The following is a 144,179-nucleotide window of genomic DNA, read 5'->3' as shown; positions in this document are numbered from 1 at the left end:
ACCTGCCTTCCCACTGACACAGGAACTGCAACAGGCAGGTAACCCATCTCCCAAGCATCACAGAGGAATTCCTTGCTAGAGCACGTCATCCTCGAAAAACGCCCCAAAGAAGAACGTCTCTTTCATAATGAATAATCTGAGCCTGCTGAGCCCCTTCCTTCCTGAACTTCTGCTTTTATAAGAAAGAATCCCCTCTGAAGTTCAAAGAGTCAGAATAAATTATATTGTTTAAGAGAATCAACACTTACTGAGTCATGCAAAATTCTTTAATGTAGACTAGATTCAAGAGACTAAGGAGAAGCATGTATACTTTAATCCAGAGGAAACTGTATGAAGTGGCTAAGGCTTTACTGAACTTTTTTGTGAAGCTGTAGAGAGGGTCTCACTCCTTTTGCTCCTAAAAAGCCTCCAAAGAGGCTTTGTCAGTCTCTTCTTTCTCGCTCCTTACCTCTGCAGAAAGGCCAGCATACCGCTGCCCCTTCAAATTACTTGGTGCAACTACGAGTGCAAAGGCTTCAGATCACTTACACAAACTTTTCTAGTGATTAGCAGTACAGGTTGCCATAAAAAGCAGACAGCTTCTGGTACAGTCAGCTAATTATGTGGTTACTACAAAATAATGGAAACAGAAAGTAATTACGCTGTTGTAGGCATTACTGCTAACATATTATCTCTTATCTTGGTAACATTGCAGATAATTAGCTCATGTCACTACACTGGTATTTTTCACTGTGCAGTTTTGCACCTCAAAAAAGGTAGAAAAGTTCCATGATTAATAACTACTCCAGAAAGTTTATAAAAGATCCAACTGCTCAAGAGACAAAGGACCACAGAAGCTTCAACTGGCCAAGAGATCAAGTACCAGCAACAAATGCACTCTGTGATGGAAAACCTGATTAAAATTTCTCAAAGAAATCATTATGGGTGAGAAACTAATTGAAAGACCTCCCTCCTGCCAGAGCTTTGCTAGAAAGAGAAGACTTCAAAGGCATAGAGGGAGAGCTAATGTTTTCACACTTAAAACTGAAAAAAGGCAATCCTCATGTTTGTGTTTGTTCAGTACACACTTCTCAAATGTTGCCCCCTCACGCTCTAAATCTGCTGGGTGGAAGATCTAAACCTTGAATATACAATGCTCTTTAGCTAGGGTGTATGGTGCTATTCTTCCATGCTGTGTGCCTGTCTATTCATGTGCTTTTATTCTTTATTCTTCAGACTGATATATAGTAAACAATATGGTTAGCCACTTAAAATTCTCTAGGTTATTAAAATGTGAGTAGCATTTTTTTTTCCTCTCTCCTGGATTTCATCTGGAACCACTACCTAATTAATATCCAGAACCCAGCAGGAATCTGAATAATAATAAAAAAAACCCACTTTTGTTGTTCCTTGAATAAATCTGTGTAATTTAAACCATAATCATGGGGATTTCATCAAAAGTAACTCAGTTCTTCCAAATCCCACACCATCGTTACAAACAACTTTGTAGTGCAATTTCCAAGGCAAGATATCTCTTTACTTTCATATTTTAAAGGAAACATTTCTAATGATAGCAAGGATGCATTTTATATGTAAAAAGCTGAGATCTGGATGGTTAGAACACAATGTACTTCCCCATATCTTCTACCAGTGCGTACACCATACTGTAAAGGATCAGTTCATACAAATCCTTCCTTCTCTCAAAGACACATTGTCTTATCAGTCGAGAGCTAAGGTGCAGTTGGAGTATAATGTAAGTCCATTTCTCACAAGCTTAGAGCTTAAGCACTTTGTTATTGGTTATTAGGGCTGGACTCCTAGAGATAAACCTACAACTACTGTACACCAGCGAAGGGCAAATAAGCAAAATCCCTGACAGAAGTCTGTTGTAAAATGATGAATAAGCCTCCTAAATTGCCATAAGGCGCTAGTCACAATGGAATTGTATTTGTCAGACATGCATTGTAACCCTAAGGTTATCATAGTGGGCCAGCAGATACAGGAGGAGTGCTTAACACTATCACCCCCTAATCATATCTCCTACAGGCTAAAAACTCTGCAGGGAGCATTACCACTTAAAGAGGTGGTAGTGTTTCTATGGAATGAATGCAGACAGCATTTGGTAGAAAGAAAAAACCTATAGAAAAGACTGACAGATATATTCACCCATGTACACCCTGAATTGAGATATAAAAAAAATCCTTGCAAATCATATCCCTAAGGCTAGGGCTCTAAATAATAAAATACTGTAGATTACTACTTTATTAGTTTTTTAAAAGCTTATGAAAAATTATCTTTTGCCTGTGGAAAGACATTTTATCTGAAATTATAGCAACTCCAACAGTTTTAAGAGATCAAATTTAGAAACTAAGCAGCTGTAGGAAATAGATGATATTATACCATATTATTGCAAATTAAATTCTCAAGTTCTAGTCCCCCTATAAGTTATTTAATTGTATTTATCTTAAGCTTGACTAACACTGATGTACATTGGAAACCATGACTAGCTAATATTCTAAATCCTATTTATTACCAGATATGGCCAAAAACATGACAAAACTCTTTTCCCCTGCTGGAAAATAATAACTCTTGCAGAAACATTTGCCCTCATAACCCTCTGACTGGAGATGATGCCCAGTTACCAGATACATACAAGTGAGTGAAAGCAGCTCCAAAATAGTCCTCAGCCTAGTGATTAGGACATTCCTGCAAGAAATACAAACACTGTCTCATGATTCAGAGGAAGGAACTGAGCCTGGGTTTCCCTGCAGCCCAGATGACTGTTCTGGCCACTGGGCTATGCTGTCATTCTACTCAATTGCTCTATCCCCCCATGCCCATGGCCAGTAGGACATTCAATTATTTATACCAAGTAGAACAACTCCAACAGGAGAGATTGAGGCACATTGCAGGCACCTGCTCTTCCATTCGTATTTTGCACATTAATAAAAATTTCAAAAGCTGGACTCTTTTAGGACAAAGGATCATTTTCTGGCCAGTCCTATGTATTATATGACAAAAGAGAAAAGAAAATGGTCACAGTATTTGTAATGGTGTATTTCAGCTTTTCCACTGTTGTTTATAAATGTGTGCACTTACATGTAAAATATGATAAACCTTCTTTCTGAGAAAAATCAAAATTAAGCACCTCTGATCATTCTAATGCATGTAAAATAAATAGAATCCTCATTCCCATAACTGAGCACTAGGTAGTTCTCATTCTCATTTCAAGGATTATCAGCCCAATAGTAGCATTTTCATTTTTAAATATTAGGCATAATTAGGCATTAACTATAGCAGAAAGAGCAAAATACATTCAATGAAGTGCACTTTAAAAAATCCATAAATAGAAGGTGGGGACTGCTGCATTAGAGCAGATTTAAAGTACAACCACACATGATAACAAATAGAAAAAAGGTAGAGTTGTGTACCACAATGCTTCTGCAGTCTTTGTGACGATTTAGAAAGCCCTTTGAATTCATTCATGCTTAGGCAAACAAGAAATTTAAATATCAACAGCTTTGCAGTGATACAGCAACACAGAATAAATGTTGGTTTTGCTGAATGCATGAAGACATAATTAAAAGCCCAGTTTGGGGTGTTCTTTATATGATGTCTTCACCTTATGATCATTCATATGGACCTCTAGTGCTTGATGTCACTATATATCCCCTTTGGATTTCCTTCCTGTCAAGTAAAAACAAAATCAACCTCCTTCACCCAAAATATCAAACAAGTAACAGAATACCTCAATATTTTTCCAAAGAGAAAAAACTGAGTTTCAATATTTGTGAGATTAAAATCACACAGAAAAATGGATATGGTCTTACTAACACAATATTGCACAGCAGATCTGGCTGCAGGTATAAGAAAGTTTCTTGTACTCAGCAAGGCAAATGTGCTCCTACTGGGCCATGGAGGGCAAGAAAGGAGAGCTCTCTTTTTCCTGATAGCTATCTCTCTTCTCTTATGCCAGGCCCCACTGACTCCACTGCAATTTAATATGGTGAAGATTTACACCTCTGGAGGCTGTAGTGATGCTTTTCAGGAAAACGAGCCCACCTTTTGGCTCTTCAAGCCCAGAACTCAATTTCACTGATTTCTTGATTTATAGTGCAAAACCACTTATTGCAATTTACACAGGCACTGCTCTCACTCTTTCTTGGTCTAGGAAAACCATTGTTTAAGTAAGGGCAACAATGGGGTTTTGCCACAGATGTTGCCATTCCCCATTTACAAGAAAAGACTAAGGCTATCAAGAGAAGTAAAAGAATAAGACAAATAATTAAAAACTGTATATCAAAGAAAAATTCCTTACTGAGTGTCCAACCAAAGTTGTTCTACATTTAATTTCTAGGTTTACACAAACTGAGACAAAGCTTCCTTCTAACATGTTGCAATTCCATATGTAGGTAGACAAGTATTTAATGTGATGTGCAGTGTGAACCCACCCACAGCAGTACTTGTGTTAGTATGAAATATTCTTTTTCCTTTTAGTGAAAGAACCAATAAAACCTCTCACATGAGCTAAACATCCCCCACTCCCCCTTTTCTTTTTTTTCTTTTTTAAGCTACATTTGACAAGCAGCCAGTTTAAGCAGTTAAAGTCATTGCTCAAGTGGCAGGCAACTAGATAAAAACTCCCTGTTTGGAAAAGCCGAGAAAGATTTTACAAGGTGCTGGGAACTTCTGGCATTGCAATTCCATTCTAGAGGGACTAAGAATGAGATTGCAAAAGGTGAGCTATAGAACTACGAAGAAAGGATTAGGAAAGAATCAAACTTTCCTGTGTGATTAAAAAATACTGGAATCTCTTTACAGCTGAGGAATATGCAGTCTGAGATGTACAACCTATACCAGAGTAGCTTGTTCTGCACTACAGATACACGAATAGCAGCCATTAAAGTAATTTTTGAGGCTTTAACCTCTGGGATCAGCAATGATAGATCATATTTTCTTTTCTGTCCAATCCAGAATTTACAAAAATCTTCCTCCAAATTCTCCTGGTCATTCCACTAGCATGTAGCTCCAGCACACACACAAGTTACCCAGCCCTTCTGAATACTCCCAGCGAATCAACTTGTACAGGAAAACAGGTTGAAGAACTACAACCGACATCAGTGGCAGCTGCCTGTAACATGTTCTAATGGACGATGGTGCTGTTTTATGCAGGGCATCAGCTGTACCAGAGCTGCTGAGGAGTTCTTTGCTGGAGCCTTCCTTGCCACGGGACACGCACCCTTCACCCTCAGTAGTGATGCAAAACCTTCACAGCCAGCGCAGAGAGGCACGACTGGCAAGCACACAGTCCCACCAGTGCCCCCGGCACGGGGAGAGCGACCCCGAAGCGTCCCCACCACGATGGAGGCTGGTTTGTTTTCCAGGCGCGGAGCAGCAGATGGCACTGTCCGCTGCGCCTTGGCTCCGAGCGGGCTCCCCGCGGGGGCACCGCCACGCACGGAACCTCTGCGTAAGCTCAGCCCCACGCCAGCCAGGCACAGCCAGAAACTGGCCTGGCATGTTCACCCACAAAGAAAAATACTTGTCTCAACACTGTATTCATGTACAGTATGACAGCCACAATTTTCAGTGCCTGCTCATGGGCTGGGTTCAAATCATTCTGCACAAGTACTCCCCAGAGGAGGCTGTACCAGGGATGGGTGACCAGCTCTGCTGGTCTATCTAGGGCAAGCTGTGGGTGGCCACCTATGGAGAGGGATCATTTTTCCATATCAGAACTGGGTGTTAACTGGAAGATCAAAAGCAGAAGAAAGTGCAAGAAAAAAAACAATAGGAAATTAGTTGGCTAGGAAGGCTGGAACAAGCATTACCTCAACAAAACTAAACAGAGAGACAGACTGAGCAATTTGTGGTATCTCTGTTTATTTTGTCTTGTGACATGAAAGCAGACTATGCAAAAGGGATGCACGCTTACTCATCAGATCTGCTTCCTAGGGCTGATCCTTCATGTCCAGTCCCTACTGAAACCGAAGGAAGTTCTTAGCAATTTTATTCAGGAGTTGCATTCAATCATTTTTGATAAAGGAAAATATTTTTCACTATACCATACTAAAAGGATTTTAAGCGCCTTTGTGAATTCTGTGCCCATGTACACACAAAGCCTTCTCATCAAACAGCTGCCTTGATTCACACCAAAAAAAAGCCACCTGACTTGCAGAGTAGTAGTTCAAAACTACAACTCCTTGGCCTGCTCTCCCACATTTTCCTTACTCTCAACTCAGAAAACCACTGTGGTTCCAGTCCCACACTCTCAGACCATGCTAGCTTCTACCAGTGTTCATTCAAATGCACAGCATGCCCAGAGCCTGACAGATGTCAGCAGCCCAGGACACTGGAACAGCATTACAGGGGTGAGATGGAGTAACCAGGGCTGAGCAGGTCAGGTGTTTCCATTTGTCTCTGCTGTGGCACAAACTCACAGGTAGTCTCCTGAGTAGCCTGGTTTGAAGGCTTTATAAATCATAATGATGGTTGCTCAGAAATTTTCCTGTGAAACATGTTTCTGTGAGAAAACATCAATTTATCACTACTAACGCATCCTAAGGGTATGTACACTAAGTTTGAAAATAAAGGGGAAGGATCCTCACCTGACCAACAGATTTCTAATGGAAATCTTACTTGCCCAGTAGCTTGCCTGCCTTGCATGTTTGCAGCCCACGTTTATGTGTGATTGTTTGATCCATGGAAACTCTGTTCCTGAGCCATCAAGGCTTGGACTTTGGGACGGCCAACACCCATCAGGTGCACTGTCCGGGGCCCATACAGCTCACAGAGTCTTACAAAGGCCCAGAGGACAAGGGCCTCAAACACAATCACTCACACACACACACACACTCAAATAGAAATAAAAAATAGAAATAATAGACTAACAGTTTAAATGTCTGGGTGAGGAATCTTTTTTGCAAATTTTAGTATACTGAGAAATTTCACTTCAAAAACAGTGCCCAAAAAATACCACAATCAAATCTTTTGCTGCACTATTAGAAAAGGAGACCAAACCAAATCCAACGCTAACTCTTTCAACTGCCAAATACAGTGCAGAAGTCAAGATCAGAAGTGACTATCTCTGACAAGCCCACTCAGAGACAAAAGGTTTCAGATGTGACTTGTTGCCACATGCTGCCAAGTAACTGTTCTGAGAATGAAATCTGATAATGCAATGATGGTGAAAGGAACTGCTGAACTCTTCACTGTACCTTCACAGCATTGGAGGAACCCTTAGATGAAAAGAAAAAGCAGCAAGCACAAAATTGTAGATTAAAACATTCTAAGGAGACCAAAAAAAAAAGGTATGAGAACATGACTTAAAATAAAGTGAGATGTCTTTATATAAATGTTTGATTACTAAATGAGTGCATTGGAGAAACCCAGTCTTCCCCCTCCCTTATTGGTTTTCCTTTGCAAAAGTCAGAACTGTTGTTACACTGTCAAGCTAGGTCTATTTATATACTGGGCAAAAGCTCTTCTCTGTACTGGTGTCCTTTCACCCGCTCAAAATAAATTGCCCTCCTCACGAGGAGGTAGATTAGTTACTATTATGATAGCTCTAAAACTGAGAGCTGGATATTACGAGCTAAACTCTGTTCCCGCATAGACACCAAAACAAATCCAGTGATTTACTGAAGTCACTTTGGAATTGCAAGACAGTAAATCTAGCTCCATGTCACTCAGAGTAATGTTTTCAATGTGGACAAAATAAAGAAATTTGGAAGTCTAAACTGGCATGAAATGAGACTCAGAAATGTGAATAATAAGTAAGAAGTGTAAGAGTAGAGAAATATGCACTAGATTTCCCATTAGCACATATGATCTAGGCCTTTGTTTTTCCAGCTTGCAAAGGAAATAATCATGAAAATGTAATAATGCAATATTTTGCTCAAGTTTCTTCATAATGACATTTTCTAAAGTCTCAAGTCAGTCACAATACAAAAAATTACTGCTGCTTATATCCATTTCTAAGATTTTTCTTCAAAAAACGCAAATCCTAAACAATTACACCAAATCCAATGATATTGGAAGTACAAAAAGTTAAGGTGTTTGTATTGATATTCAGCTAGTGTGCTTGGGGGTTTTTTTGTTGTTTGAGGTGCATTTTTTTGGAAGGTTACTCCTATTCTGCACTTATTTGAGGTGTCACACAGATTGGAGCCATTGGGCATCTTTAGATCAGTTTCACCAAATTTTGTATTAAGCTCTCAATAAAGTCTATAACTGGACATCTTTGTGATGGGAAGAAAAAAAAAAAGCAATGAGCTTAACTACTAAATACCCCAAAATCAATGTCTACCACCCATTTCCATTTTATTTGCATTTTTGGAGATGCATTGAAGAAAGAAGAGCTGGGGAAGAAGAAAGGTGCTTTACCACTATGGCACCATCCCTTTCTTCCTGGAGGGGAGGCAATTTGCAAATAGACCTTTGACATGTGAAGGGGGAGAACGACATTTCCCTCCTAGCTCTGTATAAAATAATTGTAAAATGTGGAGAGAGAGTTTTAAAGGAGACTCTCAAAAAATAATAAAACCAAAGAGCAGATGAAAATTTGCGAGGGGCCCCTAGAGGTAATGGAGAGATCTGAAAGTCAAACATGCTTAATGTATTCCTGTGTTCCCTTTTGTATATTTAAATATAGGGCTAGAAGGAACCATTGTAATAAACTAGCCTGCCCTCCCTGTGCAACAGAGACCACAAGTCCTGCCTGAAATAATTCCTGTTTGAGTTAGAGCTTTTTTTTCCCCTAAGGGAAGAAGCAGGAGGGGGATTCCACAGTAAAATCCTTGCACTACTTCAGCTCCCCTGTGAGGCACTGAATCCCACAGTGTGCTCTTCACCAGCTCTTGTTATGTCTTTCCAGTAAGTTTTAATATAAACAGGTGACAATCTAGTCCTTTAAACAGTGTAAGAGGGGTCAGCCTTTGCCTTTACCACTATGCAGAGTGGTATGCCATTAACTAACTCTAATATGTTAGTTTATTTTTTTTTAACAAGCTGAGCAGGCTCAGCCCACAGTTTCCACTCTCATTGCAAGCAGACCGTTGCTTTAGGACCACTGTGGTCTGATGTACTTTCAAAGCCTTTAGCCCAGTTCTAGTTTTGCTGTGAGTGTATCTTTAAAAAGAAAAATTGTTATGGTGACAGCTAAAGAAAGCTGGAGTCTCTGGGGCCAGTGTCATGTGTTCACATCAGGAAACTGACCACTGTTGTTAAAAATTAAATGCTTGACATGAACTAAAGTCACAGAAAAATATGATTCAATCTTTCAGCAAGCACTGTTTATGAAAGCTTGAAAGAGCTGAAAGCCCAATATGATTTACATCCTGGGAGCTGGTATGCAACTTTAAACTTGTTCTTTTTCAAGTTCATCTTGTCATCCATAGATAAATATAGATTAGGACAAACCAAAATAAATGGGTGGGTACCAAAAGCCACAAAACAACTAACCATAATGGAAGTGCTTGTCCTCCTGTTCAATAGCAAAACCAGCATATACTTGGTTTAAATAGCTGCTTGGGGTAAAATGAGTATTACTGGACAGGAACACTTAGCCAGGATGATCCAAACAAGTCAAAAAATAGCCAGAGTACAACCACATAAAATAAAACACTGACCAGATTTAAGTATAATTGGTCACCCTCCCATGTTTTCGGATTCCTATTATTATAGCTTAGGAGGCTCTGTAATGTACCTTTGGAAAAAGTCTAACAATTGCACTGGGTTTCCAACCTTTGCACTTCAGTAAGATGATCCACTGAGAATGTTACTGTATGAGACTAAAAAAAAAAAAAAATTAGAGCCCACTTTACACAAAGAGGTGTAGCAGACACTTCTGTGACTGTTCATCACCACCAGTGTCTCCAAACCTGTTTGCTCAATGTATCCGCATTATGAAGGCAATAGCTGAGCAATACTAAGTTTGCGTGTTCCACCATTACAAGGTACCCTATTTTCAGCCTAAAAGTGGCATTTAAGTAAATATTTGTGCTATGTCATTGGGAAATAAAGGTCAGACAGCATCCCACTGTTTCCACAAGTCCCCAGGAACACTTGCTTGGGGCAGCGAGAAGGATTATTTAGCCATGTTACATAACACAGCAGACTAAATGGGTGCTTTATGTATGGGAACAAATTCAGTAGTATTTTCTTCACTTGATTTTTTTTTTTAGTTACCCTTTTCTAACCTCTTCAGCCTGTGCTGTTCTGAGCCTCTCTGATGATACACCTGAATTCCACCCACAGTATATCCATTCTTACCAAAGTACCAAACCCAGGCAGTTCTCCTCATGCCAGGAAGGCCTGGCTGTCCTGCAGCCCCAGGAAAACGAGATCAATGCAGACCTGCCATATGACACCAGTATCTTCAGCCACACAGTGCCCACCAGGTTACCTCTCACAAGCCTCTTCATGATTTAACAAGCAGGGCATGTAGGACACTACTGACATTTCCTATCACAATATTTACAGAACGGTTACATGTACACATAGAGAGAAAAGCCTTGCAAAACTTTGCAAAGATCAGCATCTTTCAGAACTAGAATGAGACATGGCAGGAAGCATTTGAAGTTATCATATGCACACGCTAATGTGTACACATTCAGTAATTTGTTCATGAGCCCACTGCTGTTTTGAAGAGGAAAGGAAAATCATGTATCACTGTCTCCATTGTTTTTCCCTAGTCCTTAACCTCTGCTTCCCTTCTTTTTCTTCCCACATACTGTAAGATCCTCTAGGAAGGATTCTCCCTTCTTCAGTGTTTATAAAGGGCCTAAACAAATCACTGCCACTAAATAAGCATGTATTAAATGGCATCCCAATTTCAAATCACAAGGGGCTGGAAAGTGCAATTCAAACAGCTGCTTTTTTCATTTATGGATCTGTAAAGGTCAACCATGAGCTTGAATGTATAATACATAATCTGCCTGTGCTCATCAAAGGAGAGTTCCAATCTTCAGTTACTTTAGGGAGGGAAGAAACCAGTCTGCCTAACACCTGGTAAGATGCCCTGTGGGAAGTAAAACTGATGTCAGAGGCAATGTGGGTGATGGTCAGTTCTTTAGCTAATCTTTAGAACAGTTGAATCACTCAATGCTTAGGTTTTAAATTCTCAATCAACAAGCAATATATAATCTTTGACTTCAGGAAAGCAGACTTCAAAGGAACACAGTTTCCTTAGACAAGTGACTGAAATTTTGTAACATACAGAATTTCACCATTAAACATAAAAGCCATGATAATCCTAAGTCAATTTATAATGCCTCTTTCTTTTGCATTTTCTCTTAAATAATGAGCTTGTAAATCATTAATAATAAGATGAAGACATTTAAAACATTTGTATGAAATATTTATAGTTGTAACAAAATTTAAAATACATTAGCACCTGAGGTGGCAGGAACTGTTTACTAGTAGAGCATAAAAATATTGCCACTGAGTTTATTAAACCAAATTTAACACAGTATATTTGATTCTGGTTGCAAAGTTCTAATTCCCATTGAACCAGATGGGAACTGAAAATTAAAAGAATTCATGCTGCGTGTGAAGGAGGAATGTAGTATATTCTCTATAAAGAACGAAGTGTATGTAATTCACAGCCATTTTAATGTGGCATGAACAGTTTACATAAAAATGTAGTCCTGGAAAATTTATAATTAAAAATACAAATGGGCAGATCAGTAGTGTGGCAAAATGTATTTTGTGCAATGCAGTACTGACACATAGGGATATTTAAATTAAAACTATGTAACCCTTTAAAAATTACCCTGACTAATATAAAGTGTTCATTCAGAATTTGTCTGCAAACAGATTTGAGTGGGTGAAGCCAGGCTGATAATGTGAAAGATGATACATCCTCTTACAAACCAACAAATCTCTGAAATCCAGTCCCAGGCAGACTTTCTGGTCACCCCAGTCCTGCTATTTTTCTTTCATCAAATGATGGCTTGGGTACCACAGACACTGCCTCCCTTCCTAAACAACATTTTTATTCTATCCACATTGTCAATCACAGGAAGGACAAGAAGAGTATCTAATCCACCGATTCCAGCCTCTCTAATAAGCAGAGGAAGGCGGAACAGTCAAAAGTAGTTCAAGAAGATGGTCAAAGACTATTTCCTACCACTGTAACTGTATCTGGTGAGGGATAGAGGATGACATCTGACTTATTGGCACAGGCTGACAAATTTCCAAGCCAGTAACATCTAACAGGGCCATTTTTCTCATAGTTTTGATACCTTGCTTGCAGTTTCTGCTGCTTGCCAACTAGTTTAATATCCAAAAAGACTTTTTTATATCACTTTAGCAGCTTAGTGAACAAATTGTGGCAATTAAAAAAACCAGTTTTCATCATTGTTTTAGATATTGCACTAGTCCTAGTGATAATAAATGGAATTTACTTGAAGGTCACAGCCTGTTGCTTATATACTTGCAGAGCTGCCAGATCTACTGGTCAGACCCATACCCAAAGTCTAAGAATAGAGGCTGGCTTTGCTTTATTTTTATTAAGTGGCAAGTTTTATTGGTAAAATGATGATTATGGTTTATTGTAGCTTTAATAAAGGAGAAAATTGTAGCAAGCATTCTGGGACAGCAATGCTACACAAGCCGTGATTTTCAAGGGTTAAAGAGATGCAATATGAGGGAAAAAAAGAATTGAGAAAGGCTATACACTATCAGATAACTCAAGAAGTGGCAAAGAAAGATTTAGAGGAAAAAACAAATTGGGGCAATTTACCCATTGAAGACATCTCAAACATACTGGGGACTAATTCCATTTTCAGTAAAAGATTCCCTAATATCAAAGTGCCCACAAAGATACCAACAAATCACATTTTAGCTCTCTTCATGTTATGCATATTTTCTTTTCTGCAATAAAGAGCACATTTTATCTGCTAGGGGAAGACCCTTCTATTTTGCATAGGCAAGGGACCTCGGACCTATACAGACTGATAGCATAATCTCCTGTTTATCCAGAAGACCCCATCACAGACAGCTGGCCATAAGCAGTTTGCTCTGCATGTAAAAGCAGTCATATTACAAACCAGAAACCTGCAAGTACAGAAGAATATGGAGAATTCTTGACTGCTGGAAGATGCCAGAGGAAATTTTGGATGTATGAACTCAGCTCTTGAAGAACACCAGACGGGGCCCCTGAAGAAGAAATTGCTTCTCCTGAGTGCATCAGGCTTAAAAAGGAAACTCCATTTATAAATCTGATCAATTTCGGGAAAGAAATGGTATGAATCTATGAATGCAGGGTTGCACCTTAAGTGCTAATTTGAGAGACCAACCAGGGGGTTTGTTGAGCACTGCACTACACACAGAAGAATCTGACTTCCAGCCCACAAACTGACATGCTAATAAAACCATAGAAAAAAACAATATGAAAGCTGACACATAAATAATTCAAACATATTGCCTGTTTTTAAACAAGGTCCTACTATTCCATAAACATGAGAATTAAACTTTTAAAAGAAAATTATTTTCCTAATCTTTTTCATTAAAACAAATATGATGACATTCACTCTATTTAAAAACTATTCCTAATAAAAGCTTTTCAATCAGCCTCATACAGAGTTTCTTGGCTAATTGTGACATACTTCAGCATGGACTTTCACCACTGACCCAGAAGGCAGCGTCTTTGTTCCTTGATACTGTTTGGGGTTACTAAGCTCAAGAAAAAACTATGATCAACAACAAAAAATGGTGCTAGGTCCAGCTTGCTTGTTTGGTCTTTAATCATCATGTCTTCATATTGATATGTTCTTGACTGCTGATCACAGGACACTGATTTCTTAACTCAATTAACTGCTATCTTCAACTTCCTTGTAAGTTTTAAAGACCATATTTAAAACTCACTTTTATAAAAGCAACCGAAAATCCAAGAGCTTGAGAATCTTCTATTAATGCAAACTTGCTTTTTATAAACAACATACATCTGAGAGGGCTTATTTTGATTCTCTCCATCCATCATGCATATGACTAACTCCTCCATCAGCAAACTGGTATGTACAGAGCTAACAATGAAGCCCTGGAAAGACTTACTGGCTAGTTCCACTACAAGGTGAAACTCACAAAGTGGGGTCAGGACTATCTCGGGGCAATTGGGTGCTCTAAGGTTACTGGCAGGAAATGGGTATTCATAACTGCCACCTAAATTATTTTTTAATTTAATGTGTTGGACAGAGTGGGCAATTGGTCAAATTCTTCTCTCAGCAACATAAATGTAATTCTGAAGTGACTCCATTGACCTGAGCACTGAAGTAGAAATGTGAATCTATTTCTATCTGAAATGTATTGCAGCCTGTCGCATTAGTTCCGTGATCCTGGCAGATCCTACAAGTAAACAGGGTCAAGACATGTCAATACACAGATGGGAGATTGTCAAACAACCTCTAAACGGGTGAAGGAAGAGCTGTTGGTACCTGGATAGCCCTCACTTTCCAAGCATATCTCCTGAGGGCCTTTCTGTGTGATGTCCACTTGGACCCAAAACCTTCTCCTTACTTTAGCTACAGTGCAAGGAACCCCAAGGGTTGTGGAAGGCTAAAGCACATGAATTTTTCCACTCATCCCTTTTCATGTCCCTGAAGGCTTCCTCAGGTTATACCTCTGACACCAGCTCTCCTCCTTCCCCATACTCAGCTGGTTACGCTGCTGCCACAAATAGGCCCTATTACTTTTCCATCAGGATGAGGTTTCTCACCAAAGATCTGTTTTCTGAATTACTTAAACCAGCAAACGTCGTTCAGACTGAGATGTTGTAAGAAATTAATGCACCAGTAAGTCTCCTGTGTATAACAACAGGGAAGCAGGAACTGCTGCCTCCCAGACAGAATACCTGTCTTTGCCAGGCACTTGGGTCTTTGTGGCAAGGGAGGGAAGCCGGTCTTTGCAGTGATCTAAGACTCATTTTTGGACAATTTAATCAACTTCAGAGCTTGTTTGCTCCCAGAAGGATTGCATCTATCCAAAGGGTTTGCTTGGTTCTAGTCCCTGTAAAAGCAGCTCCGACCAGTGATCTCCACAATATGTATTTAAATAGTTTGGGTGGACAGTCTAAAATACTGGGAAAAATTCCTGACTGGATGTGTGGTGAAAATGAACGGAATTTATGCTTTGTGTGATGTTAGGTGGCAGTATGCTGCTATGTTAAAGATCTGATATGCTTTCCAGCACTCTAGGAACATTTGGGATATTAACCCTGGAGCTTCAGGCAGATTGCAAATTTTCATTCTACTGACCTATACTATTGCTGCAGTCTTAATGCCTGAAGTAGTTGTTTTTTGTCCTAAACTTCCATTTTTCTCAACAAACAACCTGAGAGACTTCATTACTGGGTAGTGATCTGAAACAACATCACTAAGTATATAAAGCACTTCACAGCTATTTTAATTAAATGAAAATATGTATGTCCAATTCTATTATTCAATAAAAATGCTTAGACAATACAAAACTAGAAAAAGTCAGAATATTCTCTTAAATAATTAATATATTTTGCTCAAGTTAACAGCACAAAACCACCACCCTATTTTAGTCCTTATCTGTTATGTAAACCACTGCAAAATGCCAAAACACACTAATAAAGCATGCAATCCATCAATAGTGAGATCTAGTCTTTTAACAAATTATGAAAGCTTAACTTTTTCACAGAAAGTTAAAAACTCACACATGAAGCGACTTAAATTTTGCCCATTCTCTGCCTCATAACAGGGCTCCAGTATTTTAATTATCTGGGGCTCTGCACATGCATGACAATAGGATCAAGCCTTATAAGACAAGTTCTCCTTTATTTCCACTTCCCAAAACTCACTAAACTTTCAATGAACTAAGACTGCAGGATCAATTCTGCTGTGCTCTAATTTTAACATCTGAAAATAGCAATAATCAATACAGCTGAACAATCCATGATTTTAAACTAAAAATCAAATAGAATCTTCTATCATCGAAAAGGCCCTTAGATAAGACATGCAAATGGATTTTCTGAGCCTGGCAGATTATAAATAGATGTAGGTACAGATAAAAACTTTTTGATGCTATCTTTAACAAAACTTTCCAATAATTAACCAACTATAAGCAGTACACAGCAACACAGTTATATTTTTACATCTTCTGTACATCTCCTGATAACCTGGCCTTCAGGCTTGTCTATTTTATACCTGCATGAATGGTAATGAACCTTTTATTCAGGGTAACAAAGAACAAAATTATCATATTTGCATATATTATATCATGCATATCATATTTGTTTTGCTCATAGAATATCTGTAAGCAGCTGCAAGTTCCTTTCATTAAAGAGATGTATTACAATATATTTAAAACTTTACAGAATTTAGGTACTTTAGAAAGTTAATTTCACTGGAAAAACTAAATATTTTTTCCACAGAATACTTGCTGATCAATTTTTTTTTTTTTTTTAAACATCTTGGGTTCTTGTAGAGAAAAAGCACCACCCCCTATGTTTTTCAGCAACTTTGAAATTGTGCGTAAAATAGGCAGTAAATTAAGGAAAACAATGTTTCCATAAAAAAGTAACATGTAAAAAAGCAACTTATTCTTTAATAAATATTAGGTTCCCAAAAAGGATTTCTAGTTGGAACGTTTCAAAATGAAGAAATGGTTTCTAAAACTATGACTGATCAATACAAGACAGCAGCCTCTAAGTCTTCTAGCACCAGCTAAAAACTGCTACAGCCACATGATATGAATTGTTGGTCTGGTATAACCTCACTCTGCCAGTTCCAATTTGATCCAAAATTTTTGATGGGATAATTTTGTACTAGCAAAGCACATACTGGATCAAGTATCATCTGTCTGTACCACTCAGAGTTTATGCCAGACAAAGTACAGCGTGTCTTCTACCATCACCATGAAAGCACAGAGCTGGGACAAGGCCGTGTAATGTGCCTTGACTGATTCACGAGAAATGTGATCATGCCAAACCCAGAGCAAATTAGACCTCCTGGGGGATGCAACAGTGCCCAGGTCTAGTGTTAATGATTGTGAAAATGGCACAGTCACAAAGCCACCAGAAATTATTTCTCTGCCTTCACTCCCAGAGTGCAGACTTCTTGAAGTAACGTGTATATATTTGAAATTATGATTTTGGTTCTAAAAAAAGGCATTTTTTGGTATAAATGAGAGCATCTTTCCGTAAACAAATGCATAGGAGAACTTCACTATGAGCACATTCTGGATCAACCAAATGGAAAGAAGGTTTTTAAGCACAAAAACTAAAAAGGAATCTATTCAAATCATACAATTTGTGAAGTCTTGTTATTGTTTAGGGTTTTTTTCACAATAACAATGTTGTAGTAATAAATCAACCAGGAATAGTAACAATTATCTAATGATCAACATCTCAGGGCCTTGTTCAAGGATGCAGCAGGGTGACAGAGTGCCGTCCCCACTGAGGCTGATGACGGGCTGCCTGCACTCCCTGTATTCCAGAGCTCCACAGCTCGCAGCCTGCAGAGCCCTCATCAGTCCATCAGCAAACCTCAGGCCCGGCTTTGATAAATTGTGTTCTAAGTCATATGGCCAAAGAGCAAAAATTTGGTTATGTGATAAAAGATATCTTTGGCTCTTCTGAAACATGGATGCTGTGCTTACTTTTAAGCCAGTGCCTTTGCAGGCTCTGACACACCTCTCCAGCGGCACTCCACAAGCAGAGTGCAGTGGCTTTACCAGTGCACTGCTGTCTGGTGACAAGGGGCAAACAAACCCAAAACTGTGTCATCGTTGCTGTGTCTTTTCCCTACATGATGCCCTCTCTGTGGGAATGCTGAGGCTGTGAAATTGCAGCATGCACAAAATTACACGTTAGCTATCTCCATTATAACAGGCTGTCATCGTTCAGCACGGAGCAGCCATTAATCATCCAACAATCATTCATCCATCCTCTCGGTGAAGCATTAAACTGTGGCCCTTTCTGTCCGTCTCTGGTGATCATCCAGGTGGAAATTAGAAATCCCAGAGTGCTTTTCAAAAAGAACAGGGGCTAACCTGGGTGACCCTCAATAATAAAAGGGAAAACCTGTTTCCATTGTCCACAGCTGTGTGTAAGCTATTGCCAAGTACATAATAGGCACCACATTTACCTACACAGTCACTGCTTCTCCAGCATTTAACTCATTCATCTGTAGAGTGGTTTGGGACACCGTGAGTATGAAATATGCTTTGTGAAATCAAATTCCATTATCCCTTACAGCATGCTGACAAGCATTTTCAACCAAAAATTTCACACTGCCCCTATGATTCAATCTTAAAAGAGTCTCCTCCCAGTGTAGCAATCTGCAGTAGTGCTTCACCTTCATTCAGGGAGGTAAGTGCTCAATAGATCATAAAACATATGCTAATAATGGGGGGCAAAATTCACTTAACATGGACAAACATTTGTTGTTGGTTTTTCCTCTCTTTTTTCTTAAATTGATTTTCTTTGTGGTTAAAATTATGATGCTTGTCCTCTCTAGATTGAATAAAATAATGTTCTTTCTTTTGGAGCTTCTGGATGAAAGACATTTAGGGACTTAGATAATCACCTTCCTAACTAGATTTGATCTGATTTTGAAGTCATTTTCATGCATTAGCTTAAGAGAATTACAACACAATTTAATAATAAATTCTGTTAATATAACTTAGCCTTGAAAAATTGCACTTATATTGAGCAAGTAATATTTTAATGTTTTATTCACTAAAGCCCAATTCTAAAGACATTTTGATCCATAATCACAATGTCCTTAAGCACATCCAATTTTTCAGTGCAATGGTGAAATTTAAAACCAGAAAAACAATAGCAATATAAGGCAGTTAAGTGTCTAAGTCTCAATCGAAAAGGGTAGAAATTAAGCTCCTGATGCCCTTAATATTTTTAGAGTTTCTAACCAAGGACATGTAAAGTAAATGTTAAGTGTTGACTGAGCCCAGAAGGGGCTGTGACCTCTAGAGGTCCAATCCCATCCCACACTCTTTTCCACTTGTGTGTGCTCTCCTACCTGATCGTTTGAGGGAATTCAAAGTACACTGATTCATTTACAGAACTACAATGGATTTTGCACCATGGTCACTACTATGTTATCCAGGTGACAAATATGAAAACAGAAGCAATCTGCTGGATTTTGACTTAGCCTGCAAGATTAATTTTTAGCAAAGTTACATTATATAGAAAAAAAAGGAGGCACAAGCACAGCTACATGGAACAAGAACAAATAGTGGCATAGGGGACATACCATTATCCATGCTTTGGACCATAGCTCTGAAAAATTTCATAACTATACTTATAGTAAGGGAGAGAAAAATGTGTTATTCTCCCACAGCTTTGTTTCAAATTAAGAGATTACATGGACTGAATTAATTTCTAATTGTTCCCTGATGTGCACTGGAAGGCAAGATGCTCACAGCAACGGGATCCACAGTTGTGTGAATTTGTGTACATGGATGTGCTCAACTTCACAGACCACTGACATGATGTTAGAAATCAAATATCATTAAGCTCTACCTACACCGTGTGCAAAGTTGGTAAAGCTAAAAACATATATTAATTGGGGAGGTAAATGTAGTTAAACAACAACTGGAAAACGAGAGGAATATGAATGCGGATTACAGAGATTTAATTAATTTTTTAATACAGCTTCCATGAGCACTAAACTTTCAAGTATGTTCTGCAATAAGGCATTATTTACAACATGTGTTGGGCAATTCCACATTCCTTTTTGTCACACCCTCAGCTAAAAAAACTAGGACAAATGGTCCCCAAATGCAAAACCAGAGAACACATTTAAAATAGCACGTTGGAAACTAGAAGGAAATACAAAATGCATGAAACTATATAGAAGGCCAAGGTGAATTTAGTACACAGACAATGTGCATGAAACCTCACTGAACCAACATCCTCTTGGTGTCTAAACTGCAAGTGTCCTGCCTGCAAGGAGCAAAAGAAAAAGGCCCACAAGTCTCCCACTTGATACATGGCTAGTTACTTGACCAATGATTTATATCAGGTGCCTAACGCATCCAGTCTCAATTTTTCTGCAATTAAGGAGGGCAGGGCAGGCCAGTGACAAACGGTTTTCCTACAGCACTTTTGGCTTTAGCTATTATCCCTTAGATATCTTTAAACTAATTCATCCCTCTCTAGAATCCCAGGTTTGGGTTGATAAATCAAGCGAGACCTGTGTGTGCTGGGAGCTGATTGCAGGGTCATTCCTCAGCAGAAATGTTTGACCATAGTTTCCCAACTTCATATTTTATCTAGCAGCTGGTGATGTATCATCACTAATCCAAATGCAAAGTATCAGGAAATAAAAGGAGGCGGCACTGTTTATAATAAATCACTGACAGGGAAAGCTTGACCTTTTCATTTCCTACAAGGTATTTCATTGTTAGACCACAGACAAACAGAATTTTTCATCTGGTGCTTAATATGCATCAGAAGAGAACAAAGGTTTATAAGACAAGAAGAGGAGGGTACTACCTCCACTAGAGGACACTTATATTTCCACAGATCAAAAAGGCAATGCTGTTAATAACAGTTTTTTTCTTAAGAATCTTTTGTTCTTCTTATTAGACCAGAATTTAATAATAAAATGAACTCTATTACCTTTCATCCTGAAGGAACATTCAGAGACTCTGTTAACTTTACAAAGCTGCTTTAAAATGTGTTCTTTTTAAGAAAAATACTTATCTTTAAAAGCAAACATAAATGCCACCATAATGATGTAAAACCACAAAATGATATCATTATTATTAATGCTCAAGCTGGAAAGGTAACCCCCATATGTTGTTATTGGTATAGCAATTGTGGCTACAGGTGACAATGCTGTTCAGACTGGACAGAGCACAAACACTTAATTAAATGTGTCCTCTGTGAGCAGCTTCTGTTTTACCTTTCATGTGAAAAGGATGGGAAACAGAGGTACAAAAACCAGACATGATTAATACAATACCTTCCTGAAGAAAAATAAAATCTCTTAAACTGAGATATCTCCTTGGTCTATCTCCCCTAACCTTCCAACGAGGTTATGTGGTACCCAACTGCAAGACTCAGCTCCTTGCCAAATATAGCAGCCACAACATTTTGTTAAAAACACAAAGGCTGTTGAGATACACATCCCCTTTCCTCCTTTCGAACAGCGTGACCCAGCACCAGAATGAGACACCAGGCAAGGCTGCCTTTGCAGCCCAGAAGGATTCAGGCAATGGCTCTGTGCTCCTTAGCACCATCAGCATTCTAAATACATATGTTCAACTACAATCACATGGAACAAATTCAGGATGACAGCAGCAGGTCCCCATACCGTCTCTTTTCCTGTAGAAAATCACACAGTTTTATGTTTGGGCTTCCTTTATCTTGGCTTCCCTTGAAAGCTGGTGAATTTCAGAAATCCTTTCTGGAAAAGCTCAGGTAGGAGCTTGGAAAACCCAAAGCCAACCATATTTCCTGTGTTACCAGGCAGAGCACATGAATGCAGCTTCATTGGCTGTAAAACACCTTCTACCATAGTATCTAAGTATGTGCACAGCTTCTGTCAGTAGTGTGGGGATTCTCTGGGGTTTTTTTCCTCCATTCTCCCCTCTCCCAAAGAATCATACCAGAAAAATTTCATTTGGATCTTTAACAGACCTTTCTGTCTTGGATTTTCAGTAGGTACTTACATGTTCACCTGAGTTAGTACAGCAAAAAGCATTAAAAGCTGTTTTACTCTCCGTTTTTACACCAGCCTACACACTAAGTTTGCTGACAGCTGGTGTCCCTAGTGGTAGCAGCAACCTCAAAAGTGACAAGAGGAGAGCAGAGCAGTGGCCTTACTCCTACCAGGAAGTTGGAGGTTATTGTAATCCTGAGGAAACATCAGCCCAGCTTGCTCAACAATAAAAATGATATTACAGCAATCCCTGTGGGTGTTTCTGTTGTATTGGTTGTCTCCAACCTCACCGGGAGCTGTCATATCACTACCACTAAGCTGCAAGTGGCTTTTTAAATTTGCCAGCATCCTAATGTATTTTACTATCATTAACTGCTACTTCTCCTCTCACACAAAACAGGTTTAGAAAATCTATTTTACTAAGAGCTAGTATATCTAATTTGTACGAATTTACTAAAGCTTGTCAGTCACACTAAAGCATTTAATCATCTGTGACATTAAAATAAAACACTTTAAAACCTTTGGCACAGAGTGTTCCTGTTAAGAAAGTACTGTAATAGTATTCACTCTGCTGGCAACACAGAAGAGAGCAGCAGAAATTAACTTGAACAAAACACAGTCATTCTCATAACACTTCCATACAGGTCAAAGTTGGAAAATTGTCGATGCTCCTTCAAAGAACTGTTTATTCCCATTGTAATGATTTGAGATGTTTCAGCCTTCTATACACAGCAGCCACGTAGGCAGGGGGAAGCTGTTATAAAGTCAATACTAGGGGGTTTTAGTGTAATTAGAACCCCTCATTGCCCAGAGGGAAGAAAAAAGAAAGTAGGAAACTTTCTCTCTGCTTTTATATTACTACTGAGAAAAAATCTGAACGCTTAAATTAGAGGAGCTATCTTAAGGGGAATATCTTTTTGCCCTCCTATGCTGAATCTTCACTGGAGTCAGGATAGTTAGAAACTGCCATTTAATTTCACTCCTCTCCTCCTACCTTTCTTTCAAAAAGAGAAAAATAAATTGCAACTGTCGCATTCACTTCACTCCAAGATCCAGTCTCAAGGAATTCACCACATCTAATGAGACTGGGTGCTACTTGGTGCTAGGAGTGCATTTCAAACAGGCAGCTCTTGGTCCCCAACCTACAGCAGAGGGGAGAGCCCCTGCTTGGCCCCAGATCCACGAGGGTGGCAAGCTGATGTCAGGGCACCAGTCTTGGGGCTCCCTGCAAGATCAACACTTTTTTTCAGTGAGGTCATACTGTGGATTGCAAGATTGATAGTGGTGTGGCACATCTTCTTTAAAATAAAAAAAAAAAAAACCAAAACAACAAAACAAAAGAAGTAACAAACACAAAGGAGGAGTAAATGGCGCTAATTTCATAGGTATAAAAAAGCACCCTACTAAACATACTCTGAGGTTGGAACAGCTGCCTATGGAATACTATGAGTCATTGAAAACAATGTTGCTATAGCCTGGTTTACCGCTCTAATTTTCTTTCTTTATACACCCACTTTCCATTGCTGTTGATGGGAATTCTGTTCATGCATTAGCAAGGGAATAAATTCCTTAATTTCCAAATCTCAGTCCTATCTTCTGTAAACTAGAATCTCTCCCTCTTCCTGATTCAATTTGCCTCTCTGAGACTGTCCTTAGTAGAAGGTGAATCAATCACTTCATGAAAGGCACCTCTCTGCATGACTGCCAGAAGAAAGTCTCCCCACTCTTAAAGTGTTAAACCTGTGCAAGGTAAAAGAAAATACATTCAAGAAACATAGTAAGGAAAAAGGAAGTGCCTGTAAATTTGCCAAATTCTAAGTTAGTTTAATTTGTGTGTTATTATCCACAGGCCAAGATTGTGATATTTCACTGCCAAAAAAAAAAAAAAAAAAAAAAAAGCAATTGTTCACGTGTCCACTAAATTCCTGTATCATACAGTGATATAACAGTAGGTACTATGCTGAAATTTACACTCTCTTGAGAAGAGCCTACACAGTCCTTTTGAGGGACCTGGGTTTTTCCCTCTGATTTCCAAATGACTTGCAACAAATGAGCTTATAGGTAGCTGAAGAGTCAGTCTGAAACAGGAGCATCTTTTATGAGGAAAATCACCCCATTCTTAGACCTCTACATTTTCTACAGTAAAACATCTACTTTATCCCCAGCAAAGTTTTAGTTTTACTTCTGTAACAGGCAACTATCACTTTTCTTCTGGGGAGTGTGCTTGTCAGTGGGAAAAAATGAAGAGGCAGAGGCCAGACACAGTAGGGACTGAGCATCTGTGGTTCCTCCCAGCCCATGAGCCAGGGACAGCCTTCACAAAATTTGCAGGTGTGCAGCCCCTTCCGGGTGAGAGGTGCAAACACCCTTCAGGCAAAGCCTGGTTAAGTAACACCTGCCTGTGACAGAATGGAGTGGTATGGATGCTAAGGGTGCAAAGGATGAATGCTTAGGAAAAAGGTGCATCCGGGGCTATTCAACTGAGGATTGCTTAAGAAACTCATGAAACAAACTCATCTATGAAAATGAGCATCCTGAGGAGACATTGGTGTAGGATTGCTCTGTTCTTATCCTGCCCCCGTAATATTCATGACAGACCACTCTCAGACAGATACTGGGGAGACAAATCTGCTGTCTGACCAGGTATGGCAATTCTTACACAGGGCCGCGCAACCTGATTGCTTTGCTTGGACGTTAGACACATGAGGGGCTGACACTAACTTCATCCATTTCCCCCATTCTCATTTTGAGCCTGGTGAAGATGAAAATCTGCTGTCCATTTCAGGTGTAAAACTAAGAGAGGCTGAACAGCTCTGCAGAGGAACCAGCTCAGCATCTCCCTGTCAGCTGCCTTGGGAAAATCTCCTCATTTTCCTCCCCTCCAGCCCAGAAGCAAAATCAACTAATATCATGGCTGCCTATACAGCGCTCCCAAAACCTTGCTGGAAATTCTTTATAGTGCTTCTGGTGAAAAGATTTATGATTTTTCTTATTTTTTTTTCCCCTAGAGCCTGGTTTAATATCCCCTCTTTTTTATGCCTCCCTCTCCCCTCTAGGAGAAAAGGTTTCCCCTTTGCTGCCAGGGACAACCCGTAAAGTGATCCAATATGCAGCAGTTTCTCCCCAACCTGTTGAGATTCCCACCCTGCTACCACAGCACCCATGATAGCTGTGGCACTCCACTCTCACCAGGATCCTGCAGGGGGAATTCCTCCACTCTGAAATGCTTTCCTGAAATTATGAATAAAGAATACTTGGAGTTTTTCATCAGTACTGCTACCTCATCTGCAGTGGTTCAAGGCCAAACAAAGCAAAGCTTAAGGACATATGTGAAATATTACATTGGACTAATATAGTTGGAAAAATAGACAAGTTCTTCAGTACATAAATCTCTCTTTAGGTGACCTTGTGCATCCAAAGTTTGTGCTTCTTCCTGACGGTTTTTCTAGTAGGCTTCTCCTTTGGGAGTTTCTTTGTTTTAATTCAACAAACAATTCAGCAGGCTTGTCAAGAATTAATTAGGTGGCTCAGGCAAAAATACTCACAACAATCTCCTGCCTCTGTTTACAGCAGGCCTGTACCAGCCTAGCTGCACCTCTGTTTCTGCTGCAATTCATAAAACCTGTATTAATCTGCAGATTGCCTTCCCTCACAAAACCCCAACAGCTCGCTGTCTCCTCTGCTTCTCTGTTTGGCAAAACAAAACTCAGGGAAGAAAGAAAATGATATGGTAATTAAATTCTCTCTCTGTTTTAAAGGGACAAGCAGTCTTTCTGTACTAATCTGCTCCTTGCAAATTCAAGACAAATACAAGGGAATTAATATTGTACAGTTCTTGCTAACGTACTAATTATAAATTGCTGGCTACCAAATGAAAAGTAGGAACAATGATACACAAAATGTTATTAAAAACCATTTACAGTAACAGAAAGTTAACAATTTCTATCCAGAGGATTCTGCTATAGCAGATGGGATTACACTGTGAAAAATAAAATCTCCAATATAATTCACCAATTCGTTCTTCATCAATCCTTTCAAGATTAGGAGGGTTTAAGTCATGGTAATTTGGAAGGGGAGGGATCCAAACCTGTGGGTACTCTCAGTACTGAGTAAAAACCCAGAATTTCCCATAGGTAAACAGTGAAACTTAATTAACAGGTCAAGTGAGTGATTTGAGGGATTTTTGTAACACCTGTTTCCATATGCTCAGAGGGACTATTTTTTGCAATATTTGACAGAGCCTTTTTTTTTTTTTAAATTTTTTTTTTTTTTTGACTACAGGCCAAATATGGTAGATCAGGTAAACTGATTTTTTGATTTTACTTGAGACACAGTTGCACCTCTTCCATATGTTCAGATTTCTGTGGATTTTTTTTATTTGTTCCCCTGCAAAATACATCATAACTATGCAGAAAGGATGGAGGATTTTTACTGTTTTTAACTTTAATAAAATGGAAAATTTTCTATCAGGGTGTGTTGTGGCTCTAAATAAAAGGGGAACTGACAGCTGATAGAGGATGATACTGAAGTGTTATACCAAAAATATTTTTAACTTAGCATACACAGCATGAAATTGATTCCAAGGGAAGATTATTGGTTTCGTAGTGAGTAATATTATTTAGGTGGGTGCATCTCATTCTATCTCTAGGATTCAGGTCTAGTGCCTCGAGACCTGTCAATCCCTCAGGACTGCAAAGATTTAAAGTTTCTCGGGCTGGAAGCTGTGAGAGACTGGCTCTATAGAACTGACAACAAAGCAGACTAACCCAAGAAGTCTCGAATCTGCTGACCTGGATCTCTCTGATGCTGCAAGGACTAGAAAAACCCTTTAAAAGGTCTTCATCAGTTCTAGAATAAGGAGAAAAATGTTCATCTTATGAGGTCATGAGTCCCAATTCTCAGCTTCTTGGGGTCAAAGATCCTATATGAATATTAAAGTGAAGGAAATATAGAGGAGGTGAAACAGGCATGTAATGCAAGAGCCACGTGGGATCAGCGAAGCTATGCCATTGTAAAAACACATTTATAAAACAAATATGTGTGCACTGTGAATTTTACCTGACAGCCACTAATAGCAGGTAAAATAGCAGGTCTGATTTTTCACTTATCTCAGTAAGAGTATTCCTGCTTGTGTTGTACAGATCCCAAATGTAAAATCAGACTCCAAGGAAAGTGTTCCAGAAGGTACTGAGACTGTCCGTGGTGCTGTGGCACTGATATATTTAATGGAAAATGTTGTGATGGATTACCTGTACTCTGTATGTTCTTATGTTGTAAATTGAATTTTCTACCCGGACTACACCTCCCATACTGCAATAGGGTCTCATCATTCACAGATAAAAAACAATAAAACATCATGCAAGACATCTGACCAAGAGATTTAGTCACTAAAGAAATACGTGGCATGAAACCAGGAAATAACCAGTGCTGTAAGATATTACTGCAGCTTTCATAACCAGAGGCTTCTGGGTCCCACTGCTCCTCCCTTCCCCTGCTACAAAAACCCCACCAAAAAACCCAAACCAAAAAAATCCCCCACATAGACCCTTATATGTGTAAATAATGCTGCTGAAATCAAGAGAGCAGGCACATCTCTATTAATGTGACTGCCAAATCAAGTTCTCAACCAGTCAGCATGTAAAATAAAGACATATGGAATTAAATTCATTGTGTTCAATCAGTAAAAAGTGAACTCAAATTAATTATGCAAACTTTAAAAAACACATTTAGGGATATGATTTGTTCAGAGAGGTACGTTTTGCACACTACCTGAATCTAGCTGAGAGAACATATAAAACATTCATTTCATTTTCTGGTATGTGCTCGTTTAGTACAATACACTCAGCCATAATGATGTAGCTAACAATTTTATGGTCTTGTATGATTCATGCTGCAAAAGATACCATGCCACACTGAAACCTTTTTATTATCAATCACTGGGAAACACAAGCTTGAAGACTGGAATTAATTAAGAGGGTAAGGATTTACAAATGCTTCTGCTTCATTCTCTAAATATAAATATTCATGGTAGTATCTGTGGATCACTTTTTGAAGTAAAAATTGATCTTGGAAAATAAGAAGTTGTAAAGGCAATAGAAGCATAATTATGAAAGGCTGTCTTCAAACCTTAGAACTGGAATATTTTATGACAATAACTCTCTCCTTTTTGTAAAAACAAAAATATTGGAATAATTATGGAAGTATAACAAAGGTGACCATGAATTTAGATTCCTTTTTAAAATCAGTTTTTAAAATAAAAAGGATTACATTTCTATTTACTTTCTTCTTTTTCTTTACCAGTTGTTTGTCTCTGGGTCGTTTGTGTCTGTTTCTCAGGAGGCCTGTTAGACATGCACCTCTCATACACATCTTTACATTCCCATTTCCTTGTGTTCATGCCAATATTGCTGCCACTTCTGTCTGTACATCTTCCTGGACAAATCGCACAGGTTTTCCACATGTATTCCAAACTGAGCCTTAGCCATAAATAAAGTAGCTCGTTTTCATTTGTATTTATATTCCTAATTCTCTTTGTGTAAGCAATTATGGTAAATGCATGCCCATTAAGTACACATTGAAAAAAACATAAATAACTGAATGTACCTGCTTGATAACCCATTACTTGTTTATATTTTTATTATTCCAAAGAACACTAAGTAATATATACATGAAAAAAATTACATATGTAGTAACAATAAGCTCAGAAGGATTGGTTCCACCTCACCTAAGGTATGGAAAATAATTCATTTATTAGAAACAGATTGAATACTGCAAATAAAAAGACTGGCACCAACTAGTGATGCCTGTGGTGAGGAACTCATTCCTGCAAAGAGTCGATACCTCGTTAGCCTGAGGTAAGACAAACACTTGGCTAACTACAGATCTGAAGAAAGTACATAAATTCAAGGGTTTTTCTAGCTTTAAGCATAAAAAGAAAAGTAGGTTTCAACTGCAGTATTTTCTAGGTCATCAAGAAACAGACGTTTTTCATTTAACAATTCCATAAGTAAATAAACAAGCTTCTGGTGATAAACATTCAGGAAAAATGACTGAAAACAGTGTCTCCTCAGCTGTCCTGAAGGTAAGGGAACAATCTGAACTTGCCCACACTTGCTATCTCCAAGTTTAAAATCTGCCAGCTAACAACTGGCAAAGAACATTGATAAAAACCAAACCAAACTGACTTCTTAGCTACTTTGATTTTTTTCCCCCTCTTTTAATGTTGTTGACAAGATTAGTAGATGATGCAAAAAAATCTTTCTGTCTCTTCAAACCCCTTGTTGATCTATTTTGTCTTTATTATTTTGCTCTAACAAGCATGCCCCAGCTTCTGGAATTCATCAGCCTAAAACACCATTTAGTATCTTCTATTTTCAGACCAGGACTTATTAACCTAAACCATTCAGTGAATAATGCCTATGCCTGTACAGTGTGTGATTAAATACAACTATATTCAGTGCTTTCATGTATGAATTCTGCTTGGGAGAAAAATTGCTATGCTGCTGGACAGCATATTTGAATATTCTTCCCTATCACAATTATTTATTATTTCTATTAGCTAATGTTGTTTTACTCCTAATTATGGGTAATTAGATGATGAGTTGTCAGCACAATCCACTGTTAGAAGCTTCTACATTTAATTAACTCAAGATGGTTTTGAACATTTAAATGTCAAAACAACATTAAGAAAACAGAACATTAATATGTTGTTCATTGAACTATACATTATAGAATGTGACTTAAAGAACCAAAGGTTTTGGTGTGATGACAGGTCTCAAATTCTGCCTGTAGAGAGTTCAAATTTGCTGTCCATTTTGACAGCTTTACTACAATGGCTTTGGGCTTAGCAGGTCACCTGTTACAGAACTTCAGTGCTGATCTGAGAATACCAACTACTGCAGGACTTGGTGGATAATGGAAAAACACCCTTTCCAAAACCAGCATTTAGGAAAGCTGCAACGTCAACCTCCATCCATTTTAATGGGTTCAGCATGGGGACGACTCCTCTCAACACAAAATGGAAAGGAAAGGTAAAATCAGGCCCATCATCAACTGAAGAAGGGCTCTAGACAGAGGAAGGTGTAAGATGGCAAGGCCTTCACATCCATGTTTGTTCTGGACTATGTGATAAGACACAATAGATGTACCCCTTTCTGCTGTTTTTTACCCCAATCTGCAAAAGGATGATCAGAGAAAATCAGAAGACTGATGGGAAGTTTCAGAGAAAGAAAGAATCTGCCCCATCCATAGATTTGTATTTAATGTCACTATTGCTGAAAAAGAACCTCTGAAAGCCTGACAAATTGTTATAACAGCTGAAACTCTTTGATATTTATGATGAAGTTCATTGTTCTGTTTGAACATATCTTTCCAAAATAATCATTAAGCCACCAACTGACCATCCTAGCATTAAAGTTTCCTCTTTAACTTATGAAATCATAACATGATCTTACAAAGCTTAGCAGCTACTGAACATGTTAGTGGAGTTTTCTATTCCTGGAAACAGTCTCGGTCTCCCTCCTCAAGGATGTACAGTTGCAGTGGAAGAAGTGGGGAAGGATGCCAGACCAGCCAGCAAGGACACCAGGCACTGACGTTGTATTGTTCATGAAGAACAGATATAATCAGGGATCTGGCTTTGGGGGCCCTTATGAGCTCTCTTGGAGATGAACAGAGAAAGGGTGGGAGAAGAGATCATGACCCATCATGGTTTTGAAAACATATCTGGGAACAGCTTCCTTTCCTGTGACTACACCAGGCTTGCAAGGTACTGAGCCCAGGCTGGCAAATTCTAAGAGTTAATCCTTATTCCCACAGTGACCACATGTAAGGGTTTTCATATCAGAAAACCTGCCAGAGGGCAACTGAGATGTTTGACATAATATCTGATGAAGAGTCATGTTTTTCTCCTATCATCAGGACTTCTGGAAGGAGGCTTGGAAAGGCTTGAGAGCTTCATGCCTTGCTCAAAGCCAGCTAGATCACTGGAAGAAGATTCTTGCCCTGCGAGTTTCAGGGCTACTCATTAAAGAATAGAGTCTTAAAAGCTGCCTTTTTCTAGCCTAAAAACTATAACTGTAAATTTTTCTGCTAAAGATTCAGAGCTGATGGAATCCATCCTGCTCTAGCGAAATTTCAAACAGTTCTCCAGGGTCAGAACTTCTGGCTTTGGGAAAGGGCTTTGTGGCAGAATCTAATCTATGGTCATCTTTCAGTCAATACATGCATTTGCTTAAATTTCTTACAAAATCCCTATGGCCATCCAGACTCAGCTTTACAATGCTGAACAAAGCAGCAAAACAAAAAAACAAGTCACCAGGTATATTTCCAGCACTAAGTCAAGTCATACATATTTCAATTCACATGGCATTTGCTCTTTCACATCTCTGAAAGTTACCCTGCTTTTCACTCTGACAAGCTGTCATTGTTTCTAGTAACACATTTTTGTTTCAATGTTGGGAGACTTTTCATTACTTTCTGTATCAGAAGAACTGTTTTCCACAGTACATATCCCAAAGGCCCAAGTGAAAGAATGCTGCCTGCTTGCTTTAGTACCAAAGCCAGAACTTCAGAGTCAGCACAAATGACAATAAAAAGAAATTACTGAGAATTTGGGGGTGTCTCATACCAAGTAGACAGAATAACTTTAAGGCCTATGAAATAAACACAATTTCCTTCTGTTGTACAGTAGGCATTATTCATTACCAGTATGGTTTTGTTGTGGCTGTGCTGTGTTTTGGTACTGAACATCAACAACATGACAGAAATGTTTCAGCCTTTCTATTCTCTTTCTACAATGCGAATGTAACAGTAAAGCCAAATGACAGATACTGCCACACTTGCTGGTATTCCATCAGTCAGGCACAGTTTGAACAGCATGGGGCCCAGCTGAAGCTGCGTAAGCCAGCACCTATTAGCTGCTTCCTTTGATTCTCCTGCTACTGCTCAGATACAGGGCAGGATGTTGCAAAGGATAAGCAGCACTAAAAACAGACAAAAAAATTATTATCCCAAAGGTCAATAAGGTACTCTGAAGACCTCTTCTGTTTCACTTTCTGGTTTTTAGAGTAAACCGTCCTGTCAAGATCTCAATGGTTTCTGTGAGCCTGAAAGATAATTCAAGACCTATATATAGTTTGAGAAAGTTTTTAAAAATGCAGCATTTTGAAACCTCTCGTACAAGACTGAAAGGTAAAAAAAGCAAAGTAATCATGATGAATGCCTTTTCCTGCTCTTGTTCTTTTTTCTCCATTCCTAAATTCCTTTCTATTACCAACCATAAGACACAATTTTCAAAATAATTTTACAGAGTTACTGCTAGGCTGTAGCAGGACTGGGGATGCTACTTCCTCAAACTAACAATTCTTTACATATTATTTTCAGTCCTTGAGAGTGTCCAGAATGAGCTGGGGCAGTGACATCAGTTTATGGCTACTATGTTCATGACTGTGCATTTCTTTTCCTCATGATAGTTACATTGCAGATTCTTACATGCAAAATCACTATTTTTCAAATGAGTGAATTCAGAAAGTTAAAATGCATGTCCTACAGGCTAGGAGTGAATCTGTACACATATATATGAACACAAATAGAGGAAGTCTCGGGCAACTCAGTGGAGTTTCTGGCTGTATGCTCTTTGAGGTTTTATGCTGTATAGCTGGACATGCCAAAAGCTCAACCTTTGGTAAGGCTGAAATAAATTAAAAATAAATGCAGAAATTCTCAGAGGTTGATATGCGACTTGGAGAGCCTTAAATGGCCAATGAATTTCAGCCTTCAGAGTCACTATGCCGCAGTTGCATGGTTATGAGCTTTTATTAGTTGATTGCTCCCTTCCAACCTGCCCGTTTTTTAAATCATCACAGGCCCTTCTCCACTCACACTGAAGCCAAAAGCTGTGTTCCAACTGCTGCTCCTGGCACATGGGGCAGGACTGCAACCCACAATGCACAGTGCAGGCAGGGGAAAGGTCTGTGAAGAAAGGAGTCCTGCTGCTTCTACTGAAAAGCCTACATCTAAAATAGTCTTTTTTTCCGTCGGGGATGTCCTGGATGCTAATGTATTTCCTAAGTGAGTTTTCTGGAAACTGTGCTTTGACGGAGTTAGGGTAAGGCAGAAAACCCCCTTCAATTTTGAGGCATGTTTGGACAGCTTTGACTGTGTTTCTCTAACCAATTCATTTGACTGAAACAATCCTTCAGGCAGGCACCAATTTCTCTTCCATAAGAGAGACATGGAGTCCTGATCTTGACTAAAATATTTTCAATCTTTCAGAATATAACCACATGCATAATAACAACTGGGATATGTTTTAGCATTTCCCTCAGTGAAGTATATATATAAAGTAGAATCAAAGTACTGGATATTTCTGCTCTGCAATACTTATGTAAATCGTTACTATTTTGGACACAGTTTTCTGTTAGCACCAACATTTGTGGCTTGCAAAAGGCATTATTCTACGCTTATGCTTGGCATTCCTACTGGCATTATAATTCTGAGAAATCATCACAGCCATCTAAAGGAGCCTGTGTATGAAGTTTCTGCTCCCTTAAACACTGCTTAAGCCAGAATGACTAATGGTCTTTTTCAAGGATGACTAGATTTATATATCTTCCCCATGGACTCAATGCTCCCATGCAGCCAAGGAGCCTTTTATTAAAATGCTAGCAATATAATTACGTTTGACTCTCAAACCTGCAGACCAAAGATTTCTACAGAGTAGAATACTTCCCAGCAGATCAAACTGCAAAAACAGCAAACCAGGAATGACTGAGAATCACACAGATCTCACAGAAAACTGGCACTGCATTTCCAAAAATAAATTCCAGTTCCAACCCTTTCATTCCCACAATCAAATACAGGTGCAGCTGTACAACAGTAATCAATGGCAGATAGAGACAGATGTGCAACTATCCAATTTGCAAACAAAGAACGCACATGTCAGTAGCATGGACGACCACATCTTCACTTCAAAGAGTTCAGGACTGGATTTTGGCAGGCAAAAACATACATGTGTTTGGGAGGCTCAACAGTGCAAGAAACAATCGTATGCTCACTAATCAAAATCCAGCGGAGGCCTTCTTTGACAATTTGGCCCTAAATATTAAGCAGTGCCTGGGGGCTGATTAAAATTGACCTCTCCGGGGCATAGATCATGCAACACTAAGAAAACAAGCTGAAGAAACAGAAGCAAAGACTGCTGTTCTCTGCATCTTTATTGGTATGAAAACTCTTAAGACGCCAAACAAGGGGGGTGTTCAGGGGGAGACATTAATATCTGAGGAGGCAGATCAAAAGCAGTTAACGTTCCTGGCACTGCATTGTGGCATGTGTATACTTTTAAACTTACAGTAAAAAAAAAAAAAAATAGAAAGAAAAAAAAGAAAAAAGAAAAAAGAAAAACGGAAAAAGGAAAAAGGAAAAAGAAACATTTCTTTGTTAAATCAAATATTGCCACATGTTACTCATTGTAAGTTTGCTGTCCTAAGATCCAACTTAATTTAGACTGCATTGAACATTTCTGATCCGAACATTTAATGTGGCAATGTTTTGCTCTGCCAGGAATATTATCTGAATGCTAAACATGAACTCAATTTATTCATCAGAATATGGCAACCATGATGCCAAAGGTCACTTTGTTTATATTGTCCTCCAACTCCATAACTTACAGCCTGTTTCTTTCATCTTCAACCCTCAGAACACTCAACATTATTGGATGTTACAGTGTGGGTAAGAGAACTGGATTCTGGTTTGGGTTTTTTTTTAAGCATTTTTATTTGGAACTGGAGGGAAGGAAACAGCCTTGTTCAGCAGCAAGGAAAAGCACAGAAACATGCAATAACACATCTGCTCCATTATGAACCGGTAACTGATACACACGATAAGGTTGCCCTAGTGTGGAGGATGCATAAGAAGCTGTGTGCATTACATCTTAATGCTCACAATGCAATTATAGCTTTTTGATTCTGTAAGCAGTTGCTGATCTCAGCCACATCAGAATAAAACCATAACCACCACATACACATTTTTCACACAAAACATGGCCACAAAGTCTTTGCAGAACCCATGAACCAAATTCTGATATTAATTACACTGGCAGAACTTTGCAGTAGTACCACATTCATATGCAGCTCTGCTGTTCAAAACTGTACCTACAGCAGCAAGATTAGATTAGAAACTGATACTTATTCTTCAGAAAGCATCATACATTGCTCATATTACTAGTCAAAATGATTCCAACACTGAAAATGCTTGTCCCTCCTCCCCTCAACATCTAAAAGCAGCTTGAACCAAAAAGAATGAACCTTACAAATGCATAAGCAAGTAGATGAAAGAAATGCAAACAGAAACATCCATTTTAAAATAACCCAAAACACTTTCTGAAGTAGCAGAAACATATTTCCATTCTTTATTATTTGTCACTCCTTCTAAAGAAATATTAGCATTCACCTGCTAATATTTATCAGCAAGCTAGTTATTACCTGCTTGCTGATAACTCAGTATTAGCTTATCACTTAATGAATTCAGATGTGAAATTTTCTTTTACTTTATTAAAGAGTTATTTCCCTGCTATTATATTGAATTGCTAGTACTTTCACACAGTCGCATATCAGATATCAGAAAAGAAATATCCATCTGCTAATGCAATATCAATAAAATCTGAAGAAACAAAACTGATTATTGGTACCCAGGCTTTTCAAATCCAGCCCATAGAATCATTCGATATGGTATTGATAATTCCCATCAAAACACTCCTCTGTGCACTATAAATGCGAGACTGAAGAAAAAGAAATGTTTCAAACTTTATCAGAAGGGGCACCTTTACAGAAAACCGTGAGTGAAGCACCCTAATACCCAAGGGAGCGCCCAGAAATGCTGCACTGAGAGAAGGCTAAACAGGTAACCTGATGCAGACATTCACATGTTCAAGAGGACTAAATCCAGTTCCAGGTACACTTTTGGTGACCCAAAAGTCTCAGCCCCCAGTCTGAGTGTCAGGCTGATCCAGAAAGGCATTCTCATGACAGTGGAATTCCCTAAAACTTGCAGCTCTAAAACTTGGTGTTATTTGGGATGGATTGCAAGCTGGCCAAAAGGATCAGGCATTGGAATAACTCTGCTTTCATAATCTTAGCTCTGATTTTGGTGACAGCAGACACAAACCTTAATCCCCCTCAAAGAGTACTCCACTGATGACAATTTAGAACATCAAGGCTGTATTTTAAGTGCCTGTGTTAATAGATCCCATAGTTATAGTTCTCCTCAATCATATTTTATGCAAGTAGTTAGTGACCTCAGCAGTTCGTCCTATTCATTCAAAGGCCTCAATTTTTAAAATTTTACAGATACAGCACCTTAAGTCTAATAATTACAAAGATTTTTTTTCAATGACAGACAGACATAAACACAAGTGTGTTAACTGACAGAGTACCTTACCTCCATAATGCATTCTTATGTTTTATATACAGGTAAGCTTCAAGAGTGCATTTCTTAATCCAATGAAATATTTATCAGATCTGAGATCTAAAGTGTACATATTCAATTTTTTATGCACACCTTTACATGATTCATGAAATTCACCCATAATGTGAGTTCTTTTCATTAATTTTTTTTTTTATGTATCATTGTTACCTTTTTTTTTTTTACAACTAGACTTACATTGAACTGACAAATATCATTCAGGCATCTTTGAGCAAAGTAGCTCTTACCTTTTGATGGAAATCATGAAGCTCCAGCTCCTGTGGTAGGTTTCTCTGTAAATAAACAAACAAACAAACAAAGAACTAAATTCAGGATAATGCTAAATTTGCTGCGAAAGACAGTGTGTTACATTATGTGAGTTAGTTTCTTTATTAAAGTTTATGAATATGTTCAGAGATGGCCACTGCTTCATGGAATAACACTGATTAAAAAGAATACTCTGAATGCATATAGAAATGCACCATCACACTTAACCTGAAATGGATTTTGGACTGAAGACTGTTTGAAGATTGTCAGATTTGCTCTCTCATACATCTTGAAGGGCCTCTGGATTTCCAATCAAAATCGAACTCCTGTAAACCAAATTTAGTCTTGCATTACAGATACAAGGGGGTATAACTTTCTGGTGAGAAATAGCTTGACTGTCGATATATATATGTTGGAGTTTGTGAGATTGCTTTGCAACCCTTTTACCGAGCACAGCATGGAGGGTGGGCACTTGGGCACGGGCTGGAAGCTCTGCTACTGCTGGTCCAAAGTTTGAGCGGTTTGCTTTGGGTGACCTTTGCCTCCACATCCCTCTGTGCTGCTCAGGGCCTCCCCAAGCAGCACTCAGTGAGGGTGCTGTGAAGTACCCCCCATCACTCAACAAATACTCCTTTGGCTGCTTCAGGAAAGAGCTACCCATCACTTTGTAAAACTGGGCTTGATTAGAAAGTCACACAGGAACACATTTTATTCCTCTAGAAACCAGATGAATGTCACAACACATTGATACCCTGCAAGCCAGATACAAAGCCATGTGACAGTGTTTGGCCAGCATTCTCCAGAGTGCAGAATATTTATTTATAAAAACTACCTAGTAGACAGCTGGCATCCCACCTTAGCCCTTCTGTATTGCCTTTTTTCTTTTTTTGGATACACAAGTTTGGGTTCTACACACTAACACATCTTTGAGGTAGTCTCAACTCATACTGACTCCATAGGAGACATGGGCTTGACACTTTGTATAACCTCCCCTCAAAAATGGGAATAAGAAAGAAAAATTTACAATGTCATTTTTCAAACTCAGCTAAACCACACAGAACTCCTGATATTACATTACAGAGTCACACAATCATAGGGAAAATATTTTAGCTTTCTAAATAATTTGAGGTACAAAATTGCACTACTTAATGCTAACTGCACATTGTATTTATTTTTCTTAAGAGAAGGAATACTTTTAAGTACTAACCCCAGCTACTGACCCTTTACATGAACTAATTCTTCAACTAACATTGGAATCACTTTTTCTTTCCCTTAATTTCAGTGGGAGAAAAAGAAAATCCAAACACCATCCCTCTTTCCTTCATCATTAAGATCAACATTTGCTCAAACACAAGTTATAGGCAGAAGACAGAATATTTCTACTGTGAAAATGGGGGTAGTAAATATTTCTCAGGCTGGAAATTAATTGATGTTCAAAACCAGAAAAAGGATTCTGGCTTTTAATACTAACTCCTTGTCATAGGTTAGCAAGCGTAGTCCCGGAAGGGACGTCCTTGCTAAGGGGTGCTTACAGTTTCCTCTGGGAACTGACAGAACCTATCAGCTGGCCAGTTTGAATATGGACAATTCTCTAAGCCACTTAAAGTTGTGATCACCTCTGTGATCCACATTTAAGAATAGGCAAACTCCCCCTCCAAGCTCTCTCTCGTTTCCGGCGCTGGCACAGGTGGCTGCGGGCCCCGTGTGGGGGCCAGCGGGCCCGGCCAGGCCCTGCTTGGGCCAGGCCGGACCGGGCCACGGCCACCCTGGAGCCATGGACCTGTTCCAGCCGTGGAACCCCCCCCACTGCCTTGCCGTGGGCAGCCGGAGCGGCTCGGCTCTCCCCCCTCTCCACTGCGATAAGAAAAATTCAACATTCCAGCTGCAAAGCTGCAAGGCCGAGGTGAGAGTAACCCTTTTATTGCTATGAAGAGCTGAAAACCTGAGGGAAGAGAGAGAGGAGATGCTTAAAGCTGAAATTCTGTTGTGAAGCTATGATATATCAGAGTATCCTGTTGTAATTTCATGAAGATATGGGGGGTGGAGTGTTCAACTCGTGAGCAAAAGCACCTGCGCTGAGATAGGCAGATGCTGACGCAGCTGTAATTTCATGAGAAGTTTGGACAGGGAGAGATGAACCAGATGAGGACTTTTGCTCCAAACGGGAAAGGAGAAAACCTCAGTCCGTAGAGATGAACCAGATGAGGACTTTTGCTCCAAATGGGAAAGGAGAAAACCTCAGTTCCTAGAGATGCTCCCAGAGATAGTCCTAACGATGAAGATGATGAAGACCCTTTGCTCCCAGGGAAGGAGAAGGGCCTCTGTTTTTGTTTCTGAACGGCTCAACCTTAAAATTGTACCCCAGAAAACTTCAAGAGTGGACCCTCGAAAGCAGTTGCGGGAAAAGCTGCAAGTCGGGGGAAAGGACTCACACGCAGGCAGAGAGACTCCTCTTCCTAAATGGACTGAACAATATTTGGAAGTGGGCGGCTGTCTCGTTGTGATAATGTTTTCATAGCATGAGCAAGAAGAGACTTCTCTTTCTAAATGGACTGAACAAGGTTATTATGGAAGTGGTAAACAGACTGAACATCTTAAGGGTTGTCTTTTCACATTGTCAGTGGGAGAAGGGAGGAAGGTGGGGGGAGGAGGAGAGTTCTGAAGGTGGTATAATTTTTTTTCCTTCTTCTTTTAGGTCTGTTAATAAACTTCTTTATATTCTTTCAAGTTTGGTGCCTGTTTTGCATTTCTCCTAACTCTTATCTCACAGCAGATAAACAGTAATGAGTATTTTGGACCAAACCACTACACTAAATTGGTGTTTCTGCCCGGTTCAAACCGAACCCGCGACACTCCTATATAAAAAAATATTGTACACATGTATATAATATAAAATGTGTACAGGTTTATAAGTTTTATATAAATGTTCCACTATATACAGTAGTTAACTGGCTGAGATCTGGATTTTATTTTTCCTTGAAAAAGTTGTTGTCACAAATACTACAAAATATTATTGTGATAATTCAAGTGACAGGGCTATCTGTGTAGTCAGCAATTTCAGCTCTGTTTATGATTCAGAACATACAGAGTATTTTTGCAATTAAAATGAAACAAAAAAAGAGACTTGTTTAATAGCTGAAACCACTGTAAAAACTAAGGTCAACTACTTGAAAGAACAGAAAGTGACTGCAAGATTAGTTTCCCTTGAAGTTTTCCTCTACAGCCTTGTAATCTGGCATGCCAAACAGTACATCCACTTCTGAGAAACTGCTCCAAACACTGGACTTTTCAGCTTTGGAACATCACTAAACCTCCATAAAACACAGTCCCATACTACTTTTACTTATATTGTTAAGTTAATCATTGCCTCTAGAGATGTTTTAAAAAAAATTAAAATAACCTAATAGTTCAGTGGTTTAATTTCTCCACTTGGTCAGGATTTCCCAAACTTGCACAAAAGCTTCTTGTTATCTGTAGCAAATGACCATAAGCTTACTGGCTTTCAACAGTCAAAGGAATGCTCTCCCTCTCAGGAACATGAAATAATATTTGGGCAGAAAGGTTGTCCTGAACTTCTATTCAGAGACTAGAAAACTACGTTAGTCTAGAAAAAAGCATTCCTCCAGCTGAGCATGCATGCCTGTGGCTGGACTAAACTCTTTCCCCAATTAAATAATATCAGTGATGATAGCTCAATCTCCAGGAAACTCTGTCATTATGCCATCAGAGAAAACCGATGTTGATTCCCCCCTGTAGATCTCATTAGTGAGGCCAAAGGTGGGAAGAGAACCTCACTTACTCTTTCAAAAGGGGAGGATCACCACAGAGGTGTCCTTTGTGTGAAAGTACAGCCTGGTGTGTAAGTCATGTTTTAGATTCATTTGAAATAATGAACAAATCCAACAAGAGATGCTGCCACTCTCCTGCTAGTTCAAAGCAAAAAAGCACTTAAACAATTCATAGTTTATAACAAGGCAGATCACAAAGAATAAAAGAAAATAAATGTTACATAAATCATGTAATCTCTTTCCCAATGCAGTTCATTAACAGCTTCAAAAATAAATCAAAATAACATTGCCAAAAAAAGAAAGAAAAGAAGAAAGCTGAGATAATTAGATCTGTACAGTGAACTTATTGTGCTAGTGTTCCAAGACATCTTGAAAAGCACACCAACACATTTCTGGCTAAAAGAAATTACTAGAAAGAATCCTTTCCATTGAAAAATGGCTTTGTGTAAAAGTAGTCCATCCAGAGCAGCTCCAAACACTGCTCCATGCTGCATTTTGTCTTTCCCAATTCTAAGACCAAATGTTCAAGCTAAGTATCCCGAGCAACAAATCAGAAGAGCTGAGCATCTGAAGTGACCAGGGCACAGAACCTGTGGGCCGGCCACATTCCTTTCACAGCAGCCCAGGAAGGCAGAGAGCACAGATTTACTGCTTTCACTTATCCTAGAGAAGGGAACTGTGCAGCAAGTGAAACCTGCTGGACTCAACACTTACAGCCCTGGAGATTACGGATCTGCTTTGGGGCTTTTGTACTTTAAAGTCATAGCAGATTCTTACAAGTTCAGTAGAGCTGTGAGGAAGAGAAGCTTAGATATGCCCCAATGAGCAGCTACACACTTTAGCAAGTTGCTACATCCTGTGCACTATATAATATTCATACATCTTAGCATTTTTTAACTTCTCAGAAATTTCTACCAATGAAATTTTTACCAATTTTCCTGCGCCTGCCCAAACCTGCTTTGATATTTGGCTGCAAAAAGAACCTTTTTTCTTTTTCCTGAATAGGTACCAGCATAGTCTATGAAAACTATTACAATATAACTATTATATAAAACAAGACACAAAGCAGTATTAAAAATCTTCACAATATCAGCTCAACTTTGATATGCTGTTACATGTCATGGCACAGAATCTGGACTAACACATCAAGCCATGGGTTCAGGAACTTCTCTGGGACCACTTGAAAATCCCTCATACTTTTGTCTACCTTGTCGGTGAGGTGAGATGATACCACTGCAATTTCACAAGAGTGAAGAAATGGTGAAATATTACAAAAATGGGATGTCTGGGGAATATATAACATTCACAAGTGATATAAAATAGTAAGAAAATATAGTATGCAAAAAAATATGCAAAAACAAGCAACAGAACAATCAGACCCAGGCAAGCAGAAACAGATGGAAAATGCTATTCAGAGACTAGAAAAGGCATCAATAAGCTCTCCCTGGAGAGGGAGCCTATAAACATAATTACAAGACTTCCTTTGGGGAAAAACTAGCAGATAGGCAAACAATACCAAAATGAGTTAATCAACTCCAAAAAAAGCACTAAAAACACTTGAGCAAGTTAAAGATGCAAAGTCCTCCATTGAAACCTATTAATGGTTCTACAGAGTCTCCAAACCCACAACTCAAATACAGTCTCTGTAATAAGATATTTTATAGCTCAAGGTGGTTAAAAGGACCTACCTTTGTTATGTATAGTCTCAGAGCATGCAAGAAAATACTGTGCTGGAAATAAAGCACCAGTAGTGCCAAATGAAGCCAAGGCCCAGCAGGCACAGCAGAGCTGACTCTCATGTGTCCTGCTTTCCAGTACTCAGCCTCATGCTTTGTTGTAAAATTCTGAGTAACTTGAGTTGCTCTTTACTTTCACAAAATAATTAAAGTTTGTACTTTTCAGACATTGAGTGCTACAGAATAAAACTGATATGAAAGGAGGACAAAAAAGACAAGAATCAATAATTTCTAAATACCAGACTTGCAAGAGTTGCCATTGAAGGATTGGGCAATGCCTTGCTCACAAGTACTCAAGCTGGCTGCATCCCTCTCTGAAAAGATTCACTAACTGGGTATCACTGTGTAAGTAGTAATTATTACTCTCTTGGGTTTGAATCTAACCTAAGAGCAGAAAAAACACCATGTGATCTAGACAACCAACCAGTTATAGGCAAGAACTACGCATTAAATGATATTTATAGCAATTCATTAATAATCCACCGGCTGAACTTTGTTCCTTAATTATATTAGAAATACAGAATCATGAATGGGACTGTAGAAATCAGAATGATGCATGAAGATGGAAAAATGCTAGATCCATCATATAAATCACATACAATACATAAATTGACTATCATGACTTACAACCCTATCTTTAGCAGTTAAAACTATTGCTCTTAACTTGCTTTGCACTCGCTCTTACGAGAAACAATAGTCTTGCAACACTTTTGTACATTCTTTGTTTTACAGACTAAAGCTCAGACAGATGATATAATTTCCTTAAGCAAAACACAACAGTGGAGTCAGGGATGAACCCAGATGTCTTAATTTTCAAGGCAGGGATTATTCCAGACTTCATTCCTTCATTCAGTGTTGAAGATAGATGTTACAAAAATAATTTACACTGCTTTAGGTTTATTTTTTGGGTTTCAGTGGAATAATCTTTTTTTTAATTTGGTAAGTGAAATGAATACAATGTAATCCTTGAAATAAATCCTACCATTGAAATTATGCTTGGAAAAAGGAACCCTAGCCTGGTATTTGCACAGGCAAAGAACTCAAATTTCAAAACAGCAAATTTCAGCAAAATAAATTGGAGTTCAACCAGTCAAATTTTCTGTTTGAAAGATCAGTTTTGAACCTCTGACTTTTGTCAAAGCATGCAGTAGGAACATGCTTTCAAGAATATTCTTGTCCATTATGGGTGTACAAATACTTAAATGTCTTTTAACAAAAGTTTAGGCAACAAAGTTATTAAAGAAGCTGTGCATCCTCATCTCCAAAAATGCACAGTGTTGTTAAGAGAGATAGTTGGTGACTTTCTCCCAATTATTAACTTTTGGGAATAGGGGAATAAAGAGCAAGTCTCATTAGCTACTCACAAAAAACCCCAAACAAAAAACAAAACCAAAAAACCCCCCACATTTTACATTATGAATACTTTTAAATGTTTAATTTCTGCTCAGTGCATGGGTTATTGGTTACAAAAGCACAGGAACACACACAGGATCACCCCAAAACAGTGCCCACCGTGACTACACCTGAGGAGGGAGGCAGGAGCAGCTGGGAGATGCAACTTTGTCCTAGCCAGAAGCAGCTCTGCAGAAACAGCCAGGGACAGGCTCCCTGCCCTTCTGCTCCCCTGACTCTGAGCACAGCAAAGCACCCTTCCACCTCTCTGCTAATGCAAACTGAATTCCAGGTCTACAACATGAACTAATTCCCCATTTTAAAAGGCTTTTTGTGGTTAAAGGAGATGTATAACCAGGATGACAATCCACAAGACAGCATGAATTTATGAAGACAGAATTACCGAGTCAGGGCAAGAAAACATCTTTTGGAATTGCCTCAGATTCTAATATTTTTCCTCAATAACTTTGCCTAGCAATAATAGAGAAAAAAACAACCACAGTGGTTTCTGGGTGGCTAGAGTGGTTATATCCCAGGCATAAAATACCAAACAAAACTATCTTTTAATACAAAACTTTCCTTAAAATGTAAAATTGATACCTTTTTCTGGTTTATGGATAATTTAGCTTGATTACTATAATTGTCACAAAAATGCTGAAATATAACTCTTCTTTAAACAAAGATTGTCTTACAGGCTTGGGATCAGTCCATTGCCTCTTTTGCATTGGTGGAATAGTTCAGAGGGTAAACTTTTAAAGGGACACAGAAATTTGCCTGTCCTGAGCCCCCAATCAGTGCAGAAGGAACATGACATTCCCCATGACTACTTAGCACAGGCAAGGCAAAACGAGCAAGAAGCCAACAGCTCCCAAAGCGTGTCCCAGCTGAGGGAGGGAGGCACCCAGTGCTAGACCCTGGCTGCAGGTGCAAAGAAGCCTGGGAGACTTTCTGGAGGTGTAGGGAGTGCAGGACACTATGCTCCCCCAGCCAGTTGGCAGCTGGCTGCCTCCAGCCACATTCAAGTCAAGATGCCTCAAGCCAGCTCTGCTTCACTGCTCCCTTGCTCACCACCCCCAAGCATGGCTAATACACTTTAAGACACAATTTTATCTGTATGGTTGCTTCCCAGAGAAAACTAATTCTTAGTCTGGTTCCCTGAAAACATATGCAAGACCCTGAGACAGAAAATATTGACACTTTTCACTGCCATGATGCTGACTTCAACAGCTAAGTGGCTCCCACTAAAACATCGACAGCATTAAATGCTGTAACTGACAAATGCGTTCCCTGCTGAAATTAGACCATCTAGTAAACAGACAGACCACACATGCTGAGTCCTAACTTTCTAGATTTAGAGCCCCTTTATAATGAAAAGCAAACTGTCTCTTTCTCTCTGAAGCACTGGAGAAACTGGCTGAAGTTTTATCTTACTGCAACCACCTCCTTATAAGTAATGAGCCACTGTATCATTTTTAAATTGTTGCAGTAAGTCACTGTCTGAAGGTGATTGCCCATCTCTGGTTCTTATTTCATACACTGATGCCTGAGATACCATCTTTGGGGTTTTTATTGTGAGTTTTAGCTGGTGCAAAACTGACCTCCTTGAATCATGCCAGAACACTACTACAGGTTGGTGCTCCTTCACTGAGAATAAACTACTTGTTCACACATTTCACAGTCTAGCACAGGCTACCCCCAATTTCTCAGTACCAAATGAGAGATGTCATCACCTAACAGTTGACAAATGGCACCTTTAGTGCTAAATGAAGCCTGGAAAAAACTTAATTGTACTTCTTCTTTAGCTTTTACCTGTTCAGTTTACTTTATGTGGAGACAACGTCAGAGCCTCAACAGCGAAACTGCAGACTGAGTCAGGAAAAAATGGAGCTGAAATTGGGATGTACAGTGTGTTTGGGGGATGTTATTTAAATTCCAACTAAAATTAAAGATTTCAAAAATGGGCCTGACAATACTCAGTTGAAAAACAACTGAGAAATTAATAACGAAAATCCTGCATAGCCCTGGCCTCTATTTACTTACACACAAGCCATTTCCTTCTGCATCACAATGTTCTCTACAAGCTTTCCTTTAGTGTCAAACTGTGCATGATGGCCAACTCAGAGAGGGACTACAAAAACTTGCTGCAAGCATTTAAAAACTGAGAAAATTCCTTGGCATTAGTGATATAGGCCTTTATAACACATCAAAACTCCTTTGTAGGGGTTTTCTGTTGTTTTTGTGTGTGTTTGTTTTCAAAACTCAAGCTCTATTTCAATGGTCAGGTCAAACATGGAATTTCACAGCGTATGTTGGGCATGCACTCATTCATCTGTTCACTCTAACAGCTTCTCAGTTTCCATCATTCAGAGTAAAATATTTCATCTCCCTGAAAGCTTAAATAGCAATAGAAAGACCATTAAAACACCAGCAAACTCTTGCTCAGAAATACATTGTTTAAGTGATAGACCGCATTTGGCATTTCTACTGTTGTATATTATAACTGTTTTGTTCAGAATGCTGTACACATAATGGAATTTATAAGAATCTCTTCTAGTGAATATTTTTTTCTAATTTGCTTGAAATATGCAATAACTATTAGTTATAGATTACACTTTTTTCTGGCTCTTCAATGTTTAATGTTTCCGTTTTATGAAGCTGAGATTAAAAAAAAAAGTCCAGTCCTAGAAACAAGCAGAATTTACAAGCTATTAAGATTCCACACACAGTAATCTTAGCAGTTCATATTAAACACAGAAGAGATGAATTGTAACATAACTTTCATTAAAAAAACCAAAACAAACAAAAACAACTGCAAAACACATAAGTGATCAAAAACAAAAAACTGCAGTATGAATAAACTAGTGAGATTGTTTTATGTGAAATCTGATAGAGAATTTGTTACAAGGGGCTCTTTGGCTTGGAGCGTACACAACTTAATACTGGTAGGACTATTTGGCATGTAATGCTCCTAAGGATAAAACAAGCTCCCTTCATAGCTTGTCTGCATGTTGGCAGATGTCTGTTGTTAACAAGGGAGTCTTGCATATTTTCTCCTGGAGTTTTAATTTTGTTCTTTTATTTCATTGTCAGTTCCTTTTATCTACAATGAAAGTCACACATCCTGAAAGCAGAGTTCCTTGTGCACATTGAATACCTATCTTTAACATTACCATATATATATGTGCACATATGTTTTCTAATTCTAAGGAAAAAAAAAATCAAGGAATAATCTTTGGACACACATTATTTACCAGAATTTGGATTTCAATCTTCACTCCCTGCTGCAAAATGGTCCTAAACAACCTTTGATCTCCCAGTTCCACAAACCCCATTTAACATGTGAGACCTTTTCATGCAAGGCAATGCTTAATGCTTCGTCAGTTCTCAGGTCTCTGCCCCATAAGTACAGACTGTACTTGTGCGTGTACAAGGGACACCACTCATCCCTGAGATACCACCACACAGGCTGCCTTTTACATAACAATTATTTAGCAGTTAAAATGAAAGTGCATGTCAGAGAAGCTTTAAGAGTGGATTTCTGTTTTATATGTACATTAGCAAATCTTCAGAGGCTACCTGGCTAATTGAATACCATCATAATTCCCTTGCACCGAGCCTGTGGAATGAACTGCCATTCAAACATGGAATGGAAACAGAGACTGCAATACGGCAAATTTAATACAAAGACTTTTAACAGCGATTGCCAGAGGAGCTCTCAAAATTAATCACTTTCAGACAGAACAATGTTGCTAATTCCTATTTAAGTCTGAAATATTTAACATACTGATCTTCTCAGAATGTAGTTCAAAGAGCACACTCCTCCTCCTCACAGGCAACTAGGGACCAAGCTTCTTTAATGGGATTGCAACAGCCCCAGAGTGGCTCTGCAGTAGGTTATAAAGATGGTGGGTTAGCCTGCTTACTGGGATATTTACTGCATCAGTTTAGTTCAGCAATAATATTTAAAGACAAACAAGCCAAAATGAGGGATCAGCAATGGTCCCCCTTTCTGCAGATCCACAGACACCAGCAGTGGCTGACACTAGAACAAGCCAAGAGCGAGGTCGCACCACTTGAGGAGGGCCAGGTGTACCCATCCACCTGACCTGTAAGTCAGATCTGTTTGGTTTCCCAGCACGTGCTGATCAGTTTTCATGTCCAACAGATGCACCTGTAAACTGCTTATTGTCAAGTCTCTGTCATGCTTTGTTCCTCTTGCCAAATAAGCATGCTCAGGTTGTATGATTATTGCACACCAGCTGCCACAGCCTCCTGCAAAGCAAAACACACAGATGCCAAGATCCAGGTGAACCCACCAGCTGAGTGCTATCAGCACACCAAGTACTGCTCTGAGGCCTGGCCTATCATGGAAACATTCCCCACGAACTGGCAATGGCCTTATACATGCAAATTAACGGATGTATCAAGAAAGAAACTTGTGAATAACTAATCCTTTAACCTCAGAAGCTTTTGGCAATATCCATAAAGCTGAAATTTGAGAAAACAGTAGGTTTGGTTAAGAGTTTTAAAAGAGCTACTAATCCTATTGGTTTTCAGGTGTCATGGACATGCTCTACTCCTCCCTTTTACAAGAAAACTCTCAGAAAGCTTGATGTGAGGCCCAAAGATTGCCATTTACCTCACCTGCCTTTAGACTGAGCCAAGTGCAGTTCATTTTATTCTACATAAGACACATGAAAATACACTAGAAGTAATATAATTTAACCTTGGCTTAATTATATCCATTGGAGCTGAACTGTCAGATACAGTGTAAGTTTCCACAACATTTTCAAGACTTAAAATATTATTTTTGTAGGATAATGTTTGTGCATTGACAGAGCTTTTCTAATATTTATCTATAGCAAATATGGACTTGAAATAGTTTCATTTACTTTGGTTTCATTCTGAAGCTGCATAGGATTAAAATGACATCTAAACTCAAGTGGATCTCAGCTATGCCACAAATCTCATTCATCTTCCTCTTGTGGAAGAGGATTTATGGACTTTTAGTCGACTAATAAATGCCTTGAGTGTGTGATGGCAACATATATTGAGCACACTGTCACACACAGGGTGTGGTTCCCTGAGTGTGCACTGTGGCCAGAGTGCAGTGTAGCACATTGTGCACAATTTGTAGGGCCTTTGGAAGGAAGAAATCTGGGAGACAGCTGTCTGCCATTGCAGGGAACTAAATCAGGAACATATGTTTCTCAGTTCTCATATTTTCTTTTAAATAACACCCTCAAATATTTACACACAAACATACATAAGCACATGCACACAAGAAAGCCTCCAAATACACCGGCAAATGATTCACTCACTCCTCAGTACTGTATGTCTTCTGGCATACAAAATTCCAGCTGCATAAAACAGTTTAGCAGAAGAATATATTGAAAATCAGCTTCAAAGAACACAGAAGTTAGTGTGAGTTCGGGGAACTAAATTACACAGATTCATCTTGTTGCTGTACTGTAGATTAGTTTTCATAAAAGAATCCTGCAGGCTATGGAGTGTAAGGCAGTTGTAGGTGGCTCTTGTGGAATAAGACATTGTTCCCTCTTCCATCTATATTTGATGCCCATTTTTCAAGTAGCTACAGACTGAAACTGTATAGTCTATATCTACACAGCATTTTTTATTTTGCTAAGATGATGATGAAGGTATATAGTAATTTCTTCCCTTCAGTCATACCATTGGCCTATCAGAAGAAAATGTAAATGGGATTAATCTTCATTCTACACAAAGATCAATTTCTAAAACATTATCTCCTGCTCCAGACATCCACAGGCTGTAGCCACTGAGCAACGTGAGAACCACTGCAGTCTTCTGTCCTCTCTCAGCAAGTATGACAAAATTGCTGGGGACTCTGCTAGCTCTGCTTTCAGTTTATTGACCATGTGCAAGCCACCTTTTCTGCATCCCAGTGACTTCAGTTGCAAGAACTGTCTTCATTAAATCCACCTCTGAATGGTACTTGAACTGAAACCCCAAGCTGAACTCCAGTTGCACACTAGATACCACTTCCCTTCATGAAGAACACTCCCCACTGCCAGCAAAAAATTAATATCAAGGTTATTGTTGCATTCATTCTCCTGAAAAGTTTCAGTTAAGCATACATATCTTTCATTCTTCAAAATACCTGCTGGCCAGCTTCAGGGTGGACATTTTAAACAGGACTAGATTACTTCCTTTTTATTACTTTATGCTAATGCTTTTAGCATCATGTGCTAATCAACAGGAAAATATAGTTCCTGTTCTGGAGGATGTTAATATAAAAAAGTACTGATTTTATAAAACTATTCTTTTAATTATGTACTTGAAAAACTGCTTAGATACATGAAAATTAAATAGATCTAATGAAGTGGAATGGAGTGCTAAGTTTAATTAAACAAATTTAAAAATTTGCAGAAATGATATTAAGTGATCTTTGAAATGGAAATAGTGTACTGAGTTTTACATTTCATGTTAAGATTACAGCTGAGTGAGCAAAATACTCCCAAATGCACCCTGGTAAATTCTGCAGGGGCAACCAAGTACACCTCTACACATAAAATTCCTTACAAATATTTGCTCAGATGAAAAACTGCCTGCACTTCTAACAAACATGCCAGCAAAGAGGCTTTTTCAACACCCTTTTTTCTACAAATGGTGAATTTTTACTGAATCTTAGCGAGAATAACTTTTAAAGTAATCAACCTCAGCACCCATGTATCTCCTGAAAACCTGAGTACTAGTGCTCTGCTTGCCCACGTACCCTGCTGCAAGGCACCATGCAGGTGACCTGACACAGCTCTCCAACACTGCCCCAATGCCTTCACTCACACGGTATTTCCCCTGAACCATCTACAACCACGAACATTTGCAGAAATGGTCTGGTAATTCTGAACACACATACCGAGAAAATCCACCAACTACTGCAAAACTGGTGTGAAGCTAGAAATTAGAACATTTATTAAGTTACTGTTCTACAGCATTTCCACCTATTTTCCCCAATTCTACCTCAGCAGTCTGGGGGTTTCCACAGACAGTCCTGAAGGTTGTTAGGCAGTCACCTGCTCAGCACCACATGGGTAGAAATAAGCCTTCTGCAATGTAACCCTGTAAGTTTACAGCAACTTTCAGAATTCAATGGGTTTTCTTCCTAAATCCTCAGTTAAACACAAGAAATCTATACTCATAAAAAAAGTTCTCTACCCACCACGTTTGTTGCCGGTACAGATGATGAGCACTTACATGTGAAGAAACACCCTCACCACACCACCAGCACTTCGGGAAGGCTCATCCCTGACCCTCCTGGCTCTCAGAGAAGGTTATTTCCTCACTTCCCCGAGCCCTGTGGGGTGGCACTGATGAGCCCGAGACAGCAGCATGCTCTCTTAGAGCTGCACACCCCAACCTGGGCGCTCCTCGATCCCAGCCGCCCATCAGCCACCAGCACAGGCTGCGGAAAGGCCTCGGCTCTGCTGCAACAGCCACATTTGGGTTCTTTTAAAGCCGTACTTTGAAGATGTGAAACACATGCTGGACTGTCAGCCAAGCTCTACGTTGCATTGAAATCGGCAGGACTCACAATTGCCCCGTCAGCGCCGGGGGCGGCGAGGGCCGAGGACAGAGCAGCCGCTTTGGCACCTTCCTGCACTCGTGGCTGAAAGCTGCATATTCCTTTCCAAGAGCCTGCCTGGAAACACCGGCTGTTCCCAAACACACACAGGCCCTGCTGGTGCCCTCAGACCAAAACGGTGACCACTACAGTGAGGAGTGGCCTGAGGTGAGGTCAGGCCCAGTACATTGAGAGTCCTAATGCAATACCACACGTGAATGGGGGTCTTTTGCTCACAGCAATGAGGCCAGCAATGAGCACAGGATAAAATGGAAGCAGGGGGCATGGATGTCTCGTGGAACTGTGGCACATTGTGCCACCAACCACGGGTGGGAAGACCAGGTCTGATTTCTAGTGCTAAAGCAGCACTAGACAAAGCATGTGCTACCCATGCGGCTCTGAAACTCTGAAATTCCAGCATGGACAACCTCATTCTAGATGTAAAAAACGCCCACTCACCTACCTCAAAACAAACCAAAACAAGGCACAAAAAACTCTTTAAGAGGTCTGGTTGCGACTTTAAGCTTCGAGAAAAGAAGGGTCATCACTTTCTACAACTACCTGAAATGAGGTTGTAGCCAGGTGGAGAGGTCCATCTCTTCTCTCAGGTAAGAAGTGATGGGATGAGAGGGAATAGCCTCAAGTTGCACCAGGGGAGGTTTAGATTGGATATTACACAGAATTTATTCACCAAAAGGATTGTCAAGCACTGGAACAGGCTGCTCCAGGAAGTGGTGGAGTGACCAACACCGGAGGGATTTAAAAGATGAGCAGATATTGGCCCTTAGGGACAGTGCTGAGTTAATTGTCATGTTTGATGATCTTAGAGGTCTTTCCTAACCAATTCTATGATTATTTCTTCTCCCTCACACTCTCAATTGCAACGAGTTTAGAAAATGAGAAAAAAAAAAGGCACCTCACCACTAAGCATAATGCCTGAAAAGCTTTCAAGGAGACTTAAAATACACATTTGTCTGTCTTCATAATGAGTTGAGCTCAGAAGTCACAGAAAGGTCATATCACAAAGGGAGTGGCTCCTGAGGCACAGGGAAGCCTTTATTACTTTAACTAACCTCCTTGAGGGCAATTTCACATCCATAATACAAACTATTCAAACAATGTGCAATGAAAGTAGGTAAATGGTCACCTTGTATGTGCTCAGATTTTATTTTGCTCTATTTAAAATCTGGCAGAGCTAATTCTTTAATCCAATATTTTTAATGTGCTCAGTTAGATCTGAAAGAATTTTTTTTTTTGTCAGCACAGCTGAATGGCACAGTAATTAATAATAATCCTAATGATCAGAGCTTGTGAAATAAATTTTTACTGAATAAGCAGAATTAAATTTCTATACAGTCCTCTTGCATCTGAAAGAAATGCTTGCATGCCTCTTTAAAGTCTTATATTTAATAGATAAAATTTGACTGGTGTGTGGCTGTCTTTTAGATATATTGTCAGAAATGAGAAAGATTTTGTAGTATAAGGTATGTATTATAAATGTACAGAATTTCTAAAAAGGTGTACCACTTTCTTCCTGTTACTAGGAAATCTTACTAAGTTCTTGCATTTGATAAAATCACCTATCATGCACTTTTTTGCCCCTGTAGGTGTAGGAGAGGACAAAGCAAACTCTACTTTTTATCCTCTTTGCAGAGCACTATGTGCCTTCTTCCTTCTCACCTTTTGGTTCACAAGAGTAGTATCACCTGCTCTGTGTGCAACCTTCCCCCAGTCATGACATAACATAGTTAAAATTAAGAAATAGTCATATTCAGTGCCTTTGTCCCAGGTGTTGCCAGGTTTAACACAAGCAGAGACCAAGTAGGATAATATTTTCTGTGTATACAATCCATCCCATCCAGGATCTATAAACCCTTTTCAAAGACAGTTTAGCAATTTTTCCTCTACTTGGATGAGAACAAAACAGAGGAAGAAAACCAATTACCATCAGTATTTAAAAATATTTAGACTAATATAAATAGCTAATCCAGCTCCCACACAGTGTCCAACAGAAGAAAAGGCCCTCTGCATTTCAATTTTAGCACAGAGCAAGAGCCCACTTGTCCAGGTACCTCTGAGCTTGAGCACTCCAGGTGTGTTTTTGTGCTACATGGGACCATTCCAAGTGCAAGGCAGGTTCTCTTTGTAGGTTGTTACAAGAAACACCAGCAATTTTTTGCTATTTTGCACTCTGTGAACCCCTAAAACAGCCAGTGACAGAACCTTCCCATCAAACAAAACAGATTTTTTTTTCCCTACAGATTCTAGGAAAAAAACCCAAAACAACAAAACAACCACCACACCAAAACATGACACGGAGAGAAGGGGACAAAATAGTCTAAATTAGTCAGAGATTAGTATCATTAATCAAGGCAAAGATTCTTGAGCCAACAACATTGTGTTAGAAGATAATAGAAAATAATGAAGAAAAACAATTTTTAGGAATTACTAAGGAAGAAGAAAACTCTGGGATAAAATCTGATAGCACTGGCTTTTTTTCTCATCACAGAACAGTTCAGTAAAAATACAGAGCTCGTCTGACACTAGGACACAGGAAGGCTCCACTCGGTAAAACACATGTCGAGGAAAAATTCTGAGACTCCATCCAGACACTTTTATCATTAGGCTTCAAATTTTGATCATTTTAACCTAAGGTTTCTATTTCACTTTTTCTTAGAGCAACACCAAGTGCACATTTACTTCACCAACACAAAATGGATGAGATCCTCACAGGGCTCCAAGAGGCAGGGCATTAAGCACAAAACCCCTAATACAGGAATACCACTAGGCCTGCAATAAAATTAAAAGGCTTGACATCACTGCCGTGCCACCTTTACAGTTTTGAATGGCTCTGAAGAGATTTTCTTCTCAGAAAGATCAAATAGAAAATAAGGTCTAAGGAGTTGGTCAGTATTTAGTGCCTGCCAAAGCCTTATTTGCAGCTCTACTTCTGAAGTCACTAACCTGAGTGCTTACCACACTCAAGTGCAGCACAGATTTATAATATGTTTTTATTTAAAGAGAAGAAATAGCCTACAGTACCAGGCATGAGATGATATATATCCTGTCTGTTCTGAATGAACTGCTGTAGCAAACATTAAAAAGGAAGGGTGAGTTTTAAGAATACAGCTTGAGAAAAAAGATTTCACCAGCTAAACCTATTTCATCCTCACTTATATCTTATTTTTAAGAAGGGAAGACAGAATGAATTAAATTGAAAGCCATGTATTAAGTCTTTAGAATTTTCACAGAAGTTTATTGAACAAAACTCCTAAGAAGCTGCTTGCTTTTTTATCCACAGAAATGTATTTATAGGAGCTGAATTCTAATAAACACAGATTGCAGTGCAAAGAAAAAAAGGTCAGCAGTGTGTGCTCAAAGCTTTATTGATGTCTTGTCAATCAATCTTTTATTTTGTTGTTTAATTTTTTTTTAAGAAAAAATGCATGTAAGCACTTTTTCTCCTAATAGTGGATTTATTGAGCATTTCAACAAATCAGATGATAGATACAATAAGCAATGATGGCCGATTATCAACTTTGTGTTTTCAGGTCAGGTTGTAAATTGACCCTGTGTTCGCTTCTCTTCTTTCTGGGGAATAGCTAAGGCCCTTTTCAAATACAATAATTTCCAATAAACTTTTTTTTCCATGTGGTCAACATTCCAGAAAAGCAAGTTTATGGGGGAAAAAAAGCAACCTTGCGAGACAAATCCATGCAGTCCCATATATTGTCTCATTGTAAACTAGTTAAAATAATAAAGCTGACTCTTAATTCTAAGAGTGGTGAATCTAAGGGACATAAAACTTTAGAGCATGGCCTTTAAAACCATCATTGGTGTGAGCTCTTTAGAACCCAGTAACAGACTTCAGCCCTGATCCTGCACACAAAAGGAAGAGCTGCAGCCCTTCTGACTCTGGTTAAGTGGTCACCCCTTCTTTCCAAGGCAAACCAGCTATCTTTCCCATCTGGCCGCAGTCTTTCCTCAGTATTTGATTTGCCAAATTTTCTAACATCCCATCCAGTCTCATAATTTTGAGACACAGCGATCAGCAACTGCACTTAGTGATTCAGACAGGACTGCCCATGGCAGTACTATGTTATTTGGCATCTATCATCTTGAAACTTCACCACAATCTTTAATTTTTTATCTGTGGGTTCATATTGAGGAGAAGCTGACACTGAGGTGTCTATTGTGATAGAGAATTCCTTTGCCTCAGTTGACACAGACAATTTAATAGAGTGCAAAGTACAGTGACACTGTTTTCTTCCCTTCCAGTGTACATTACTTTGCATTCACTTGCCATTGTCTGTACACTTCCTTAATTAGTTCTGTTGTTCTTATAAGTCGCTCCTTCCCAATTTAAAAAATAAGAACATGCAAGCGGAAGAAAGTACAGGCATTTGCAGAGACCCTCGCAAGCTCAGAGAGGATGGAAACAACATTTTACTCTATGGGAAACATCCACCCCATGAAATCCTTCACAAATTATGTAACACTTGCAACTGCAACTCCATTGATCTCTCTACCCATCTTTTCCATAATTAAGTATACTTGCACAGTCTGAGAAGCAACCTTGATATTTTAGCTGCTCACCTTCTGCTGTATGGCAGCAGCATGAGCAAGCATGTAAAGGCAATTCACGCTCTGTATTTTGATGGTCAAAGCGCTACCATTTTTACTATTGCAAGTTTAGAATGCACTGGAGGTGCCACCAGGAGCATGTCTCAGACTGGATAACTATGGCAGTTAAATCACTGCTGAAGGCATGAATGCAAATGAGAAATGCTCTTTGATTGTTGTCACAAAGGTTACAAAGTTACCTTCTAAAGAGAGAAGCACCTTCGCACTTAGCAGTGTGTATTGGTAGAAAACTGACACAGCATTTTGGAGCTACTGACCATCTTGACACCACATACAACCAAATAGTGCATTACAAACATTTGTCTTTCTTTAGTGTCTGACTGCTCGGTGACATTGTATAAGGGCCAGCAAGTGAAAGTGAAATCCTCTTGCAGTTGGCATTACACTCTGACAAGGACAGTGCATATGACTTTTTTTTTTTCCTTTATTTTGTGAGAGATGTGACTCACTAGCATAGGCTAATGAGAGTTAGCTATATAATACTTTCTGAGAGGTCAAAACCAAACTGATTGCCATCTCTTGCAAGCATCTCACAAGGAGCTCTTAATTTCTAGAAATGTGTTCAGAACTTACAGTTATTATCTTACCAACTAAAATTAGACTAAAAGTATTCCTGGAAAGAATTGGTTTGTATTCCATTTTCACATTCTGCCTTTAATGGCATTTGATTAGCTACTGAATACTTTCAGCTGTCTGACTAGTTAGCACATTATCGTTACATTTTAAACAGAAGTAGAATAGAACAACAAATAATGTAAATGCACTTCACATTCAAACTTTTATTAAACTTTCACAACATTTTGACGTATACCAGTGGCCACATGAAAATTCACAACAAGAGATAAACAGATCCTACAATGAGCAATAAATCAAATTTGAGTCACCCTCCAAAAAAAACCCACTTCAGGAATCTGTTTTTTATTATTTGGATGGCTCTGAGTCTGTCTCTCATCATGGAACAAAAATCTCTGTCCAGGAGTCCCTTTGGGACAGATCTTGATGTTTTTCTTTTTTAGATAGTTCAGCTGATTCTTTAAAAAAAAAAAAATAGTATCTTGCCTTAACAAGATGTACAAGAAACCATCTTTGGAATCATAAACTGGGACTAGAACTATTCCAGCACATCTCAGCATGATTCATCTGTCAGATGCATAGTAGTATTTCCTTCACAAGCCAGGATAAAAGTCTTCCTAAAGGAACCACTGTACCTCTTTGCATTCTTTGTGTCTACTATTTTAGGAAGAATTACATTGCTAGAATAAAGATATATATTTACAGTATTCCTTTAGAATGGTTAGGCTTTCATTTTGGGAAGCAACTTAATCAGGAAAATATCTGGACTGGGAAAGAGTCTGCAACTTTGGAGTTCTGGGTTGTCACTTAAAACTCAGACAAACTTAACCCTCCATTGTTCACAGAGTGGGATTACACTTTATAACATTGATGAATAAGCCACAAATCGTTTTCTTCTTATCAGATCCCTGTTACAAAATGTACCTTTCTTTTTGTTTTACAAAGCATAAAACCAAATTTCATTATAAACTTCTATAGTACACAGATTTAAGCCCTTCCTTTAAACAAGTAAAGGATACTAATCCAGAATGAAAACAGCAGCTTTAAGATCAACAGTGATTCTCCACTTTGAGTCATTTACACCAAAATCCTGACTGCACAGAAGTCAATGGCAAAAGTCCAACTGACAGTAGGGTATTAATGTCACCATTCACACCTAATTCAAGCTGCCATGCACTAGGTAGCAGAGAGCTATTAAAAAGGATCAAATCTCAGGTTTCCTTCCTGATGCACTTAGTTTAACAGTATGAATGAAATGTACAAAGATTCACTCACTCCAGAAATTTTACAAAAGGAATTTTTTCTTTTTTTTCCACTCATTTTCAGAATAAGGATCACAGAGAACAGATGAGCTGGAAACTGACCTCTGGATAACATCTGGTCCCAACCCCATTCAAGCAGAGACAGCTGGAGCAGGGTTCCCAGGACCAGGTCCAGTTGAGCTTTCAATGTCTCTAAGGATGAAGACTGCACAAACCTCCCTAGGGAATCTGTTCCTCTGCACAACCAGCCTTAAGGTGTAAAAGTCTTTTGTTTTCTTTTGATTTACTTTAGTTTAAATAGAATTTCTTCTATTTAAATTTATGCCCATAGCCTCTTGTTCTGTCATCAAGCAGTACTGACAAGAGCCTCTCTCCATCTTCTTTACTATCCCTAAGATGTTTGTACTCATTGATAAGGTCCCCCGAGCCGTCTCTTCTGCAGGCTGAAAAATCTCTGCCATTCTTCCTAAAACAAGCCACTACTTAATCATCTCTGTGGCCCTTTGCTGAACTCAGACCACTAAGCCCATGTCAGTCTTAAACTGGGGAGCCCAGAACAAGCTCTGAATAATTTTACATTCTATATAAAAAAACCAAACCTGGGAAAGGCAGATATGCAGATATCTGTAAGGGAACCAAACATTTCATTATTATTCTTGTGTGTTTTATATAGGCTTTCTGATGGAAATGATACCATGTAACAGAGAAATTGTATGAAGGCAGAGATTTCCTTGCCTATGATAAAATATTTACTTGACTCTGCCAATACAATCATTACTATATTTATCCTTCCAGCATCCCTTTGAGGTAAGGAATACCAATACACAGATTGTACACATGGAAAACAGAAGGACATAGTGACCTACCTAATATCACACAGGAAGTATGTGGAAGACAAGGAATGTTTGAGCATGAGGCTAAATGTTTTAACAGCAGATGTGTGACATATAAAGTAAAAGACTTAAACTATTATTGGAGAAAAATTAGAATGCTGCAGGATTTTAGTAAAGGATGTCCTAGGGTGCATGTTCTGTTTTTCCAGAATTTCATATAGCTTCCATGAAAACATACAGAACTTTTCTTCCCCTGTGTTTTCATTAAGACCCTGGCTGGACTCAAAGCGGGGGAAAAAAAAAAAATTTTAAATCTATTCAAGAACTATTGTTTTCTTCTATGTTGTCAGTTAGTTTAGGTACTTTCCTGTCTGTCTCCAAGCATTATACCCTGGACAGAAAGCATAAGCCCTCAGCTTTTATTTTGCTATGTTAGAACACGTAAAATCCTTTTGCTTCTTCTCATAAAACAGGCTTTTCCATTGCCTTAATAATCCTTATGACCCTTCTCTACATCTGTTCCAGTTTTACTGAACATTCTTGTCCATGGGTGACCAACATTACACAATATTTCTGAGGTTGCACTGCAGCCTCTGTAACAGCACCAGCATTTCCTCTCGAAATACTACTCCTAGTGCATCTTAAGGTTGCACTGCCTTTTTCAATGCTGCATCATTGCTTAAAACAATCTCTGTATAACTCATGATATACAGCAATAGAGGTATGTAATTACTATAATAGAAATATGGTTGGGTTTTGAGGAATTTCTTTGAAGGAGAGAGCAGTGGACACATTTCATACGTTACCCAAAGAAGTCTTTTTAACTGAGAAGCATATGGAGATGTGAGAGAAAAGAAGAGATGGAAAGCGAGAATTGGTGGGTGTTACATACAAATGGAGCAGGAAGATGAGAGCATAGGAGTAATGATTTCTTATGTGCAACAGCAGCAGGATATAGGCTGTCTTTCCCGTTTGGAAGTTCTTTGAACAGCTTTACAGAGAGGCTTGCCTGACTCTCCTAATTTCTAAATGAAAGGGGATGGTTTGGAGAGTGCTTTTTTAGAGAGCCTACTCTGGGAAAACGATAGATATCGAAAAAGTTGAAACTTGAAGTATACCTCTATGAATAAGCTTTATACAGCAACAAGGGTCTGAATGACCCAGCTGCTTTACACCTTTGTCTCAGTATCCAGAAAGACCTATACGGCTGTAAAACCAGGGCTTCATGCTGCTGCCAGGACTATGTTATTGTTGCAAAGTAAATAGAAAAAAAAAAAAAAAATCACACCATCTTGCTACTTTTTCATAAAAATTAAGATAGTACCCCCTAGTGTATTTACTTAATGTAAAAGGAAGCTTTTCATACTGCTGCCACAGTCACAGAACTTACAAAAAGCTAGAATCTGAATTCTTTTGGAAATTCAGGATTTTCTTTCTTTTTCTGATATCTAAATAAGCACAAGGAATTCCCTGTGTCAAAAAAAATCAACTTACTATAATTATGCACTTTCCTCTGAATGTGAAATTAATGAAAAAACTTTCACAGTATTAAAATACAAAGTATATTTTATATTGCATATGTACAAAATAGACATCAGTAAATAGAAAATGACGTATTCAATATTCTTAAAGCAAAATCTAAAAGCTGACAATTCATTTTGACTTTTTTATGTAAATAAAGATTTCAGCAGCATCGGCATGTTTCTATGAAACACCTTTCAGCTTAACTTTTTGGTTTTCAAGTCGAAAATGTTGTATTGAATTTTTTTTAAGCCCTAATGAATGTCAACTGACTTCTTCATAGGAAAAACCTTGAAATCCTTAGTCAGTCAAAACCCTCATTGATTGTATCCTCTGATGTTAAAAATTATTCGTTGCTACTATATTCCCAGAAAGGCAGAGAATGTTGAAACATGAACAAATATCTACTGATTAATCACACATCTTTTTATGCAATGTGTCTTTTTCTTACACAGACTACTTTCTGAAGAGTCACCACTGGATGAAGGGTACAAGTCATCTGGCAAGGACTTCAATCATATTGCTCTAAGGAGCTTCCAGGTCAAGGAGAGACAAGGCCATAAGTAAGCGATTCTTAATGAGTTCTTTACCCATAGCTTTATTAAGGCACAAATAACCATAAAATTACTTATTATATTGATTTTGAATCCAGCATAAGACTTGAGTTAATTCTAAACCCTGAAGAACAATAGTGGGGAGATAGAACATCTTCAACCAGGTCAGTAATTATTACCAGAGTAATAATTTTCATTGTCAAGTAATCAGTAAACATTTAGGAACAATTGTATGTGACCTGGGAATGCTCTTGCCACTGCCTGAACCATGACAGGAGGGAGGACACTCACACTACCCTTTCTTTTGCCCAAAAACTCCAACCTCATTTCACTTGAGCAATGGGAATGCAATTCTCCCAGTGCCAGTAGATCATGCTCCAGCAAATTTGCAGTCAGCAGATCAGAAATTACTCCTGTGAGTCGAGTAAGTGGCTGTCTGTCTAGTCTCTAAGTGGGGCTACCTCTGGCTGTTTGAGAGAGGTGAAAAAGCCCATGCATTACATATCTGTGGAAAGACTTGCATACAAGGAGAATATTTTTATACACATCACCAGTTAGAAACTGCTTTTGCTAGACAGATAGAGTCTTACCTGACTTCTAAACTCCAGGTAATATTTTACAACCTTATCTCTTTTTACATACACCTGTTTCTGGCTGGACAGGTATTTCATAACTTGCTGTGAAGTCTGTCCCCTTTTAAGAATCCCTAAGCCAAAATCATGGAAACCTTTTTCATCAAATAAAAATCCACAACTGTAATGCAGCAGCTGGGTTTTGGCAGTAATACATTACAGTACTACAATACATTACAGAAATACATTGTCTTTTAAACAAATATACACATACAAGCTCTATATGGTCACTATTTCTCCGCTCTTTTTTCTGACTTAACATCTGATTCTGTTTCTATTCTAAGTCTCTTGCTTTATGAAAAATCTCGTGACAAGTTTTATAGGCTATGTGATTTCTGAACAATTCCTAAAAACATAAATCAATTTACTCTTCCTTCACTTCTTATTTCACTCTGCATCACCTAAACTTCCTGACACTGTTTTTCCCTTTGATTCTTCTTCCATTTAAAAATACCTATAGTGCAATTAAAAAAATTTACAGAAATAATGCAAAAAATATATCTACTGCTAATGGGCCTACTTACATCTGTGATCTCTTCTTTGCAATACACGTATAATATATATAGTACCAAACATTGCTATGCATGCTGCTGCATTTTTTCCCCCCTCAAAATGCATTCTAATTACTAAAGCAAAATTGAATTTGCCTGTGCATACATTAAGGTTAACCATGCAGTCAGTAAGGAATGAAGCACTAAGAATCAGTTGTGTAACCAAGAAGGAAATACATATTTAAAATCATGAACACTATTATAATTACTTTGTCTGAGAAATAACTCAGTTAATTTCTGCTCTAAGAAATAACTCTAAAAGATACTAAGCTGCTTTCCATGCTTAATAAGGAGCTCAAATTCACTGAAAAATTCCTGAAATGCCATAGTCAATGGCAGTAAAAGTATCTATTTAAATTGTTTTCTGAGATGTCTTTGAGAGAAAAGTGTTATTACTTGAAAACTTTATGGCATGCAGCAGAAAGTTATTGTATTCTAATATTACAGTTTTGCTAATAGATAAATTGTGTAAATCACCACAAAAAAAACTTGGAAGCAATTTACATGGTAGCATAAAAACTGATGAACGTGGCAGAAACACCATTTAGATTAAAAAAAAAAGGCATTAAACGTGAAAGAAAAAAAAATTAAATTAAGAAAGTCCTGAAATTGGAAAGTAACTGCATCAATTTTGACTAAATAATTCAAATATTCTCCCATCAGTGTAACTAATTTGAGTTTTAATTCTCATGAAAACCCACTACAAAAAGGAAGCAGCAGAGAACTTTCTGGTCAATGCATGAACAGTCTATGGTAAAAAGAATAACCATCAAAAAAAAAAAAAAAAGCCATTTGCAGCTGGGGAAGAGACAAAATAAATGAAAAGTCAATGTATGGGAGGAACTGCTACTAAAATTGCTACAGAAACATAAAATGGTTTGGTTTGGAGCACCTTAAAGACTATCTAGTTCCATCCCCTCTTCCATGGACAGGGATAGCTTCAACTAGACCAGGTTGCTCAGAGCCTCACCTAATCTTGAACACTTCCAGGATGGAGCATCCACATCTTCTCTGGACAACCTTTTCCAGGAACTCACCATTCACACAGTAACAAATTTCTTCCTAACATCTAACCTAGACCTACCCTCTGTTAGTGTGAAGCCATTCTCCCTTGCCCATCACTCCATGCCCCTGGGAAAAGTCCCTCTCCAGCTCTCTGGGAGCCCCTTTAGGTACTGGAAGACTGCTCCATGGTCACCCAGGAACCTTCTCTTCTTCAGGCTGAACAACCCCAGCTCTCTTAGCCTGTCTCCACAGCAGAGCTCCAGTGCTCTGACCATCTTTGTGGCCTCCTCTGGGCTGGTTCCAGAAAATCCATGTCCTTCTTATGCCGGGAGCCCCAGAGCCAGATGCAGCACTGCAGGTGCGGTCTCACAAGAGCAGAGCGGAGGGACGAATCCCCTCCCGCGACCTGCTGGTCACACTGCTGGGAATGCAACCCAGGATTACAGATGAGCTCTCTGGGTTGCCAGGGCACATTGCCAGGTCATGTTGAGTTTCTTGTCAATCAAGTAGCTAAGATTGTTATCAGTATTTCCCTTCAAACCGCCATTTTTAAAGAATTTATATTACTTGACTGTTAAAATATGTTTCTGGGCAGAAACAAGGGTGCACTGTGCACAGGCAAATTTTTAAATTAAAAACGGCCTACAAAATTGCTCCAGCAATTTTCTGCACACAATTGTTTCCATGTGAAAAGATCCACATTTAGTCATGAAAACAGCACCCTCAAAAAAAGAAAAAAGATTTTATCAACTCAGCATTCAATCTTAAGTGGTACTATGACTCTCAGTTATTACTACTGTGCATACACATGCTAATACCCAAATTTCAAATAAGAACAATGCCAGAAAGTAAGACTTGGTAGATTTATCCTTGCATTTGCATAACAAGTTTGAAACTGCAGGTTTTGGAGTAAATTTGAAATCAACCAAGAGATTATTTAACAGAATCTCAAATCAGTAATCATTTTCTTTCCTAATGTACAATTGCGTCCCTTGGCAAATACGCCAAAAGAAGCAGCAAAATGATGAGGCTTTAGCTTTTTATATATCTTTTCAAATACTCATTTTTATTCCCTAAGTGAATAATGTGATCTAAATCTTATCAGCTGACACTGTATCTCTAAATTCATAGTTTTGCCTTTACATTTCCAAGTATTCTACTTTTTTAACACCTCATTTTTTTGGTAGATAAAAATCAAGATTACAAACCATTGCCTGTGCATTAATAAAGACAATATAATTGCCAAAAACGTCAGCTCTTTTGAGCAAGATAAACATTCTCTTAATCCGAAATGTCAAAGCAATTTTGTTAAAGCAAAAAGTCTTTTTAAAGAACAGCGTGACGGTAGGAACCCATGTCAGCAAATTACAAAGCGAAGCAGAGGCAAGTCGCTAAACTGTTTCTAGCTTCAACGGAGAACACACACGCACCAAGCAGCCAGCATTTCTCATTCCCTCAAATCCTCAGTCTCTGAGCAACACAGGTAAATAGATGAGTTGGAAGTGCCAGATCAGTTACTGATCTTGCTCAGCAATATGTCTCTAACAGTGACAGAAAAAGACTCTCAGGAATAAAATGCAAGAAATCTAAATATAAGAAATTATACTTTCCTCCAGAAGGAATTCCCTACAACTACATATATGTGTGTATATAAAAATATGTGTGTTTGTGTATACACACGACTAATTTTAAAAAATTATTCATTTATTAGCTGTTTGTTCTAGTATGGGCATTCTTTTGAAATACTCATATAAAGACAGTTTCTGCAGCACCATCCCCCCCAGACTTTGGGTGAAAGAACAGGATTTTCATTTTTTGGAGTTTGGACACCAGTTAAGCTGCTCTGCATGCACGTGGCTGGAGCACAATCCACAGACTCAGAACCTTTGCACTCTTAATAAAGAATTGGGTTTAGTTTAGAGAGATGAAGGCCTCCTCTATTATTACCCACCATGTGGTACATCAAAAAGCTCTCAGCCAGGCCTGAAGGCTTGGAGCACCAAGAGCTGTAGGCACACGGATGAAAAGACAATGCTGGCCAAAGACTGATTACAAAGCAAAGCTATTTGCTATTTGGAATTGAAATACAGCTCATCATGACAAGCCTGGAAGCAATACTGGTTCACTGATGCCTGAGCCACTTACAAAGTTTGAAATTCACTTTTTTGGAGGTGTTTTCTCTCATTGCTTGAAATTGTATATAACTAGTCCTCATTTCTCACAACAGTAGCGTTGACTATGCCACGCAGTCTCACTGGTTTCTATACGCACATATTTTCTAATACAGCCAATTAAATTATATTACTGTGTACCACTATTACAGATCTAGAGAATCAGCAATATATGTTAAAAAAACACCAAAAGAAAACAAAAGCCTTTTCCCCACCTAAACAGTTTAGGAGGATGGCCTAGTATTCCAAATTAAAAACTGAAACTTTTAGTCACACCTTTTTCTCTCCCACTAATTGTTATTGAATGATCGGTGTTATTTTTGACTGGTTTTGCCTTTAAACTATATCTAAGTTCATAAACCTGAAGACAGCAACACTAGAGATCTTCTGAACTACATCACCACATACCTTTTTTTCTTAACGCAATCCCTCCAGTCAGTGGAAAGGTTGAGCTCATTCCATTCCCTGTCCCCAGGCTAGCTGGGCTTCACCACTGCTCTGCCAAGCTTTAGTGCTGTGGAGACTTCCATGGGAGAAGAACTGATGCTATAAACTAAAATTATGTCTCTGGTGATCCCAACTTCATCTGGAGCGGGAGCCTGGCAATTCACAGAGCCCCAAGCAGTCCTCAGAGAATCTGTCCTCTATGGCCCTTTGGCACCCCAGGGCTTGTGGTTTAAGCCTGATTCAGACAGATTCGAGAGATGGGGGGTGAGGAGGACAGCATTTTGCTCTTCAAACCCGAAAATGAAATTAATTCCCCCAAATCTAAAACTCAGGGTCCCCCACCAATCTCTGTGTTTTCTCTTGAAGGGACTATTCTGTTTCCCTGCTCCCAAGATGAAAAGCCAGTATAAGTATAGATTTTCAGAGCAGAAAAAAATAAAATTGCTGGGGGAACTACAAAAAAAAAAAAAAAAAAAAAAAAAAAAAAAAAAAAACACCAAAAATAAGCCCCCTGGGCCACAAACTGTATTGGTTCTGGCCTCATCTCTCCAATAGATCTTACTATTAATATGACTCATTACTCAGTCAGATTCCAGATTAACAGAGAACTCCTTACTAGATAGAACACCCAGTTTCAAAGAACTCACACTGATTGTACACTTTAGCTCATCCTTACACAAATTTAAATACTTAAATTATTTGCTGAAAGGAGACTGTAGTTGCTTATATAAGTCAGTGGCTCATTAGCTACCTAATTTTAGCACCTGCAATAAAAACAATGTACAGGCCAGTTCATTGTAAGCAGACAGAAGGCTTCTTCCCAAACGATACTCAGACAGAACAGCAAGAGTTAAGAAGTTTTAGAAATATTTTCCTTCTCCTCCCCTGTGAGAAATGCTCAGAAAAGCCTTTTTCTAACCTAGCCATCTAGAGTTTGATGCAAATGCTGAAAAAAAACAGGCTACTTTCAGTTCTTTTCATATGACAAAATGTTTAAGCCCTTGGAACCAAAGTTTCACAGTGGTACATTCTAAGCTGACAATGGGCATATGCACAAGTCACTTAAGACTAATACAAAGAACAATATAATTTTATAACCATAGATTAACTATCCACTGGAGGCTGGTTTGGCCAGTCCTGTAGCATGTTCCCTACTTTACACAAAGAGTTAGTTCTTCTCTCTAAGGAAATATTGTGGCTGGAAAGGGAATTTTAGTTCACTGTCTTAAAACTGGTTTTCTTTTCTTGACTTGGAGATGCCAATAAGGTGTAAATGTTTTTGAGGAGACTATTATTATTGAATAATGGCATTGTTCTGTTTCTGGTGTGTGCATACCAGGGTGGGTTTTTTTCATGTTCTGTTATACTCAGCCCACACAACTTTTTTTTATTATGAATGAAGTAATTTTGCTTAGAAAGCCAAATATTGAGCCTTTGGCTATACCAAGGTAACTCTTTTCAGCACAGAGGCAATGCTGTTGTTCAGCAAGCAACTGCATTTGGTTCAGGAATGATAAGAGCCACCTTCTGAGGCAGTTTTTTTTTAGTGTCAACTCACAGAGTGGATTAATAACATAGGCCTTCTTTCTCAAGGTTCACAGATACTCCCACTATTTGATGGGACTATTCCTACATATAAACATTTGCAGAATAAACAGGAGCGTTTGTACTTAGATACCAGATAGTAAGACCCAGCGTATCCACAAACACCTGAGCTCAACATATAAAGATAATCTGCTAATCAGTGCACTATCCCAGAAGAACACAAAAGCAGTGTTTTTTACACATAGACAACGCAAATTGTCCCTTCTTCTCAAAATTTCATCTTTTGGATAGAAAAAAAAGCAAACCCCACTAAATTCTGTGCTTTCCATCAAAGTCACTGTTCTCTGAGTCCATGTATCCCCTGTTGGAGCAGTAGAACAGTGTCAGGGGCCCTTCCCCCCTTCCATGTAGCCCTGGGAGAGGGGCCCTGAGGAGAGGCATGGGGTTCCCCTGCCCCGGTCAGCCTCATTCCCCATTGGTTGTTTTGGGTTCCCCTGCGCAGGCAAGGACCTTCGGGTCCTGTGATTGAGCAGTTCCTCAGCAGATCCTGGCCATGCAGCTGAATAAACATCTCTGAAACATCTAGCAAGCATCAGTCCATATAGATTTCTTTTCCACGGGCCTCGTTGTCTGATGCACGTGTTGCAGTTTCCCCACTGTAACAAATGGTAGAGAATTGAGAGCAGAACGATCCCCGATCCCTAAGCGACTGATGTGTGAGTAAACCCTAGAAACTTTGGATTCCTCTTCTTGTTTTTGTTTTGCTATTCCATATCTAAACTATGGAGGAACTGTGGAAAGACTCTTCGCTCTCAGAGCCGCATATGGACATTTATCTTAAACTTGAAAAGATTCTTGAACAACGATTTGTAAATTTTAGCTTAATTCAAGCTCAAAAGTAACTGAAACACTTCCTGGCATAGTTGTTTAAGAACTTTTTCTACGTTTCTTGGGATTTAATTCTTACCAAAGACTTTTGGAACACCGTTTGGACACAGTTAATTTTTGAGTCAAAATACACGCCAACGGAAGAATATTTTCGTGAATATTATTTAATTACCGAGACTGTTGAGCAATGGCAGCTGTGTCTTGGCAAAAGGAAGCCTGGCTCAGGGACCGTACAGCCTCGGCCACGTGCACCAAGCGCTCTGCAAGCAGCAGCGAGGCAGCTCCCGCGCACGGGCGGAGCCACGCAAGCCGCAGTGTCAGCAGCGGAGCGAGGCATAGTGGGAGCGGGGCGACCCGGCAGTGCCCGCCCAGCCCCGCGCAGCGCGTGGTGGAGCGAGCCCCGTGAATGCCCGACCGAGAGAAGCGGCAGTGCAGCTGAGAGCAGAAACGGCGGAGCGCAGAGAGCTGAGTGGTGCGGTCCAGCCCGCGCGGCCCCGAATGCGAGCCTGGGAAGAGCGCGCAGGCACAAGCAGCCCCAAAAGCAAAAGAGAAAGCAAGAACACAGCGAGACAGAAAACAGCAACCACTTGGAAAAAGGAAAAAAATCACCGTAGCTAACATTTTAGGAATAGTAAAATGGTATAATGTTAAACAAAATTATGGTTTTATAACAAGATGTGACAACCAAGAACACATTCATTCATAGAACTGCTATTAAAAAGAATAACCCTAAAAAATACATCCCAAGCTTGGGAGATGGAGAGGTGGTGGAATTCAAAATTGTACAAGGTAGAAAAGAGTTACAAGCAGCAGAGGTCACTGGGCCTGGTGGTGTTTCTGTGAAAGGTAGTATATATGCTAAAAATCGTAGTCATGTTAGACAATATCTCCATTATAAGCCCCCCCTTACAGTCTCCCTTTCCTAATCCCACCTTTCCCTTTTACCCTATATCCTATTACCCCCAGTGTATTCCCAATCTGTTTTTCATCCCATGGCTTTCCCTACAACTCCTCTCTGACGCCAAGGGGAGATGAAAAGGGGGAGGGAAGAAATTAAACCCTCTCCTGCCTCAGTTTCCCCACAAAGCATGCCCAGAGCGTCCTGTCTCCCTTCTGTCAGCCTTAAGATGTTCCAGAGAATCTGTTTGGACATTTAAAGACTCAGGAAGGTGGCTTATTTTGTTTTAAAACGGTTCTTGTTATGTTTATCCAGTTGTTTTCAATGTTAAGTTTTAAATCTCTCTTTGTTAAAAATAAAGGGGTGAAATGTTGGGGCCCATCCCCCCTGCCATGTGGGAGAGGGTCCCTGGGGGGAGGCACGGGCTTTCCCTGCCCCTGGTCAGCCTCGTTCCCCATTGGTTGTTTTGTGTTCCCCTGCATGGGCAAAGGACCCTCGGGTCCTGTGATTGCCTCAGTTCCTCAGCAGAGCCCCGGCCATGCGGCTGGAGAAATAAACATCTCTGAAACATCTAGCAAGAATCTGTCCATATATATTTCTTTTCCATGGGCCTCCTTGTTTGATACACGTGTTACAGTATCCACACTGTAACAGAACAGGGTACAGGATTCTGTGTACTTCTTAATCCCAAGATGTCACTGTCCCATCTAGCCCTCACCTCAATAGTACAAAGTGATGAAGTACTGAGGAGATTTTGACTCTCTTGTAAAATTTTGTGAGGTCACATGGTGACATGATTTTGGTATGAAACATCTCTCCCTTAAAGTTCTCTCCCTCCTTAGTACAAATTCAGCCTGTAAGGCTACCATACCTTTAGTGCAAAGTCTATGAGTATTTCTAACCAGTAGTGAAGTATAAGATTTGGGATGTATTAATGAAAATTTTACTATTTAAATTGCACGTGTATATTGCCTTACCTAAGCTACTTTTGTTATTAAAAAATAGTTTTGAAAAATTCTTACTGCACATAAATTTACATCTGTCCATTACCTTACCATAAACATTTAGATTTTCTCTGTAAGAAATACACACAGCACTCAGCATTTAAACACAATTACTCAGCCTATAGACCTGCTGCCTTAATTATTGTTGGTAATTTTACACACTTTCTTCATCAACTAATTTTTCTTTCCAGTGATATCACTGCAATTATTTCTATTCTGCCTGAATCTTTTACATTACTTAGGCAGCTAGACAGCTGCCTTAGACTTGAATTGCTCAGCCATTTTTGGAACCCAGTCCCCTGTAAGATTTTGCTTCCCTACTTTCCAGGGTGGTTTCCAGCCAGCCATCATGGTATTGCTCTGAGGGTAGTTCACAGTCATTTAGCATTTCTATCTCCCAGCATCTTGGCTTTATTGTAACATGGGAGCAATGGTTTCTCTGAGCACACTGGCTCATGTCACCTTTTCCTTGGCAGGTCAGGTAGCAATCACAAGTTCAGCAGAGGCACTGTGATTGAAATCACTGGCATCATTCGTGCATTGGAGTGGCTCTGCTAAGACTCATAGATTTATTCATTGATCAAAGCAAGATCCCTAACCAAAGTTCCAGAAAGCACTTTTACTTGTGCTTAATTTTAAGTCTGTGGGCATTTGAAACTTCTGTGTTTTCCTGGACTGGAGTCCTTGCCAGCCATTATGAAGTTTGAAAGACTTGCTTTAACATGGAAAGCCTGCCCATTTTCCTATACATTTCAACTAATCACTATCAGTGTACCATGAACTAACAAAGGAATGAAAAATGAATAGTTTGGCAATTTTCCTCAGCATCTAGCAAATCATTTATTATCAACAATCGCCAATAATTCAGCAGAAGCTTCTCCTTTGTTGCCTCTATTGCTTGCCAAATATACCTCCTTATTTTAGTAAGTCTAGCTGAACAGGGCAGAACATGTTGGTAACATTTTGAAAACTGTCTTTTTCATCTGAAGTGACAAAGACCTTTCCTCTAGGGCAGCAGTAGAAAACAGAAAAACCCTGTACCTGAGTTAATAAGTAAGAGCAAAACAAGTAAAACCTTGGGATTTAGCACTTTTTCCAATTGTGATTTTCCAGAGTCCCTGTTCATCAGCATTTATTATTTACCTTTTAGCTTCGTAGCGTTTCCTTTTCACTTGGGACTTGGGTTATTGCTTTGCAAATTGTATATTAATATTGCTTACCTACAAATACTTTAGGTATGATCCCAAGGGCAGTGCTGTATGCATTTTGATGAACATTTGAACTTTTAAAATTCAGTAGCATTTATTTTAACCAGAACTAAAAGACAAAGTTGAATTCCAAGTTCGGTGATTAATTTACATCTACTTAAAGACACACTGAAGTAGGGCAAAATTCACTCCTTTGCAGAAGACTTGCAGTTAAGTTTTTGTTTAAAAGCTCCCAACAACAGACCTTATATGTTTGAAAAAGCCAGTCCTGAGACATGCCATGAAGAGAAAATACTAGTTTTAACTAGGAAGGAGCAAAACAAAATGTATTTAAGACACATATGCCTGCTTAGAAAATTTGGGACTGAAACAACTTTGGAAGAAACCTGGCAGAGTAGTTTATAAAACAAACAGTTGTTCCCTCTTTGGATATTAGTAAGACGTCATGAGAAAATTAGAAGAGCCTAAAGTATTGTCAGATGTTTGCAGTGAACACTCCCCAGTTCAGTGTTTGGAAAATCCAATGTGTAAAATTTCCCATAAACAAAAGGTTTTTTAAAATGTCTGTTCTGGGATGTTCTTGGCTGAGATTGCTGGAACAAATAGAAATAGGTTTGTGAACATAAATAGCTGATGTGGAGTGTTCTTGGCAATATCTGTGCTAATAAGCCAAAGATAAAAATAAAGAAAAGAGTAAAATTAAAACTCAAAAAGTGACGGAGCTGGGAAATTAGGAGTTTGGATTGCCTGTCCATTTTCTCTCATCCTGTTACAATTTGCTGTGTTAGAACACCTGGTATAAAACCTGTCACCAGACACTAATCCCAGAACCAAACTACATTCTGAATGATCCCAAAGAAACTGTACAAGGATATGTGTGAACGTCCCATCTTGCAGCAACGCTCTTGCAGCCCCAAGTCTTTCATGCAGTAACTGACTACATGGGTGACAGTGCATCTTTCACATAGAGGACTTGCTTCAGCTTCTGCTAGGCACTGAAGCTGGTTGACTCTGTTTCATTTCACAAGAAAACCCTTATGGATAAATAATCAAATTCCAGGAAAGCATGTCTAGAAGATAAAACGCAAAGCTTTGGAAATACAGCTGTGAGAAGCAGTGAGAAGTAGAAGGGACAAAGTCCAAACTCTAGGAATAAAACTAGTTTCTTACCTTTCTGTCATGATTTGATTAGCAGCAACAGGTTCCAGGTTTGATTTCTGGCTCTTTTCTCAGAAACCTAAGAAAATTAAACCAAAATGGTTGAGTGTTCAGTGAATGATACTTTCATCTTTGCAGTGAATGAAAACGCATAACTTCACTGGAGGGACAGAGGTGAAAAGAGTAAAAAATTAAAATCACTGAACAGCTGGTGTTCCCCTAAATATAGTAATAATTAGTCAAATCATTACTCATTCACAATCACAATGAAGAATCTGATCCTTCTTGACCAAACCCTCTATTCCCATCTGCTTAATCTAGAACATTTTGCATTACCAATCTTCAAGCATTAAATTTTAGATGAGATTTAATCAATTACATCACAGTGACCACAGTTAGGTACTGAATTACCAAGATGTTCCTGCTTCATTACAAGCACACAGTGTCATCAGATTTTGGGGGGAAGTTGTTTTGGGGTACAGGTTGTTGTGAAGGGGGTTTTCTTGTTTTATGTTTTGGTTTGGGGCGCTTTTTTGGCTGTGGGTTGTTTTTGTTTTTTAATAGTCCCAAGTAGGCAAAACAAAATACTAAGTGAAATTGTTTTAGACCTCTCTTACTACCACTGCCAAAAACTTTCCTTCTGACCATCTGTTTTCTGGAAAGGGCTCCTCACATCTTTTGGGCCTGAGCTGTCAGGGTTTTCTGCACTTGAGAAAGGATATGTGCCTGTGCCTGCACATGAGGCCTTTAATTTGGAAACCAGCACAAAAATTCTGTTTTATAAAAAGGCTTTCTTCTAAAGATGCCCAGAAAACATTTCAGATCAGTTGCAATCACAGCTAAAGCTGCAGAAGGCCAGTGCAAAGCAGCAGAAGAAGCTCCTCAGCTAGGATTAATTACTGACCATTGGTCTGCCAGAAACCATAATCTTTCTACCACTATCTTGGGAGTTCTCCTTTACACCTCCCTGGGTACAGTCATCAGAGCACCAAGCAGCTGTCTCTAAATCACTCTTCAGTGCTCTCAGCACATGAACAGCTACATACACAACACACTAACACGGGTTTTTGTTGGTAGCTCAGCATATTCTGTTTTCTCTCTCTGGATGACTCAGTGCTGAGGATCACTCCTGCCAGGAATGCCCTGAGTTCACAAACAAGCATGCCACAAGGCAGTGTAGCAAGAACTGCATTATTACTATGCCTGCCTGATGTGCCAGCTCATGCATCTAGCTCCTTCAAAGCATCTACTCATCTGTTTTACTGCGCCAGCTACTCAACCACAGCAGCAATGAGTACCTACCCAGAGGAGTAATCGTCTGCATCATGGCAAAACCCCACACCAAATGCAGAAACAGCTATAAAAGCAGGCAAAATGGGAACCAGAGGTTGGGCTCCTCCTGCCAAGAAGTAACTTGGGTGGATCAGCATGCCCCAAGGCCACTGTGCTCTTACGGACAAACCAGTCTGCTTTTATGAGCTCTTGCTAGCTGTACACAAGGAAACCAAACACAGGATCACAGAACCTTAAAATAATTTAGGCCAAAAGAGACCTGTGGAGCCATCTTGGCCCATCCATGCTCAAAACTGAGCTGACTTAGATCAGGTTAGGGCCACCTACAAGCCTCTAACACACCTTACTCTCTGCTGTGTTAGAGACTTGGACAACAGGCACCGCATGCATACATATCCATGATAATTTTGGATCACACCAACTACAACACCCATAACAAGCTGCTAAACAGAGGGGCAAAAAGAAGAAACTGCAAAGAGAAACAGCATGTTCACAGCAAAATTCAGACCCCATGCTTCCTTCTAACCTCAGCAGAAACACATAATGTGGTTCAATGCATACAATGCTATTAAAAACCATACACCCAAGGAACTCAGTCAGGTCTGTATTGTACATTTTGGCCTTGCTGATACGTGTTTAGTCCACCAAAGTTGAGCAGATATGAAAGGAAAAGGAAAAGCATCTGTAAATGCCACACATTTTAAAACAGCCAGCTGGATCCTATTGACAGTGCTCAAAAACATCAGAGTATTTATCATGTCACACTCCCAGGACGGAGCCAAAGCACATTCTGGGTTAACAGTTGCTGTTTTCATTTATTTGGCTTTAGCTGAGAGTTAAGAAAAATCACTTCAAATGAGGGTTCTCCTTTGGTGAACTTTACCTGTTGGAAAGGTAGGAAAGGCAAGACAACAAAAAGAACCTGCCCAGCCTCAGCTGGAGAGAGTGGGTAAGGCAGAAGACGGAATTAGAATTTACTTGCTTCCATAACCATGGACAGAAACCCTAACCCCACCAAAAACCCTAAAAAAAAAAAAAAATCTTCTTGACCATAAAAGGACTGGAACTTTTGTTTAGCTAAATTTACATATAACTTTCACTTGTTTCTCTGTGTGTTTGGTTTTTAAACAAAAATACCCAACACTACATGCTCCAAGGAAACATGATTAAAGGAAATTGTACAGCTCTGATTTCTTGTTACCACTTTAATTTAATTTTGTTTCCCTGACTTTTTTCCTTAAGTAAGCTGATAAAAATGTTTTTAATAACAATGATAATTTGGTTGAGGATAAGAATAAAAGGAGGTTTTTCTGAAGGAGGTTCTTCTTCTCATAAATGTACACATATTTAGTGTGCATTCTGTGAACACTTTCTCCCTATGTAATAGAGAGCCAGAAAATCATCTGTCAGGGGATGATGGATGATGAACTCTGCTCCTTAGGCCTCAGGGCCCAGCCCTGCTGCTATACTTGACTTAGCCTTCAGTAGGCACTAAGTGCTCTGTCAGATTCATGCCAAGGGAAAAGCATAGGCCTGGAACTCCCAAAAGTGTGGGAACCAGAATAAACATTTTTAATGTTACCACACGTTTTAAATCTGCTGTGTCACTTTCCTGTAAGCGTTGTCCTTATTTTTGTAATATATACAGTCATTGTGGGTTTGTCACTCTGCCCATCACCTCTGTTCTCTGTTGTACACTAACCAAGAAAAAAAATGAAAAATAAAAGGAACGTACTGCGTACATGACCATTTGGCTGACTACTGCACTCTTTTAGCAAAGGAGAGACAAGTTTCTGGGGTTTTCTTTTCTCCCTTCCCCTTGACAATGCTTTTGTTGCTTTGTTGCAACAAGGCTGTTCTCACTGCACACAGCTTTATTAATTCAGGGGTGATTTTGGAGTCCTCTTGGGTGTTGTATCACCACACACAGATACGTACAACAGGGCTATAAGCTAAAAGCCATCTTTCTCTCATCTTTACACCCCAAAAATTCCATCAGTTATTGAATTACGCTGCTTGGCTTAGATGGACTGCAGGACTCAAAATCTCAAGCATTTCCATTATGAGCTGAAGGTCCCACAGGTCCAAGGTAAAATGATGGTTTAAAACTGATGCCAATCATAAGCATGGTTTTCTAATGCATATTTTTATTTCATATTGCCTAACCACTGATTATAACCAGGCTTTCAGAACAATTTTCTTAAAAGAGAATTGGTCAAATGCAGCTATGATGGAATTTCCATCTTTCAGAAATTCCTCAGCAATGAATATCTCTGTCTCCTTCTCTTTCATCACAGCTCTCTTTAAATAAAATATTTATATTGTGGCAAGTAGTAGAAGGTTTTATTCCTTGTTTAGGAAAGGCTAACAGAAAATTCCATAAAAATTAATAGCAGCTCAAATTACACAAAATAATATTGAGGCTTTTCCTCCCCTCCTCACTGCAGGTATCTTTTCTCATAGAGATCACTATAGAAGGTTTGTGAAAAACTTCTTGTTTAGATGTCCCTTCAGTTCAAAAGGGACATTCTGCAGCCCTGATTTACCACTGGATCAATTCTGAGGAAGGAGCTTACCAGCATTTTACTCCCTTCTAATAGCTTCTCAGAACTAGCAGAATTCATTGCGGCCTAACAGGCCCAAAAAAACACCTGCATTTACATTCTTCAATCAGTCGCATTAACCCTTAGAGGCATCAGCAGGACTCCTGCAGCACCAAAAAGGGACAGAGCAAAGCAAGGACTGGGAGTCATAGAAATGAAGGCATATTTTTTGGCCAGAGTCACTGTCACAACTCAAGCAAATTCCAAATTTATTTGATTTTGACATGAATATTTATCAGAGAATGATGCCTATTTCTGAAAACTGGCTTTCCCTAGCCATATAAGGCTGTCATTTGCAACCCCCGTGTCGAAAACTGAACTCACACTATTAAATGAGGATCCGCTCCTCCCCAGTGTTATTAGGCATTTCTTTCCTACAATACACATTAATACAAGAAGATATCCAAAGGTCCATTCATCTTACTTCACAGATGGGTTTGGCTGACAGCTATGAGCCTGACTTGTCTTTTATTTCAATGCATTCATCCCAGCACCACTCCAGGCTTCCCTACAAAATATGGCTGTCATTCAACAGTGGCAGAACAGTTTAAATGCTCTTATCTACTCACTTGAAATCCCACCCCCTCAGGCAAACTGTTCCCTGAGATGGTCTTTACCCTTCATTTGAGTCTAATGCACCGGGACCTAAAAAGACATTACGCCCAGAGACTGGTGTGGCTACAGTAACAATTACCAGTTCAGCAAATCAGCTTCTCGTTGCAAGCACTGCTCAGGCTATATATAAGCCAAGAAGAACCTAGAATCATTGTGTCAGCAATTCTCAAAGACTATTTTAAATGGTATCAAGTTTTATTAAACTTTTACAACACAGTACAGAGTGTACTTTGTGTTCCTTTGAAATTGATGGAACAAGCCAATTTTTCCAGGTTTGTAGGCATAACATTTATTAAATTATAATAAGAAAATAGCTATTTAAAACCATGAAATGAAAGACTATAATATACATTTAAAGGTCAAAAACTGCACGAGTTTCCTTATTATGTATTTTATCTGAGAAATCCTGGGAGACAAAGGAGCTCTGACTCTACCCATGTGCAGCTGCACACTGTGGCTATTCCCTGCCCTGATTTGGACAAGGAACTACATACTCTTGTGGATGGCCCTGCTTCACCCAAGCCTCTTATAGAACTGCCTTCACCCATTAAGATGGTGACTTAGATCCTCTAAATAATTTCCACCACATATACCACATACAGATGGAGCTTTCGTAGCTGCAATAGCAAGGTCAGACTGAAATACAGTGATTTTATTCCATCTCTGCACTATACTTCCTTTAGGATATTCCTTAAATCAGTTTTACCACCTCCACCCCAATTTCCTTTCTGCAACTAAGAAAGGTTAATATGTTCTCTGCAAGGCAAGAGAGGCTGTGTTAATTAATACTGCCAAACAGAAACAACAGAAATGATCAACAAAGAAAAGCCAATGAGAAAATACCCAGATGAAGTGGAAACTTCAGCACCGAGAGTCTGGAAAGAAATGTGATCTAGGTTTTGGCTTTTAAAAGCATTTTAACATTTCAGCATTAAAACATTTTTATTTCTTCCTAAATATGTTTAACATCAAACTTGAACTACAAGGAAAACAATAAATATTGCTGGGCTTTTTCAAGTGCTATTTCAGTGGGCCTCATTTCACACTCTTCACTTATGCTGAGCTGGTATTTAGAAGGATTTAAACAGAACCTTTTTTTAGCAGCCCTTAGAGTCATACATCTTCCTGGATGCACAAACAGAATACATGGACAAGAGCACACCATAAACCTTTTGTTTATTAGTAATTGCAACTATTTTTCCAAATTCATAACATAAACCCCAACTGAAATACAGTCTTCGTGATATAAAACTGCCTAAGTTTGACAGACCTCAGAAATCTTCATTGAAGTTTCCTTCTACTCTGTGAATGTATACATATCTATTGCATATGAAGCCTGATATAAGTCCATTAACATCTATGGAGCACTTCAACAGAAAGTAATTTGGATCAGCACAGGCAGCCTTATGCCTTTAGGCTAGCAATCAGCTTTTGAGTATTAAATTCAGCTGGCGTAAATGATAAATAAAAATAGAGAGCCACGCTCTTACAGTATTCATCAAATATGTAAAATATAACACAGAAACACTATCACAACGCACAGGTCCAGGTGTTTAAAGATGAATGTTGTAAAATTGGCACAACTTTGAAAAACACAGCTGTGATTAGGATATAATTATCTTATGCAAGAAATCCATTTCAGAGCTATAATTCTTTGCTGCTGTGACAGGAACAGATTTTTATTATTTTCCGCTCACCTTAATTCTGCAAAGTCTGTGCAGCTATAAAAGAGTGATTTGGATTATAGTCTAGCTCAGAGTTCTAAACAAATTTTTTTTGTAACTGATTAAATAACAGCAAATTCTTGTGAAGAACCTAGCTTTAATTTTGGATCTCAGACTGATGGAACAGGACTGTCGGCAAACACACCTATTATCTATTACTGGACACAAATTATATGAAAGTAATTGGAAGAAACAGAGGCACCACAGATATTTGTAGGTTACATAGCTTATCTGCATTGAGATTTTATACCTGATGCATTTTATCATCTCTGAAAGGCACCACATTATCAGAAAATAATTGTACTGGTGTATGAATGCAACAAAGCTTGGATGGACAGGTCATCTGCTGAACTTGCTTGTACATTATATTCTGTGTAGGCATCCATAGAAACACACATGTATACCATACATACATTTTTTCAGATCACAGCCTGTTACCATTTGAATACAATTGCAAAATTGCGCAAGAGCCATAGTGTTATAATTGGCTCAAGGTAGGCAGAGATGTAGCTATGGATATATAAATCTCCTTCCACCAGAAGGAGAATTTTCTTCAGATGCAGAATAAATACAAAAGGGGGAAAAAACCTCACACTAAAAACCAGCCTTATCCTGTGTGAAGAATCCTTCCTGAGCAAAACACACTAAATATAACAAAACCACCAAAACTTGAAAAGATTTATTTTTATAGTGACTTAAAACTCTGTTTAAAACTTTCTCTGTTTAGAGAAAACAATCTATCTGGTATTTTTCCCCTTCTAAGTTTGCAATGCAAAAGGGGAAATAAATATGTTCCAAAGATATTTCAGGATTTAAAAATCACAACCTATATATGGGCTGTATCATTTGCAAAGCCTAGATATTAATACTAGAATCCACTTGTGAGAAAATTAATGTCTATTTTAAAAACCTTTTTTTAATGTTTGGTATGTTTAATTTAAAGAATGTAAGACTGCAGATGAGATGAATTTTCCAGTATCTTAGTCATAAAATTATATCACCACTACATATTCACAGTATGGTTAAATAGCAGTCGTAAATTAAAAGAAGGGTCTAATAACTTACACTGTTCTAATACAATACTAAAGGCAAGTAAAAATAAAATACTCTATCTGGATATTTCAATTAAAATATGCTACATCATATTGAGAAAATACTTGGAATTAATATAGTCAAATATACCAGAAAAAAATCCTTTTGCTCTGATGGAATGAAACTGATTCAACTCTGCCAGGGGCTCTGGCCACAAGAGAAAAGCTGCACTGGATTACACAGCACTATTGAGCCATCTTCTTTAAACAGCTATTTTAAAAAGTCATGATCCCCTTTACCATAGCTGTTCTCTGTAAACATTTGGGAAATGAATTGCTCAGGAGCCATAGAATATAAGAAGCAGAAAGCACTGAACTTGGAAAAAAATAGCTGTATTTCTTTAAAGAGACGAGATGGCTTCCTGTAATATGAAAGCAAATCTTAAAAGATATGTTAGATCCAAAGAGATCTATTGTATAAGGATGAAATTTACCCTCTGTGCAAAGTATCAAGATTTGCCCAGTGATTAGCCATGATTAAGTGGTATCTTACAGATTTACACAGGACACAAGAGAATAATAGACATTGTGCTGGCCCTCTTCTATCAGCATTTATTTACCACATAGAACTAACAAAGACATCAATACCTCAGTTACACCTCACTTTGAATTAGTCAAAGTGAAAATAACTGTGCTGCAAAATAATAATTTATAGACCAAATTTATCACCTTGCCATCTCATTACAGGCATTTCACAATTCTTTTAATGAGCTAGAGTCTCTGTAACTGTTTTTTCAGTTATGTGTGGAAACCAAGTGTGCAGATAAAATGGATTAAAACATTCCAGGAGTAGTGGCACTGAACTAGGCTACCTTCTTTCTTTCTTTTTGTAATTCACTTGTGTTTTGGACAGTAAGTCACACCAACAGAACATGTAACCTACAACTGAAACAGGACTCCAAGAGAGGGGGTTGATGCTCCAAGTCTCTCCATGTTTAAGAGGCATTTGGAAAAATATCCTTAAAAACATGCCTTAACTTTTGGTCAGCACTGACTTTCTCAGGCAGTTGGACTAGATGATCTTTATAGGTCCCTTCCAACTGAAATATTTCACGTTCTTCTACTCTAAACTTAACACTTCATACTACTTTAACAAACTCTAGCCAAAAGTACCATTGCCCTAGAGTCAAGGAATTGCATGAACACTTCTGGGAGAATGCTTGGTAAGATACTTGAATTATAACTCATAGAAACAAATTGTAAATAGAGGAGACTAGGATAGATTTTGGAGGGTAAGAATGTTTGCAACTCAGAAATCACAAAAAGTCCTGAGTGTTCCAGTGATGAGGCAGTTCTGCCTATAGAGGGGAAAACGTAAAGGCATCATTCAGACTACAACTCTACACGAACCAGAGTATGTCTTGGGCTCTGCTCCTTTCCCCAAAATCTCACGGCAATGTTCTTCCAAAGAAACAGGGAAGCATTACAAAAATGAAAATTCTCACTTTCTGAACTTTATAGCTAAAGTGAAGTTCAGCTGAAGAAAGCATATTTCCACACAGAAGTAAGTTGGACTGGTTTATTAGTTCAGGAAACTTCTGTTCTCAAAAGGTGACTAGAAATCGCAAGGCAAATAAATCTCCAGTCAAATTTTACTGTTTCTCTACTTTCCACTAATTCTCAACAGGAGAACTAGAGGGAAATGTGCACTTTATTTTGAACTGTTCCTTGTCTTCTCTCATTTTCTTTCCTGCTAGCAGGATAGAGAGGAAGAGACAGAGACTACAAAAGAATTACGGTAAAGACTATTTCACAGAATTTTTCAAGCCTCATTAAAAAAAACTCAACTCTCAATTTTATAATCCAGTAACATTTGTTTTGAGAATTTGTCTCTTTCCCAAAACAGAGGGTGCCAGTAAATCAGGTCCAAACTCTGTATTTCTCAAAATGACTTTGAGTTCAGCAGTTTTTAAACCCTGTTAATAAAGTGGAATCTGTGACATATCCAAAAAAAGTATGCAATTTGTTTGACATGCCTAGCAGTCAAGGCCTAACAAGTTTATGGGAAGTATCATCTAAACATAGAAAAGCTCAAATCAGGAAACACTTAAAAAGACAATATACTCACAGCCTGAAATAGGAAGAGAGATTGTTGGATGAATGACTGAGAGCATGACTTAGTAGCTATAAATCTATCTGGGAATATTTAAGTCAAGAACCATGATTTGCATCTATAGAAAATATGAGAGTTGGCGGTAGATTTCTAGATTTGCTTTGTAAATTAGTCAGGAAATTATTTCCTGCGTGTAACATTATTTTCGCAAATGCTAATCATGTTTTTGGATTTGGATGTGAAGACATGCAGGTCAATTTTAGTAGATGCCTCCTCTCTCCTCCCCATTTCCCCCTCTCCTCCACTGCAGATGAGGCAGTGTTAAAGCACACTTGAGAATTTGAAACCTAAACTTAAAACCATCTTCAAAAAGGAAGGAAAAAAAAAAAAGAGGAGAAAAGCATGAATTAGGATGAACAATTAACTGACTGCAGCAAAGTTTTCCCCATAGCAGGAGACTGGTAAATGTTGGGAAAACAAATCTTCATAATTATTGACACTTGTGCTGGAGGAAATTAAGCCAAACCATTAAGTTGCTCAACCACAAAGAGATAATTAAAATTGTTCTGAAAATCTGGCTGTGTTTTTCTTTTGGAAATAAAAGGTGAGGTGGAAAATGGAGTTTATGTCTGCATGTCCCACAAAAGAAATCAAACTAACTTTTATATTTACTTGTTGAGTTTAGAAAGAGAAAGAGAAAAAAAAGAAAGAGAAGCTTTAAAAAGGCCACTGGAGTATTTCTTTGGTGATAAAAACCTGAACTGAATATACTATTTTTCAATTAAAACATCTGAGGCATTTCTTAATTTTCTTTACAATGACAGTGTGGAGAACATGTTCAAGAGTGGGATTGGCAGAAATAGGGATTTCCAGAAAAATCCTATCTACATAAGCATCGTGCCAACTTAGAAGAGGAACAGCAACACTGAAGCTGCATGATCCTTAAGGTGACTCTTTCTTTAAAGACTGCAAAGTAAGACAAATAACATCCAAAACAAAAGAGAAAAGCTTTCTAGTCACCAAAAGTGAAATTAGTCATCTCTGAGAAAGAAAAAAACAACCAAAAATTTCCCAATATCTCCCTTCAAAACTGGACTAAAACCAGTTTATTTTAAATATTCTGAGCTAATAGTCTTTTATCATGCCATGTACTGCCTTTATGGCTACATCTTGTTCCAATTTTGGTTTCATCCATTCCCATTTCCAAATGACCATAACTTTTATATAGGCTTACCATACACCAGATTCCATCTGTCTGTGACCCTGAAAAAACAAGGGGCCTTTGATGTTCTTATGCACTTCAAACCACTTTGTCCTTTCCAGTGATATATGAGCCACACTGTAGTGAAATGCAGTCATCACTGGTTTGTGGAAGTGCCTTCCTGCTTCTTCTCTTGATGTAAGTTTACCATAGAACAAATTTACTGTAATCTTTGTGTTAACTTGTGCTTCCCTACAGAGTGAGAAAGAGGTCAGCAAAACAGCAGCGGGAGGCTAGAAATAGAAATCCTGCACATACAGCATCCTCACAGCCAAAAACAAGGGTCTGTCTCTTGAAGAAGCAAAAAAACCAAATCACACAAACCCCATCCAACAAACCAATTGATGATCAGATCAACAACTTCTTGAAAACAAGTATTTCAAGGAATTTGTTAACTGATGGACAGATTTACACACCCCACACAGCAGCTTTGTTGTGGCATTGTGTGTTCATCCTATTAAATTTCAAGGCTGCTGTACGAGGCTGTTGGGTTTTGGCACTGTCAAAATGAAACAGAGATTATGTGGTACCATATGTCAGGCAGCTAAAGCAAAGGATTCCTGGTCTAACATGTTTGCCTTTCCAGTCTGGAGGGAGTATTAAAACCAAAGGAGCAGGAAAGGTGGGTGGACCAGCACAAGGAGGGATGAGATGGTTTTGCTTTCATCCCGACATCTCAGCAATCCTGCAGCACTTCTGAAGACTCATGTCTGGATGTTTCTGCACCAGTCAAATGCAGAAAGATTTCATCTTTTCCTCCAAGACAAAAACAAAAAGCAAAACTCTTCAGCAATTATTTTTTAATGCAAATGCATGTTTATTTCATACCCTCAAGCCTTTTAGTCCTGGTTCTTTGTGACAAACATTCCACAATAGACTCTTTAAAGTCTGGCATATGTGCCAGTGCTAAAAAACATACAGTAGAAGACATAAGACAATTAAAATGAAAGACGACAACAACATGCTGCTAATGGTTTTAAATTATTACATTGTAGAATAGTTACTGGTACATCATGGAAGACCTATCCCCACAGCTCTGCACAAGCCTGAGCTCCATCAATAAACTAATCTTTATCATGTAATACATTGGTTTTCTGTTACAACGATGTTTGTGCCATACAGTCCAGCATCCTGTAACTATGGGTAAAGGGATGACACAACTACACTCCAATTAGCTCAGGTGTCTGCTTCAGTATATGATAGGTTTTCAAGGTCCACCTCTCTAGTCAACATCCACTGAAGAGACACCATTGATTGACTTCCAAGATGGAGTTGTACTTGATAAATACAACAAGATGACCTGCAAGCCCCAAGGTGCCCAGACTGAAGGAATTTGAAGTAACTTACAGAATAACCCATTTTTAGGAGAAATCTGACCTAAATTGCATTCAAGATGCACCACGAATTAGCTCCCAGAGGACCTAGAGCAGACACTGGTGTGTAAGTTGGCTTCCAGTGCTGGCTTACTTACTTTTTACCACAATATTTCAATTGTTTGTGTAGTCTCAGTTCAACTAAGTGTTTCGATAGACAGTACTTTGAAAACAGGATTTAGGCATCTGTTTTTAAAGTTACCTATATACAAATAAATTCACAAAAATAACTAAAAGCATTTTTCTAACTTAGCAAAGCATAACAGTGGGTTGTGGGTTTTTTCAGCATGAAATATGGAGGTGTTTCAATGTCTGCTATTTCTTCTTTTTGAGTTTGTTTGGGGGGTTCTAGGTAAAAAAGGAACACAGGAATATTTCTTAATAACCTATTACCAAGTAAGTAAGGGTTCTTCTGGGATGCAAGAAGCTGGCGTTTGAGTTCCAAGCTTCCCCCATTCCAGACAAATGTCCTTGTCACTCATGTTCTTACCTGTCACTGGGTAGCTTGCTGCCTTCATGCAGATGGCAAAGCTAATGCTTTCAAATAAAGATTTTTAAAAGTCAGATTTCAGCAATGTGACGCTCTATCTGGATTTAATAGATATGACCTCTGAAAAGCTTAATTTTTGAAAGATAAATGGAGAATTACATCCTCTACTTTAAGAACTCACTACCAGAGGCTCCCTTTTTTAGTTCTTCCCTTATGCAATATCTGTGCTTTATAAATATTTCAGATGGAGTTTTCAAAGCCATTTTAAAAATAAAGATATCACATTCAAGAAAGACCAAGCAGAAAAAAATAAACTCAATGTTGTCCCTTTATGCTACTGTCACAGCAAGTAGCAGTAGCATATTTTTCTCCATCCAACATATATTTATGCAACGATAACTAAGAATTTTAACTGTAAAGATACTCCAAGCAGCTAAAATAATTTAATATAGAGTAAGAATTTTAGAGCTTCATGGAAAGATTTTTGCACAAAGCAAAAATTTATAATATAGCTTTTCCTCCTCCCTGACTTATTTTTTAACCAAAATGAGAACAGACACACTTGGCTTCAGGTTAACACCACAAAAGGATGAAGTTTTTAATCCTGTGAAAGAGACGAGACTCTACAAAGCTTAACTGCTCTAAATTATTGAAGTATTAGAGAGGCTTGCAATTCTTCAGCAGTCCTGAAACACATTTGTAAGGAACATTAGCTCAGTTTGAATGGAGAAGCAGCATTACTTCCAATGTGCTGTTGGTAGCTGGGATCATGGTGGGGATGTTTGCCTAAGAGCACCAAGGAAGTCTCCAGAGAAACTATAGGTGTCTACACACAGCAAGTGCCATGGCCACTGGCCCATCCTTTCTAGAGCTCAGTAAGAAGTTAAAACCCATCCTTCTTGCTGACAATTGATATTTTTTTCCCTGTCAGAGCTCACCACAGGCAGGCTGAAACCCTCACACCAATGTCACCAGCTCTGCAGTGTGATTATACCCAAAGACAAAGAGAATTTTAGTCCCTTCATGGAAAGTTAAGGATGCCATTTAAACACCTCTTTTTCAAAGTTCAAGAGAGCTGGCTGAAATAATTGTGAAATTAAGCCTCAGTACATACTGCCTAAACCATCTGAAGCAGCCAATCTGTGAAGGGTGGGAGATTCTCTGACACAGAAGACCATGCATGAGTCAAGAAAAGTTATTAAGAAAGGTTCCATTAGCTTGGAATGTAAATTTCCAAATTCAGCAAGACATCTAAGTAAGCACTCTGTAGAGTCAATTCATGGCCTGAAAATACCCAATATCTATGAAAATTAATTTGGATGAAACTTCTTAAAAAAGCAAACTTATTAATATTTTTTAAGAGGATACATTTAAAGTATTGCAGGTGAAATGTTTATGTAACAAGACCAAATTACTGTAATGTATGTTTCAGACAAACCAGAAATCCAGTGCTCAGAAGAATAAACATTCATAAACTCTGCAATCTAATTTTATACAGCAACAAAAACGTACAATAAATTTCATAGTCTTATTGATCCTAATACCATTGGCATTGCCCCAGCAATTGATTTAGTCATTTGATCATCAGGAGAAAAGGCAGGGGAATATAATATTTTAGTGGACTTCATAAATTCAAACCCTCAGCTTTCAAGTCCAACCAATAATACAATAAACCATGGAGATCATAAATGGAACAACTAAAGTTTTGTAATTACAGCATGGTTTATAATGTAATAATTTAGCAAATAGCAGGCATGTTTGATTTATGCAAGATGCAGAATTGTTTCTCATCAGAGCTGTAGCAATACATTTTCTAATAAATATTCAGAAAAATCAAGTTCTCCAAATGGCGACGGCTTGCTTGGCATTGTCTAAATTCAAGGGGCTGTTTTAAAAGTGAAACAGATCTATTTCCCATCTTCCTTCTACAGATTTTCATACCCAGTGTTTATGGGTTTTTAGCTATAGAGAGTGAAATGGTTTTGGTTTTTTCCATGATAGTAGGACCACGAAGTACTTAAGATAGGCACAATATTTAGCATTGTCCAGTCAGTCCAAAAGGCGTCGAAATTGCAGTAGCATCATTTAGTTACTGGGTTGCTTTGCCAGCCTTTTGACTGGCATGTGTGTGCAGGAAGTAACAGGAGAATAACATTTCCCCATTATTCCCATGTATCACCTGCCCCTCACTGGAGGTTTCTGGTCTGGGTGTTTGTCTCTCTCTGCACCTCTAAAATACATTTTAAGGTCTGAGGTTTTTTTTTTTCTTTCAGAAAATATAAACAGATTACAAAAATACCTCAGAGCAGATCAGGTACTGGATGTTTTGATTCAGTTTTAAACCAACCCCTTCAGAAATACAGACAGAAACACCCTGTGCTGCAAACAGACCTGACGAGCCCAAGAACATCTGTCTCAGCCATTAATACAGTTTGGTCATGGCACTTTACAGGTAGTAGGAATTCTGTAGACATAGAACCTTCTTAAAGCAGCTTCCACTTTATTAAAGGTCAGACTTTTAAAATAATACACTGAGAACAAGAAGCCTGCATGCCACTCAGTAAGTTGAAAAGTCAGCTGGCTGGCAAACACCGCAGCTTTCGGGAGGCTGCTTCAGTCTGTTCAGGCAACACAGCACAAGCTTGTGAGCCAAGGAAACACATTCAACTTACTGTAGCTGGGGATATTATGTCTGGCCACTGATGTCTAGTTCACCTCAGAAAACATCTCTGTACTGAGAGAAAAGAAACCTTTATTCTCCTGACAATAATACATCCATTTTCATAAGTTCATTTTAAACTTAAGGAAAAAAAATAAACCCAACAGCAACAAACCAAGGCATCAGCCCTGCAAAATCAGTTTCACTGTGTTGAAACCCCCTGAGCTGTCTCCCCAGGCATCCTGACAGTCAGTAGAAGTTCAAACTCTCTTGCTGCAGCCCAAAATATAAATACATCTAAAAGTCAAACCCAGAAAGTATTGCAGTGCTCCTAGGAATCCTGTTTTGCACAGCAGAGACCCATCTACTTGAACAGTGCAGAGCAAGGGAACGACTCAGGATACTGCCCTTGTCCATGGGTAGGTTTCCATTTACAGGAACAAATACTGGTGGCAGCAATAATAATTGTGTGTGTGTTACCTCTCTTCTGTTCAATGTGTCTACTGGGCTCTAAGGAAACTTTTCCGATAATTACTCTGTGGAATGTTCTTACGTTTTGGCCAAAAGATCAAAGTTCAGACAGACTTTCAGAGGGGAGAGTCAATGAAGGAAGTGCCTAAGCCCCCTACCCTCCCTCAGCACAGGCGCTCTGCAGCCAGCACAGTAGCTGGTAACTTAAACGGGAGCTACGACACTGCCCCGTGCCTGTACACAGGGGAAGGGCTGGCCAGACTGTAGTGAGCTGGGACAGCATTCAAGAAGCTTCCTAGTCCCAAGGCTTCACAGGCCTCATAAAATTTATTAGCTCCAAATTTATGGCAACCCTTGAGCAGCGAGTTATGTACAGTCCAATTCTCAGTGGAAAATTCACAGTAAAAATTCCCACATAAGAGAACTAGCCAGTGACGTGGGAGTCCCTAGCAGCATGGGAAATTCTGGGAGAGACACCCAAAATCTGGCCTGCTGTATATTCACAGCTCAGGACAGCATCACATGAAATACCTGCCTGTGACAGCAAGGTCTCATCCCTTTGAAGGAAAGGCATCTGCTGCTGAACAGTCCAGCCCAATAAAGGAGGCTGATGTCACCATGGGCCTACATGAAATACTATCAAATATGTGACTTATTTCCACTAGCTGTTACTTCTAAAGTAGTGTTCCCCCCTTTTTTTTTTTAATCTTAATTTCTAAGCGTCTCTTAAGGAAAAAAAAAAAAAGCTCCTCTTGAGTTTCATCAGAAATGACTTGGATGATCTTCTGTTAAAAGAATGACTTTTATCCTCATTCAAATACATATTGTATTGGCTTAGAAACATCAAAGAGGCAATGTCTTTACATATTCTATTTCTAAGAAAAGAAAAGGAGTTCTCTCTTTATTAACATTGGTAATGTTGAATCTTATAATGAAAAATGCACAAAAGCAATATTTTTGATGAATAGGTAATAGAACAGCACTGAATAAGAGAGCATTAATATATTTTTACCCAAAGACTCACTCAGATAATGCATCAGGAGGTTTTGAACTGAGATGAAGCCACAAGCAAAAATGAGGTTGGTGGTCTCCCAGTCCCCCTCCTACAGCCCAGTATTTGTATTGACCTTGAAAATCCACCACAGAGCTCAAGCACAGCTTCCAACACGTGCCTGTCACAGCCCACAGCAAGCACAGCAGCAGCACTTCCTCTCAGGCCAGAAGCACTTTGCAGGACACAGAAAATGCTGTCTGACCACGCCAATGCACAAACATTACCTAGGGCAGTTATGTGAATTATGAGTAGAAAAAAATGCAGTAGCATCTTACAAGTAAGGTTTCTGGTACTCATGAATATTTTCAGAATTTTTATTGCACCAGCAAGTGACCTGCAGAAAAGTCTGCAGCGTTTTCTGGTAGAAAGTGTGCACGTATCCTTTCTGTCTCTGCTATGTGTAGCACAATAGAGCCTTTGTGATGTTCCCCAGAAAACCTATTTATGGACTTGGATTTTGAACATTTCCTTTCACTCTTTGTCATCTTTTACCATTGTCTTTGAACCACTCCGATAATGAAATTACAAAGGGCCATATAAGCAGTTAGATTGGAAAACAAAAAAGGAGAAAGAAAAAGAAAAAAGAAATTTTAAAATAACCAGGCATGACACTCCCCTGCATTTTTCATTACTTAATTACAGTCAATAGAAATCACAAAAATCTAATATTAATTTGAGAAAATAAACTTGTCTGTTGAAGTCTAAAATTTCTGTTGAGGTCTGCAAAAGGGATGTCATAGGAAAATACACTGTACTGGAATAACAGCCACATATTTTGGGATTTATGTTACATTGAGAAAGCACCTTCATATGTATATACAGAAAAGACAGTAGTTCATTCTTTAAAACACTTTAATTAGGCTTTGGATTTTCAAAAATCCCAACTAATCAGTTTTGGAAAAATCTAGATTTCTATAGTGACCCCTTCACACCATTTTCTTTGCTCCTCTGGCTTTACGTAAAATGGATATTTGCATTTGGGAGTGTTGTACATTGCACAGTATTGTACATTGCATATTCCTTCTCAATTCTTCCTGTTTTCCTTTACTTATTTTACAATAAAAGAATTGTTTCATGGTTTTCCATGAAAATACCTTGAAAAATGAAGATGTGTTGGCATCTCTTTGTATGAAAGAAAAGTATCAATGCAGTGGTAGATGAAGAGTAAGGATATATTAAAGAAAAAAAATCAAAGAAAAAGCAGAGAAGCATTAGTGTATCTATGAAGGACATTGACGAGAGACGGCACCCTCATCCTCATGAATCTCTTCTCTCCCACACAAATGTATTTTCCACAGAGGATTTAATCCACATCTCTATTCAAGACCCTCTTGTCTGCTCATTTATCAGTTTCTTTCCCCATCATTTCTGTGCCTGAAATCACAACTTATGACCACAGAATCAGAGCTGTGGTCATGGATGTGACCCAGCTGAATGCACTGGGTAGGTTCTCATTCCATCCATATTTCAAATCCCTTGCAAAAGCAGTGTTACCATGCTTGTCATATTAACGTACATAAGATTTGCCTATCCTTCTCCTTTTTTTCCTTTTCTCTTACATCTCTCTACTTGTCTACTATGTACAACACTCACAGCAAGGACTTTTTCTTGTCAATGCTTGGAGCTTGGCTCATACAGAGGCCTACCATAGATAAGTAAGATAACAATTTAATCTGCACTCAATCTCTGTGATCAATGGAATAGCAATGTCTTGTTTGAAGTGTGGTATTACATTTGGAAACAGCAAACAAGAAGCTAATTATTTTTTGTGTTTGTATCTGTCACTCTTTTTCCTACAGATTGAGCCACTGTCTCAGCCTGCTGACTCTGAGCTTCAGAGAAACAAGAGACCAACAGGGCTGAACTGCATTGGGGGCAAAAAAAAGTTCAAACAAAGAGAGAGTAAATCTAGATGTCTATAACACCTGAGCTAGTGGCTCAGGACACAGACGTAATACTAAGTTACATAGGGAAATGCTGGCATTTTGGCAATTATGGAGTTCAAAAGATGCCCACCGTCAATCAAATTGGAATTAACAAATGGAATACAAACTGCACAGGGAGCTGGGAGGTGAGAGAAGAGGAAAAGAGTACTGGGACTAGGAGCTAACGCAGAGCTGCAGTAGGCTCATAGGGTTTGTAACAGCTACTATAATTTCTGCATGAGAATAAACACTTCAGAGATAGGAAGGGGAAAGCAGAAGAAAGAACAACGAAAAGAAAGGGAAGTGGTAGTCTTTCCCTCTGCTTTTAAAATATAAACCTTTTAAACCTTTTAAATGCTTTTAAAATATAAAAATATAAAATAAAAATTAGTAGTAAAAAAGTTTCTAAAGTTACTTTCAAAACCAGGAGATGTAACCGCTCCCTGTGCTGTCATTTTCAACCAAAGATTTTGTCTAAAAGGGACTGGGAGAAAATATTCTTAACAATTATTCAATACTCTGCTTTTAAGATGCAATAAAAGTTATGAAAACAGAATTTGCACATGAAATTTTACAGAGCTGTGAAAAATTAAACCATATGGGAAATAGCCAAAAGAAATGTTTCATATATTTGTGTGTACATTCATGCATATGCTCCAAAACACAGCTCACTCAGTACCAACCAAGAAGCTTGCATGCTACAGTGAAGGATTTATGAGAGTAAAGTCAGGCCTGTCTCTTGAGGCTGGAAAAGAATGTTTTGTTGCAATGTGCATCCTTTCTGTTTCATCAGCTCTTGGATTCCATGACAGTATTAATACATACATCCCAAGATGCACATCGACCCCAAAACATGTGGTCTAAGAATAATCACCACATCAGAGATTGACATAAAGGACAATATTTGTCTCACAGAAGAACACAGAGCAAACAAAGCACTGACACACAGGCTTGAAGCCACACAAGGAAGCACACTTGGGTCTGCAATCACTACTCTCTGCATCTCGCTGTTGCCACTCCCAAAAAATGAGCAGAGACACTCCACGTTTACATTGCTACTGCTCCCTGGATATAGGCATTTCAACAGTGCCTATGGGATGTGAGTCAACCAAATCCTGCCACTTTGCTAAATCCCTACCTGTGTGCCCAGTGTTCAAGAATTAAACTGTTGCAGGTACAATTACGTCTGATATCCTCTACTCCTGTTTCATTCCTTCTGCAAACAGGGGCATGGCCATTTTTAAAAGCATGTGCCTTCACAACATTGCTTTCTAAGGATGCACAAGAAAATCTTCCCTCACCATGCACAAAGTGGAGGAGAATCATGGAAGGGCTGGGGTTGGAACGGACCTTAAAGATCATCTCATTCCAACCTCCTGCCACAAACAGGGACACCTTCCACTAGACCAAGTTTCTCAGAGCCCCATCTATGCTGGCCTTGAACAATTCCATGGATGGGGCATTCACCGCTTCTCTGAGCAACCTGTGCCAGGGCCTCACCACCCCCACAGTGAGGAATTTCAAAGCCATGCAAGCATTTTGCAGCAAAGCCGGGAAGAGCAGCCAGGTTTGTTGGCTGGGCAGGTGAGCTGCCAACAGCCTGTCTCCTGCTCTTCTCTGTACTGAGCCATGGCAGAGGTCCTGTGCTAGGCTAGAACAAAGCAAGGCATTGCAAATTTTCATTACAGACATTTTTCCAAAGCATGTATCCAATTAATACATAATTATGTTTTCTTTTTAAAAGCATAGGACAGAAAATGCACAGTCCATAAATCCTACAACATTCAAAGATACAGCCTTGTTTAATTACTGTACAACCACAAAGGAAAGATTCCCAAAATCTTCTAATTGAAAGGGTTATTGCTATAGTTTCAAGGGCAACAACATAATGTGAACTCTCAGTTGAAGATGCCAACTGTATTGAAAACTAGAAATAACAAACAACTTATAGCAATGAAGAACAAGGCAAACAAAGAATATAACCATACAGAGAAGAGCAAGAAAAAAGAGAAGAGATAATTCACAAAATCCTGCAGGACAGAGGGTAGACCTTGGGGGGGGGTCTAAACAGAAAAGAGCATTTCAGCTGTTATTTCAGGATCTGAATCAGTAGGATACCGATATAACTAGCAAGCAGCAATGTTCTTGAAGCAGGCATTGCTAGGCTTACTACTATCACTGTCCACCAGCAATGAAAATTTCAACGCTAAGCTCTTGGGGCTTCCCAACTTTCTCTGCAGTAACTGCCTTCATATTATTATCATGAATATCATAATCTTGATGAACAGAAGTTGGAAACTGTTTTCTGTTTTGGCTGTACTTGCTGGAGACAAAGCTCTGGGTTTCTGTTATGTATGGACTTAGGTAGGGGATGTTTCTAATTTCTGACTTCAAACTTTCAACACTTTCTCCTAGTCAGAGCTCTTTCTCCCAAGAAAGATGACTTTATAACAGCACTGCTGCAAGTTAATGGTCAGTTCTGCCAAAAGAGGACAGAAATGTTTAGGACTCTCACTCTTGCTTACATTCTATAGACAAAACATTTGACATGGAGATGGAAAGATGATGACTGCACTGAGTGTAGGTTATAGTAAACGCTACTGCTTATGCAGAGAGCTGCATGTTGCACAGCTTGAATGCAGGATCTCAGCCACAATTTCTGTCACTCAGTCACTGCTGATGGAAGCTCTGTGCTATAAGTTCCCTATATTTCAGCAGCACCTAGAAACACCAGATGTGGCTAAAATCCTGTGAGATTACACAGAACACAGCCCTTTTGTAAAAGACCAGTTGCTTTCATTCAGCTGCCCAGAGCTGGATGACATGTAGTGTGAAAGTTGCTCTTACCCTTGAGGACTCACTGCTCAAAAAACACATTCCTTGGTTTTGTTCTTTTTTTTTTTTCTTTTTTTTAATAGAAGTAAAACCAAGTCATTGTACACAATTTTCTAAGATTCAGCAGAAATAAACCCCTGATTTTTCTGAGGGTGGGGCCACTGCTTAACCACATCACAGATCACCTGCCCTGCCTCCTTCAGCTCTGGCATAGCCAGGCATTCCCTCAGCTGCAAACCCCTGCCAGAGCAGCGGTCAGTAGTGCCCATCATCCCAGGCCACCAACAGCAGTGCTTGGTGGTCACTGTGCATTTCAGCTGCAGCACTCCCTCATGGGGCTCAGGCCACAAGCCTTGCTTACAGCACTAGATGCTTGTGCTCAGGACCCCAAAACTGCTTCTCAGATACACTGGGAAATTTCTCAGGAATCTAAATAACAGGTTTAGCTTGTATCCAGCCTTCTCCTACACACACAGAAGAAAGGGTTTTTTACAGCATACCTGATCTACAAGCAAAAAGACAATTTAGACAGTTGGAGAAAATGAAGGAACTTACACCTTACAAGGAAAACCCTTTTCCTTGGAATGATTCAGCATCCTGAGTCCACTACTGAGCAGAGACTACCCTGACCCTCCAACATTCCCCTTTTAGTCCCTTTTCTGAATGTCTCCTATTTCCTACTACTATCACTGCGATATTTGGAAGCCATGAGTTAGGCTGGGCTCTGCTAGCCAACACAGCTATTATGAAGTCAAATTAATAAAAACGTGGGACTTCTTAGCTGGTTTTGAAAGTTGTGAGTGCTAGAAATCTATCTGTTAATGAATGAAAATGAAAAATCTTTTCTTCTCCTTGACTCCTAGAATTGGGACCTTAAAAAATATCATCCTCATAAGAACTGCAAAAGACCATCCTAACTTCACACCAAGGATGTTCCAGTCTCTGGAAGATCTTTATCTTATTTCCTTCCTATCTGATGTTCTGTTGTCTATCTTCATTAAAAAAGCAAAAACCACATTACTCAATTGCTGAGAGCAGCATGATTATTTGTACTTCTGTAATTTGTCATGTACAAGGGGGAAATTTGCCATCGTATTAAGTTACGGCATTCTCATAACTAGTTGCCACAGCCAGAAAAAGACTACTCAAAAGAAATTACTTCAGGACACCAAAACAAAAATGACTTGGTTTTGCTCTGATAATTTTTCAGCTTGCCTTTTCTTTAGAGAGCAGTAGAACATTCTTAGTATGCAAACATTGAGCCCAAATTCATCTGTTTATATACAACCTGCTTCCCAGATGTGCAGAGTGCAAACATACATAATATATATGGGTCAAATTTGATTGCTTAGGAAGGAGGCAATAATGCAGGACTAATTATTTTCCTGACCTGATGGGTAATATTTTATTTAACTTCACTCTAGGGAAGCTAAACTAGATGGCGGGAAAGAGAAATGTATTCTCAAAGGAATAATGCCAGTTTATGCAGCACCTTTGATTTTTACATACACTTGATAGTTGAGACAATTTTAAAATATTATTTATTCATTATGTTTTTATTTGGACTCCCAATGTAAAGGTTCCATTTTCCTATTCCCCTCCCCGTGCCTAATATTTGTTACAGTTGCATTTTTCAAACCATTTACTGTCTGAAGGGTAAGTAGAATGACACTGCTCATAATGTGCAAATAAATGTGAAATAAGCTAGTCAGCTCAAGTGGAATGAATTACTGTCACTGGTAAAATAAGGCAAGAGGGAACAGCTGCCTTGGGAGCTAAAAAAGACTCCAGCAGGTACTGCTATTGAGCGACTGGAATAACACTTACTATGATTTATCAAAGACCACTTGAAAGCACTTCTGAGACATTAAATAGGCATGAAAAGAGGCTTTAGTGGCAACAGGACTATGCCAGAACTGAGTGATTAGGAGACTCAAAAGCTTGACCCTAACTTGCAGCCTATGAACAAGGGATGCCAAAAATCTTCAAAGTTGTGTGGAAGAAAATGGAGGGTACAGTCAATTTAGAAGAGATGACCACAGAGCTACTGGTTCCTATTACAAAAAGCTGATAGCATGACTATGGAGAAAGCAAAAAACCCCCGTCCATGATTAGTGCCACAGCCCTGCATCAGCCCACCAGAAAATAGCTTTGTGTAGGAATAATCTCATAACTGAAAGAAAATACTTAAAGTATTTTCAGTTGCAACATCCCTGTGGTCAAAGACAATTTGCTGCCCTCCCAGTTTTCACTGCCAGTCTGCAATTACAGCAATGCCTTTGTGGCAGGGGCTGGCACAGTGGTACCACAGGTACCGTGCTGCCTCTGCCAGGCCCCTGCGGTGATAAAACCTCATCTGGCACAGACCAAGGTCGTGCTTCCAGGTCTCTCCTGTCCAGCCACTGATCACTCTGCTGGTGAGAATAAAGTGTTCTGATGTTGGACAGGTTTTAAGAACAGTCCTGCTCCACAATGTAGATCCCACGTTTTAAGGACTGGAGGATGGAGTAGCTCAGTGCAGCGTTTCGCTCCACTCCAGCTGACCTTACAGCAAAGGCATTTCCCAGGAAGGGAACATTCCAGTCTGCCGAGGGGCATGGCAAGGACTTCTCTGCTCAACACGAGGCAGCACTTTGAAAGCCCCACATTACTCCTGCAGCCTTGCAGCACCTGGTGTTTCAGCCCTCACCTTCTCAAGAGAAAGGCATTTGCACCCATTTAACACTGCTTTTTCTTTATAGGAAAATAAGTCATTAAGTGAAGATTTTAGAAAAGAAAACCTTAGCTTGTGGCAGGGTTCCCAGCTCCCTGTCTCATCTTCAAAAGAATGGCAACCTAGGGACTGCTGTGGGTGGGGAAAAGCATTAATGGAGCACTCTGAGGTAGACCGGGAGTACAGTTTTTCTTACACTGCCTAATAAGCTACATTTCACCACCCAACTTCATGAATTTCTGCAAAAAATAGACCTCTCCATACTTCTCTGCAAAGATTTAATAGCAGCAAGTTGTAAAATGGTCTCACATTACTAAGACTTCATTATTTTCACAAAATACACTACCATCATCTACTTGCACATTATGAAGTGTTATCATAAAACAAATCTCTTAAAGTCATTAGTATGAGTTAGTGAATTTCTACTGTCTGTTAAAGACAACTGTTGCTATTCTGAATCTTAAAGAACTAAACCCCATCACCATTGTGCCTGAAACCAAACAATGCTTGAAAAATACATCAAACAACTGCTGATATTGCAGTGCACAAGGCCTATAGCATTTCCTTATATTCCCAGGAAGCTCTCAGAGAGAGACATCTGTTATAATACAACAGTAATGGCACTGAAGATTTATCACAGTTTTATCCATAAATAGTCCTAAATGGCACAAAAGCAAAATAACCACGAGGTCATCTGTCCATAACAAAGGCAAAACAAAATAACCACTCTCCTGTTGTTTTAACCGTGGAGAAGGCACCAAGATGGGGCAGGAGACCCTCCATGAGGTTGTTCTACCCAGGAATGCGCTGCTGGAATACAAACCAGTCAGCACTGTATGGTGTGACTGTTCTGAAGTTGCAGAGGTCCTGCAAGGTCCCACTGGCACAGAGAGTCAATGAATGTGGGAGATTTGTACAGTCACAAGGCAAGAGATGTGACAGAACTTGGTTTCTCTGCTCTGAAAAATCTGTTCTAAGAATTTATTTCCCATAAGTGTCCAACTTGAGAAGTATGAGCCAGCAGTTCTGCAGTGTAGGCAAATTTCCTCAGATAAGACATGTCTGTACAATTATACAGCACACAGTAAAGTCAGGACCTAATGCTCCTTGAAAAGCAGCTGAACCTCAAAACCCTTTATATAATTTTAGTATACCTCAGAATTCTTCCCCTATAGCATTACCAGGGCTCCCAGAGCTTTGATAGAAAGAGTTAGACCCAAAATCACTGCTAAAACAGTGCCAACACAGGTTGCCAGCCATTCCAGCAGACCACAGTTTCTGGGAACATCCTAGGAGTCCCCTACCCCTTTGTGCTGCTGTGAGGGTGCAGAGGGGTTTCTCTGGAAGAGGAACACAAACCACTGCACTGTCCTGTGGGATCACTCTCTCCAAGTACACTGTAGAACAGCTTAAAGAGAGGAAACTTGTTTCAACACTTCTTTTTTTTCTGGCATCTGCTTTCTAAACACAACAAGTTCAAAGGCCATGCCTGTGCTGCAGGAACCAGAAGCTGCTTTATACCACTGTGTGCATGCCTGACAGAAATATCTGAAAATGTCATTATTTCCCCAACAACAACCACGATTTTTAAAGGGTAATTACAGTGCTTCTTGAGAGGTTAACTAAAATAGGTAAATTAGTTGTATCTGCAGCTGACTGTGACAGGTAGGAAGAGACTCACAACATGCACAGCTTTAGTTACAACATCTCTGTAAAAGTCCTCAGGGATTTAGAACAATGAAACTGTAATTTAGCCAGTCAGTCACAAAGAGCCATAAACAGATTCATAGAGACACTTCTGTATGCACACCTCCTTGTATATTTTATGAGGGAAGCACTATCTGCCTCCCCTCTCCTTCCCTGATCCCGGCTCTTCCCTTACATCAAGCTCACAAACAAAACAATGCAAGTGCTAAGATAAAAAAAAAAAAAATATTTTATCTACATGACATTGCTCAGATCTAATAATAAATATAATTCTTCATGTAATTATTTATTTTCAAAGAAAATCCATGTTTTCAAAAATACAAAAGACACCATCAGTTGTTTTGCTTCAAGGTTTGCAAGGTTCAGCTAACAAAATTAAACAGTAGATACAAAGTCTTTGATGACAGCACTTTGGTTTCCTTACTATAATTGCATTTCATAGCACAGGAGTTAATTCATATAACAGGAGGCATTGTTTATATGCAACTGCATTTTGTTGTTATGGCAAATACTTCTCTCCTTCCCTCATCTTTCAAAAGTCAAAGCTTCTGAGAATGTTTGTAGATTTTGTAGGACTGGCTGGATAAGGATTAGCCAGGAGACATGCATGTGAAAATCACCCACAGACTCCTGCAAAGGTTTACACTTCCATACCAGCTTAGTTGAGTAGCAATAGCAACTAGAATGGGTCTGAACTGGTGAGACAAACTTGAAATGATTCTCTGCAAACCCTTGTAATTAGAGCACCAACAGCTGCTTAGCCTTGCTGACTCTTAGCCAAAATAATGATGATTTCAACTGAAAAGGCTTCAGTCCCAGAAGAAATACGACAAGAAGCATATCATCAAGTATCCACATCAGGGAATTAAGCATTATTTGACTATTATTTTGAGTCCTCTCTTGACAAGGCTGAAAGATAGAAAAATAAAATTTGGTGCCAACTATAGAAAATTTTGGTTGGGAAAAAAGAATGCACTCTGCAATTCCAAAGGGGATTCACTAAGCATATTGCTTGTCCCTAACCAATGTATTGCCACACATCTGAACTAAAGCCCCTCACAGCTGACAAAATTAATGTGGTACAAGATCCACAACTGAGAAACATGGTTCAAGTCTAAGTAAATATCACTTTTTTCCTCCCCTTCTCAGAAATTACAAGTTTCAGTGCAGCTTGAAAACAAACACATGTCTGGCTGCTTGAAAGGAAAACAGAAAGAAAAGCAAACTCATAAACCTGATGCAAACAGTGCTGTGGCTGGTACACCTCTTTTCTAAGGCTGCATATGTGCCTTATAAAGCTCATTTGCAAATGTGGTTGAACCAAACTCAACCTGAGCCAGCCCTGTAACAATGACCAGTAAAACTGATGTTAGATCTGACTAGACTGTAACAATATAAAAAGCCCAACTCCAGGAACCTGTGGAAAAGGAAAGGCTATACTGCTGACAAATCAGCATAATGTGGAAGCAGTATGGAGGAAGGAAACTGTGATTCAAAAACATTGCAGAATACAAACAGAATTAATTTAAATAGAACAGCATGGGCATAGGGCTAATATTCAGAGTTAACATAACAATACAATATAATTACATCAAAATAGGGAAAGCCATGGGGCTCCAAGCTTAACAGTAAATTGTCTCCCTCTGCCTAGGAGCTGCTGGAGCAAGCTGCTGCTCTAAAACGAGGTGCCTCAGCTGCACATCAGCAGTGATGTGAAGATGCCCTCCTCAGGGCTCTTTGCTGGTGCCTGTCAGTGGAACAGAAGGCAGCTGTCAGAATACCAAGTCCTAGGAAAATAGGAGGTTCAAGGTGTTACCCTTCTCAGCCCACTGAGCCAGGCACAGCAAGCTGATCTATTTATTGCATGACTCTCTCCTCCAAGGAATTCTCGCAGCATTCGGTGTGGTACTCATTGTTGGTTTGCCCCCCCCCTCCTCCTTCTGATAAAGTTTTCTTGGCTGCTTTCAACCCAAATTCCTGAACAGTTTTAGAATTATTAAAATATTTTGATTGTTGGGTTTGCTCAGTATTTTTGTCAATTTCCCATTCATTAGAAATCCTTGACTCCACTTATAGAGCAATATGTACTGTTTAAATTTTCTCCCAAAAGAAAGGGAAATTATGTTTATTAAGCTGATAAACCAGCTATGCTCAAATATGCAAGACAGATTTGATTGTGGCAGTCAATAGTATCTCTTCTGGGAGTTATGAAGGACCAAATGCAAGTTCTTCCTTCACAACTACAGGTAAAATACCATTTTTCCGTTTGTTATATAGCTCAGATCGAGCAAGTGAAATATTTCTCTGTAGTCACACTTTAAAGGAACTTTTGTTATGTAATAAAAAAAAAAAGGTGTGTGTAGAGAAAACAATGCACCAGGGTGGCTAACACAGACCACTGCCCATCACAGACTTAGCAGCACCGCCCACACATTTTGCTTCCCACCAGCACTCAGGGACTGCCAAAGGACCTGGGGGCTCCCATACACGTGGCAAAGGCAACCTAGCCCCAGTCTCCTTCCTCAAGACTGCCCAGATGCAACGTGTGAATCGGTACGTCACCATTAAGAAGATTTTAATGGGCTTTGGAGACATGTGATACTATTTATAATCAACCCTCCTAGACAGTTGTTTGCATACTCCTCCCTGATGCAGCTTCCCTTGAAGAGAGTTGCTACACAATCATTACAAATTGATTGCAAAAGAGCTAACAATCATGATTAAATCATTAAATTCTTGTCTACGCTTCAGAGAGCGGAGAGAAAATTAACTTCCCACCAACCTAATTTTTTCCTGAACATGAAATAATGATTTTCTGCCCGTCTAATTACAAAGCCAACATCTGATCAAGCCGGCATCCAGAGGGGATTATCACATGCACAAGTATTAGACCTCATTACCAGCTTGAGTGCAAAATTATTACATCTTGTAATTGGATGGTGAGATTTATATACAGATCGGCCCGGTTTCTGTAAGATTGTAATTACAAGCTTCGTTGGTTAGCTACTTATCACTCAGCACAGAAGAGAGGAAAATAAGCAACAGAAAAAGCATTTCATTAACCCATAACCCTATCAAGGGAGAACCACTGTAACATCCATGTCTGCATTAGGGAGAACAGCTAAATTCACAGATGAAACAATTTATTATACTCTTTGCAAATGGGATTTCATTTTGTTTAACCCCTAATGAACTATTTTGGTAAACTGTATGAGCAAACCATCCATTTTATAGACAACTAGGTTCAATATAGTAATTATAAGGGGTAACTGACTGAAATAAATACTCATCTGCTTAGGGGCAAGGTTATTTGATATACAATTGCACATAGATCTGAGCATTCACAATAGGCAGAGTAAATAAGGAGCTCGCCTTGGCTTGTTACAGAATCTGGAAAGCCCCTTGCATACAATCAGAACTGGGAGAGCATAAGAAATCCTGCTGTGAGAGTAAGACATACACACATACAAATTGCCAAAAGGTAAGATCATCAGGGTCTGCAAGGCCAGGCCATGCTCAGAGTGCAATTAAAAATACAGAACATCCTGCACTGTTGCTTTGGGGATGTCAAGGTGCAGGTGTGTACAAGCACCTGAGTGGGACAGATGTACAACACCCATTCAAAAAGTAATTTCTAAATCACATTTCTAGGTTTTTTTAAGCAGAAAATTCTAGGCTTTCTAAGCAAAGTGAAAAGGGTAAGCACCAACATTACATTTGTGCTCACTTTCTGTCCCCCTTCATTTTCTAATTCTGATGGCAGGATGTGAATGGATGTTTATCACTGACATCAGCTCTTACTTTGAATAAGCTCTGACCTTTTTGGGTGTTTATTAAGGAAGCCTAACCTTAAATTGAAATTCTTGCAGTACCATCACATTCTTTTCTCCTATTTTTTCCCCAAACACTCATCCTTTTACAACCTAGAAGAGAAAAAAATCACGGCACAGAAATCATTATAACAAACTTTGAGGATTTCTATTCTCTCTTGTATCCAGTAACAAGTTTCAGAAGGGTAAAAGTCTTCCCATTCTATTGAACTACAAGCTATTTATTTTATTAGTAGCAAGTAAAGTAATCAAAACCCGGTTAGAAATCAAAAAAAAAAAAAAATCCCCAAAACCCAAACTCACCGCCCAAAAAAAGAATGCTTAGAGGGTCTAACTAACGGGAATGTACCCTGGGTATCAAGAAGTGTTCTCCATAATCCCTCACACTTTCTACCCAACATCCAAACCCAACGCAGTAAAGTTCTGTTGTGGATTGAAGGTGACTTTGTGTAACAATGCAGAAATGCAGAGTGTTTCAAAAAGACCAGGGTTTCTAAATGTTTCATGAAATATTTCGCAACTCAGTTCAGTTTTGGAAAACAACCTTAATTTCAAAGATCATTTTCATCACAAACCTAATTAGAGTGGATCTTTATCTCATGTCAGCTGTTAAACTCTGATCGATTTCAGTAGCGCAGGGTGAACCCACAAGCAGCATATCAAGATTATCTGCAAGGAGGGATGATTCTCTACTGTTATTCCAAGCTGTGGCACCCAAAGATTCCAGATGGGCTCCACATTATTCTGGTCACTCATCACGCACAGATAACAGAAAATATCTACTCCAGAGGTCTTACAGTCAAAGGCCACTGATACGAGAAGTGCATAAGTGAACTGCTACTTCGAGGGGCCTCAGCACAATAATTCTTTTTAACAGAAGCTGTTTGCCTGGCAGATCCTTTCTTTGTTATTACTCTCAATCTTTATATTAAATATTTCTACGTCATTCTAAACTGCCTTTTCTCTAGCTTTATTGGCTTCTGTCAACCCCAAAAGTCAAAATACTTACACAAAAAAAGGGAGAATCCAAGCACCCTTTCAATAGCAAAGAAACCGTGAGGCTATACTTGTACTTCAAGAACAAAAAAGTGCTTTACAGAGAACAAAGATACTTAGGAATAACTAAAATACTAACTTGATGGGCAGTATCATTATTAAGCACTGTGGGAGAAAAAATACAACAACTGGCTGAAGAAAAGACTTAAAATTCAGAATACTTGAGTAAAACCTACAAAAACTAAGCCTATCAAATGCAGTAAGTTAGGTGGCATGAGTGGAGACAGCAGCAGCTTGGACCACAAGCACAGAATCCAAATTCTCAGGGAAGAAAAGTACTCTAAATCATGCCAAAGAAAATAATTCAATTCATTTTACAGAAGCAATTTTACCTCAGAGCAGCCTGGAAATAGTCTAGTCTCCCTTTTGGGCCAAAACAAGTATTCAGTAAGGTGAACTTCCACCTTGCATGGGCAGCTCCCACGAGAGGAAGAAAGGCAGGAAAAATTTAACTGCTTTTGGCTGTAAAAAACATTGCACTGAATCTGTTTCCTCCTGCATCAACCTGTCCAAGGCCCACCAGGTGTAATGTGCTTATGGTACAAGAAACATTAATACAGCATAAAAAGCCTGAACATGTCCCTACAGTTTTCCTGCCTCTACCCGAGCAGCCCAGAGCTCCTGTGCTTAAGGACCTGTCCATAGGGGTACATCCCAAAACACACCTGGCAGCATCAACCCAAGAAGGCATTCTAGGGGCGGGAGAATTCCAAAATCTTCTTGCAGACAGGGCATACAGACAACCTTTATGTTTACCAGTTTCTGTGGACAGAATTGTCAGCATGTACAAATCATCATGGTATACAATAAAATAGACTAGATTCAGGAACAGGGAAAATAAAGAGAATATATAACCTTAGGGCAAAATGAAACACATTATTTGGTATTTTGCATCCTACCATCTTACTTCAGGTCATTTCTATATACAGAGAGATAACCATTTATATACATTTGCACTTCACAGTAATACAGAAGAATGAAAAATCCCCAATTTGTAAAGCTCCCTCCCACCCTTGCTCTGGTGCAAAGGGTGAGATTGGAATACAGGAAGCAGAGGTGCACATATGCAAAAAGAGTACAAGCAAAGATATCAATACAGAAGCCACTGTATTTAGTCTGCAGCCCAAAAAAATACTTGCAATACTATGTTGGGTTTTTTTCTTTTTGATCGGCATATTTTATATACATTATTTATTAAGCTGCTCTAAGGTCATGTCATAGCCTCAATGTTTTGCTCCCCACATTTATTGCTCTATATTATTTGCAGGCTAGTAGTACCAAGTACTTGCAGCCATCACCTGAATTCCATCCTGTTAAGCTCTGTCCCAGCCAGACCAAAGGAGAGGGATGCACACTCTCTGGGTAGGAGGTAACAACGTTTAATGCTTTACAAGTAAGGACTCGCTGAGCTTCTTGCATGTCTCTAATAGATTCATTTTCCCTAAGGAGGGGCATATGGAAGAGAATGGGAAGATAGAATAGTAGCAAAGTGGGTCCAAGAAATCTCAGGTTTCGATAAATAAGCTGAAAAGAACGTGCACATTAGCATGCTCACACAGTTTAGAGACAGTTATTCTTTACTACACAATGTCTCAGCAGACCTTGTCATGCAAACATCCAGGACCCTGAAAAGATGCATCAGTTTCCCCAGAATGGAGTATTTCACAGCCACATCAGAACAGTCACGAACCTTGAACATACATGGGACCTTGACTTTAAACACACCACAACAATATTCCCCACAACTCACTAATGTTCTGCAAAGAAATTAAAATAGACAAATAGAAAAACAAAAGTATTTTCTATGGGGAGAGATATTAAGTCTAAAAAAAAGTGTCAAGGCAATTATCAAGGTGATCATTAGCACTTCTCACAGTCCACAACAGCAGGCTGAATATGGAAGCAGGAAGAGTGTGTCATAGCTTTGGGGAATCTTTGGTACCATTTGATTGATTCTCTCTTAAATTCTAGGAATGGGAAAGAATGAAAACTGCACTTGTTCAATCACTGGGGAACAGCAGCCTATTTGGAATTTCTTGTCAATCTTATTTTTCAACCAGACCTCAAGTTAACAGCTGCAGTAGAAACCTGCCTTCTGCTTCACAGCACACAAGGCTGACACAGAGCAGAGACCAGAAACTCCCTGCATTTGCCTCCTCCCACACTCCAGCTTAAAGATTTCATAAAACCCTGAGTGAATACAGAGCTACTGTTTGGTGAATAAGTTTGCTTTCAGTTGTGCAGAGTGCAAGAGGAACATATTTTACTTTCTGTTCTCCCTTCTCCCTTACCTCCTGATTTAATTTCCATTATCTCATATGCCATACAGCCTATTACAGCCATGTTATAGGTAGCCATGGCAAATTGGCAATAGTTTCCATACTAATCTCCTTCAGTGTGGGTGGTTCCATGGATACAAAAAAAACAGGGAGTCATTTGCTTTTTACTCCCAGTGGATCATGGAGCTACAGGAAGGCGCCATCTCCAGTGGCAATTGCTACCATGCCCATGTGGGCTGTACGTGGTTGGATTATGTTATACATTCACTGGTTTAACCTCAAGGCAAAGAAACTAATATGGCATTCAAAGATGAATACAAAAGCATTCTAGACTAGTATACATTCTTTTTCTTTAATGTATTTGAAAACATAAATGCATAAATTTTCTAAAAATGTTTTGACGTACAAATTTTGAGTAAAATCAATCAAATCTGCAGGCAAGACAGGATTCAGACATGGTGCTGAACCCTAATCCAGGCAAAAAAATTGTCTTTCTCATTTACTTTATCAACTCCGGTGGTATTTGCTTTCTGAAGAAATGGCACAGATTGCACACTGTGCTGGTTTTTTGTTTCCAGCCTCTGTTTTTTATCTGGACTCTTTTCCTCAAGGCTCTGTGGGGAGTCCCAGCAAGTGATCAATATCAATGCATCCCATCCCACGATTCACACTCAAATTCTGTGATTTGGAGCAACTCCTCCTTCACCCTCAAGTTGGTATCACTTTTTCTTTGATTTTGCTCCTTTCCATGACCTCTTCTACTTTGGTTTAGAATCTCTCAGTAGCTTTGCACAGCTCTTCCAGAAAGGAATAATCTCATTTTATACCCCTTACTGAAAAAGTGAAATGCAATAAATCCTAGCAAATCTGGTACCTTTATTCACACATTTGTGTCCCTATTAAATGCTGCCTAATAAATTCTGCATCATAAAAATTAAGGTTAGAAAGGGAGGGAAGAGGAACCTACGTGGTGTTTCTGAAAAATCTAACCAATCTAGCTGATGGGAAAGCATGATGGAATAGAAAGCAGGTGAAGAAAAACTGCTGCTTCCCTTGAATTTATTGGAAAAGTAACAGCTAAGTCAATTCCAGCAATGCTTAGGGGTCCAGAAGAGGAGTGGAAAGGAAAAGACGTCAAATTTGCCAGGTTAAAGCAGGGCGGAGTAAGTAAAATACCATAATAAAAAAACCTAGCATAATGTCTTTAGGTATGGTATTTAGTTCTTGTTCTGTCTCTGGGGAAAGGAAAAAACCAACAACTTAGAACTCAAGGGAATGGAAAGTGCAATAAAAAACAGAGCAGAAAGATATCAGTATGTGGAGAGGTGAGTTTGAACAGGAAACTAAAGTGCTGAAGACAGACAAAACCAAACAATGGCACAGCAAAATCTTGTGCAAGAGCTAGTCATTCCCTAAGAACAAGGAATTTTCTCCAAGCCTTTGTCTATCTTTGAAACCCTGTGGCCAAAGCCTCCACGCTGTGTAGCAAATCACCACAGCCAACACCATAGGAAAGAGCCACTGGAGCTCCCATCCCTTCCTCCCTGCACTCAGAGCTTCCATCATTTGCTCCCAAACTGCACTTTAAGTGACATTGGCTGTTAATGTAACACACACTTGGTGGACTCAGTGTAATTTGTTTTTAAAATATCACTGCACACAGGCAGCTGCTTCCACAAACACAGACACCAAGCAGTGCTACGGCAGAGCCAGACACTCCCCAGCTGCACACATTCAACCTCCTGAGGACAGGAGACACCCACCAGAGCTGTGCCATCCCCAACTGGCCTGATGGGGCAACTCAGACCCTCCATGCTCATAAACATTTATAACTTGATTTTCTATTTATTTTCTCAATGCCCAAAAAGAGGGCATACCTAAACCTGAACAAGATCTGAAGACACCACAGCTTAAGGAAACCAACCAACACACACCCAAGTGTGTCCTGCCATTCATTCACAAAGCAACTAAAATGAAAAATACTGCATTTAGCAGTGGCAGAAGCACTACGAGCCAGGCTACAGCAGCAATGAGCTCTATTCACTGCAGCCCTTCATTATGTATCACCCAGAGAAATCCTGCTGTTTTCTCTGTTTGCAAGCAAGCCTCAAGCCTTTTCTCAGCAGCTGTCACTTGGTTCACAAAAAAAAGGCCTCTCAGCACCATGGCGATTAAATACCATTATAACTTTCCTCCTTCTGCATACTACAGTAGGCAATCAATATGGGCTTACATTTTATGAGACAAGGAGTTAACTTGTTCAATTACGCTGCAGACAGCTCTATTCTTTTGTAACAAGTAATCTGGGTAGGGAAATCGATACTGACAGGCCCGATGCACGCCAGCTAATTTCATATTATCCTCAGCCAATCGGGTACCTGCGAATAATAGAGTTGTTGTTACAGTTCATTATGGGGAGGTGGGATCAATATCGGTACAATAAGAGGATTGGCAATGCATCTGCTGCATAAGTAACCCTGAAGGGAAAGAAGGTCCCACCAGTGCAGCCGGCACACTCGCATTTACATAGCCGGGGAAAACAAAAGTGCCAGAGAGGTCCCTGCTCCCTGGCCTACAATTAAAGATGAAAATAGCCCAGAACTGGAGCAGGATAAACAAGCCTCCCTCGCCTACTGCCAGGATAAAACAGAGAAGGGGCAAAGTTGAAGAAAATGTTAATAGCAGATTAAAAGATGTGCATATGCTTCGTAAAATGAGATAACACATGCACAGCTAAATGAACCAGAAACAATCTATTATTTTTTGAAGCATTACATTAATATACAATCTATGTTTGAAAAAATGCAAGGCAGAAAGAGAGAAAACATGCAGTCCTACCCTGATGAAGATTATATATATTTTATACACATAATATTTCATGGAGCATGTTTTCTTTGATGATGTAAAGTCCTACCTATGCTAACATTTATTATGCAGTGTGCAAATGGGGCATGAGAAAAATGAGAGATTCTGGTATTCAAATTAGGGGTTAGAGAGAGTATTCTCTGCTGTGTGTTTAAAACAGCTTGAGAAGTAACAGTGTGCTTGTTTAGTTGATTAAGAAATACAAGTGAAATAATATTTCTTAAATACAAACTTTTGGGGAAAAAGAAGAAGTGTTTTTTTTGAAAGAGCTGTGTTTCTTCAGGTAAAAAATTAATTTTTTTCTGTGCCTAATCACATAACAGATACCAAAAGTATCCTGGAAGGGAACACTTACATCTAACATTTTCATACAAATTTTCCCCCTTAATAGGTATCTAATTTGAGACAACACAGGTTTTGATTTCAGAGGCAACAAAAGCTTGTAAACTTAATTGGCTTAGAGTAGAGCTGGAGCTATCCATTACACCCTACCTTTAAATCAGTGGCAGAAGTCTGGTTGTCTTCCCAGGGAAGATCTGCCAGAGCTGCCTAAAACCACATCCCAATCTGGGAAACATTTTTCAAAACACAAGCTTTATCACAGTGAAAAATAGTACATACCGATGAGCACATACTGACTCCAATTTCAAAAGTGTGCTCCAAGGATCAAAATACAAGGGCTTAAGTGTCATAATGTCCCCCAAGTGGAATGTAAAAACAGAGGCCATCTAGGAGACAAATTTAAAAAAAAATATATGTCAAGGACTTTCACCTGTGTACTAAGTATACATTTGTTCTTAATCATCCACATTTCTCTATTCACACTTCCCAACTTTTGCCTTCTAAAGGAAATGTAAATAAATTCAGTGATTTCAGCAATCTCTACTGGGCAATTTTCACCTAAAACCCAAACAAGCCACTACATAATCTGATACATTTTAACCTGAACATCCATTTTTACTCTTCAGAGGCTCATGGGCAGGAATATTTGCACACCAAAATTTGGCTGTGTTGGCAAGGCTGGGCAGAGCAGCTATTCCAGCTCTCACTTGGTGCTCTAATACTGCTCATCAATTTCTGAAAACCAAAATATCCATCAGCTCAATTCCTTCCTGCTTCTTGTACTCCCTCCAAAATTCTGGATGGGATACGAAAGTGTCATTAATACTAATGACCCTTTCAAGCCAGCCTTGAAAGAACAAGTATTTTGTTAACTCTGCAGTTCCTGTTAACACATTATAGCCTTTGGAATAGATTACTGGTAGCCTAATTTCATTCATTATTTATCCTGGGCATTTTTAAAGTCCATTAATTATTTTTCATCAAAATGCAAAACCAGGCATAGGGACAGGGGGGAGGGTGAGCACTCATGTACAAGCTGGATTCACTCCACACTCTTACCAGCAACTGATGTAATAAACACAGACCACGGGGAAGATTTTATGCATCCATCAGTAACATGTGCCAAAGCCATCAAAAAGTAGTTGGAGAAGCCTCACTCCTAACAGAGTTGATATTATTTTTGTTAGAGAAATCAGCTCCTTTGTCTGTGCCATGGGGTCAAAACAGCTGCCATCAAACTTCAGGGCTGCAAAGTAACAGGGTCTGGAAGATGCCTTAGAAGGAGGCTACATTTAAACAGCAGAGAAAAGAGTCCTCAGCTGTGTGACACCTCCATCCACTGCTGACATCAAGACATCATCATTTTATTTGCCTCACACATCAAAATACTGCACAGGATTCAAAGTAATATACATGGAAATACACCCAAATGTTTTCAAATTACATCTTGTTAACATGGAAAAATAGCACAGAGGTCACAGAAGAAAGGAGTTACATACTCTCTAAATGCTCAGCTACCTTAGCCATTAAGGTAGCAGAGCAGAGAACATGGAAGACTGATCAGCAGATTCTTATCTAGCCTCATGCACTCTAGAGTAAAAGTAAATCAATGTATATTAGCTGGGAGCTACCAGCAGCAGCCAGACTCAGTCTCTCCAGGTGCTCTGGTAGTTGTAAGAAAGAAATATGTGCATTTCTCAGTAAGGGATAAACGGTTCTAACTTATCCTCAGAGAGCCCTCCTATGTATCAGTGTTCCTATTCTCCTGATAGATGCTCATTTCTTACAGCAGAGTGTCATAAATATGGACTAAATTTTATATCACAGCTCCCAGGTGACCATCCTTTCAAATTCCAAGTCATTAGAGCTCTTCAAAACCTAGTAAAATTAATAGAAGAGGGGGAACAAAGTTTTGTTTCAAATCCTTAAAACCTGTGGATCTGGAACACTAGAGACATCTCCCACCCTGTCACTCTCTGGGTGTCTGCAGAAGCAAATTTTTTTTTTTTTTTTTTTAAACAGCCTGAATCCTCAAATCATTTATCCACCAGAAACTGAGCAGCAAACAGCCAGACGGAGTTAATTTTTCTGAGACAGAAAAACAGGGCAGCATTGCAGAAGATTCATCTCCCATAACATACTGTGCAGTCATCACCCCAAAGCCTTCACAGAGGGAGAGAATGCAGGGTTTCGGGGCTCAGCATGTTTCAGACCAGCTCATTTGGCAACCACAGTTCCAGACAAGCCTTTGTGGATTCCGCTTATCCCTTGGTAAAATAAAGATGATAATTACCCTCCTTTCATTTGATTCTCATAAAATTCAGCTTTACAATTGCTCCTGACAAAGGCACCTGCTGTGATTCTTGCAACCAAAGCAACAATTGATGCATTTGTATAATGACGTGCCATATAAAACATTATAGTGAACTGATAGCTTCACATCTCCAGCTATGGGTACCACGCATAACTATTTCTAACAAACAGCTATTCCATTTAACAGCTACTAAATCCTTGGATATATTTACTAAAAGGCACTGAGCAATTCATGTTTAATTACTTCATAGAAGACACAGAAGTAGTAGTGAAGGAAGAGTTAAATATGGTACTAAAAGGAAAAAGTTACAACTAATCACAATTAAGAGGAAGTCCCAGGCTATTTAAATGCTACAATCCAATTATATCAGGTAAAATGAATTACTCCTTTAATGCTGACTTTATATGAAGATACCTTCTTATTGCTCTCATTAATAATCATCAGACATCATTTTAGCCCATATTGGCTGCAATAACATTTCTATTAGCATCATGGTGTAGCAGAGCTGACAATTAAAATAAAAAATAAATCAAACCCAGAACTGAATAAACGTAATTATAGTTCAGAAAAGAGCTTTTATGACTATTTGATTAGTCAACTGAACAGTACTTGTCTTTTACATCTTGAACTTCAGTTAAATGAAATTTTAGACTTCTTATTACAGTAGTCCCTGAAAAACTAAGATAGAGGCAGCAGATGCTTCCAAGAGTTATTTAGCTGCCTTACTACCAATATGCGATATGTTACTTGAGAAGCATCGAGTAAAATAGACTTAATAGGGCTGCAAACCACCAGAACAGAAGAAATTACAGGGGGCATAAAAAAAACCCCATCCAACAACCCCACACAATGCCACACATACACAACCAAAACCCAAAAAAACACCTACTGAAGACATAAGCAACCGGGCTGCTTCAGTTGCTCTCCAACAGATTCCATACACCTTTTTATGCTTGGAAACCTTACCATGAAAAACAACAAGGTATGAACAAGACAAAATCATGCATCCTTAGCAATATTGCCATAGTCCAGCCCATGAACAACAGGAGCAGAGAAGTTCTGGCTCAGCAGATTTTCATGGGATGCAAATAGAGGGTACAGAATTGGGGCCAGTATTTGTGGTACACAGTGACTTGTTCGTAACAGACACCAACATGTTCTATGTAAAAACCAACAGCACCTAAAAGAGGCAGGACTGGCTGTTCCAGAGAGGTGAGAATTTATTTATGGGCAAAGAGCAAATAATTGTGGTGGCTTACCTACAGCAGCATATGGAACACTGCCAGCCCCAGGCAGCTCAAAGGGATGCGCGAATGTTTGGAAACTTATAAAACAAATATTTGATCAAATATGCATCACTATCAAATTTTCTCCAGGAATGCGCAGAATTTTTACTCCCAGTCTTGAATGTTTGATGCTGAGAATTTGTAACTCATTTACACAACAAAACATGCAGAACTATTCTTTTCTTTTCCTTTTTTCTAAAAGGAGCAGGGGGAAGGTAATTTGATAAGAATTTCTATATATTGAAGTTTTGCATCCTACACTGAACACTCCTATTTTAAACTTCTAAACTTCAAGAGTTTAATCTAGAGCTCTAGTCCCCATAGCTGCAGACTGTGACAGTTATATTCTCATCTTTTCATCTTTTATACCAAGACACCTTTACTAAATCCTCATTTGAAAGCAAACTTCCACTCACCCCCAGAGGTAAAAAAACAATTTCACTTGTAGAAGCAATTAGTTTTGTTTTCTGAAAAGTTACCAGGCAACAAAAAATAAACCAAAACACAAAAATGTTTCTGCATTTTCAGGAAACTAAATGGCCATTCAATATAAATAGATGCCGCAATATTACAAATACCTACTAGTGATAGAAATTTTTGAGATAAATCACTTAGAAGCCATATTATTCCCCAACTCCCACAGATCTTTCAATGAAAATTGGGTGTTACAACTCCCCTTCCAACAGCTCTCGCAGCCCTCCTTCATCACCAGACCCAGCAACAAGAGGTACTAATTTATCATACAAGTTATTAATCTCATTAAAACAAAGCAGTATTATAATGAAAACTCAAGTACAAGCAACTGAGTTTCAAAAGGATGACAGGTGTATCCAATCTGAAAACAGTGGATTCACATCTGCCTCTGGGTATGTTGTCCTTTAAATTCAGGTGTTCTCAGATTAAAACTTCAGTCACATTTCTACCTCACGTGCACCACTGCAGGTGAGTGACTGAACCTGGGAACTTCAAACACCACTCGTGGGACAGATACCCACTAAGAGAGTTACACAACCCAGCCTTGGCAGACCTGCTGTCTGGGGGAAGAAACTTAAAAATGTGTATCCAACTCCTAAGTACTGTGCAACACACTTACAGGAGCTCTGCTCCAGAATTGCAAAGGCAGAGCTTCAAAATTTTTTTCAAGCATCAAAATACAACTTTGGGCCAACCTGGCTCCCTTTCCCTGCCTTTGGGATTCAAGTGCTTACCAGTCCGGGAAGTACCAAAATATTCCTTCAGTTGATGAGCTGCTACCACGCATCCCAACTGTTACTACTTAAAAGTAAGTTATGATCTCTAAGAAGAGATGAGGAAGCCTGGACCATGCAGGAGGAGTTTTCTGTGTCTGTTCTAAAACCAGCCAACAGCAAATGCTGGGCTCCTGCCTTGAGGGAGCTCTACATCAAGTCAAAAATTAACACAACAAATTACACGTTTTTAAAAGCAAGATATCACTTCTAGGCCTGCCTGCCTGTAGCTCCTTAGCACTGCACTTCACCTTCTTTAAAAAAAAACAAAGCAAAAAACCACTTTATTACCCAGTCAAAATACACTTCAAAACCCTGCCATATCCAGCCAGGCCACCCACTCTCCCCCACATTACAGGTCAGAAAAATCTCTGTCAGTTCACAACAGCCATCTCCTCAGCATGGAACAACCTGCTGGAAGTTTCAGTTTACAGTAGCTCGAGTTTTACTGAAAGTCTCAGTGCATTTGACAGCAGGGCTGCTATGGAATCACAGCGCTGTTCCCTAAACTGCTTTAGGTCCCCTTGAAATTCCAGGGCAGATCTATTTCTCTTGGTCCTTAACACACTATTACATCATGCTGCTTTTGTTTTCAAAGCTCCACTACCTTGATTGCTAAAAATTTTCCGATTTCTTTTGGAAATGTTCAAATTCCCGTTAAAAGTCCTGATCCCTCTGTAATAAAAATATGAGTTAGAAATATCCAACACAGTAATTTCTGGACTACTCATGCATGGATTTGAAACATCACTAGACAATTTGTTTTGTATTCTACTTTTCTCCAGTGTCTTTTAGAGAGGAAAAAAAAAAAAAGGGTTTAGTTTCAATATAGAGAATTCTTTAAATCCTTGTGGCTTTGACTGTTGATTATTTTATAAAGCCACAGAGAACAGTTTACAATGAGCCAAATGGGTAATCATTATTCCCCATCAGCAATGAGCTGTGACTTGTGTAAATTGCATAATAAATTAGGTATTTTGAGATAAATGAATTTACAATAAACAATCATGGACTGAAAAGCTTTACTTCTTGTCTCCAAAGGCACAAGCTCTGGTTAAAATCAGCCACAGGTAGTTAAGTGATTATAAACTGTAAAAATAAATCAACCTGATATAATTGCTCCAAGGAAAAAATTACCAACATATTTAAAATTTCAGCAGTGCACCTTTTCCCATATCCATTTGGCATTATCTAATTACCTTCACATTTCATTTCCATCAGTGATATGACCTGTATTTTCCTTTTATAACTGTCAGGGAGGGGGCTGGAGAGTGGAGTGGAGGACCACAGTGATAAATCAACCTCACCATTAGGACCGAAATGGCTCATCGCTGCAGCTCTAAATCCAGGATTTATAAAGATGTCTAGGCCATATAGCACACTTGTGGACACCATAATAAATTCATGAGCACATTGCCAAGGCAAACCACTTCATTATGTGGCAGGCTGCTAGCCATTAATCTAGCAGAGAGAGATTCCTGGGAAACTGAGAATGCTTGGAAATTTATGCAGGCCTAAAGTTACCCATTTCATTATGGATTTAATCTGCTCTTTCTGCCAGAGTGCATGAAAGGTTTTTACAGTTTAGATCAAGTGCTTGTAACTCCCTATTTTATATTATTTCTTCAACAATAATGTCCTAATTTTCCTCTCAAAAACTATTCAAACTGAATGCCTTCACGCTTGCCTTCCTCTAATATTACACTAGATAAAATATTTATACAATCAATTGACAAAGAGCAATTTTTTCCCTTAAATGTTCCATTAACATGTAAATTTTCATATGATCTTTATCTCATAGACAAAATGTGCTTAGCAATGCCCACCTTCTTCCAGGCAGTTAACCCTTTTGTCGACTGTAAAGAATCCAGATCAAAACAGATTCAGTGGCCTCATTTCTAAAGCCACTAAAAAGGTCTTGTACTTAAATTATTATTCATTGAAAGGAGATGTAGCTCCTAAAGTAATTTGCATGCTTTTTTGATGTCTCATTCTCTTCTTCTCATACACAGCACACAGACATGCATTTTAAGTCCAATTCCAATATATAAGGTAATTCAAATTATTATTTTCAACTTTAATAATGCAGAATATTCCAGATGAGACAGAGACTCTGACATAAAAAATGAGATTAACAAGACAAACTACAAAATAAAACTTATTTATGATGAACTGAATAATTGCAGGTTAACATCTTCTGTAAATAAAGACTTCTTCACATTCCAGGTGACCCTGTTAATTTATGCCCACCATACTTATATTACAAAGTGAAAAATTTAGGCAAAAACTACTTCAATGTGCTCGTTCTCATGATGACACATAATGGGAAGACCAGAACCTGAAACTAGAATAAATAATATTGGGGGGAAAAAAAAAAACAAAAACAAAACCCTAAAAACTTAGCTATTCCATGTTCTGTTATGTTCAATATTCTTTGCTGCTGTTATCTCACTAGAACTCCCAGCCATGCATTTGTTAAAACACTCCAATGCCTGGAGATGGGTCTAAAAGGTTATATTTCTGTGTTAGGGTGGTTCTCACTAAATGGCTGAAGCTAATTTTGATGAACAAGTACTTCATGTGTCTGCCTTCAAAACTGTGATGGCAAACACTCTCTGCATCATCCTTCTCACTAGTCCTGGTAACCTCCTGTGTGAGCATGCACACGAGGGGTACTGGTTAATAAACCCATCGCCAGCTGAAGGCAAACCTACAGCCATTACTTTAATAACACAAATTTATCTTTAATATCCATCTTAAAGATTATTATGGCACAACAAAACGCACAAGAACACGTCATGTATGTAACAGCTTCCTTTTATTAAAGCTCTTCATTTATCTCTTGTTTTAGATGAGCAAAGTGGCAGCTTGTCTTCCCTACTTCAAACAGTTTTTCCCCTATCAGGAGCATCTGGGTTGTAGGAAATTACATCTCCGCTACTGACCAGTGTATTTTGGTGATAATTTGTCATCTCATCTCTTGGATAAGCAAACTAATAATAAAGCTCCTATGTGTGCTAAAGTATTTCTCTGGGATCTCTGGAGTAAAACTTACACATAAATAGGTGTGAGCCACCTATCCAAAAAACACCCCAGGAATCCAAAACAAAACCAAAGGCCACTCTCCTCCTTAGCAGATGAAATCTATACTGCAGAATGCAGTCTGAATCCCATTTTATTTTTTCCATTTTACAGGTAATAAAGGGAATCAACCTTTTATATAATTATTCTTCTACCAAAGAGAACACTCAACTCAAAGTGTACGATCTCCATATCACAATGTGAAAAAGATTCATGAAACATAGGTTCAGATTCAATAGCACTTTACATCTCTGACTTGCCAAGACATTACAGTCTGCCTGTGCTTTGTCTCATGGTAACGTGCATTTTCCTTTTTCCATCATTTCCCCCAAAATATTACCTACTTGATTCTAACAATGGAGGAGACAACTTCAATGTAGAGACAAACTGTTGAACTCTGATATGAAATACTTATGTGGAATTAAACTGCTTATAAAAATACTATAAATCAGCATTGGTCAATTATCACACTGCGAATTACCTAACAGACACACTGTGTGATCAGAACACAAAAACCAAGAACATGCAAGGGACTAAACAATGAATTTGAACAGGTCCTTTTTTCCAGCAAAAGGGAGATTCTGCATCAACCCAGGAGCTGGGCATAAAGCTACTTTTAATAATATTTTTAGTTTGCTAAAAGTAAAGACAGTCAAACATCTTATATATAGTTAGTCTCAAACTAAACAAAAATAACTTTGGAACTGGCTGCACAGACCTTACCTGTGGTCTATTACCTTCATAATCCCCAAATCAGCGCACTGCTGTTTTACAGACTTTTTCAGTTTGGACACATCAGACCTCTGAGAACAGCCCTGACCATCTCCAAACATTCCTAAAGGTACCTTCGATACTGCTGACATATTTTAGGAATGAACAGTAATGACATCTTTCTAAGATAAGAAAATTACTTCTTGCTCTGCAGTCAGATCTTCCTCCAACTAATCAATCTGCCTTGTGCCTTGGGAAACAGTTCATATAAGCAACTAGGATGCATCAAACCTGAAGGAAATGACTGCTCAGAACTTCACTGCCAGTGAAAATAAAGTTACAATAAACACACATCTCAGCCACATGCAAGAGAATTCCCTCCTGGACACAACTGCTTGGAAAACAAGAAGCTTGAAAATGTTATATTTAGTTCATCTAATGAGTAATGCATAACTGGATGAAGTAACTCTTTACAAATAGACCATCACATTGAAGACAAAGGTTCTTAAAGTATGAAGGAAGACACTTTACCTCTTCAAGAAAATAAATTACTTTAAGAAATAAAGCAAAATAATCACAATTTGCTTAGAAGTCACTTAAGATTATTTCTAACATCACTAGGTATCCACATCTCTCTCCACTTACTTTCTTTTTCCCCAAATAGCATTTCCTTTATCAAAACTGGCACTGAGACCCATTCTCTCAAACACTTTGAGGGTCTTGACCCCAGATCCAACCCAAACCCAGGAGTCTCCCAGTCAATTTCAGTAAAGGCTGAATGTTTCTCTGAGACAGCAAGTCCATCCATCGGACCCCGAAACACCCACAGCAGGCAACAAGTCCTCACACCTTTCTGTGCTCATTTGCAGTCACAGATGCCCAGATCCCACCAGAACACACCAATGTGCCTTTACAGCCATGACCCCCTGAATTCACCCTACTTTGGGACTTGTCATGCAAAGCAGCAAACATTTCAGATGCTCACAGAAACTTCAAGCCCAACTTGAGCAGAAGGTCTTCCTTACAACACTTGTGACTCTTGTCTGCAGCGCTTTTATGGCTTTGCGACTAAGCTGTTACAAAGTCCTGTAACACTGTGTTCTTCCTGGGATACACTAAGCAAACAAGCAGCTGATTTTCCACACCCTGTTTTTCAAGACTTTTCCTGTATCTGGATATACAATAAAAATAAATTTCCACCAGCAAGCTGAACAAAATCCAGGGTTTTAGCTAAATTCAATTGATTTAGGCCAATGCAAATACAGGAAACATAATACAGTTTAACAGTGCAAAAGCATATAAAACTTACAAAATGTTTCTGGAGGCAATGCTCCATGCTGAAATGCCAAAAATAATATATCCAATAATACACACACAACTTTTAATGTAAATACAACCCACATTTGTGTGTCTTGACTGGTATCACCAGCACTGCCTATTCCAGATACAGAGGAGCTCAGTAAGATTCTCTAATGTATGACACATCAACAGCTAATTCCATCTGACTACAGTGAAGCACTTGGCAAAAAGATATGCTTTAAGACAGCCAACTCAATAAAATTCATGGTCCCATATAGCCAGGATCCTCAGTCTTACAACCTGAGAACATGCCTGTCACAATCAGACTGCTGCCAGTGTATGGAGACAAACTAAGCAGGGGGCCAGGACTCAAGCACTTTTTCAAGTCCCTGGCAGCTCAATGGTCTCAAGTGAAGGGATGGTATGATTATTTTAATATTTTGGCTTGTGCCCACCTCGTTCCTGGCTTGCCTGTTGGCTGTTACCCTCTGCCCAGAGTGTGCTGGGCAGTGAGCTGGTGCCCACAACAGGAGAGCAGTCCTGGTGGGCACAGCAGGCTCGGGGCTGCTCAACACGCTGAGTGTGCTCGTACAGAACAGTTTAGAACAGGGATGTGTTCTTCCAACCAATGCTTTATGGAGGGGAGGTTGGAAAATCTCTGACATACTGAGGTGGCCTGAATCACGAGCCCGGTGGTTTTGAGGGTTGTGGGTTTTGGCTGAGGCCTCAGCAGGGTTGCGTGCTCAAACCCACATAGGACCTGCATGCAAAACACAAGCTCAGTTGATATTTACTAGGAGTTAATTAGCTCCTTTGTTAAATATTGAATTTCAATAAGAACTGCAACCAAAAGAAGTGCAAAAAGACAGAGACGTTTAAAAGGAATAAGCAAAGTCAACTTAAAGTAGTTTTCTGACAGCAGTGTCTTAATTACAGTTATCCCATCTAAACTGCTCCAGACAATCAAAAAGCTATTTATAGAGATGTACTACACAAAAAAATACCAACTAAGAAGTGATAAAGTGTCCCTTTACAGAAGCCGTATCATTTGGCAAGGAGCAACTGAGCAGCTCCACAAGGAAGGCACCTCAGGCACTGCTCGCTTAGCCTGCACAAACTTTGGTAGAAAGAAAGAAGGAAAAAAAAAAAAAAAAAAAAAAGAGATGATCAGAGCTTCAAGGTGAAAGCTGCCAACTCTTTCTTACCAGGGGGTAGAAAACCACCCGAGTTTAAATACTTCATGTTCACTGAGAGCTATGCCTTTAAACTGTTGGCACCACTGGTCCTTCAGGTTGCTGAAATTAAACTGCACTGGCATTGCCAGAACGCAGCAGCAGCACGTGCCAGCCCCTCAGTCCCTGAGTAGGCTGATGGAAGCCGGAGCACACAGACACCACCACCAGGAGCGATACTAGTGAACCAGTGTGACACTACAAAGAGGGGTAATGAAGCTACAAAGGAGGATTTCTCCCATAATTTTAGGTAAATGCTGGAACAGAAGAAACAACTGCATATATGAAATATATGGATGTAATGTGAATGAATAGCATTACTGAGTTACAAAGTTTTCACACCAAAGGGATTTGAAATTTGCACAAGATTCTGGGCTGCTGCAAAACAGCTTGATGCACAGCACGACTACACAACTACTACTCATGTTGCAATAAGGGCAGAACACTGGAGTAATCAACAGATTAGCCCTGGGGTAATGCTCCATGAGCTTCACAGGGAAGGGAAGATAAAGTCATAAAATAATTACTGGGTCCACCAGCATAAAAATACATGCAGAAACAAACTAAGTTCTATGAACTGAGAAAATAAAGACTATTTCTATTTCAACATATTTATAGTTTTAGTTATACAAAACATATATCCCCTTTTTTTCCTCTAACCTGAGGTTTAAAGTCTTCTGCCCCGCCATAGTCAAAGAGTTATTTTACGTCTTATAGATAAGACAATAAGGCTACCAAATGTATTCATGTACTGTGTTACATCCCAGACACAGCTCACAAGGGTAATCTAAGTTTAAAATTACTGGAGCACCAGTGGGAATCTTTTATTAGCAATAGCATAAAATTATTAGCTCTATAGTTGCAAAACCCTTGAAGATTTTTCCAGGGAAGACAGAAGTTCAAGCCTTCATTATGACCCCTTTTTGGTGCAGAAAGGGCTTCTGAATTCATCCTGGTACTGCTTTTCTAACAGAGGCCCTGAAAGAGCCCTTCCTAAATTATACAGGAAAAACTGCCAGGATTCGTCAGGCCACAAACTCATAACTCTTTCAATCAAACAAACCAAACCATCATTATAAGCACAATCTGTAGATTTTGTCTTTTGTTACTAAATCCCATTCCCCTTAACTGGAAAGAGACTAAGCCCCCTCAAAAGTCTTCCTCTGCCCCCAACACTCCCATTCTCCATGGACTTTTCCTGGGTTCCACCCTCAGTGCCTGAACTCGAATGCCAAGGAGGGTGTAATGGCTGGACTTTCTTTTCCAAGGCCCCAGTGCCAGGAACTAACGATATGTGAAATGTTCCATCCCTGCAGGTTTTCCTGCTCAAACATTTTCTAAATAAATAAATAATTAAAAACAACAGCATGTGCCACATTTGAGCCCTGAATTCCCGGAGCAGCTCAGGTCCTTAAACTGAATAATTTGCCTCAGCTTGCGTATTGCAAAACCCATTCAACAAAAGATTATGGGCCTTTAAGTGCCATCCAGGCCTGAAATATGACTCTAGGGCTTTAGGATGTCAGCATTGAGAATTGCTAGTGAATATTCTGTTCTGGCAATACTAAAACTACAGTTATTTAGCAATATGGGAGCAGGGAAATAGGGGCAGGGGAGAGAAGGAATCTGACAGAAAGGAAAGGCTATAACTTAGCAGAAACAGAGGTGCAGTTTTCATATGTGGCCACATTAATTCTTTATGGAATAAAATGCATTTGTGAATCAAAAAGCGGATACAGATTTATATTCCCACTTAAATCTGCCAAAAGCAAGTAAATGAATACTGAGAGCTCATTTTAGTTCAGGAAACAATTTATGAGGACATGTAGGTGGGTGCAGGTACTCTACATGAGCAGTCTCAAGGGGAATTAGCAGCTGCTTCTACTCTTCATAAGAAAGAATAAATAGACTAAACTGAAAATTAGCAACACCTCATTAAATGTAAAACCATCCACATATAAAGCAGCTAGGACTCAATCCTTAAAAAATTCAAAAGGTGCAATGTAACATGAAAGCCAAAGGAGCTTTTGTCATCCCATCACAAATTATTTAGGCTTAGATTGTGGCATCAAGCCAAAGCTCAGAGATAGAGCAGTTGTGAGCCACTTTCCCTGGTAAAAGTTGCCTTCTGACCTTAGGTTTTTTAGCCCTCTTCAACACTTCAAAACCTCCATCTCACATCCCTAAGTCCCCACCTCCCTCCCCAGTGTAAGTTTCCATCTGTACTGAAGAGAATTTGTCCCATGCACTGTGTCTAACCAGTACTTAGGGATTATTACTAACTCCAGCTACTTCCAAGAAAGCCTGGATGCTCCCAGGAAAGGCTGGCAATGGCTTTTGGGCTCCTCTTGTAACTGCTCCTCACTGGAGCTCAACTCAAGCCCCATAAATGCATCTATTTCCTAGCACAAACCAATTTCCATGAGTGTTGCATGTCAAAATGAAAATTTGGTACCAAGAAGTCTGTGAGTATCTGCAGCTTCTGCTCTTGTAGCACTACCTCATATTCTCTCCTCTCTCCTACACACTAAGATGGGCACAATCACAGACAAGCTCTGTGGACTCATGATTATTTGCTCAAGAGCCATGCAGCAACAGCATCAGCACATGTGCAGTGGGAATGGCATGAAGTCTGAGTTTCTACTTGGGTTCCTTTCCCTTACTTTGCAGCTCATACAAAGGTTTGGGTTGGAAAGGGCCTTTAAAAGTCAGATAGTTCAATTCCCTTGCAATGAGCAGGGACATCTCCAAGTAGACCAGGTTTCTCAGAGCCCTGTCCAACCTGGCCTTGAATGTTTCCAGGGATGGGGAATGTTTCCATCATCTGGACAAGCTGGCCAGTGGTTTCATCATTCTCATTGTAAAAATTTTCTTCCTCATATCCAATCTGAAAAAAACCTCTTTTAGTTTAAAACTTTTGTCCCTTCTCCTGTCACAACCAGCCCTGCTAAAAAGTCTGTCCCCTCCTCTCTCATAACTCTCCTTTATGGAAGTTTCCCTCTTTTTATCTTTAAACTATTTCAGGCACCAGGTGAAAGTTTCCATAGAAGAGTGGGCAGTCTTCATTATCCCCATTTTGGAGTCTCCAACCTAATGGATAATCATGTACCTGACTTCCAGTAACCTTTAAACACATACTTCTACTATCAGACCTTTCAGAGATGTTTCAGTTCAGGCTTGTAAACTAAAACACTTGGATTAGTGTCAGGTTTGAAAATCCAGATTCCCTAGAGCTGTGTTGGGGTTTGTTTGGGGGTTTTTTTATTCAAATCACAGTGTTTTCATGACGCAGGAAATTAAGTGCTGATCACCCAGTTCAGAGTTACATATGACTCTACCAAGATCATATATTTGTCTTGCAAAACACCAACCCCTGGCACAACAGAGATTGCTCTCTAGTCTGATAGAACTCTGCCAGTAAATTGTTTTCTAAGGACAAGCTCTGATCTCTGGTTAGTGCCAGAGGAAGGGTGATGCCAGGTAAATCATGTTTGGTACTGTGCCATCTAGGTTTTCCTTGGAGAACCAATATCGAATCTCTCTGCTTAGCTTTGGATTGAAATTATAATACTAAGTAAGTGGCTCTTGATCTACTCACAATTAATGGACTTAGAAAAGACTGAAATACAACTATCAAGAAAAACTGTGACAGAGAATACACTAGGGTTTACATCTGATATTAAATTAATCTTCATAAGTAAGAGAGCCAGTAACTCTTAATTTTATATGCTTATAAACAAGAAAATCATTAAATTGGCTCAGTTCTGACTGCATATTAAATTGAATGAGTAAAGAAAAATCTTTTACTCAACTTTCCTGTTTTACTGTTATTTTGAGTTTTCTTTCAACTCCCTCCAACAGGCTTTTGAGGAGGTTGGGGTTTTGACATTATTTCCTGACACTCATGCATCAAAGAAGTTAATAACCTATAAGAGAACTCAAGGAGAAGGTGCATCTTCTGTGCACCTGTGAGGCATTAGCAGCATCCTGAGGTGACAGAGAAAGCTAAAATAGCATCAGCTCTCTTACAGAGCAGTTTCAAGATACACAAGTGAAATGTCCTCATGTGAGACAACAGAGTAGGAATTCACCTGATAACAGCCCATGAGGAGAGCTGGTGACTCACACTGGGGCAGAAGGAAAGCTCCTCTCTAGCCCAAATACATCTCCACTACAGAAATTTACACTGTATTAACAGCAGGCATCTAAACAGACATGACAAGAAGTAATGTAAAACCATCCCTTACATAAAATAAGTAAAAAAAAATTCTACCTTTGTATTTTAGCAGCAAATATTTCAGTTTAAGGAAATAGTAATAGATATTCAGGGTTAGAGTTTCCAAATATTTAGAGCTATAACTTTACTGAGCCCTGTGGCTAACGTTCCTGAAGTCATCTATTGTATGCTAATACAGCCAGCTGCTCGAGTGTTTACAGGATGAGATGCTTCACTCATTACATGCATAAATATGAAGGCCAGCAGGGACCACTACAGTCTGGGCTGACCTCCTGCATAAAACAGACCATCAAATTCCAAATGTAATATAATTAGGGTTCTCAAGTCTAACTGATAACAGCAGCAAATGCCCCATGGAGACTTTAAAAATGTGTCAGGCAAATTTACACGTTGAAGGTATGCTTTGATGTATGTCACTGAAACATCACCAGAGCTAAGCTCATTCATGCCCAGAAGATCTTGGATTTTTTATTATTATTTTTAAAAAGCTATTCCTGACACCATTTCTGCTTCAGGGAAAGCTACAAGGACTGTTTTTGCTCTTGTCTTTTCTTAATATTTTTAAGCCCCTCTCCAGGCAATGGCCTAAGATATTTTTCTGGTTTTCTTATTTACTTGCCTGAAATGACTGTGAATATGGTGCCTGAGGGCTCCTCAGGCTCTCCAAGGACAGAAACTGATGCAGCAGTTTTTTATTTTTTAACCCTCACAATATCAATAGCCTCAATCATGTTGGTTTTTCTCTCCTTTTTAATTACTTTTAGCTAAGTGGACTTGAAAAAAAGCTCTTCAATTAACCCTTACTTACTAAGATATTTCAATTTTTATTAGTATTTAAACCATTGAATCACTTATGCCATCACCCAAATTGGCTGTGCTACATTTTTCTCCCCAGTGGAAAAATTATTCCTAGATAATCATTAGTGTCATCAAATTACAATTCCATGGAGAGCCAGTTCATGTGAATATGCCAACGAACATATAATAGTAAAAGAGGAATGGCAAGTTGCCCTGGACTTCCTAGGGTTTGAGTTTCTAATCTGTTTTGGTGTATTTGCCTGTTTTGAGGCTTTTAGGTAATATTTTGTGTTTTTTTACAGGAAGGTTGAAACTTCTTTCAGCAATCAGTAACAGGGGGAAAAAAGGTCCAACTCTTTTGGTACCAGCATATTCTTCCACAGTGATACTACTGAGGTGCAACTGTAAGTAACACTAATCTTCAGCCATTTTCTAGCAGGGGCCAAAACACAGCCCAAACTCAGCCTAAACCCATCTCCTGCTTTCAGTGAACACCTACTGAAAACCATTTCTTAGGATAATCCTAAACTTGTGTAATACTGAGTGGTAAGCGTGATATTTAAGTAATTAGTGTATGCAATAGCATCATGAGACATGACACACATGATATTTCCCCTGTGGAGGCACTGATGCTTTCGGCAAGAACGAGGAAACTGGTACAGAGAGTTGAAAGCAGCAAAGCCATGTGAATTATATTAGTTCCCATCCATTAAATATTCATGAACATGGGCTGATATTCATTAATTTGGCACAGATCAAGCTACCCTGAATGACTAGCTCTGGACTTCTAGTCAAACAATTCCTACAGTTAAACATTTTCTTAAATGTGACGTGATTTATTTAAAGAGATGTTTTCAAAATGATCAAGTTACCAAGACTTTATGTATCACATTGCAGCTTTAAAAACTTGGTGCCTTCCCCTCCCCCCTCCAAATTTGCCCTGGTTATGAACTCTCTGTGCTGTGGTTTATAGTGGCACTGCTGGGACACGGCTTCAATCAGGCTACAGTGGTGCTGTCAGGTGCTGCAGCCAATTACCTAAAATGTAAATGTTTTAAGAAAGGCAGCACCTTTTGTCAGGACCAAAATGATTTCCAGCCTCCAGTTCATTGTTTCAGAACCAGAAGCACATAACTCAAAAACATTAAACATACAGTAAAAACATCACATGTTGATTTACACATAGATATTGACTAATGCTATCAGTGGAGTATTTACCTTAATCAATATTAAAAGATGCTACCAGTGATTTAAGTGTTGAGTTGGCTCAAAGTAGTCAATAAATGTTTGCATTCATAATCATAAGCTTATACATTAGTTTTTCATTTTCCCCACCCCAATAAACAAATTTAGTAGGAACATTTTGCTACCAAACATCATCTCATCTCCATTTATATCTGAGAGCCCAATTCTCACACCAATGCCAAAAATGTTCTATAATCCACATGTACAGTCACCAGTGAAAGTTCCACACACAAAACCCTTTTTTCGGAATTATGACTAAGGGATAGAACTAGGTGCTGTGTGCTAACAATAAGAAAGAAACAGAAGTTGTGACAAGTTGTATCTAAGCAAAGTTCCTTTCCTGACGTTCAGTGAGTGGGGATTTCTCTGTTACCCACTAACTCATCCCATCTCCAAAGCCACTGCAATAAGCTGCAACTCCAAAGCTGCAGTAATTAATTTCAAGCTCACCTTTACCTTCCTTCATGACAAACTCTTTGTAATTCACTTCTTCATTCTATTCAACTTCAATTCACTACAATTACACTATTCTCCTATTTCTGTAATGCTGTTCTCCCCTTCATAACTTATCTGAGCCACCAGCCATTATATTATTTGATACACTTTGCAAGAGAAGGAACATATTTATCTTTATGTGGGCTGTACCATCTAGTCAGCAAAAGTAACTTTTAATTCTAGATCTAAACACCACTTGCATTTTGCAGCCTCAGTTGCTGCACTGGACTACAGACAACTTTGACATGTATAGAAAACTAATTTTGCTTTTGCACAAGCTCATTCAAGTCGGACATGAATTGATGCAATTTTTTTCACTGATAACAAGCACAGATATTAACAACGTATCTACCTCATGCCTAATTTTTAACCATCTTCAATCCTGCTACTGCCACTGATTTTCCCATTAAAAGTTATTTTGGTCCTGTAGCAACAAAATATTCTCAAATACTCTGCAGCCCCTATGCTTCACAGAGTCTCCCAGCAGTTCCAGGCTCCCACCAGGCAACAGCCACACACTCCAGCCTCCCTTCACAGGCAGACACTGATCCTTGACCTTGTGCCGTGAGGGCTCCCCATGCTTTGAGGCTGAGGCTTCTCACTGGAGTTTCATGGCCTTGGCAACTGCCCTGTTTTAGACGGCTGTGAAAAATAAATCTCCTCTGTCTTTTCTCACCAACTCAGCCATGTTGGTGATAATTCTCAATGCTTCATTCTTATCAGATTCCAGACTCTCAGCCTGAGAGCATCTTCCCAGGCACTACCAGTGAAATTGCTCTGTTGGTATTCAAGGAAAACCCCAAGGAATACTTAATGTTCCAATGTTATGCCCAGGATGCCATCTTGAAATTGTGGTCCCTCCTGGAGATTTAACCAGACAAGTCACTTCCCCTGAATGCATTCACTTCATGGACATGACCTGGGAGTTTTGTGACAAGACTCAGCCAGGAAACTGAAGCTTAAACAAAACTATCTGGTTCATACGACTTTTTTTTGGAAGGCTTAGACATTACGTACATCAAAGTGACAAGGTACCACATTTCTTATAATGCATGCCACACCAGGATCCTCGTGTGAGCTCACTTTGAAGCCATGGGAAACAGACAATTTGAATGCACATTTTGTTTGTGGGGTTTTTTGCTTTGGTTTTTGTTGCTGTTGTTTCTGATGGGCCAGAGACAGTTTTCATACTCTATCAGTCTTAAATTGCAGAGGTGTCTTCCTCCTCAAACTTCTTTTCCTGGCCCTACTTTGTCATCCAAAAGACACATTTTTTTGTCACTTCAAAAATGGCTCCTTTGCTCAGCCTCCTACCCCCTGCTCTGGATCACAGAACGGCCTCAGCTGCAGCAGAAACAGGCTGAGAATGAGGGCAAGCGCACAAAGTTCTTCTATAACTGGAACTCTTGGAAGCAGCAGGGACACAGACATGAGTAGTGGTTTGGGGAATTGCCCCCTTCAACTTCTTAATCTACTTTAACAAACCTCCTTATTTCCCCTTGATTTAAGGGACTGTTACATACAGTAGCTCTCAGATACATTAACCTGCAAGCAAGGGTAGAGAGGATTGATAAATCACAAAAATGGATTTCACAAGGGATAATTCACACGGGCAGGGGAAGCATGTCCCTTGTGTGTGTCCTGAGGAGAACACAAAGGGAACGCTTCATAAATCCTCAGGTCATTTATGAATTAGGTTCTAATTTCAACTGTTCTTACAACTGTAAAATGAAAAATATTTATACATAATAGAATTAACTCTTGTAAAAGCAAGATTTACCTATTTATAAATTAGAGTATCCTTTCACTTCACATCACATTACTTGCAAATAAAAACAATTTCCTGTTCAACTACTGTGCAGCAGCAGTTCCTGAAAATACTGTGCATTTTTTACAGACAAGTTGTGTGTATCATAATAGCATAGGCAGCAACACAAATATTCTAGCCCAAACGTCAGCAAGACCCTCATCTTAGCTTTGGTAGAGAAAATTGTATTGTTACAGTCTTTAATAAATAAACTTCAGTCAGATCTCATTGCCAGAGATTTGTCACTTGAATATCTTCGGATCTTTCCTCACTTTTGAGCTAAAAGCAGAAAAATCATCCAGATCTAGCAAAGCAAAACCCATGAAAAACTAAATTGCAGTTTAACTGGATGCTTATGCTAGATATTTGGCAACACAGCAACAAATCTGAGATCTGAATCTTCAACATCTATACACATCATGAAATCATTCTGCCAGTGGTACAGAGTGAAAAGTGGCTATAAAATGCTCCCATATCACAAAGGTAATACTTCATAGCACAGCAGGTACTAAATCCAGTATTAACTACTTATTGCACAGAGGGGAATGGGCTAAAAATACTTTTTAAAGAGGAACAGCAAGTCTCCAATCCCCTATATTGGGGCTTGCCTAGAATTAAGATTGGAAAGACAACCAGGAAGGAATGGGCCAAGGAACTGAGCTTACTCTGATCAGGCTCAGCCACATGCTTGTGATTAGATGTTGGAAATAATCCTTTTTGACCCCAGTGAAGCTACACCATGTGTGAATCTTTGGGGCTAGCTTGTTTATTGTTATTCCTAGAGATGTGGGAGTGGGAACGAGAAGACTTGGAAAGGACAGTTACAATTCTCAATAGCCAAGGGGTCCACTCTGTTGTTTTCAGTTGCCATGATTGCTGTGGAAACATCCTAGGTAAATAGGAGTCAGATCCACAGCAACTGGCTCTCACATGCAATGGGGTTATGAAGCCCATGGCACGTTCTGGAGCACCAAGCACAAACTTTACTGGCGCACTGCTGAGCCAGGGGATGTGGCTGCAGTTGCACATACACTCTTCTGTTTCTGCCTTAAGACAAATTAAGGCAACACTTGGCCCAGATTTCAGGTAGGGTGTCAAATTAGGGGAAGATGGATTTGTTCTCTAGACAGAGGACTCCTTAATACAAAATAATATATGTGCACCCATTTATAACAGGTGGTGTAATCTGCAACAGCTTTTCTGGCCCATGGAAATTCTACAGCATTCTTTCTCCCTTGTCACCGTTATAATATTTTTAAATGCTGTTTTTCTTTCCCCCATTAAAAGGAAAACATTTCTCAGAAGCAGTAGTGGGCTGTTAGGGCTATAAAACAAGTTTGCACAGACCTGTAACACATTGAGCCACAAGACATGACACAGTGTGTTTTATGGAGCAATTAATACTTGCCTTGGGAGCACTGTGAGGTATGAAGCCCTGTCAAACACACCCTGGTATATCCAAATGCAAGTTGTAAAGCTGCATTTTGCTTCTTGAAAAATAAATATGGAATTAGCTTGCTGGTTTTTAACTTGCCCCAGCTAAAGAATGGAACCTTTCCTCCAGGAGCCAAGCTCAGAGCAGAGGAACATCAGGAAGGAACACTAACAGCAGAAGACACCAATTTCTAACCTACATTTACATCCTGTGGTCTTGATTTTCAGGTTAACATTGTTGCATTTCCCAATACAACCCCACTTCACTAACATCTTCTGTTATGGATCCTGTTCCACAGTTGTTCAGGATTCTTACAGATATTCCTCAGAGCATTTCCTACGTGCATCCCAGTGCCAGCATTTATTATACAAGTGCAGGGCACAGGCTTGTCACATTATCTGCAATAGCTACAGCCCTGTTAAAATAGCTGGCCATGGTGCACATTCATATTTTATAGTCCTTATTTGAACACTGGCTTGAGCTGTTGCAGGGTTTGGAGAAGGCAGTTGCAGTTTGACAGGGGGCAACCCTAGAGAACCTCCCCTCTCCCTGTGAAAGGGAGCCAGGCTGTCAGATTTATAAAGCACTTCAAGTCACAGTGTGCACAGGCACAGCAAACTTTTCACAAATGCTTCAAGCTTCCAGTAACAGCCTGACCCCCACTGTGCTGCACAGCACCAGCCCCTACCCCTCCTGTGGTATTTTGGGACAGCCCAGCAGGACTAAAGAGACCTGGAACAACTGCAGCAAGCATCATCTTTTCTTTACAAAGCACATTAAGGAGACATATTACAGTAGCACAGGTAGTACCTCAGCTGAAGCAGGACTTTGTGCCAGGCTCTAGCCATGATCAGTTTGTAATGGAATTCAGAAAATTATACCTTTCATCCACAATAATGGGACTTACGGTGGCAGACTGGGGGCTGACCGAAAGCAGATCTGAAACAGCAATTTAACTGCTTGAGCCCCAAACCCCTCTGTCTTCAGATTAAGAGCAGCACTTCTCACTAAAGAGGTCCCAGATCTGCTCCAGTGACAGGCACAGGACCAGCGCTCCGGGCTGTAACAAGTGAGATACTACTGGTAGTAGCAAGGTTACAAAGACAATGCAAGTTTCCACATAGAGATATTTGTCTCCATTAACCTGCCACCACTGCTCACTAATCACAGTCACATTAAATAGATGTCAAGGAATATCAATTTCTTTGATTTCCAAGGGCCAATTAAAACAAAACATATGCAGAACAACTCCAGTACTTTTCCATAACACATTAGCATCTACATTCCTCCCGCATCCCATTAGACATTTTCACACGTACTGGAGATGACACACTGTGTGCTGAGGAGGTCAAAAACCCAAAGAAAACTGTCCAAGAATATTGAAAACACTAGAGGCATTTGACATAATTTATTGCACTAAAGAACTGGGGAACAGGAAAAGGTTGATGTAATAATAACATTAGCAGGAACTATAGTCCAGGCAAGCCAGTGCTAAATAAAGTGCCAATCAATAGCTCTTTTATTAGTAGGTACAATCAATGTACAGCAGGCAAGCCTGGCCAATTAAGCTTATCGACTGACCAAAGAGTAGCAGGAAGCATTCTTTCCTCAGTTTTGTTTTCCTTTCTGTAAGTGAGAAATGAGCTCCAGTTTTATCACTGGATTCCCACCAAGGCATCTCCAGGAGTTCCTGTAGAGTGGAAACACTGACAAAAAGCAGGCTTGAGCTATCTTGGTATCCTTTAACCCAGGGTCAGCCACAAGAACCAAAATATTCAAGGGTCACTTACAAAGTAACTTTTTTTCCTAGTGACTGTATGAAGTTAAAATGTTGTTCTTCTAGATGAAGGGGAGACAACTGGTAAAGGAAGAAAGTACAGTCCCTTAGCAATGCTTAACCATTAACAGTCCTGTAAGACTTTAGAAAATTAAGCCTCTTTGTTTCTAATTCCCACATGCACTATCTGAACTTCATAAACCTCCCAGTGTGAAGCAATGTCTGTATCTTTCTTAAAAGAAAAAAAAAAGCCAAACTACAGCTCTGGTAAAAATGATACAGAATTTAACATCTCACATTGTAATGGCTGCTGAAAATAACAGGAGCTTTAATATTCAACTGTGCCTAACTGTGGAGGTACAAATAGGGTATTTATTCACAACACCCCACTCTCCCTTGCTGCTCTGATCCCCCTTCCTTCGTTATCTCTTTCAAAAGGAAGAAGTTAGAAGACCAGATAAGATGTGGGTTCTCAGCATGATCAAATAAACACTGTGTGGTGATCACAGGGAAAGAAAACACATTGTAGGAACGAATGGTAAAGATTACATTTCACAGAGAATCACACACAAAATTAGCAGCCCAGATGCTGATTTCCCATTGATGTCAGTTAGATGGGATTTCTGCGGCCTGGCTTCTCAGCAGGAGGAGTGCAGCATCCAGCCCTGCAGTCAATCAGGCCACAACTGTCTGCTCCCTTAACTTATTGTTGGAATTCAGTGAATACAGCAGAGTTCACCAGGTTTATATCCCTTCAGGTCTGGTGCTCTCAGAGCTTTACAGGTATTTGACATCTCAAAAAAGTCAGGGAAGAGGGGAGAGATTCTCAGCATGTTTGACTACAAGCACTACAGGACAGACCAGTTTTCAGCTTCCTATCAGACTGTTCCCCAGCTGTATCTACTCAGAAAATATTTCAGTAATCATCAGAAGACACCTTTAGCATCAGTCAGACAAATTTCTAAAGCTACAGGCAAGCATCTCACTTCTTACACTTATGTTGTTTGCCATTTTCTTCTACCTGCATATAAAAACTTAAACTAGAAGATTAGAGAGAGAAAATCAAATAATTTTGTATCATATCTAAATGTCACAAAGTTCAGTCTTTCCTGCTGCAACTCAAAACCACGTCTGACTCCATAGACTCCAACTCCACTGTGTCTTGCCTACTTTTAGCACTATGGCCTCAGCTGAAATTCACCATCAGTCACACATATACAAGTTGCTTGTATTCATTAGTCAAAAATCAACTTAACACAGTAACTCATTTACTTGCAGTTTTCCTTGCCTACACTTGTGAGACATTAAATACTGTAACTCTTGGCCCACTATATTATGACAGTTTAGGCTGCAAAACAAAGCAGTGAACAAAAGGGAGGATAAAAATGCAAAACAGACATTTCCATTTGGCTTTTTATATGACAGTTCATAACAGTTTACAGAAGACAAGAAGCTTGACAAGAAGCTTAACTTGAACAACAGTAACAACCTTGAGGAACAGTATAAAGTAACCCAATTTTAAAAAAGTGTTTCAGTCAACCCCTCTGGCACAGCTTTGCAGGAGCTCAAGAGGTTGCAGAGCTTCTAAAAGTGTCAATCCTTCAACCAGCTGCAAGAGGAAAATGCTTCTCAGTCTGGTTTATTCACTTCCTATTGGCAAATTCCTATTTTGTCCAAAAGAAATTTTTGCCCAGGTTTTTCCAATTTTGTCCAGAATCCCTTTCTCGAATCAGATCTGGCTACCAGTCTCAGAGAGACATGAAGGTGCCTTTTGGATAAAGATGGTTTGCTCTCTCATGTCCCTAAACAGTTTGCACATCAGACACATATATTCTGTCCCAAAATATAAAGAGAATTAATGACCTGGGCTCACTGCTTTACATCAAGCACAGGCCACTTCCAGAGGAAGGTATGCAATCCCTACCAATCACATTTCTCCAGCAGAGCTTTGCTTCAACATTCTGCTGTGCATAACTGCCACAGTAAAAAACTACTCCAGGTGGAGACAAACATCTCTGGAACATCACAGACATGTGGGGCAGTCAATCCCAAGCTTTACTCACCTTTCAGAGATGCTCAGTGCCTGTCTCTGCACACCCATCACCTCTCCCATGGGAGACATACAGCAAGGTCAGTTCGTGGCTGGGTTTGTCACTGCTGGTCACTGCTGTCCCCAGGGGAGAGGCTCATTCCTTCACAAGTGGCTCTGTAACGCAAAAGAGGACATTCTTAGCTTGGGTTGACTGAATAAATTGAGCTAAATATCAGGCCAAAAGTATTTATCAGAGTAATGTTTGCCATGACCTGCACGGGGGACTCCTGTCTTCAAGTTTTAGTAAAGCCAAACCCTGATCCTGGAGTACTGCTATGCCCTTGAGACTTAGGAGCTAAGAGATCTCAAAGCACCAGAACATTCATCATGACACTCCCTTCTAATTCTTAGGTCAGCCAGGGCTCTCACACATTTGCATCTTCTTTTTTTTAGTTTAAATACTCCAGCCTAAACCTTGTGCCTGACTGAAGGAGCTAACCTTGTAACAGATTGGGTAAAGCCAGGTTTGTTAACAAACACAAGGCTTGTTAATATTGCTGAGCAAACTCAATATGAAAGAGCGTTCTAGGATTTGGGTTCATTTTTTTCTAAATTGGTGAGAGGGCCCTCAAATGTACCCCACATCACAGCCAGAAATGTCTTCTGGACTTCTGTTCAGAAACCTGCCCTTTTGTCAGAAGCAATTTGTTCCAAGTCAGATGCAGATGAGTGACTACACACTCAACACACCATCAATGAGAGGCTATAAGGATACAGCTGGACACATGCTACAAAACCCCAGTTGTCCAGCAAAATCCTTGTCAAAATTCCCTTTGTGAATCCATTTTAATGAATTAAAAATAAAAAAAAAAACCCAAACCACAAACAAAAAAAACCCCACAGATCTCCAAGAAACAAGATACTTGCATGAAGGCAATTCTGTGAGTGTGGAAGGTGGAGCCTCAAAGCTCACCATTCTTCCTCCTACTGTTTTATGTGCTCTGTATCTCTTCCACTGTTACGTTCCCTTCTGAACTGCACAACAGATGGGAGCAGTTGGTTTTTACAAGGTTTTTATTTTCTGATTTCAATTTTTCATGTGTCTTTTGAATTTGGCACAATACCATTCTCTAGTGAAGAGGAGACATTGTGTTAAGCTTAATTATCAAAGGCTGAAACCCAGCAAGCAATCAATCATTTAGTGACATGCTCATGCTTTCACTGATTTGAAAAAATATTTTTTTGTGGCTATTGAAAAAAGAAAAACTGTCAGAGACAAAAACAGAATCACTTACTTTGCAGCATATCAAAATATCAAAACTGTAGGGAGATGAGTGAAGAATGTTCGTTTGTTTTTTCTGAAACTAAATCCAACTCTTTCTGGCATGTGAGCCCGGAAGTTGTGTAAGATGTGTTTTATTGTAAACACGATCTTTCTGTCAAGGTTTGCCTTATAATTCAGGCTGAACAGTCACAAAACTTTTTCATAAACGACTTTTCTAAAGAGTCAAGGTTGCTTTGTTCTTTAATTTTCTTTAGTCTTTCTACACATCCCCCCCCTTTTTTTTTACTGCCAGATAAGTGCTCTGGCAGCTGCATTCCTGGGGAACACTGACATCCAGTGGAGAGCTGGGGTCATCCCCAGAGCCCATGCAATGGCCCCCAAGTAAGCATCTCCCCCCAGAACTCTGAACAGCTGTAGGAGATGCCTTGAATTACAAACTCTGAGCAGCAGTCTCAGACAGCAGCTCAGCAACAGCCTGAGCCACCTTCAGCTGCAATTGTTATTCTGTCTCCTAAATTCTCATAAAGGTGATAACATTCCTGGCTCTCTTATTCTAGTGGTTTACACATAAAGCTTAAATGTGGGGTTTGGGGTGGGTTTTTTTCAGTTGAGGAAATGTTGAAAGAAAAACCACTTTTATCCACTGACCAGCAACTCTACCATGCTTGCTTGTTTTTTCAGTGACATAGGATGACAAATCCCATGTGTTTAAACAGCACTGTATTTCAAATGATAGTGTACAGTCAACAGTTAACACTGTTTTTCTTTGGAGAAACAGTCTCTATAAGGTCACTCTGGTGTTATCACCTAGAATAAAGGCATCTGATATCATTACCCTGGCCCCAACAATGACGTAGATGCATTTGCAAGTTTACGTAACAAAAACCTAACCAAATAAAAACATCAGACCAAACTTAGCCTGCAAAACAGGTCCACAGAACCTATGTAAAAGTGGAATTGTCTTCTTGTTGCTTTGCAGTAGCACCCTAGATTCATCCATTGGCATTCTCCTTTTGATACCCTGTGTTGTTGAGGAGCATGGTGGATACTGCTACAGCAGAGGACAACAAAAATTATGGTGCTGGTACCATTGCCTCCAAACCAGGGTAGGTGCAAGTTTGAAGAAAGAACAGCTGCACTGCAAGCTACCTGAGAATCCTGTTTCACAAGGAAATGGTTGATGTTTCTAAGCTAGTTTTCTTTCTGCACTGCATTCCAGCACAGAACTTCAACATATAGCATCCTACCACCCCAAAATGGAACATACCCCATTATGACTGCAAGGCTAACCACAAGCCTGAGCTGTGGGGGAACTTGAACCTTGGAGTCCCATATCCCAGGGACATCCTTGCAGCTATTTTGGGTGAACAGCTCCATTTTGCTCCCTCTCATTTCAGACCTAAGGCACTCTCAGACAGGTCCATTGTCACAAAAGCTTTCTTTCATTGCATCAGTATTTCCAAAGAAATCTTTTATCAGACGTTCCCAAGCTGCTCCAATTGACTGTATTTACCTTCTGACCAAGAAACAAGCCACACTGTGCTCTGCTCCACAACATGTAATTTTAAACCAACTCCAAAAGTTGTTTTAAAAATCCTCCAGATTTACATGGGTAAAAATGAGATCAAGTTGTGTCACATGTTTCTTGGCTTGCTGTAGTACAAATAACAGTGCAGTTATATCCTCTGCAACCCACACTGAGAGAGCATATGCTCCAAATGGTATCCTTCAGCACTTTCCTATCAAGAACAATACTTCAGGACAGCCTAACCACTATCACATTTTCTTCAGAAGAATTTGTGTGCGTACTTAAAAATAGCAGCAGGGAGTGGAGACACTTTAGAAGGATGTACCAAAACCCTGTTAAGCCAAGCCTCTGCTCGAGCACTTTCCACAGCTGGGACCAGGGAACATGCCAAACAACCAACCTTTGTCTTCCAAAAGAGTCCCTGCTCCAAAGGTGAATAGGAGACACCTGTTTACTCATGAAGGTATGACAAAAAAATCATAAGTCTCCACCAAAGCTTATACTATTTTAACCTAATTTTCAAAAGAATATCTAAAGATTTTGAGTGCTGTGATATGTTTTCCTCCCTGTAGCAAGCCTAACTACTTCTGTCTTATCAAAGCAGGATCTCTTTACTCTCTGATTTTTTGATACACAGATTAAATAGAAAAAAATTACCTTTTTATTAAAAATCAGTTTCTCAGTGCATCCTTTCCAAGGAAATAATAGTGGATGGCTCTCATTTCTACAGCTAGCAAACTATGTGGTTTCTTTTATGAGCTAAATGAAAGGAACATACAAAATAATCATTATGGATTTGTATGAAATTACTGGGTATGGAATGCAGTAAATCCCCAAACAAGCTTTAACTATAGCTTGTAAGATATAATCATCAGGTAAAACTGCAGACTCTCCTTTTGTAAGATGCAGCAGAAACCTAATATTTTATCGGAAACCTTGATTTATGTTTAATAGCTCTGCTACCTACTAAAAAAGATCTTGTATTAGCAAATGGGTACAGATCCAGTCCATTAGCTTAGGACAACCGAAAAACTCAAGGGTTTTGTGAACTAATGCAATAAAATATCATTAAATACTGTAGCATGACAAGACAGACAGAAGGTTTGAGTTGAAAGTCAGGAGAAGTGTTTGAAATGAAGTAAAATGTACAATAGATATGTTTAGGTACATCTGGCTTACATTTGCAGTAGGTCGTCAGAGGACCTTAGTGTCTGTGATGTAAATGAATAACAGAGCCCTCAACAATTTAACTGTCATCAGTATAAATGCTTTAACTGGCACAGTAAAGCAAAGCTCTGGGCCTCTTTCTAAATCTCCATAAGCTGCTGGTCTGAATTATAAACTGGGGCTGCATTACCTGAAGATGAAAGCAGCCAGGTCAATTCACTTAAAACCAGAGAATTACCACTGCAAAGCTGTGATGAGCAGCTAAGGAGCACGTGTGTGTGTGTGTGTGTGTGTGTGTGTATGTGTGGTTGTGTTTTTAATGTACAGTTTCACAGAGACAAGAGGAACGTCTGACTGTGCAGTGATTCCAAATCCAGACCTAAAGGTTTGGTGAGAAGGGAGATAGCCATTTGATTTCCAACTACTTGAAACTCCTAGACTGTAAGGCTAAATATAAGCCACCAGATATTACATCTCTATTAAGAGGAGGAACACAACTGCAAGGAAAGAGTTGCTTCTGTATCAGCTGCTCCAAGCCCACTGTTTGCAGACATTTCCCTATCAGGAAGGGCCATCCTGTTGAGGAAGTCTGACTACACAAGCTCTGTCACTGACTTAAAGGGCTCTACTGGAATCCTCTCTCCTTCCTTAGGCACACTTCCTCCACCTTCTTTCAGCCTTCGGATCACCAGTTTTGGGAAGCAGGAATTAGCTCCCCACGTGCTGTAGCATACATGGCACCACCACCACAGATCTCAAGTCACAATACACCATATAACCAACAGCAGCCAGGTGTAACTCCCCTCCACTCCTCTCACTTACCACCTTCAACACACATTTCAAAGCCACTCTTCCCACACAAAAGTCCAATATCAAAGAGCAAGACAAAACTGAGTGTAAGATTCCCAAGGCACACTAAACCCAAGCAGGCTTCACTGCTTTGAAATTTTGTGAGTTAGGTATACTGAACAGTTTATTTGACAAGTAAAGGCAACTATACTTAGATGTGAAGGCAGATTGATCACATTTACTGCAATGTGGCCAAATAAGCATATTCTCACCATAACCTTCTGGGCTCAAGATGAAATTGTTACCCTCCTCTCCAACAAACACATAGAATGTTCACTTTTATAATAAATTCCAAACAAATTAATGGATTCCAACATGCATCATCAAATTTATATTTCCTCCTCCACAGAGTCCTACCCCTGTAAGTAATCCTTAAAATTCGTCATGAAGCTTTCAAAACAATTTATGCAAACAAACATCAAGCAGAGCTATTTGTATTGGCAGCACATTTCACTTAACAACCTACAACAAGGAACAGATGGTCTGAGCTCTGGAAACAGCTACAAAGAAAACAGTAGGAGCAAGTCCATCAGAAGCACTTTTTTCCCCCAATTTTGTGAAGATTACAGACTTGTTCTTGTTTATTTCTTTGATTAGGCTGTTATTTTATGTACTCATGAATCCTTCCCTTGCATTTCATGGAACAAATCCACCAGAAGCACATTCCCCAACTGTGTATAGTTACAGAAGCACTGCTTTAAGAACTGAACTATCTGTTCCTCACTGATTCAAGGCTCTCTAAAGTGCCAGGGAAGAAAGCAAAACAACGTGCAGATGTTGTACAAGGGATTGACAGATTTAAGGCAAACCCTCTCAGCAATTCATAGTTCTCTATCCTTTTGCCCATCCCTTGGTGTCCAACATTAAAACAAAAAAAGGAGCTGATTCACACACTCACATCAATTACAGATCACTCAGCGCTATTACTAGTCATGTAAGATGTGATGGTCTCCCCCTTCCCCTTTTCTAAGGCGACCTTCATCTCATGAAGATGAAGGACAGGAGGCCCAGCCTGAGCAGGGTGCTATGGCACAAGCCCAGAAGGAGCAGGATGACTAATACCTCCAGCACAACAAGGAGGGGCTGCATAGCTGGTCAGAAGCTTTGTCTATGCCCATGCCAGGATAAGAATACTCCTCAAGAGACAAGAAGGCCACAGCTGCTTGGTACATTGCAGGAAGCAATCTAACAAGCAAACATCAGTAATAGTTACTCTGAAGTAAATCAGCAAGGAATAAAACAGAAATGAAGCAAAAATCACCCCAATGACATCCTTTAATGGAAATATGTTTTCCCTGTATCAAAACAAGTTAGAAAAAGTTCTTATAGGAAATAAATACAATACTCAACCATACCTATTACAAAAGAAAAAAGTCTATCCCTGATCACAGTAATCATAATTTCTTATTACTACCACCATCAATAAAGTCACTGTCAGGTTTACCAGTATCTGTGCTTTCTTCGCAAGGCTTCATATGAATTTATCTGCAAATACTCTCACCCAGACCTGGATTTAATAGGAACAACATTAGGGACACCCAACATGCTTGCACAGCTATCAGCCCACCAGCCAAAAACACCCTCCTGGAGGCAAATTAGTACCCTAGACCTACACAGGGATGAATATGGACTATGATGTTAAAAAGAAAAATAAACAAGGAATGAAGGACTTCTGACCAGAAAGACAATCACAACATCTTGAAGTAACAAAAAAAAAAAAAAAAAAATCTTTCTGAAGGGCATTAAGCAGGATGGAGACAGAGGTCAGTTTGGAAAGGTTTGGCTTTGAGAAGTGAAACCATGTTAAATTTCAGTGGAGCAAAATCAAGGATAGAGCAGACCAAGCTGACAGCTTAATAGGACCTTTGAGCATGACAGTTGAATAAACTTCATTCCACACAACACTATAATTTCATGTTTCATACTCTTGTTAGTGAAGCAATTTCATGTCAGGATGACTACAAAGCTGTTTTCACTGGCCCCCTTGGCCATCTGTGATGGCCAGTCCTTACATACCAGACATGTCTTCCACTGGACCACTGCACAGGAAAGCAACTAGAACAATCCTGAGGAACAAAGCCAAAAACATCAGCACCACTTTCTTCCTTACGTAGCATCACAGATTCAAGCTTTTCTTTTTTGAAGTGAAATACAGCTACTTGCTGAGGCAAAAGCTCAGGCAGACAACATATATCCTTTCAGAGCAGCTTTTCCCATTACTCATCTGCCAGCAGGAAGAGGAAAGCAAACTCAAGCAGATGATAAAGTTAAACTAACAGTGCTGTTGAGCAAAAGGTGTCTCAGGAAAAACAGCTGGAGAAGAGTATGTGGACAAGCTTTGCCATACAGACATTGCTCCTAAGTTCTGCTTGTAAAGAAAAAGTAAAGAAAATGCACAAGCTGATTTTTCAGGACTTGAACTGTCTGACGGCAGTTTAAACCAATTTGAGAGTAGGTACAACTCTGAGTTCACCATCTGACCCTGCAACATGATACCCAAAGTGAGCAAACAGTTTGAAGTTCACTTCAGATTTCTTCATTTGGAGGATTACGATGAAGCATTTCCTGAGATGTCACGCTTTAAACAGCTAATGGCATGTGACAACCAAGTGCTTTTACATTTTACATCTAAAGTTGCAAACACTTGGCCTCTCCCCCAAGCAGAGAAATATGTAGCAGCCCCAAGAGCTTGAAATCTGGGGCCTCACCAGAGTCTCCTTTTACTTTACTGGGCACTGGATGCAACCAGGAGTTTGCTCATTGCAAGTGGAAAAATCTTTAAAAATGTCTCTCAGAGAGAGGCCACGGGGGCTGCAGTGGGACCATGGCACTGGAGGAGGCAGAGGGCCACTGACTGCCCACAGCACAGTTACACATCAAGCCTGGGCCACCCCAGCCTCCCAAAACAGCTGGTTTATGCCTTTGCCCACTTACTTTTTTCATAAGATGCACATGGAATGATACAAAAAGCACCCACCAAATCACAAGCAAAGCAGAATTTCAAAGGCACAAGTGGAAGTAGATGCTCAGACCTGCTGGTGACCTCCCCCAGGTGTGTCTTAAGGATTTTGGAGTTGATCAAATAAAATGGCACCATTAGGCAAAAAGCTGCCATTTCACACAGGTTTCCCCAGCAACTCCATATGCTGGAGGTCACCAGGCCACTGTGTTTTATGAAGCACAAGCCTTTACAGATCAGAGCTCTTTCCAGGGAAGGCTGCAAGTTCTGGAAGCATTGAAAAGCATATGTATGTTCATGTACACAGACAAAAATAAAAAACTTCATTGACAACCATTGAAATTCTTGGTTTGGTTTAATCTCTATTTTAGTTTGCAAACCTGCCTGTTTGGACTGACATATACTTTGAAGTCAGCAATATAATTTCTGAACTACTCTAGCCCCAACAATCACAATTACTGCATAATACTAAGCAAGAGGCATCACAACACACACAAAGCACCAGGACCCAGCTGCTGACTAACCCATGCCCTGACACTGCTTCTGGGTTTTGCTAAGAACACCAGAGCCAAACTAGTCTCATGAAAAGTCTAAAAATTGGGATGCTTGCTATTAAGCTTCAAGTTTCCTTCTACTGTAGAAATGCTGCTTCAGCTGAATTTGGTGGAATTACAGGAGCTGATTAGGTTAACTACTGACTGTGTTTCCTGGAGGGCATCTGAGAACATGCCCTGACCCAAATTATTTAATCTTGATCCATATTTGAACCATTTAATTTTAAGCTCCACGTATCTCCAAAGAAACAAAAAAGGTAATAAAAACTTCAGAGCAGCTTTTAACTCTGAGAGGTAGCAAGGCTCAGGCCACAAACACAATTGCTCCCAGCCACCCAGGGCAGCAAGAAACAAAGCCTTGCTGCTCCTGCTCTGAGTGGAAAACTTTGCAAAAGGAGGTGGTGGAGGGAGAGGACAGGTCAGATGGCAGCTGGGCACAAGCTGGCTGTCCTGCAGAATGTTTTGGTGTCAGCCAAGCCTTGAGCTTCAGGACCCAAGGGAAATTTCTGACCAAAGGAGAGAAGAGAGGTGAAGGAGCTGAGGCAGGCTCAGGAATCACTCCCTAGGCACATTAACTCACAACCTGGCTCCTTTCTGCCAGGATAGAGACCAGACTGAGGGTCCCTGCCCTGTCCCATATTATTTACACCTAGTCAAATATAAAAATTGACTCTCCAGATGCAACCATAAGCTCCAGCCTGACCCCAAGATATTTCCCAATCAAAGCATCATTAAAAGAACTCCAATTACTTTGGTTTGGGATGTTATTTGTCAGACTGAAGGCAGCCAGCCACACTGTGTCAATAATAATGAACTTATTAGCCTAGAAAGGATAAAATATTGATCGACTTGCTACTTGCTCACACCTTTCAACAGCTTGCTCAGTAACAGCATCGGATGAAAATACTTCAACCATTGCATGAAGGGACTTTTAAATAGCACAGGATGTGTGCAAGAGTATTCCTAAACCTCACAATGCAGTAGCATGCAAAACTACCCACTGCATCTCCTGAGGCATTCAGCGAGATAGCAGAAGCTGCATAGCTGTGCTAGCAGACACCTCACACACCTAATCAGCCCTGGGCAGAAGCAACATTCATTAATTCAGGCCATACAGCCCTGGACCTTAGCTGCAATCACAGGGATGCATTCACAGAGGTTTCAGATGTTTTTCAACTGCTCAACATTGTGCCATGTACCTTAAAACTGAATTGCCTAATTTTTCTCAGGACTCAGTTCAGCCTCAGAGAGGTCAGCCCAGATATTTTACTACCAACAAAACACAAGAAAAGTCCAGTTAAAGTGTAACAGTGGGGACAATATGAGCTTACCAGCACTGCAGAATAAAGGCTGCATGGGATGCTACAGCACATCCCCAGCAAGTTTTGGACACCCCTTCTCCTCCATCCCCAGACAGAGGGGTAACATTTACAACCTCCAGCTGAAGTCAACAATGACCAGGAGAGGGTTCACCCGGGCAGCACCACCCCATCCCAGCCTCCCTTTCCTGGTAGAATGCCAAAGTATCCCAAAACTGAGAACCTGTGCCTAGGCCCCTCCGCTCCAGTGCCATTACAGGCTGCTTTTAATTATACCCAGGGCAATGCAGCATAAAACCCGAGTACACTGAACCTATTTCAGTAAGGGACAGTAATTTTCAGTCTTCCCTCCACAGCCTCTAACCTCAGCTGAGCAATTCTGTAAGAGCCACGTCCTGGTAAAGCAGCCAAGCCCTCTCCCATACACTCCTGACCTACAGATATGCTTAATATGTTAATTTTTGTTTTGCTTTCAGAACAAAACCTGCCTTTTAAATAAAATTTTAACAGATTCTAAACCAGAAACACTGCACTCCCCTGAGGCATTAAAAAATGCAAACTGAAGACTTCCCATGTGTCGGGGTTATTACTTATTTCCTTCTAAAAACAGAAGAAGTGTTGCAACAGTTGTAATGCTCCAGCTCACTAGGCCAAGAAGATGTTTTCTTTCTGCACACTCATTAACCATAGTGTGGAACTCAATAACTGTTCTAATTTCCTACCTTAAATGTTTTTCTTCCCCCCAGTTTTCATTTTATGCTTCACATTTACATAGGACTACACTCCACCACTTACCTTGAGAGTCTAGTTGCTGTCAAACACAATAAAAGGAAAGGAAAGTGTCTGGAATCACAGAATCTTTAGCGTTGAAAATTTTAATTTAATTTCTAGAAATGAATTTAAGCACTCAAAGCTTTCTTTGTCAGCCACAGATGAGAAATTGATAGGCTTAGAAGGCAAGCAAATGTTTTTTTAGTCGAATCTCTCAAGTAAATATTTATGTTAGATATAATAACAGATGTTATTTCACACCACAAATTAAATACCAGCTAGCTATTAAATCTGGTGCAATGCCATGAAACTCTTGGGGGGCACAGTTGCCACAGTAGGTGCACTGTAATGACGCTGAGCTCCAGGATGGTTCTGGAGCCTCAGCTCCAAACGCAGAGCATCAGTCCAGCTGCTGCCATGGCCTCAGGAGTCCTTGGGTGAGCCCAGCTCAAAGACAGATTTGCCCTGTGGCACAGGGAGGAATTACCTAACCACGCCACACTGCTGCTGCTTTTGCAAGACACTCAGGGCCAAAACACTGTTTTGTCTCTGGTTTGCAAGGACACAGAGCCTGTGAAAGAGAGAAGAGGGCCCAGCATGGGAAAGGGAAAGGACAGGACCCTCCATGTTCTGGGTAGCCCAGCAGCTTCCCCACCTCAAAGACTGGATTGTGTGTGCCCCTCCGTGGGTGACATGATCTGTGTGCGAGCACTGGCCTGTGTTCTTTGAAGCCTTAAAGGTGA

The 144,179-nt window shown here is 39.4% G+C and overlaps 1 long non-coding RNA gene across 1 annotated transcript; it reads right to left on the bottom strand.

The window, feature by feature from the left end:
* Window positions 1–36,334: 36,334 nt before the first annotated feature.
* On the bottom strand, window positions 36,335–133,175 carry LOC121664454. Its single transcript, XR_006016016.1, has 3 exons — window positions 133,036–133,175; window positions 71,782–71,848; window positions 36,335–36,385 (listed from the first exon to the last, which is right to left on the bottom strand). It is a non-coding gene; the product is annotated as an uncharacterized LOC121664454 (long non-coding RNA).
* Window positions 133,176–144,179: the final 11,004 nt, after the last annotated feature.

The sequence above is a fragment of the Corvus kubaryi genome, unplaced genomic scaffold (genome assembly GCF_017639235.1).
Source record: "Corvus kubaryi isolate FWS band 111438036 unplaced genomic scaffold, C.kubaryi_AGA036_p1.0 37300, whole genome shotgun sequence".
NCBI classification, from domain to species: domain Eukaryota; kingdom Metazoa; phylum Chordata; class Aves; order Passeriformes; family Corvidae; genus Corvus; species Corvus kubaryi.
Note: the sequence above shows the minus strand (reverse complement) of the source record. Positions and strands in the feature narration are given on the sequence as shown.